The sequence below is a fragment of the Pelobates fuscus genome, chromosome 4 (assembly GCF_036172605.1).
Source record: "Pelobates fuscus isolate aPelFus1 chromosome 4, aPelFus1.pri, whole genome shotgun sequence".
Taxonomy (NCBI): Eukaryota; Metazoa; Chordata; class Amphibia; order Anura; family Pelobatidae; genus Pelobates; species Pelobates fuscus.
In genome coordinates this window covers 75970069-76114247 of record NC_086320.1, presented here as the reverse complement: position 1 = coordinate 76114247, position 144179 = coordinate 75970069, and positions in this window count along the sequence as shown.

The window sequence follows — 144179 nt, the reverse complement described above, 5'->3', positions numbered from 1 at the left end:
GTTAAAACAGATATGAGTGGTGGCACTGGGCAAGTAGGCACAGTATCCAATGTGAACCTCACACAGAAGCTGGCAGGCAGGCAACTGCTCTTCTATTACAGTGGAAACAAAATTTTGGTTGCAAAAGCACGCTATAGAGACACCAGATATGAGTGGCAACTGTCAAAGCACGCTGGCACAGGTCTGCAGATCACACGCTGAAGTAGGCCTGACACCCAGACGCTTGCAGACAACTAACTGCTCTTCTATTACAGTGAAAAAAAATATTTATTTTAAATGTAAAGCTTAACCAATTGTTAAAACAGATATGAGTGGTGGCACTGGGCAAGTAGGCACAGGATCCAATGTGAACCTCACACAGAAGCTGGCAGGCAGGCAACTGCTCTTCTATTACAGTGGAAACAAAATTTTGGTTGTAAAAGCACGCTATAGAGACACCAGATATGAGTGGCAACTGTCAAAGCACGCTGGCACAGGTCTGCAGAGCACATGCTGAAGTAGGCCTGACACCCAGAAGCTTGCAGAAAACTAACTGCTCTTCTATTAAAGTGAAAAAAAAATATTTATTTTAAATGTAAAGCTTAACCAATTGTTAAAACAGATATGAGTGGTGGCACTGGGCAAGTAGGCACAGTATCCAATGTGAACCTCACACAGAAGCTGGCAGGCAGGCAACTGCTCTTCTATTACAGTGGAAACAAAATTTTGGTTGTAAAAGCACGCTATAGAGACACCAGATATGAGTGGCAACTGTCAAAGCACGCTGGCACAGGTCTGCAGAGCACACGCTGAAGTAGGCCTGACACCCAGACGCTTGCAGACAACTAACTGATCTTCTATTACAGTGAAAAAAAAATATTTATTTTAAATGTAAAGCTTAACCAATTGTTAAAACAGATATGAGTGGTGGCACTGGGCAAGTAGGCACAGTATCCAATGTGAACCTCACACAGAAGCTGGCAGGCAGGCAACTGCTCTTCTATTACAGTGGAAACAAAATTTTGGTTGTAAAAGCACGCTATAGAGACACAAGATATGAGTGGCAACTGTCAAAGTACGCTGGCAGGGTTGTGCAGGCACACGCTGAAGGAAGGCCTGACAGAGCCGCTTGAAGGACACTGACTGTCTGCTATTAGCTTTCACTGGAAACCTTTTTTCTTTGTAAAAGCACGCTAAAGAGACACCAGATATGATTGGCAACTGTCAAAGCACGCTGGCACAGGTCTGCAGAGCACACGCTGAAGTAGGCCTGACACCCAGATGCTTGCAGACAACTAACTGATCTTCTATTACAGTGAAAAAAAATGATTTCTTTAAAATCTAAAGCTTAAGCTATTGTTAAAACAGATATGAGTGGTGGCACTGACTGTGCAAATGGGCAAGGCATCCAACCTGACACAGAAGCTGGCAGGCAGGCAACTGCTCTTCTATTACAGTGAAAAAAAAATATTTATTTTAAATGTAAAGCTTAACCAATTGTTAAAACAGATATGAGTGGTGGCACTGGGCAAGTAGGCACAGTATCCAATGTGAACCTCACACAGAAGCTGGCAGGCAGGCAACTGCTCTTCTATTACAGTGGAAACAAAATTTTGGTTGTAAAAGCACGCTATAGAGACACCAGATATGAGTGGCAACTGTCAAAGCACGCTGGCACAGGTCTGCAGAGCACACGCTGAAGTAGGCCTGACACCCAGATGCTTGCAGACAACTAACTGATCTTCTATTACAGTGAAAAAAAATGATTTCTTTAAAATCTAAAGCTTAACCAATTGTTAAAACAGATATGAGTGGTGGCACTGGGCAAGTAGGCACAGTATCCAATGTGAACCTCACACAGAAGCTGGCAGGCAGGCAACTGCTCTTCTATTACAGTGGAAACAAAATTTTGGTTGTAAAAGCACGCTAAAGAGACACCAGATATGATTGGAAACTGTCAAAGCACGCTGGCACAGGTCTGCAGCGCACACGCTGAAGTAGGCCTGACACCCAAATGCTTGCAGACAACTAACTGATCTTCTATTACAGTGAAAAAAAATGATTTCTTTAAAATCTAAAGCTTAACCAATTGTTAAAACAGATATGAGTGGTGGCACTGGGCAAGTAGGCACAGTATCCAATGTGAACCTCACACAGAAGCTGGCAGGCAGGCAACTGCTCTTCTATTACAGTGGAAACAACATTTTGGTTGTAAAAGCACGCTATAGAGACACAAGATATGAGTGGCAACTGTCAAAGTACGCTGGCAATGTTGTGCAGGGCACACGCTGAAGGAAGGCCTGACAGAGCCGCTTGAAGGACACTGACTGTCTGCTATTAGCTTACACTGGAAACCTTTTTTCTTTGTAAAAGCACGCTAAAGAGACACCAGATATGATTGGCAACTGTCAAAGCACGCTGGCACAGGTCTGCAAAGCACACGCTGAAGTAGGCCTGACACCCAGATGCTTGCAGACAACTAACTGCTCTTCTATTACAGTGAAAAAAAATATTTATTTTAAATGTAAAGCTTAACCAATTGTTAAAACAGATATGAGTGGTGGCACTGGGCAAGTAGGCACAGTATCCAATGTGAACCTCACACAGAAGCTGTCAGGCAGGCAACTGCTCTTCTATTACAGTGGAAAAAATGATTTCTTTAAAATCTAAAGCTTAAGCTATTGTTAAACCAGATATGAGTGGTGGCACTGGGCAAGTGGGCACAGTATCCAATGTGAACCTCACACAGAAGCTGTCAGGCAGGCAACTGCTCTTCTATTACAGTGGAAACAAAATTTTGATTGTAAAAGCACGCTATAGAGACACCAGATATGAGTGGCAACTGTCAAAGCACGCTGGCACAGGTCTGCAGAGCACACGCTGAAGTAGGCCTGACACCCAGACGCTTGCAGACAACTAACTGCTCTTCTATTACAGTGAAAAAAAATATTTATTTTAAATGTAAAGCTTAACCAATTGTTAAAACAGATATGAGTGGTGGCACTGGGCAAGTAGGCACAGTATCCAATGTGAACCTCACACAGAAGCTGGCAGGCAGGCAACTGCTCTTCTATTACAGTGGAAACAAAATTTTGGTTGTAAAAGCACGCTATAGAGACACCAGATATGAGTGGCAACTGTCAAAGCACGCTGGCACTGGTCTGCAGAGCACACGCTGAAGTAGGCCTGACACCCAGACGCTTGCAGACAACTAACTGATCTTCTATTACAGTGAAAAAAAATGATTTCTTTAAAATCTAAAGCTTAAGCTATTGTTAAAACAGATATGAGTGGTGGCACTGACTGTGCAAATGGGCAAGGCATCCAACCTGACACAGAAGCTGGCAGGCAGGCAACTGCTCTTCTATTACAGTGAAAAAAAATATTTATTTTAAATGTAAAGCTTAACCAATTGTTAAAACAGATATGAGTGGTGGCACTGGGCAAGTAGGCACAGTATCCAATGTGAACCTCACACAGAAGCTGGCAGGCAGGCAACTGCTCTTCTATTACAGTGGAAACAAAATTTTGGTTGTAAAAGCACGCTATAGAGACACAAGATATGAGTGGCAACTGTCAAAGTACGCTGGCAGGGTTGTGCAGGGCACACGCTGAAGGAAGGCCTGACAGAGCCGCTTGAAGGACACTGACTGTCTGCTATTAGCTTACACTGGAAACCTTTTTTCTTTGTAAAAGCACGCTAAAGAGACACCAGATATGATTGGCAACTGTCAAAGCATGCTGGCACAGGTCTGCAGAGCACACGCTGAAGTAGGCCTGACACCCAGATGCTTGCAGACAACTAACTGATCTTCTATTACAGTGAAAAAAAATGATTTCTTTAAAATCTAAAGCTTAAGCTATTGTTAAAACAGATATGAGTGGTGGCACTGACTGTGCAAATGGGCAAGGCATCCAACCTGACACAGAAGCTGGCAGGCAGGCAACTGCTCTTCTATTACAGTGAAAAAAAAATATTTATTTTAAATGTAAAGCTTAACCAATTGTTAAAACAGATATGAGTAGTGGCACTGGGCAAGTAGGCACAGTATCCAATGTGAACCTCACACAGAAGCTGGCAGGCAGGCAACTGCTCTTCTATTACAGTGGAAACAAAATTTTGGTTGTAAAAGCACGCTATAGAGACACCAGATATGAGTGGCAACTGTCAAAGCACGCTGGCACAGGTCTGCAGAGCACACGCTGAAGTAGGCCTGACACCCAGACGCTTGCAGAAAACTAACTGCTCTTCTATTACAGTGAAAAAAAATATTTATTTTAAATGTAAAGCTTAACCAATTGTTAAAACAGATATGAGTGGTGGCACTGGGCAAGTAGGCACAGTATCCAATGTGAACCTCACACAGAAGCTGGCAGGCAGGCAACTGCTCTTCTATTACAGTGGAAACAAAATTTTGGTTGTAAAAGCACGCTATAGAGACACCAGATATGAGTGGCAACTGTCAAAGCACGCTGGCACAGGTCTGCAGAGCACACGCTGAAGTAGGCCTGACACCCAGACGCTTGCAGACAACTAACTGATCTTCTATTACAGTGAAAAAAAATATTTATTTTAAATGTAAAGCTTAACCAATTGTTAAAACAGATATGGGTGGTGGCACTGGGCAAGTAGGCACAGTATCCAATGTGAACCTCACACAGAAGCTGGCAGGCAGGCAGGCAACTGCTCTTCTATTACAGTGGAAACAAAATTTTAGTTGTAAAAGCACGCTATAGAGACACAAGATATGAGTGGCAACTGTCAAAGCACGCTGGCAGGGTTGTGCAGGGCACACGCTGAAGGAAGGCCTGACAGAGCCGCTTGAAGGACACTGACTGTCTGCTATTAGCTTATACTGGAAACCTTTTTTCTTTGTAAAAGCACACTAAAGTTACACCAGATATGATTGGAAACTGTCAAAGCACGCTGGCACAGGTCTGCAGAGCACACGCTGAAGTAGGTCTGACACCCAGATGCTTGCAGACAACTAACTGATCTTCTATTACAGTGAAAAAAAATGATTTCTTTAAAATCTAAAGCTTAATCAATTGTTAAAACAGATATGAGTGGTGGCACTGGGCAAGTAGGCACAGTATCCAATGTGAACCTCACACAGAAGCTGGCAGGCAGGCAACTGCTCTTCTATTACAGTGGAAACAAAATTTTGGTTGTAAAAGCACGCTATAGAGACACAAGATATGAGTGGCAACTGTCAAAGTACGCTGGCAGGGTTGTGCAGGGCACACGCTGAAGGAAGGCCTGACAGAGCCGCTTGAAGGACACTGACTGTCTGCTATTAGCTTACACTGGAAACCTTTTTTCTTTGTAAAAGCACGCTAAAGAGACACCAGATATGATTGGCAACTGTCAAAGCACGCTGGCACAGGTCTGCAGAGCACACGCTGAAGTAGGCCTGACACCCAGACGCTTGCAGACAACTAACTGATCTTCTATTACAGTGAAAAAAATGATTTCTTTAAAATCTAAAGCTTAAGCTATTGTTAAAACATATATGAGTGGTGGCACTGGGCAAGTGGGCACAGTATCCAATGTGAACCTCACACAGAAGCTGGCAGGCAGGCAACTGCTCTTCTATTACAGTGAAAAAAAATTATTTATTTAAAATCTAAAGCTTAACCAATTGTTAAAACAGATATGAGTGGTGGCACTGACTGTGCAAATGGGCAAGGCATCCAACCTGACACAGAAGCTGGCAGGCAGGCAACTGCTCTTCTATTACAGTGAAAAAAAATTATTTATTTTAAATCTAAAGCTTAACCAATTGTTAAAACAGATATGAGTGGTGGCACTGGGCAAGTGGACACAGTATCCAATGTGAACCTCACACAGAAGCTGGCAGGCAGGCAACTGCTCTTCTATTACAGTGAAAAAAAAATATTTATTTTAAATCTAGAGCTTAACCAATTGTTAAAACAGATATGAGTGGTGGCACTGGGCAAGTGGGCACAGTATCCAATGTGAACCTCACACAGAAGCGGGCAGGCAGGCAACTGCTCTTCTATTACAGTGAAAAAAAATATTTATTTTAAATGTAAAGCTTAACCTATTGTTAAAACAGATATGAGTGGTGGCACTGGGCAAGTAGGCACAGTATCCAATGTGAACCTCATACAGAAGCTGGCAGGCAGGCACCTGCAATTACATTAGACAGGAAAAAAAAAAGCAGCCTGATGTTCTAGCCCTAAAAAGGGCTTTTTGGGGTGCTGTCTTTCAGCGGAGATCAGATGAGTCCTTCAGGATTGTAGTGGACACTGAATACCCTAGCCTAGCTATCAATTTCCCTATCTAATCAGCAGCAGCTAAACTTTCCCTCCTCTCACTAAACATGCATCTTCCGAATGAATCGAAAATGGATGCTGGGAGGGAGGTTGGAGGGCGTGGAAGGGAGGGAGTGCTGCTGATTGGCTGGAATGTGTCTGCTGACCGAGAGGCACAGGGTCAAAGTTTGCCCAATGATGACGAATAGGGGGCGGATCGAACTGCGCATGTGTCCGCCCGCCGTGGCGAACGCAAACACGCTAATTTCGCCAGGAACTGTTCGCCGGCGGACAGTTCGGTACATCACTAATCTTCAATGACATCAGTGAGGACAAGGAATGGGACATGGCTAGCTTGGTATCCAACCTTGTGCAATTGGGGAGTTTGCGTTGTGCAAATGGACTGTTTGCGGTTGTTTACGGTGCGTTAAACGGGGAGTTTGGTCTGTCACTGTGAAGTGGGCGTAACCCTTACACTACCTGATCGATACAACATCATACCTGATGTTTTAAAGCACGTTATTCCAAACAATTTAGGAATGTTAGGTGACTTGTGCCCTTTATGGATTAAAACCAGACTCTGCATCAACTATGTAATTTTCCATGGGAGTTTTGCCATGGATCCCCCTCCGGCATGCCACAGTCCAGGTGTTAATCCCCTTGAAACAACTTTTCCATCACTATTGTGGCCAGAAAGAGTCTCTGTAGGTTTTAAAATTCGCCTGCCTATTGAAGTCTATGGCGGTTCGCCCGGTTCGCCCGTTCACGAACATTTGCGGAAATTCGCGTTCTCCGTTCGCGAAGGGAACATTTTATGTTTGCGACATCTCTATTTATTACCAATAAATTATATTTTAACTGCTGAGGTAATTTAAGTGGGGTGGGTCACATCTACCTGTAATTGGCAATTCTACCGCACTTTTCTGTCTAATTCCTAAAAATCACAAAATTTGCAAAAGAAGGTGGTGAAAAAAAATCACAGTGCATAAAAACAAAATCCATCTTCTTGTCCATGAAAGGATCCACAACCAATGCATCGTCAAGGTGGGGAAACTTGTTATAATGTCTTTCCCAAAGTACACAAACTCTGTCAGAGCCTTATGATTGGTTGGCTTACAATCCAATCAATTAGAGCACTCTGGCTGAAATTGCATAGCATTGGCAAGGTGGAGAAACTCGTTATAATGTCTTCCCCATGCTATGCAAGCCTTATCAGAGCACTCTGGTTGCCTTACAGAGCTAAGTGCTCTGACTGAAATTGCATTGTGTGTGAGAAGCCTTAATGAGAATGTATAATGATCCTTTCATCAGGGTTTAAAGCAAATAAATTATTTTTTAAATGAAGTAAATGTAGAAAAATTATAAAAACTCATCCCAACCTTAGGGATGAATTTACGATATATGCAGGGTCATTCAGACATATACATGCACCTTGGGTCGGACAGTGCTTGATTTAGACAGTCATTTGGTCTGATTATGTCCCTGCACTGTGCTGGGAGTGAAGCAGGAAAGACCATAGAGAATATATAGAGGTTTTCAAACACTGTCTGACCTAAGGTGTATGTATATGGCTGAAGGATCCTGCCATATACTAAAGGTAGGAATGAGTTGTCTTTTTTTCTTATTTTTTTTTACATATACTTTATTTAACACAGAATGTATTTCCTTTCAAAAGTTGATGAAAGAATCATTGTATTAAACAATAGGTTTAACCCCTTAAGGACCAAACTTCTGGAATAAAAGGGAATCATGACATGTCACACATGTCATGTGTCCTTAAGGGGTTAAGGTGGCAATTCCACTCTAAAGTTTTTTTGAACTGAAGAACTGAAAACTATTGCAGATCACAAGTCTAACTACAACAGTTATATAAAAACTACCAGTGTTTGAAGTAATACTCAAGATTATTATATCAATCTATACTTATGCAAATGAATAGTTAAAGTCAATAAAATCATTTGGAGCAGCACTGTGCATGTTGGGTCATATAATATCATGTCATGGTCCTTTAATTGACTCCTATAAGGAACCAGGCCATGTGCTAATGCATGGACAGTGCCTTTACTATTTATTTGTAATGGAGAGTACAGTTTGGTAGAATTATTTATTTTTCTGTATTGCAGTACACTGGAGAAGAGATATTTCCATTCCACAGAAAACATTCAAACTTAATGGGAAATATTTTATTTTTATTAAATGTTCTAGCTTAATGTATTGGCCATATTATTCACTAAAAAGAGAAATACAGAAGGAAGTAACTTCCAAGTAGAGGCTATACAGAATCTCAGGAGCTGCTAGTAAAAATAAGTAATTGAATAGTCCATAGATAATCTGACATTGATTATGCGTCCAACTTTGCAAAAATATATATTAAAACAATCACTACTATATTTTACATTATATTTTGTTTAATGTAAAAAAGTACATTAATTTTTTATAGCTTTTCTTATTTCTCTAGATGAATTAATTATATAATAGCACGTTTTAAGAATATAAAAATATTTTTTGAACCTAAAAATAGTTTTTCATGTTTGTTTATATATATATAAAAATGTAATGCTGTATTTTTGATTAATGGGTCGAACAAGTTAGCCTATAACAAAACTATGAATAATGAGGTGTCTTTGTTTTTTTTGTTTTTTTATTTTAATTTTCACAAAAAGCTGATGATTAGTTTCAAACTGACACTAAAAATTTGTAGGAATTGAAATTACCGTCTTTCCTTTATATAGGGAAACGGACTTTACTAGTGAAAAATAACAGTAAAGTGAGATTAGTTCTCTTAAGAAGATCTATAATTCACGCACAGTTTCAATCTCAATTTCATTTTACTGGTGGTAATTGAAATACCGGTATAAATGAATTATATAAATTCATACATTATATGTTATAACATAGCATTGAGTATCTTAACCTCCCAATGATAAAGTGAGTTGAAGTAGTTTTATTTAAATTACTTATTTGGAAACAATTTCAATCCCGGGTTTCAGTAGCTGTTGCCAGAAATGTAAATATACAAAAAGGAATTAAATCAACAATGCAGAAACAAATAACATGTATGTTACATAAATTATATGCGGTGGATGTACCTAAGTATTCAGAATCCTATTGGATCATATAATGTAGTTTAGTGTGCAGAGAACTTACTTGACAACCGAAACCCACAAATAACTAACAATAGCAGTCATTTCAACCTGTAATATAAAAGCAAGGATATAAAAGGTTGCACAGTTGAACAGTAAGTAGTATATAAGTCACATCTTCTTCTGACAGGAACAACTTGAAGAAATCCTCAGATAATTTTCTTCTGATAAATGTCCTAGATTATCCACTTTTCTGTGGTCTTAGGTGCTACCAAGTAGCCCCGTTACAGTCTATAATGAATGTGGTGGCAAGGCTCATCTTCATATCCGTCGACACCTCCCACGCCTCCCCTTCTGTCAGTCCCTTCATTGGCTTCCTGTAAGATATAGGGCTGAATTTAAGATCATGGTGCTTGATTACAAATCTCTGCACAATGCTGCTCCGACCTACTTATCCTCACTAATACACAAATATGTCCCATATAGGCCCCTATGCTCTGCCGAAGATCTACGTCTAAATTATGTTCATACTCCTACATCTGATGCTTGCCTTAACCCCTTAAGGACACATGACATGTGTGACATGTCATGATTCCCTTTTATTCCAGAAGTTTGGTCCTTAAGGGGTTAAAGGACCACTATAGGCATCCAGACCTCTTCAGCTCAATGAATTGGTCTGGCTGCCAGGTCCATCTAGGTTTAATCCTGCCTGCTGTAAACATAGCAGTTTCAGAGAAACTGCTATGTTTACATTAGGGTTAATCCAGCCTCTAGTGGCTGTCTCATTGACAGCCGCTGGAGGCGCTTCCGGGCTTCTCACTGTGAAAATCACATGAGAAGCCCGGAAGCGCCTCTGGCGGCTGTCAATGAGACAGCCACTAGAGGCTGGATTAACCCTAATGGACTGACTGAATGCGCACACGGCTCTTACCGTGCATGCGCATTCGGTGGAAGAGGGAGGAGAGTCCCCAGCGCCGAGGGAGCCCGGTGCTGGAGAAAGGTAAGCCTTTAACCCCTTCATCCCCCTAGAGCCTGGCTGGAGGGGGGCCATGGGGGTGGGGGGACCTATTAACACTTTAGTGCCAGGAAAACAAGTTTGTTTTCCCAGTGGTGTAGTAAGTTGGAAAGTCAAAGACTAAATAAGAAAAAGAGACACTCACATTTAACAGAGCTTAATAAAAGCTCAGATAGTTGCACCTTACAGTGGTGTGATTCCTGTTTACATATACACAATGTGTTTTGCCATAAACCAGGCTTTTCAAGTGTATCAAGCGTATCAAGTGTATCTTTTTCACATATAGGCTGTTACATGTATTTACTTTTTTATGACTGATTTTATTTGCTTTTTAGTTGTTTTTATAATTCTTATTAAATAAATCTTTTTGGATTATTCATTTCATACGTACCAATTGGGGATCATTTACCACAACAGCTGGATTTCAAGATCAACTATCCATGGTGGGGATGGTACCACCCACACTCATTTAGTAGCACACTTTCAATGCTCTATTATGTATTATTTATTATTTATTTTACATTAATAAGGGAAGCACTATTTGCACTTTCTATTGTGTTTTGTATGTGACTGCTGTTTTGGAAAAGACTGAACAACTACATATCCTTAAGCGGGGATTGTTCTGCTTTATGCTGAAGTATCAGAGTTTACAAGAAGCTCCATAATTGTGATTGTCCATTTTGATTATTATTTACATACCAATATGTATGTATCTATAAAGTTCAGCCTTTCTCACATCTGTGTTTGCTGTTCATGCAAATGTGATATGTTACATATATTTTTATCTTATGGTCACTGGGTATGGATGAATGGCCTTAAAAATATATAATGGGTATTGTGCTAATTAACCCAGTGCAGTGGTTGAACACCTTAACTAGTGTCACCGTAACTATTTAAAACAAAAGACAGAAAATAAGCAATATGGTAAAATGTGCACACAGTGGTTACCAGTAAATCAAAATAATAGTTTTATTTATAAATACAAGTGCTCCATATACATAGAATACTTCTTACATATAGTATTATCCTACAAACAGAGAAACAAATCTCATATTGTAGAGGTATCAAAATCTTGTGCACTCCAAAGTGGATTAATCACATTATATTGAGCCAAAAAATAAAGTCTTCACATACAGGTGTTACATGGAAGCCAAGATAACCAAAATGAAGTTCTGAAATTAATTAAACATTTACTAAAAAACAATAAAGCAAATAAACAGCAAGCTATATCTGTATACTCATATATAACAGAAAAAGCATTATGTGTTTTGACATTTGCAATTTTTGTCAGGTGCTATACTACCAGGTCTCCCACAAATATTTCCCACAATACCATATGCCCTTCTTCCAATCATAATTATTCAAATTTGCCACTTCAATTCCATTCTGGATCTGGATCACAATAATTTTGTTTGGCAACATGGGAGGAAACATTATGATTCAGATATTTTTTCTTAATAGTTCTGCTATGTTCCCCATTGAGAATTTTAAGGGATCACGACGCTTTATCCACATATTGATACCTGCATGGACATTTTAAGAAATACATGAAATTGCATGTAATAATAATATTTATTTAAAAACAAGTTGTGATTCACCAAGGGCGAAAAAGTATCCACTTTTAAGTTTGATATCTGTATTTACTACAGGTGCCACATAAAAAAAAAAAAAAAAAAAATCCATTATTCTTGAGCTGAATTAGCATACAAATATTTTTTTTATTTAACCCCAGGGATATAACTAGACATTAGCATCTGTTTAAAATTTCTTGCACCCCTAAAAACATACTTGGGTTTCTCATCGCTAAAATCTTTTATATGCTTTTCACTTTTTTCATATTTGTGGAATGATCAATTACAAGGGAATTTGAGAATCTATATTACAATTATCATCTTTCTTTTTATAATTTAATAAACCACTCCTATTCCTTTTGGCAATATAATCCTCTTTTGCCTGTACACATTTTTTCTTATGCAAAACATACCTGGAACAATTTTAAGATTATAGAAAAATTTTAAAGATGACAATGTATTTTTAGGACAGTCTAATATTTGAAAGAGTCAGTTTTTAGAGAGATTTTTTTTTTTTACAGGCCGAATGAGATAATATTGCTAGAAAACTGTCCCTATTCGGTTTGGCAATGCAAAAGAATTGCTGTAATAGAGTGAGTTATCCAAATTGGAGTGCACTACTGGAGATTTTGCTACCTGTACACTATACATTTTGTGTCTCCATTTGTATTGTAGGATTATACAATATGTGAGAAGTATTCTGTGAATATGGAATACTTTTATTTACAAAGGAATATCCCATTTGTCTAGTTACCATTGTGTAAATTTGTCACATTTTTTTTTCTGTTATGGATGAACTATCTTGCTCAAAATGAGAAACATGAACATCTTGAACTTCTGTCTTTTGAAATTAGTGAAATATTTTCTTTTCCCACATATTTTCCTTCACCGATTAAAGAATACATTCTCAAAAATGTGTGCTGTATGGTGTTTCTTATTTTAATATAAAAACTATGTTTTTTTAAGTTAGTGGCAGCTCTATTCTCTATGCCCTAGATTACTTGATGACCTCACAAATAAATGAGAAGTGAAGAGTTGATGTATGCATAGCATATTAAAATTTGTAAATTGTTACCCTAACTTTTCTTGGAGTTTCTCAATTCCACATAATTTTTTTTTTTTTTTAAAGTGTTTGCATTTTCTTACAAAGTTATGAGTAAAATTTCTAAATTATTAGTCTACGTGGCAGACTTTAAATGATACACCTCAAACTTGTCAAAAGATTCACTTTAGACATGTAATTGGTAAGATGACATATGCATTGGAATAAAGATCTTATCATGCATGTGGTTTTATTAACATCATTTAGAAAGGTGAGACATGGTTCTATTGATCGGGCTATTAGGCTAGTTCATTGCCATGTCTTGTAATTGGTGACAAAAAGGAGTGTAAAGTTTGTATTTAACACACCAGAAAGCTAATGTAAACATATGTGGACCTATAAAGACTGATGTATAGCCAGCATCTATAAATATATTATTCAATATATTTTAATGATCAGCAATTTTTTCCTAACAAGTTTTCAATGGAATGTGACATTTAAGTGAGCAACTGTATCTCACCATACAAAAAGTCCAACAAAATTGTTGCCTGCACCTCATGTCTTAGGCACGTTGTCTCAATATTTGAAAATAATTATTCATCCTCACATCATTCTGCTTTATAGCATAATTTCTCAAGTATTTCTAATCTTCATTAACTACCTCCTTATCACACTCACAAACTAAACACAGTAAGGTCACACGTTAGCCTACAGAGTAAAGTTCCATAGATGCTTACACTCAATCCCACAGGGAGGATCGTTTGTGCTTTTGTTCTATAATGCTAATATATTGTACTGTCTTTAGCCTCTTGATTGTACAGTGCTAAAGAATATATTGACACTTTATAAATACTAGTACTAAGAACCAAGTGACAATATTCTAAAGGTAGACATGTGGGCGGTATACTACATTCACTGTGTATACAATTCCATGAAAGACTATTAAAAAGCAAAATAATAAAGAACAAAAGATTCTCCAGTACTCACCTGTTTACATTGTTATTTATTATAATCAAGTACAATACATATTAGTAATGTAATAATATATCAAAAAGTAGGGGACAAACCATGTCATCAATGAAAAAGCTAAACCTTGACAAAAGGGAGGTAAAAAAACATTTTGAAAAATAGCTTATTGTTTATCATTAGACATGAATGAATCAGAAACAACATAACTGCCAGGCAACTTGCACAATATACAATTTGTTCAGTATTCTGTTATAGAAATCAAAATACTATGTGGCTATGAAATAAAAGAGTAAAAACACAACAGTTGGGTCATTTGGCATTTTGTTCTCAAATGAACTGCTACTATGTCTGTAAGAAATTTAAGCAATAGCATATTATAATTGCCATGAAAAGCTCTTGGATGTTCCCACAAACAGACATTAGAGAATTTGTATGTGCACAGATGGCAAATAACCTGTATGAAGGTAATGGGTCTGGGTTCAAAGTCTATGCACTCTTTTAATTATGTAGAAGGAGTGTACAGAGATGACATAATATGATAATTATCTGCCTGTAGAGGTGGTTTTATCAGAGTCCATACAAATGCTTAAACAGCAATTGGATAATTACATGCAAAAACATAATATTCAGGGATATAATTTCTAATTATTGGGGTAATAGCTTCTTGATCCAAGGTAATATCGGACAGCCATTTTGGGGTCAAGAAGGATTTTTTTCCTAGTTTGTTGCAAAATTGGAAGTGCTTCAGACTGAGTATTTTGCCTTATTTTGGATCAACAGCAAAAACATATGTGAGGAAGGCTGAACTTGATGGACGCATGTCTCTTTTCAGCAATGTAACTATGTAGCTATGAAAAAGAGTGAGGCCTCCGTTTGTTTCATCTGTTTCATGTGACCAAAACATTACATTTCTGTTAATGTTAACATATCGAGAAATGTTCTGGATCTACAATCTGAAGACCCTTGTCCCCTGGGGCCTGAATGCAGAGTTGGAATTAATGAATATACTATAGTTATTGATTCATCACACTCTAAACGCTTTTTTAAGATTTTGGTCACAAAAGGGTTTAGATGATATACCCCTATTACCGTTGGGGTTTTAAATGTGGCCTAATAGTTATTGTGATTTATACAACATCTGCCACTGCCATATATAACAACACAGGTCCAAGCTCCGATACAGGAGAAGACATTTATTTTATTTCATTTTATTTTATTTTATTTTATTTCACTTTATTTTATTTTCATTTATTTTATTTCATTTATTTTATTTTCATATATGTCTGATAGGACATTTTATAGTGTTGGTGCGATCAGGGCACAATATTCAAACTATTACCCCTTAAGAGTATCAACAAATTGTGGCCCTCTAAGTAGAAAAGAAAAAAGGGGGATTTCTGGTTAATCTACACTTGTATTTTTATTGAGAAGATAGGCTTATTTTGGTATTTTTATATACAAATTCAATTGTTTTATTTTATATAGTAAAAATATGTTGCCATTATACGGAAAATTCACTAAGATGTTGCTACATTGGAGAAAGACACACAGATGCAACATTTGTAACTTTTCTCAATTGTTGCCATTATGTACTTCAGATTTTATGTGTTAAGATGCTTAGACATCACAATCTCAATTATTGTTACAATTATCTGTATACTTTAAGTTACAGCCTTTTAATTGAAATGAAATGTTTATGTTGGTTGAAAACGTTTTTATTTGTTTGAAGCTATAGAAAGGTCTATACCTTTAAGATTTTAAATGATTTTTGCCCGGCAAAAGTATTTAACTGCCAAGCCAGGCATGAGACACCTATCTTGAGAAAGCCCTCGGAGAAAGGGCGAAACGCGTTGATCAGGTGTCCACCGAGATTTCATCTGCAGCATTTCCTGCTTTACCGGCTTCCAACTAAAGCCGCATTTGCCGCAAGTTCGTTGTTTTCCTGCCAGCATCAAAGACATTTTTCCCGAGTGCACCGGGCAGCTCCTGTCTTCTTGGAGGAATTGCAGCTTCATCCAAACAAACGACTGGGCATGGAAGTGTTCTGCTGTATGATGAGTATCTCTTTTTTCGTGTAAGAGTATTTATGTAGGGGGGGATTTTTATATCAGGAATAAATTTTGTTACGGATTTACACTATATACCGTTTCTGTTTCCCTTTTATCCAAGGTATTTTCGTATATTTGGACCCCTACCCTCCATAACACATTGGGATTTTTGTGCAGGACTCACACTCCTATTTATTGTACTTTGGATTTTCGATAGTGGTATTTTCCCACAATTGATTCTGGACGATTATTTGCTGGATTTTTTTATTTTTTTATTATTTCTTCATTTTTATTTTATTTTTTGTTCCATACATGGTTTACAGTTCTTTACTATTTTTTTATTAATTTTTTTTAATTTTTTTTACTGTTTCTTATTTTAAAGACCCTTATTATTAATAAGGGGATTATCTATTAAGCGCTGAAATTTTATATATGTAAAACATTAAATTTGTTAAGATCCTTAACACTGGTTTATTATAGGAGTTCCCATGATGTAGTTTTACGTCAGGGATTTACAGCAGAATACTCACAAAATTAAAGTGCAGTAATTTCAAGAGTTAATATTTGTCTGTACCATCTCAAATAAAGTATTACTTTATGCTGCATGCTTCCAAACAGGTCTAAAAAGTATGGCAGGCCTTGCACTCTATGCTGACAAGAGTTTGATAACTTGAAACTGACCTGGGAGAATTCCTTAAATGTCTAAGGGGTTCACACTTTCATCTCAGCAGTGGTACTTCACATCCTAGAAAGCTTCAACTGGTTTTGACCTCTACCACAGACTTGGGTCTAATTAAGTTGCCATCTCTGGAGGACTTACAAACACACTTGACTATTAAAGGTCACATCATTCTGATTCTTGTAGCTTCCTACTCAAACCACAGAAATACACCATAATCTTTTGCTTCTCTATTAACACAGACAATACTAAAAAAAAGCAATACACACAGTTTCATAATGAGCACTTTGACCAGCAAGCATTTTAATAAGTGCAGTGCTATATAATGAAAATATTGTCAAAATGGTGATGCAGTAGCACGTTCTACCATTTTGTATGGGGGAATAAAATTTGAAAAAAATATTTAGCAGCATTTCAAATTTGCAGAATACCTAGCTTCTGTGTCCTCTAACAATAAATATTTTTTCTAATTTTAGAACACCCACCATTGACCTTTTATAATTAAATCAAGAAGAAAATTGCATTATAAAAATTCTAAGCCACTCAGATCTGACTGTGAAGTTTCCGTCTCTTGGTACTAATTTATTATTTTATTATCAAGTACTCCGAAAATTATTTATTTAAAAAAATATATTTTGCATAAATGTTATAGCAAGCTGCAAGAACATAATACATTTTTAATAAGATTCTTCCTGCATTAGGTGTTCTGCGCTATTTCTGTTTCTGCATAAACCCATTATGCAAATTAAAATGATCGGTAATAATATTCACTTTCTTTAGTTATAAGGTTTGCACTAAGATGCTCACTTCGAGAAAATGAATCCTACTTAATTTTAATGGCATAGCAAGGCACTGAAAATCCCACTATAATAGTAGTTAGAAACTGGATAGTTTTGAAAGTAAAATCTTTTCTTATATTCCTATAATTAACTGTCAATGCTTAACCTTTAAGTAAATGGAGAAGTCCAAATTGTTGCCCAGCATTGCATGGCATATGCCACCAGTGCTTAAATGAATATATATTTTATGATTAGATTGTTTTTTTCTTACATCGCTTTAATTATTCACTTACCAAGATATGTATTACCATATTCCTGCAAATGGCAGGAAATCGGAATGCATTCCTATTCAAGTCTATGTTTTCATTGCTCGAGATGTACGTATAATGTAATTATTTCCAATTTATTGTTGAAACAAACAGTGAAATTTAAATATTAAATTTCCAAAATGTAAAGTTGATTTTCAAACCTTACATTAAACAACTGTTTTAGGCAGCCATCCTGTACTTAATTGAATTTAGAAAATCATTATCTAGGAAATAATAAATGCACTAATGTAGCTTAATAAAATTAAAGTAACCTAACACTGTTATATACTCCACATACTGAGTACACTGCACACCCTGCAGATGAATTAGTGGTTCCTAAATTAAGGGATATTAGAGGCAGTAATGCTATGACATTTTTTATGACAATGTCTTGGGTTATAATGTGACAGAAAAAAAATGTAATGTTTCCTAAATGACAGTTCTGAGATTTGTGTTGCCCGAGGTAGTTCAAATGAACAATAAACCATAATTTGATTGATGGAAAATTGAAATGGCTCATCTAACTTGCCAGCTACCTTATCCAAAGCTTTTGTTTTGCATGTTTGACGATGTACCAGCGGTTTACAGATAATGTTTATATTATACACTCATTTTTTTCTATTCCATTTTCCCATTGATTTTGTTATTAAGAAGGGCTCAAAATATTCCACTGATTAATGAGGGAACTGATAGAACCCTGGATAAATCAAAACTTCAAAAATATTACATTTTTTATTTTTTTATTTTATTTTAAGGAAGATCAATGCTCGATCTTTCTCTTTCGCTCTCTTGTTTTATTTACAGTGGTATTTCTTATGGGATTATTTTAATAATTACCTTGTTAGATAAAACAAAAACAAATGCCTCAAGATAGATATATTATGTCAGAAAAATAATAAAATGTAAGTCTAAATATATAATTAAATGGATAGCTTAGAAGAGAAAATGTATTTGAAGAAGATGCAATACTTTTAAAATATATATTGTGATTATTAATTTATAATTTAGCAGATTTCTGCATAATTACTTTAAACACTCTTATTATTACTTATTTCTGGAGCAGCATCATTGTTTTTTTTTTGTTTTTTCTGTATTATAACATATTGACATATATGAATTATTATCTTTTGAGCAAAATAAGTGATTATTAAATATTATTTAGACACCAATGTGCTTAACATTTAGTATAGTTACAGCCTGCTTATTCAATGGTTGATCATTGACTTAGACCACTTAGAACGTTGTCCCTTGTGCTATAGGATCCCAGCATTTTTCATTTTGGATTGAATATAGGGGATTTGCCACCCAGGTACAGATTGCATTGAATTCTTTTTATACATTTTTGTATTCGTCTGAAACCAAAGGCACATGTCTAATGTGTGTAACTTAAAGGACCACTAGAGTGCCAGGAAAACAAACCCCCCCACCCTCAGGGTCCCACTCCTGCCAGGCTGGATGTAGAGGAAGGGGTTGAACACTTACCTTTCTCCAGCGCTGTACTTCCTTGGTGCTGGAGACTCTCCTCCTCCTTTCCCCGTCATCGGCTGAATGCGCATGCACGGCAAGAGCCGCGCGCGCATTCAGCCAGTCTCATAGGAAAGCATTCTAAATGCTTTTCTATGGACGCTGGCATCTTCTCACTGTGAAAATCACAGAGAGAAGCACGGAAGCACCTCTAGCAGATGCCAATGAGACAGCCACTAGAGACTGGATTAATCCTAAAGTAAACATAGCAGTTGCTCTGAAACTGCTATGTTTACAGCAGAAAGGGTTAATCCTAGGTGGACCTGGCACCCAGACCACTTAATTGAGTTGATGTGGTCTGGGTGCCTATAGTGGTCCTATATGGCAATGTTTACACTAATTAAATCAAAGAAAGTGGAGCCTATTATATAGTGAAGAGACACACTGATGGTAGTAGCAAAACAAAAGGGGGATAACCCCTAAATGGTTAACATTGAAATAGGTAAAAGAAAACAAAAACTAAGAAGTGTGTATCTTAATGAGAGATTAACAAGAGTTAGTGTTAAATAAAACTTATTATTTATTGTGTCATCTGATATAAAATAAACTATATATGATAGGGAAAATGGATAAAATCAAGTACAGAACATTCAGTCCTCCCTGTATATGCAATGCTGAGTTATATAGCAAGAAAGTAACAGTGTATTAACAAATTAATGTTGAAAGCAAATATAATAGTGATACACTGTTAGACTAGTGCAGAAGACAAAAGGCTTCCCACATGTAAAAAGAGGGTAAAAGGTGCTGCTAGACTTTACTCCTATTTTAGTGAGAAAGTCTAATGTGCCTTTGTGGGTACCCTCTTAGAAAAAGCCTGATCTTACCCTCAGCCACCCACTACTGCTTTGAATGAAAATATATATTATATTGAATGATAAATAGATGATATCAAGGACTGAACGTCCAGTCAAAGGATGCTATTTTTTTCTGGAGTGATAGTTTACCGTTGCAAGATTTGCGGCAATAAATGCACCCAAGGTATGCCGAGTTCAAGCGTTCAGAGCCCCTGACTCACGCGTTTCGCCACAGTAGCTCATCAGAGGGGAACCAGATACAGGCAAGTATCGATATTTAAATGTGAGTCTCATAGATGATTGGTCAGATACTTTGTTGTGTTAACCAATAGTAGGGACAGGTCGTTGATGGTGCTGGTGTTTCTTTTAACCCTAACGATCCCTCTATAAACTGTATCTGTGTGTGGGGAGAAGATTATGAATAAGTGAGTTCCCAAGTTAAATATAAAGAGAATTTAAAAGAAAAAAATATATAATAACTATGTTAAATAGTACTCTCATAGATGTAACAGGTTAACAATTTTTAAATTTGATGCATATTGTTTGTGAAATCTGAGTAGTTATTAATATGAAAGCATTTTAGCCATATCTAATAATAATTTGAATCCAATTGTAAGTTTAATATTACTCATAGACAAACTTGGATAGTTATAGTGCTTCTTTTGAATAATATATGTAGAGTATTATAGCTAAATGCGGGATGATAAAAGGAATTGTAGTACAAGAGTTTAGCAGACAGTTGATATTTTTGTTAATACTGTGACAAATTATAACAATATTGTATCTCAGATTATGGATTTTAGGGATAATAGCTTGCCACCATTTTACAATTTTATCCATTTTCCCTATTGTATATAGCTTATTTTATATCGAATGACACAACAAAAGTTAAGTTTTATTTAACCCTAACTCTTGCTACTCTTTCATTATGAGACACACTTATTGGTATATTTTGTTTTTCTTTTCTTTTTCCTAATTCAATGTTAACCATTTTAACAGCATTCTATACATTCCTGCATTTATTCACCTCATTGTCACATCTTGCTACTGCTTCATCAACGACCATCAATTTTTACTTTTAAGACGTTTAGTCATTCATTTGTATATTCCTTTTTTCTAAATGCACTTACACTATGACATTGCCCTTTATTCAACATTTCCCTCTCTACTGAGCTGAACAGGAATATAGAACTGAACAGCGCAAAGTCAAAGGGACATTGGGCACTAAAAAAATATAACTGCACTGCTGCGTGATTTGCACTTTCTCCCGGTAACATTTCAGATCCGACACATGATACTCCTGATGATCTTAACAGCACCAAATAAGATATGCTTCCTTGCCGACTATTAGGTGACTATGTTATCTGATTTCATAGGTAAGCTTGTCTTTTTGAGTTCAATTTCTCAACAATACCTAATGGGAGTAAATAATCTGATTTGCTACTCCTTTTCCCCTAGAACATTCTTCCCACATAGCTCTGATCCATCATTACTCTACACCTCTTCCAAAATATAATTTCTCTTCATTCCCATTAAGTCTTACAGGGTTATTCACTAAAGTGAGAATTCAAAGTGAATTTAAAGTTAATTTCAAATTTAAAGGAATACTATAGACACCAAAACAACTTCAGCCTAATGAAGCATTTAAGGGTTATAACTCTGGCATGAAAGCTCTTTGAGCAGGGCCCTCAACCCCTCTGTTCCTGTGCATCCAATTTGTCTGGTTACAATTATGTATCTGTTAGTCCATCCATTGTACAGCGCTACGTAACTTGCTGGCCCTTTATAAATAATAAAATAATAATAATGATAGATCATGCCCACATAGTCTCACTGTTCAATACTCATTATGGAATTAAGTCACATCTTTATACAGACTTTGCCTGTGACCTCGTAAATACTTCCTCTACAGAGAGATCTAATGTTTAAACCTCCTTTAATGCGCTGTCAGTTTAAGTTATAATGTCTTATATCCTGCTTTGCTAATAGCCTGCTAGAGCCCGCAAAAGCCTCCTACTTCCGATTAAAGTTCAGTTAACAGAGCAGTAGATAAAAACGTCTTAAATAAGTAACATTTGAAACCATTTTCTTTTCATGCTGGCAGTGTGTCAAACACAGCCAGGGGATCTGTGGCTAGGTCTGCACACTCATTCAGAAACAAGAGTGATATAGCTCCTAAATAAAAGACAATTGAGGTGTGACATTGCAGGGTTATAGTGTATACATCAGAACTGCTTAATTAAGGAAAATGTGTTTTGCAGCTATGTTTTCTTAGTTCAGTTACTTTGGCCTTAATTTTGAAATTCACTTTGAATTCACTTTAAATTCTCACTTTGGTAAAAAAAAAGTGTTAATAAGTGAACTAGTTGTTATCAAGCCAGGTGATTCGTGCCTAAAATGTTATTATGCCACCTATGATGTATGATAAAGGAAGCAAGTCAAACATCTACAGTAAAGAGGTTGACGATATCAAAGGTGAGTACTTATCTGACTAGCCATTGAATGCTGCTGGTTTGGCCAAAATTCATGAATTATGTATTTGTTGTGGATATGGTATGGTCCCTGTGGAATCTGATAAACTAATTAATGTGTCTTTTAAATAGAACTAACCTGATATTTTTACCTCATAGGTAACAATATGTATCATATTTATATTTTTTGTGAGAGATATATAATATAGGACTATATTATAGTATTTGCTGTATTTGCATAAACAAGATGCATTTTTATTGTTAGTCTCCCCGGTTAAAGTGGAGGTATGGCCCCCTTAAAATATAACATATGTGTATGTGAATTCAAGTTTAAACTAATCTTGTGATCTTATGATGCAGTCTAAAAAGCTTATTAGATTTGGGATCAATGTGACATTTTTATTGCTCCCAGGTTAGGGAGAAAATAGTTATTTTTGACTGTGAATTTGTAAGAATGCTTTGTAATTACAATTAATAATGGGTGAGGTAATTTTATTCATATTACTGGCTCAGAAGTAATGTTTATACATATTCATATCACATAGCATTCTTCCATATGTAGAAAGTCTGATTTAAAGACATTGCCTACAATGCTTTCAATAAGTTAATGTTTTATTTACATGAAAGTTCGTGCTTTGATTTTTTTAACAATATTTTGCTGAACTCCAACACTACCGTAATTTAACTTTAACCTTAAATCTGCAACTCACCATCCATCCAAAAAGTCCTAGGGTCAAACTCTTGCCTAGTTACATTATCTCACTGACACTTACCCTTAGCATATAGACACACTCTCATGTGAGACAATATTATGTTCATAGGGGTAGTGTGAACAATTTGGTTCTCAATAGATCGATGGCTTTTAATAATAATATGGTATTTAATTGTGCAAGAAGATTTGTGAGTCCGAAAGGGGACTGTGCCCTTACAGGTTTGTGTAAGAAATGTATTCAATGGACTGGAACATGAGTGAGCTTAAAATGAGTGTGGCAGATACTAACTTGTGGACTGGAATAAGATTCTCTGTAACATGCAACAGTGGCGATGATGTCAGGTCAGTTTTGGGGCAGCCTAGAATCAGGGATGACCAAAAAACAGGGGTGTGGAAATGCACTCAGTCCCCATATAATATGTATCTGGATGCAGCCAGGCCAGTCCCAGTACCAGGAACCAAATACTTGATAAGGTAGAAAATAGAAAACGGTCCAGGCACTCCAGGATAGAAAAAGGCAAATTTATTGAACCCACCGACACTCACAATGTTTCAACCTGAACGGTCTTTGTCAAGCTTGACAAAGACCATTCAGTTCAAAACGTTGTGAATGGCGGTGGGTTCAATAAATTTGCCTTTTTGTATCCTGGAGTGCCTGGACCATTTTCTATTTTCTACCTTATCTAGAATCAGGGATGGACTTGAAAGACAAGAAAGATGCAGCAGAGACTGGCAGCGCTAGGAACAGATTTAGGAATTCCCATAAGAAGTTGAAGATAATTTATTTTAAATGAAACAGAATGTAATTATTGGAGTGAATAGTTAGTGTTATCAGCAATAGAGGTGACACTGAAGTGACTGGGGCCAGTAAAAGGATTAAAGAAGGGGCTGAAAGCTACCCAAGAGAAAATGCTGCATATGATGGGGACCCTGGACCAGATTGTGTACCTGGCTGAACATGTTAAAAATGTAGACTTACATTTGGATCTGAATAGTATCATAAATTGGAGGCAGAGTATTAGCATATGGCACAATGCTCATTGTGCATGTTAGGCAACTCTAATGTAGCCTATACCATTTGAATTGTTGAATACTAAACTGGGCAATTTGAGTACCAAGGAGCTCAGGCCCAAGGCTCAGTGCCTCCTTTTTGGTGACCCCTTCATCAAGGAGATTCTATGACATGTCAATGTCTACACATTGTCAAACAAGGTCCAGGTTTCTATAAAGTATGTATTTATTACCCTTCATGGTGTTTTTGCTAGGGTTGGATGACAATGGGGCCGAGCATCCAGGTCCCAACAGGCAACAGCCTCCAACTTTCCTTCCAATTCATGCCTCCTAATCCAACAGGACAGGAGGCCAACCTCTGTGAGGATCAGACTGTGATCACAGATCCAGGAATAGAGGACGTCCACAGTTCCCTATAGGTAAGATCTATCACAAAAAATAAAGGTGAGTCTGTAGACAGAGGGATGTATAATTAGGTTGAACTAATCCCCGTCATAACCAATGTCCATAATACCATATTATACTGTTTTACTATAAATATTTTTACTATTTCTATCTTTTCAAACTATTTTTATTGACCAGTATTTTGAAAAACATATTTCACGTTAATTTGGTACATAAAGAAAGCAACATTTAACAATGGGTAGAAAAGGGAAGAGAAGGTGAAAAAAATCAAAAGAAAAAAGTAATAAAAAAGGGAGGGGAAAAGTACTATTTAAATGTATAGTAATAAAATAGTGGATTTGATCCTGTCAAAATATAATACAGAGATTAATATAACCAATTGTATGTCTAAATAAATTGTATCTCAATATGTAACAGGGCATGTGGAATTATCTGCAGGAGAAACTTTTTACGTATATCACTTTCCCAAGCATCCCAATGAAACTGCAAATTGTCATTTTGAGGTGAGGGTTGCCGCCCCATGCCAGTTGATACTTTTTGTTATCGAGCACTGTAATCAGTGCTTTCTAGATTGATGTAAAAGTAGTAAACTTCCAATAACAAGGTATGATTGACGTGGCCACAATAAGAATGTTGCCTACCGTCTAAATTACTGGATGTCTTATGAGACATTATAAGGCGATTTATGAATAAACCCACCTCTAGAGAGAATTTTATAATTGACGGATCTATCTTTTTAATCAGTGAATGTATTCCCTACTAAAACGGCTACAATTTTAGACAATGCCACCAGACTTGTGAAAGCTTACGGAGGCCTCCAAAATCTCTGCAACACATATCTGAATATACTATTTCTATATTGATGTTGAATTCTGGGTAAAATGCACATACAGTATATACAAACAACACAATGTATATGTGTCTTCCCTAATTCTCGGATATTTCAACATTCCCACTAACCTACCCCTGACCTTTGTAGCTTCCAAACGCCTTTCTATTACCTCCTCCTTTGACCGATCACAGTGGGTAAATACTCCCACACATGTAGCTGGCAATACCCTTGATCCTATCTTTTATAATACATGCACCTCTAATGCATATTTAAGCTCCACAACACTACATTCCTTCTCTCAGATCACAATCTCTTATCATTTGTTCTTGAAAGACCCCTCACCAAACAGCCTCACCCTAACCACACTCAACTCAGAAGGAACCTGAATTCTATTGACCTCCAGCAACTCTCAGCTGATCTCCATTCAAAACTCTCATTCATTTCCACTTTCTCCTGTCCCTCTTTGACTATCTCCTCATTATTATTATTATTATTATTATGATATTTATAGAGTGCCGTCAAATTCCGCAGCGCTTTACAATGGGTGGACGAACAGACATGTAGTTGTAACCAGACAAGTTGGACACACAGGAACAGAGGGGTTGATGGCCCTGCTCAATGAGCTTACATGCTACAGGGAGTGGGGTAAAGTGACACAAAAAGGTAAGGATAGTATTAGACTAGTCACAGTTGCAGAAGAGGAATCAGTTGGGAGCTATTAACCTCCCTAGCGGTATTCCCGAGCGTGACTCGGGGTTAATTTTCGCTGCCAGAAGCGGTAACCCCGAGTCACGCTCGGGGTAGATAACAGAGCTGGCAGCTTCCAGCCCCCGGAGGTAAGATGTACTTACCTCCGCCGCGATCCGCTTCGGGAGGACTGCCTCACAGCCCAGGCAGCCCTCCCACGGCAAATCAGGCCCCCGGGGGCCATGTGATCGCTCTCAAAGAGCGATCACATGGCCCTCTATAGCTGGCTGTGGAACTGCCAGCAGGGGGACTGTTTGAAATATCAGACAGTCCCCCTGCTGGTGGGAAGTATAACAAAAAAATAAAAGACAAGTGTAAAAATAAATTAAATATATTTTTATATATATATATATATATATATATTATGTATATATATTATATATATATATAATATATATATATATACATATTATATATATGTAACATCATACAAAGTGTATTTTAATATTAATATAAGTATATATATGAATATTAAAATACACTTGGAATGACGTTACATATATATAATATGTATATATATTATATATATAATAGATGTACATATATATATTATATATAAATACGTATAATTAAAATAATAAATAAATAAAATAATAAAATAAATAAATAAAATATTGAAACAAAATTTAATATAAATTATATATGCATATGTAATTTCATTCTAACTGTATTTTGTTATTAATATATATATATCGGTAACAAAATACACTTAGAATGACATTCTATATATATCTATATATATATATAAAATACAAATAACCACAAATATATATATATAGATAAATACATATAATTACATAAAAGATTACATTAGTATACACGTAGAATTTAAATACCTATAAATGCATATATATTAAAATCCTACATGTATATTTAAATAATCTTTTAACGTAATTATGTGATTTGATTAATTAAAATGTGATTGACATGCCTGACAACACAGGGAGAAAGTGCAGAGAATTTAATTCGCAAGCACTATATTTGACCCTGTAACTCTCCAAGACACCATAAAACCTGTACATAGGGGGTACTGTTTTACTCGGGAGACTTCGCTGAGCTCAAATATTCATGTTTCAAACTGGTAAATTGTATTACAACGATGATATTTTAAGTAAAAGTGAAGTTTTTTGCATTTTTTACAAGCGAACTGCACTTTTATGGTCTATATTATTGTTGTAATATGTTTTACTGTTTTAAAACACTAATATTTGTGGTTAGTGAAGTCTCCCGAGAATAACAGTACCCCCCATGTACAGGTTTTATGGTGTTTTGGAAAGTTAGAGAGTCACATATAAGGCTTGCATTTCATTTTTTTTACATTGAAATTTGCCAGATTGGTTATGTTGCCTTTGAGAGCGTATGGTAGCCCAGGAATGAGAATTACCCCCATGATGGCATACCATTTGCAAAAGTAGACAACCCGAGGTATTGCAAGTGGGGTATGTCCAGTCTTTCTTAGTAGCCACTTAGTCACAAACACTGGCCAAATATTAGTTTTTTGCTTTTTTCACACAAAAACAAATATGAACGCTAACTTTGGCCAGTGTTTGTGACTAAGTGGCTACTAAAAAAGACTAAACATACCCCACTTTCAATACCTTGGCTTGTCTACTTTTTCAAATGGTATGCCATTATGGGGGTAATTCTCATTCCTGGGCTACCACACCGTCTCAAAGGTAACATTACCAATCTGGCAAATTTCAATTTGAAAATGGAATGTTCTATATTTGACCCTGTAACTTTCCAAAACAACATAAAACCTGTTAATGGGGTGTACTGTTGTACTCGTGAGACATCGCTGATTACAAATAGGTGCATTTTTTTGCAGTAAAACCTAACAGTATTATGACATTCACAGTTAAAATGTCAGACGGAAATGCAAATTTAAAAAAAATCTTATTTTCTCACATTTTTTTTACTTTTATTCATAATAAATGATGTTCCATATATGAATAGTTAATGATAGATTAAAGCCCTGTTTCTCCTGAACAAAATGATATATAATAAGTGTGGGTGCATATAATTTGAAAGAGGGAAACTACGGGTGAACAGACATATAGCGCAAATTCCAGTTTTTGTTTACGTTTTGTTTTGATCAGAACGTGCACTATTGACTCCGTCCTGAAGGGGTTAACTTCTCCTTGCGATCCAGCGATGTCCCCGTGCTGTGATTGCCGGTGAGAGCCCCGGCGGATGCCTCCATCTGACTTCCTGGTTCCGTCTCTGTGAGCCACAGAGGCTCATGGGGGCGGAACTGGGCGGGTAATTCAAATGCAAAAAAAAGGTACCACTTTTGGTACAAAATTCCTGACATAATCATACCGCCAGGGAGGTTAACAGTTTAATTGATACGCTTGTATGAAGAAGTGGTGTTTTTACGATTCTTTTGAAGGAGTGGAGACTGGGTGAGCATCTAACAGAGGAGGCAAGCGAGTTCCACAGGAACAGTGCAGCCCTCGAGAAATCTTGAAGGCGAGCATCAGAGGTGGGAGTACGGACAGAAGATAGACGTAAGTCTTCAGCAGCTTGTAAGGGCCTAGACGGGATATACTTGTGTATAAGGGAGGATAGATAGGTGGGAGCAGCATTATGTAGAGATTTGAAAGCAAGAACCAGAATTTTAAATTGAGCTCTATATTTTATAGGAAGCCAATGTAGGGACTGACAGAAGGGTGAGGCATGGGAGGTGCGGGCGGACAGGAAGATGAGCCTCGCCGCCGCATTCATTATGGACTGTAACTGCGCAAGTTGGGAGCACGTAAGACCACTGAGAAGCGGATTACAGTAGTCAAGGCAAGAAAGGACAGTGGAATGGACCAACACCTTAATCGCATCTGGGCTTCTTTAGAATTGGGGTTACAGTTGCATGTTTGAAGGGCGATGGAAATATACCAGAGGAGAGAGAGAGATTGAGAATTTTAGTGAGAGGTGGAGAAAGAGAAGAAAACAGAGTACGGATGAGATGCGAGGGAATTGGATCTAGGGAGCAGGTGGTGGGGCGGGAGGACTGGAGCAGAGCAGAAACCTCTTCCAATGTAGCGGGTGCGAATGAACATAGAACAGCAGAGGGAGTGAAGTTAGGGGAAGTATTGTAAGGGGAAGAAGAAAGATGGGAGATCTCTTCTCTGATTGTAGAGATCTTGTCAGTGAAGTGAGTTGCAAAGTCTAGGGCGGTCAAGTTAGTAGGTGGACGAGGAAGTGCAGGGCGAAGAAGAGAGTAAAATGTGTGAAATAGTCGTTTGGGTTCGCGGGAGAGTGTGGTTATGAGGGTATTGAAGTAATTAACTTTTGCAGAGGAAAGAGCCAAGCTGTATGAGCTCAGCATAAATTTATAGTGGAGAAAGTCAGATGCACAGTGAGACATTCTCCAACAGCGTTCAGCAGTTCTGGAGCATATAATGCTACCCTCACCTCTGCCCTGGACGCTGCAGCCCCGCTCCAAAGATGCAACTCACCGAAGACGCGCTTCCAACCTTGGCACATTAAATCGACCCACTACCTGCAGAGATGCTCCCGTTAAACGCTTCTAGAGGAAGGACCGCACCTTGTCAGACTTCCTCCATTATAAATGAATTAAGTGTTCATATAGCACTTCCCTCACCCTTGATGAACAATTCTACTTTTCCTCTCTTGTTAGTTCATGCTTACGCAATCCCAGGTGTCTCTTTAATACCTTCAACTCTCTCATTTGCCCACCTCAAGCCACCCTTCAAACTGACCTTATAACAGATGATTTCAAAGGCCACTACTCCATACTAATTCTTCTTGACCTCTCTGCAGCCTTTGACACTGTTTATCATGTCCTCCTCCTCCAAACTCTTCAATCCCTTAGCCTCTGTGACACTGTCCACTCGTGGTTTTCCCACCCGTGGTTGGAGTCCCCCAAGGATCTGTTCTTGGTCCCCTTCTGTTCTCTCTTTATGCTGCCTCTCTTGGCAAACTCATTAACTCCTTTGGATTCCGCTACTATCTGTATGCCTCCCCTGATCTCCAGCAATGTGTCACTGCTTGCCTTTCTTCTATTTCTGATAGGATGTCCTTCCATTTTCTGAAACTCAATCACTCTAAAACTGAGCTTCTTATTTTTCCCCCTCATAATGCTGATCCTCCTCCTTCGCTCTCTCTGCAAGTTGATGCATCAGTCCATCCTTGCAAGCTTGTTGTCTTGGTGTTATCTTTGATCCTGGCCTCCCCTTTAACCCACATATCCAGTATGTTGCTAAAAATCTGTCGATTCCACCTTAAAAATATTGCCTGCATCCGCCCCTTTCTCTTGCAAGATGCTGCCAAGGAGCTTGTTCATGCTCTGGTAATCTCTAGTATGGATTACTGTAATTCTCTCCTATTTGGTCTCCCCAAAAGTCAAAATGCCCCGCTACAATCGGTAATGAATGCTGCCGCCAGTCAGATCTTTCTAACCCGTTGTCACTCCCATACCTCGCCCCTCTGTCGATCCTTACACTGGCTTCCTATATCATATAGGTGTCAATTCAAAATACTAACCCTTAGTAAAGCTCTAACCAACTCCAGTCTGTCTTACATTTCTTCCCTGATTCATAGATATGTCCCTTCTCCGCTCTGCCGGTAACCTTCTCCTGTCCGCTGCTCTCACCCTTACTGCTAACTCGGGCTTGTAGGACTTCTTGCGGGTGGCTCCCTTCATTGCCTACCCCCATCAGACTCTCCTCTAGTCTTTAATTGTTTAAGAAGTCCCTCAAAATACATCTGTTCAGAAATGCTTATGCACTCCCAGAGTAACTTATCTGTCTCTTGCTCTCCTAACGAGTCATACTCCACTCTCACCTCCAGCTCTGTTTGGTGGCTATCACTCTTGCTGCACTGTTGTGTATTTGTACCCCACCTCATCTAGATTGTAAGCTCGTTTGAGCAGGGTCCTCATCTACCTAACATTCCTGTGTCACCGTGTAATTGTCTCAGGTATTGTAAATTTACCCCCTTTCATAATATTGCAAAGTACTGCGGAATTAGTTGGCGCTATATAAATACCAATAATAATAATGATAATAATAATGTTGATAGAACATGATGATGAGAAAAAATATAATTTTATTGTAAAGCGCTGCGGAATAAGCTGTCGATATATAAATAATAATAATAATAATAATAATAATAATAACAAATATCATTTTATACCAAAGACAAAAAAAATAACCCAATCTGTTAAATGTTTGTGTAAAACTGATTTCCAAACAAAGAAAATCTTATTTTAATATCTCATAAAACAGTTAAAATTGTATGGAAGTTAGTTTTGTGAACTATGATGGGTAAGGTGACAATGGATTAAAGCATATTCGCTGAAATATTCTACTACTTTTATTACTGAGGATATGTATTACATATTAATCAACCACTGCATACTTTGCTTTAGTTTCTACTAATATTGGTGTTAAAAACTTCAATTTAGAGCATATTTTGTGTCTGCCATTAAACTGCATCATTTTCTTATTAGTGATCACCATGTGTAAGCAGCTACAGTATAAATTACATTTTAGTATGGATCTCCTGCAAACTCAGAGAGTGAAAAGCCTCCCAGGTAATCCTAGAATCAATAGTTTGTTTCTCAGCTTGAAGGCAAATGGAGAAAATTCCCTCAACGAAGGTTTATATATCGCCAGTAATAGAAAAATATTTTTGTCACTACATGAAAGAAAACAACTGTATTTGATCCAGCGTTTTGATGAAAGCTAATTACAGAACCTACGAGACCAACACAGAGGACAGCATGGTGAGTGGAAAGGAACGCAGTAATACTAATCAAGGGGATTATATGAAGGAAATGCAAATCTTGCGGTCTACAGCTGTGTATTTTTCAAGTGATATATTGTGTATTAATCATGATCTCATTGTGATTATTATTAAACTATATGGTTTATCTACTTAACAGTGAGTCGTGGTGAGCTGACATAATGGTGTCTCCTAAATATAGGTCATAACAACAGATATGAGTTAAGATCTTCAAATCTCCAATATTTTGTTTTCCATCTGGCTATAATGACCTGCATTTTGTGCCTTAAGTCACTGCCATTTGATGATGAGAAAATAATCCCCATATAGATTCAAAACAATTTTTAATTTATTTTTTATTTTTGCAATGCATAATAATACAGATCCAAAAACCATAAACAAGTATATCAAAATATACTTAACATACATTGATCAAAGAAAATCTGAAAACAAAACAAAACATAATCTAGTGCAGATTATCCTTATTATAATACACTGTGCTTCATATGCATATATGAGGGTTACACTCACATTTACCAGAGAAGGAATGACTCCCAGAATGCTCAGTCTTGAAGACTTTTTAATTCTTAAAAGATGGCACTTTTAGTGTGAAATAGCTGCAGGGATGACAGCACCAGGTAACCCTAATGGCATAGTATAACAACAAATATTATTATATATAAAACAATTAAGGGGGCGGGGCCGGGCTGCCGAGCTGAGCGGTCGCAGGCCAGCTCGGCTCCTGCAAATGAAGCCACAAATAGCCCACTAATCGTGCTTCAAGGAGAGTTTCTCGGCGACATCTGTGACCCCCGGTGGCAAAGGGCTGCCTGAGCCGAGGAGAGGCTTGCTCTCGACAGTTTTAGTCCCTCGGAGGATGGGACCCGCTGCAACAGGCGGACCTATACTGGCGGTGAGTGATGCGGATGGCCGCCGCAGCACTATCCTGCCTGACGGAGCCCTACAAGCGGGGAAAACCTGCGGACCCGGCCCTGTTCCCCCCCCTATGGACCGGGGTGGTGATCCCGGTCCACTCAAGCCACGCTTACCAGCTCTCTACACGGGCATCGACACACCGCCCGAGACCCGCACCCAAGATGGCGGAGCCCACGTGCACGAGGCCTGCACCCTCGGACGCAAGACGACCTGCAACCACCATCCGCTCTGGCACATGGGACAATACCAGTTATGGGCCCGGACACCCGGAGATACTCCCATCACATGGTGCTCAACAATCACTGCTCAAGGTACTGCATTTCCGAGAGGCCCGCACACGCTTCATCTGAGCTGGGCGCTCACCGGGAGGTACCCCCCCCCACAGCCTGCCATATACCCAGGGAGAAGCTAGGGCCCGGCGGAACCCTGGGCCCACAGTCCTGATGATGGGTCCAATGGCGCATGGGCGCGAGTGCCCATCAAGGCCTCATGCAGAAGACTAGCAGCCCTCGGAAGCTGCATAGCCACTACTGAGATCCTGGTCTACAGGTACCGGATGCAAGCGGGACTTGGGGCCCCTGTTGCTGGACAATTTAAGGACTAACCTGAGTAGCAGACCATTTGTGATATATGCCTAGCTTAGCAAATGTACCCCAACTTAACTCTATCAGCCTAACTATCCTCACTCAGCAGACGCTGGGGTAGACAAGCTGATTTAATCTATTGGTAGCCTCTTTCAATCTCAGTAACACACACAGCATGATGTCTGACCTGATCCTCGTACTATACTAGCTAGCCTGACTAAATCTGCTGCCTCATAATAAGTGCCTAGGGTACTGCCATCACTGTTGTCTCTATGCATGTTACTCTGCAGTCTCTTAACCTATAACACACTTGGGCTCGGGTAGCTATCCTACTGTTGATCCTCGAGAAATGCCTGTTATTGAGCCTGGCGCAAATTCTCAGCTTGCTTAAACTCATGTCCCAGCGAAACAATTAATCGCCTGTTATTGCTAGAAATCTACGCTGCCAAACCATGTATATCATACACACCGTATTGTGTACCTTTTAAGTTAAGCATGTTATATAATATAAAACGAGGCTGCTAATCCTAGGAGATATTGCAATGTGTAATGATGTTTATAACCTGTATACCCCTGCAAGTCCCCCTCTCTTTGTTCTGTATCACCATAATCACATGCCTCAATAAAAGAAAGATTGACAAAAAAAAAAAAAAATTAAAACTGCTTACTCAAAGCATTGGTTGGTTATACCATATAGTAATCCCACAAAAAAGCTCAATTGTGGCATAAAACGCCAACTTGCTTGTGTTACTTACTGGTTTCGCCAAGATGTCAGGTTCCGGCTCTTCCTCCTGTTGACGCGTTTTGCTCGCCTCCTGCGCTTTGGGCTTCCTCAGACATAATAATACATATAAGCTTATATAGCCACAACATCAATAAGCAGATCGAGATATAAAGCTTGTGTTGTAAGGCATTCAAAATAAAATCTGGAATTTTTTTGATAAGATATAACAATAGAATAGACAAACATGTTAGACGTAGATTAGAGTTCCTGCTTATAAGTAGGAATGGCATACATTCTACTGAACTACTCTGATTTAATTGTAAAGGATAATAACTAGACATGTAGACTTATTGTAAAATAATATTAAAACATGACGAGTTACCAGAAGAAAAAACAAACAAAACCATTGGGTTCCTTGTGAAGAGTAGGGGATGTGGTGACAAGGGAGCTACCCCTAAGCTTAACGTGTAGCGCCTTGGAAAGTGATCCGAAGCCTCAATTGCAATCAGCCAACACCTTTCACAGGCAATGCATTGTCTCATGTAGACCCTCTCTCTTGCGCTGGGCTCACCTCCACACTGGAGACCTGGGCAATATGGGAATGGTGTGGTAAGGCATCATTAGACAGCTGGTATGTAGGGCTTTGCACTCTACTAACAAGCTTCACCCAAAAGGCCTCAAAGATTTCATTAAGCTTGGACATGATACAAGATTGAGGGCTCGGCTGACTCGTGGTAGCCTCCATTTTTGGTGGCACCACTGTCCTGGCTGCACTTCTTATTTTACTTCCTCAGAACCCAAGGCTGATGGGCATAAGGATAACCCTCACCAGGGGGGGGGGTAGGGCAATGGTGCTCAATCACCGTGGTGCCACTTCCAGGTAGGCAAGAGAGATCGGCCACTTCCCCATGTCTCCGCCTCCAAGAAAGTCATAAGTAGGCAACAGGACTCTCTGCTGTTGATATCCATGACTTCAGTAATTTAATATAATCCAAGATTTCTCTCAGAGCTCAAACAGAGAGCGACTGCATAGCTTGGAAGTCAGGCCCCACCCCTCAACTCCAAACTATTTTAATATGCATTATGTATATAAGCCAAATACTAAGGAAAGAAAATATTAAGAAACTCTAAATATTAAATTTTTTGATATACTGAGTCTTCAACATACCACATGCAATGTTAATCATTGAAGCTGAACTTTTCAACTATTGATCAGGCAATTAAAATTTTACATCACATTGCTAAGGTATGGGTGATAAGATGTTGGCCAATAATAATAATTAAACTATGGTTCTACCTTAGCATTGATCTGAAATTTTAATTGCCTGATCAATTTTTGAAAAGTTCATGTGGTATGGTGAAGACTCAGTATATCAAAACAAAAGATATATAGAGTTGCTTAATCTTTCCTTTCCTTAGCATTTGACTTAGATACAGTATGTATATTCAAATAGTTTGGAATTGGGGGTGGGGCCTAACTGCCAAGCTGAGCAGTTACTTGAGTTATGTATGGGGGTACATATTGCCTTCTATCCCCTCTCCGTTTTTTGTGAGGGTTCCTTTTGGCTATTAGGCTCCTGACTAGCCCTGTTCCTACCATACATATTTCTCCCTATATTATTCTGTCCATCACTGATAACCCAGGTTTTTAATAGATTTCAATAAAGGCTTTTTTATTTTTTTTGGCAACTATACTACTGTTGAGATTGGACTGGGTATTTACCCTCTGGGCGGTCTTTATATAAGACATCCCTTTTTGGGTTTTTTTCTTCCTTTTTTCTACAATTTCCAGGGTTACCCCCTTTTAACCAGTCCAGGTGACCTCTATACTCTGGAGGCTCGGCAGTGGGATACGGGAGTGTCTTTTCCTCCCCCCCCCCCACTTTCCAGCCTTTTGAGTTTCCTTTTTCTTGTTATTTAATTAAATTGGTGTTATTCACCGTGTGGTCACCACCATTACTATTATCAGTTTTTATAACCGTTTTCCAAACCACAATGGCAGGCTTTCTGTCTAATAAGCCCAGCGCAAGTACGTGGTGTGCGGACGCTGATTCTGTGTTCAGTACTGAAAGTACACTAGATACACTGTCTCCCCCTAATATTCACACCAGCTTTAATAAGCTTACTAAACTCTTTAAACAACAAATTAAGATAAGCTGGGAAGTCTCCACTCTCGAGAAATACATCTCTAAAAATATCATCCCTAGAGGGTTAAGAGTTCAGACCTCTCCATCAAGACAAGTCGAGATGGAAGATTTCTATAAAGAATGGGATGAGGCAGCTACTAAATGCTCAAATACGTTCATGAGTATTATTTGTAAATATGAGTCTATTAAACTATCCAATGTCCAACTAGAACTGGATAAAGAGATTGAGGTGGTCCAGGGTTTTAAAGTAGAACCACAATTTGAATCACTAGAGATAAAACTCAAATCCAATCTGGACAAATTCTCTCACATTATAAAAGTGAGGAAACACCAGAAGTATATGAGAGATACAAAGGACTTTGAACAAGGTAGAATTTACCGTTCTTTTAAAAAGAGGTCCAAAGTAGACTCTGACCAATTCAGTACATCTGAATACGAATCAACCGATACTGAAACTGAAAAACCTCAAACCCCTACTCCTAAGAATCCAACTAAAAGTATTCTTAAAAAGGGGGTGGATTTTTTAGGATTAAGACAAGCGGATCTAACTCAGGGTCCGCACACCAGATACAGGGGCAGAAGTCAGAGACGACGCAGGGAATGAGAGCATCCTCTCTGCGTATCATTAATCTCTCTGATACCATCCTTGGTCAGACCGAACTTAGCGTATTGGAGAAGGGTCTTTCATTCGTACCCATTCCAACATTCAGCAAGTTCAACTGGACTAAGGATGTAAGCCTTTTTGTGAGAAAGCTTGCCTTGCATAAATACCATGCAGTACGTAAAGAAACTAAGGCCCAAAGCTTGGGTCTATCACCAAACGACTTGGAGTGCTTAGACACTCTGGTGGAATTACTTAACTCTGGGGATGGTACTATACAATCTGATATACCACATACTAATTTGAAACCCAAGAGTAAGTTTACCCCTCATTTTCAGGATTATAAAAATGTGGAGGTATTTTTGGCAATGGTTACCAGGGAAATAGATAAGATAAAAATGGATGACTTTGATCTATCCCCTAATGGCAACCTTAATACTCAGGAACTAATAGCCCTGAAAAAACTACAGAGCTATAAAAATTTGATTTTCAAACCCTCTGATAAAGGGGGCAATGTGGTGATACTTGACAGAGACCACTACATTCGTATAGCTGAAAGACTTCTATCTGATAAAAATACTTACCGTATACTAGCAAAAGATCCTACAAAAGCGTTCCAAGCTGAGTTAAAAACTATGCTTACTAAGGCTGTGAATCATCAACTCATTAATCAGGATGAGTTTGAATTTATGTGCACCAAACAACCATGTCTATCTACTTTTTATTGTTTGCCTAAAGTGCACAAATCCCTAACCGATCCGACCGGTAGGCCGATAGTTTCTGGTTGTGCTAACCTAACTCAGAATGTAAGCATTTATGTGGATAAAATTCTGTCCCCAGTAGTACAGAAGCTACCATCTTTCCTTAGAGATACTAAACAAATGTTGCATTTATTGACCAACCTTATTTTACCCCCAAACGCTATCCTGTGCAGCCTTGACGTGGAGGCCCTTTACAGCTCAATTCCTCATAACCTAGGTATTAAACATACCCGTGAACTATTAAATCTTGAAACTGACCTACCTGAACATTATGTGAATTTTGTGATGGAATTACTTGAATTCATTTTGACTCGTAATATCTTTCTGTTCAATGGCAAAATCTTCCACCAGACCACTGGTACAGCTATGGGGACGTCTTGTGCGCCCTCATATGCCAATCTCCATCTAGGCTGGTGGGAGAGGTGTATTAGGGCAGATCCCAAGCTGAAATCATACACTAATCAGATCTTCTATTGGAAAAGATACATCGATGATGTGTTTTTGATTTGGCTTGATACATCAGAGAGATTCAAAGAATTTGTATGTCTGCTGAACAGCAACGATTTTAACTTACGATTCACTAGTGAAGTAGGGGGTCAAAACCTTTGCTTTCTAGATCTAGCACTACAGGTATCTAAAGAAGGCAAAATTGAAACAACCTTGTACAGAAAGAAGACAGCCTCAAATAACCTGCTATGCTGGTCTAGTCATCACCCCATATCACTCAAATCCGGTATCCCAATAGGCCAATATTTGAGACTTCGACGAAACTGCTCCACGATGGAGGAGTTCAAATTAAAAGCAAATGAGCTGCGTCACATGTTTAAGGCCAAAGGTTACCCAAATAGGGTTCTGAAAAGAGCCTATCTGAGGGCAATCCACACTGAACGGGAAACCCTAATTACAGATGGGGGTCGTAAGACTGAGGAAAATAAAATACGCTGCATCGGTACATATGATGCAGGATGGGACACTATGCTGAATGTCTTTCAAAAATTTTGGCCTATCCTCCAATCAGATAAGCATCTGAAGGAAATTCTGCCATCACTCCCTTCAATTACAGCACGGAGGGGCAAAAACTTGAGAGATATCCTAGCACCTAGTCACCTCTCAACTACGTCCCCGTCAGGTTATTTTCAAAAATACCTACCAATGGGTTCTTTCCAATGTGGTCACTGCAGTGCATGCCCGTTTATTACCAAGAGGGCCTCTGACAGCAAGGGCTTAATGAATTTCAAACCACGTGCCTTCTTTAATTGTAACACAACAGGAGTAGTTTACCTACTGTCTTGCTCCTGTGGCCTAAAACATGTAGGCAAGACTTTTCGCCACTTTAGGCTAAGGATACGTGAACATGTAAATTCTGTCAAGAGACATTTGGAAACACCCGTCTCAAGGCATTTACATCTACATCACAATCACTCCTCGGCAGGCATCCGGTTCATGGGTCTTGAACATGTACCACAGCCTCCTAGGAAAGGAAACTGGGACCTAAAACTAAGACAAAGAGAGGCGTTTTGGATTTACCATCTCAAAACGCTATCTCCCCTGGGGTTAAATGAAGGGTTTTCATATTCCCTGTTTATTTAAAGTACTGCAATAATTCTGATAATAAATGGTATCTTAAGTTATGCCTGTATATATGTATATATTCTTTATTTATTTCTATTAATATTTGGTGTTCATATGTCCATTCACTTTACTTGTATTATAGGTCTAAGAGTTTAGGGGTCTGTTTTGTGTTTGCAAAACTAATGGGTTACTATTTACAGTGGCAAAAACAAAAATAATTGTCGGCTTCTGTGTATGATTGCCCATATAGCCATTGTACTTATCCCTTACTGGTTTACAACGGTTATAAGTTGTTTCTTTAATTGTACTAATAGCTACACAATACAGCCATAAGAATCAATCCACATACTTGACCTATATGACACAATTTGGACATTCCAAGGGTTAATTGTTAAGCTATGGATACTGCACTTTAGACATAGTAAGTATCCATTTATATCTGTTCCGGGCGGGGCACTCAAAGGGTTAATTCCCTTCCACCTGATTATGTTCAGCTTTCTGTTCTGGCCACCTCTGACATAGAAATGTGGGCTGACACTATGGTGTGTTACACCACACCCCCACAGCCCCATTCGCAGGAGGACCAGAGCAGCTTAGACACAATCACAGGTGATTAAAATAAAGCTTATGAGCTTAAGGTATAAATTTACCACCCGGACAGTTTCTGCTCACTGCTGATACCCCTGAGGACGGCGTGTGGTCACGCCGAAACGTACGTCGGGTTCTTCTGTGTTTTTAATACTCTTTGAGCACTTTGCTCTGAGCACCTTTTTCATTTATGTTTTTCTAGCATGTGTGTGTAACCTGGGGATTCAGATGTTATGACAGCATTTAGATTAGAACACCCACGAAGGTGTTTTATAGGAGATAGGGTATTAGCATAGCACTACTGTTTGGTTGGGAGTGTGTGTTTCTCCCTTTCCCTGTTCTCTCCTACTGCTTTGTTACCTGAGTTATGTATGGGGGTACATATTGCCTTCTATCCCCTCTCTGTTTTTTGTGAGGGTTCCTTTTGGCTATTAGGCTCCTGACTAGCCCTGTTCCTACCATACATATTTCTCCCTATATTATTCTGTCCATCACTGATAACCCAGGTTTTTAATAGATTTCAATAAAGGCTTTTTTATTTTTTTTGGCAACTATACTACTGTTGAGATTGGACTGGGTATTTACCCTCTGGGCGGTCTTTATATAAGACATCCCTTTTTGGGTTTTTTTCTTCCTTTTTTCTACAATTTCCAGGGTTACCCCCTTTTAACCAGTCCAGGTGACCTCTATACTCTGGAGGCTCGGCAGTGGGATACGGGAGTGTCTTTTCCTCCCCCCCCCACTTTCCAGCCTTTTGAGTTTCCTTTTTCTTGTTATGCCAAGCTGAGCAGTCGCTCTCTGAGGAGATGCTGATTTTCGTAGCTTTGTGTTTTACAGTGCGTGGATAATATCTTCCCAATGTTTTCCTATGGTAAAGCATTGGATTGGCTAGCATCATCAAGATTGATGATCTCAGCCAGGAAGTCAGGGCCAGCCATGACAAGACTGGTGCAGCAGGGGAGAAAATGTGAATACAATCTCCTTTTCAGCTTAATCGGATTGGGGCCGGTCACCTAAAATGCCACATCAGTACTATAGTGTCAGGAATACATGTTTGTATTCCTGACACTACTGTGTTCATTTAATTCATGGGTCCTCAAACTCCGGCCCCCCAGATGTTGCTGAACTACAACTCCCATGATTCTCTGGCTATCCATGCAATTCAAAGAATCATGGGAGTTGTAGTTCAGCAACATCTGGGGGGCCAAAGTTTGAGGACCCGTGATTTAATTCATACAAACCCTAGACATGCTTTTGTTTTGTTTTTTAAAGGTTTGTTTTGTTTTTTAAAGTTGGATTGGTGCTATTAAGGTCAGAAACTGCAAAAATGTTTCACTATTTACTCCTTATACTACGGTTACTCCCATTATGCAAACTCCGTACTTAAGCCAGGACAACATACCCTTAAACTGGGAAATTAAAAACGTAAGCCTCTACTAGAAAATGCCAATACGGTTTCTCCAGCCACTAGTATATAAACCCTATTTTTTGGCATTTAATACATATTTTTGTATATTTTTGACATATATAAAAATGTGTACTTTGAAATATAATTCCAAGGAAAGTATAAGAAAATTAAAGTTATTTGGCAAAGCATTCACCAAACAATGAAAAATAAATAAATAAATAAACAAACCATTGTTAATAAAATCAATTCTTTTTTAAAGTCAAAATATTAAGAAAACAAAATATTACATCAAATCGATGCAATTGCTAGTACTGGAAAATGACTTATTGTATATGGTAATAATTTTTGCTTTGTCATTTGCAGGTGCAGCAGCACACAATCCTACATAATTTTTGATTGGCTCATAAATATAAGGAAAGAATGCAGGATCAAAGAACCACCTGCAGAATCAAAGCACATAGCATTAATCACACTGAAGTTAGCACAATAATAATATATTTATGAGAGCTATATGGTGAGTGCTGGAATGGCATGCAGATTTAACTTTCTATATTACAAACTGGAAACATCTATAGAAAATATCTGGAGGAAAAAGAGAATGCGCCTTTACATTTTTTTTAACAATATCCAGGTTTAATATATATATATATATCTATATATATATAGCATTTGCGTTTAATGCTAGCCAGTTCTAAAATATTCTTACTATTAATATTTTTTCTCCAAAAAATGTAAGAGAAGCAAATAGTGTATTTCTATTAAAAATAAATAAATAGAAACTTTAACACACCTTACAGTGAAAAGAACAAACAAAAAATATTTGTCTTGGTTTAAAACATACTGCAAATATTCTAGCATATAAAGCAGTCTATCCTCTAAACTAGGGGTGCCCAAAAGGTAGATCCCCAGATGAAATAGAACTACAATTCCCATGATGCTTTGCATGCATTTAGAATGGAAGCTGTAGTTTGAAAACATCTGGGGATCTACCTACCCCTGCTCTAAACAATGAATGGGGGAGATAAAGACCCAATTAGCAGAGGTGGATGCAAGTCACCAGACATCATGGTTGAGTGAATAACTAAAAACCTTACTAGAACTGCAAACATATAAGTTATATTTACTCAAAATTTTCAAGCCAAATGATTTCTTGTGTAAACTTGGTTATATGATATAATTTTAATATCCATTTTGCTATTTAGCTGAAATTCTGTATCTGAAAATTTGTCTGACAGTATATTTTTGTGGCTGCAATAGTGAAAAATGGTGGATATGATTTCCCTGAACCCTCTTGATGCTTTATAATTTAATATAGCATAATTTGTTTAGCAAGAGTCAAAACAGCTTAACTTTTTGTCTGTTTGTTTAACTTTCTTTGCTTGAGACTTTATTTCTGGGCATTATTTTAAATATTCCGTTCATATTTGGGATATTAACTTATTTTTGTCAATGTATTCAGGTTCTTATATTTTGTTATTATTATTAATAATGAATTAATTTATTTTTTAGCAAACTCTTCCGGTAATTTGTAATTTGACCCTTTTTTTTAACAGCCGTGTAGTCCATCTCACACTAATAGTTTGTTCTGGTAGTTCCAGTCAATCCCAATGCCCAGGAAGAAACTCGGAAATGGTCCTACCTATAAGGATCAATTTACTTTTTGATCTGTTAATTATCAGTTCAAGGGTATTCATTAAACTTGTTACACTGTTGCACATAGAAGGCTTATCAATAAACTACAATCTTTGAGTTTGGATTCCAATATTGTTGAATGGGTAAGGCAGTGGCTGAGTGACAGGCAACAGAGGGTTGTAGTCAATGGAGTATATTCGAAGCTTGGGCTTGTCACCAGTGGGGTACCTCAGGGATCTGTACTTGGACCCATTCTCTTTAATATTTTTATTAGTGATATTGCAGAAGGTCTTGATGGTAAGGTGTGTCTTTTTGCGGATGATACTAAGATATGTAACAGGGTTGATGTTCCAGGAGGGATAAGCCAAATGGAAAATGATTTAGGTAAACTAGAAAAATGGTCAGAGTTGTGGCAACTGACATTTAATGTGGATAAGTGCAAGATAATGCATCTTGGACGTAAAAACCCAAGGGTAGAGTACAAAATATTTGATAGAGTCCTAACCTCAACATCTGAGGAAAGGGATTTAGGGGTGATTATTTCTGATGACTTAAAGGTAGGCAGACAATGTAATAGAGCAGCAGGAAATGCTAGCAGAATGCTTGGTTGTATAGGGAGAGGTATTAGCAGTAGAAAGAGGGAAGTGCTCATGCCATTGTACAGAACACTGGTGAGACCTCACTTGGAGTACTGTACACAGTACTGGAGACCCTATCTTCAGAAGGATATTGATACCTTAGAGAGAGTTCAAAGAAGGGCTACTAAACTGGTTCATGGATTGCAGGATAAAACTTACCAGGAAAGGTTAAAGGATCTTAACATGTATAGCTTGGAGGAAAGACGAGACATGGGGGGATATGATAGAAACATTTAAATACATAAAGGGAATCAACACAGTAAAGGAGGAGACTATATTTAAAAGAAGAAAAACTACCACAACAAGAGGACATAGTCTTAAATTAGAGGGACAAAGGTTTAAAAATAATATCAGGAAGTATTACTTTACTGAGAGGGTAGTGGATGCATGGAATAGCCTTCCAGCTGAAGTGGTAGAGGTTAACACAGTAAAGGAGTTTAAGCATGCGTGGGATAGGCATAAGGCTATCCTAACTATAAGATAAGGCCAGGGACTAATGAAAGTATTTAGAAAACTGGGCAGACTAGATGGGCCGAATGGTTCTTATCTGCCGTCACATTCTATGTTTCTATGTTTCTATGTTACATTTGGATTCATCGTGTTTGGGAAAAAAAATAATTTTTAAGTTTGTGTATGTTTTGTGAGACAATTTCTACAAACAGAGGTTGAGTATTCATGACTCTTAATGTTTTTTAAATAGTTTGAAACACAAAACAAATAATAATAATCATCAGAAGTAGCAGTGTAGATATTGGCAATTTGTATTAATTTTGGTCACTGGATTTTTATAGTAATATGATGGGTTTATGGAGTAATCTAGTGGTCTGGGGATTGCAATCTTTAGCAACATGTGTACTTTTGGGGCTTAGGTACTAAAAATCATTGAAATTGTTATTTTCTGGGCGTTCAATAGTGGTAAGGCATTCATGGTATTTTAACAAAGAGCATGGGGACCACCTAAAGCCTGGTAGCAAGTGGTAGTATATGGTCTAAGACTTTACTTGTCATTACTGATTAGATACATATTGAGTCTTACCAAAATAGTCCTGTTCTTGTCACTCAACTAATACAGTTTATGGTATCACTTCTAATTTGAAGATATATCTCATCTAGCTCTTGAACAGTTAGGTATAATATATCAAATTCTTCTACTTCCAACAAAAACATTCAGATAGTTTTACCGACCACAAATGCAAACATTGTATGTCTACTGCCTCTATACAGTAAGGATTACCAGGTTTTGTAGAGTGGGACTGGACTTTTAGGATTAGTGTTAGGATTCAGAAAAATCTAACACACTAGTATTGGCCAATTCCCTACAAAGATGATGTGTACAATATACAATAGAATGTATTATCTTAGAATGCCAGGCTTAACACAAAGTACCCCAGAAGTAGTTAATATGCAGAGTCAGAGCCAAACCAAGGTCAGGAATGACAGAGGTACACTCGTGGACTAGGCAAGAAAAGGTCAGGATACGAAAAATCAGATTATACAATAAGCAAGTCAGTGTAGTACCGAAAAAACACAATATAAGTCTCTGAATGCCCTTATGGGCATCATGAATGACCTAATGCCAACTAACCAAATGTGGACACAGAATCAATAGTTCTAAGAGTTTGACATAATCATTCAGTGTAAATTGGGCCACAATAAAAGGTTGGTGTCTTCTGATGCACATGATGAGCATGCTGGAACCAGGAAATTGTTGCATTAATAAAAGATGCAATTTTGGAGCATTCATTACAACTGAAATGATGTGGAAATGAGAGATTCTTAATATATTGCATACTAAAGATAAATAATGGCCAAAATATAGTGTAGTAAGTCCTTACAATTTCAAAGCAACGGTAATATACTGGATCATGCTCATTTTTTTCCAGAGATAAAAATTTGCTCTAATAACTGGAAGCGGGTGGTTGCATTAAAAGTTGCATAATGTTGCTAAAACAATTTTGAATCTATCTTTATATATTTCCTTACATCTGGAAACAACACCATAGCCATGTGCTCCTGTTGTGTATGACCAGCATGTGATAAATTAAACATATAAATGTGCAACATAAAATGGTGCTAATACAGCTGATCCCTCTAGTGGCATCAATCACTCAATTCTACCAAATAGGTACAAATACAACAACACAAAAAAAGTGGTGGCGCACTCTACATGCAATAACAAAGTGCAAGTGTGAAATATATAAAAGTGTCGCAATCAATATAGAGTATATATACCCCAATATAGTTTATTTCCACAGATAACTGTAACATTAAACTTAATATAGGATAGTAAAGTCACAATTAAGTGAGAAATGCACTGAGTGATAATATATTCGCACCCACTCACATTTTATAGTGCCTGTGCAATACTGGCTCAAGTATAACAGCTTTTGGAGTGGTGATGGTATTTTCAGTTGGAGATCTTGTTCATGAATCCTCTAAAAGCACATAAAAATGGAAAAGCACCAAATTAAATTAAAACATAGAGTTTATTCACATAAAAACAAGTAAAATCTTACAAAAAAGTAAAGTGCCTTTAGCCAGACGTTCTTTATATCAACACAACTCGTTCCGACCCTTCATGGGTATTCTTCAGGTGAAATATATCCTTATAATGGCTAGTCCTAGTTTTTATACCCCTTCTAATAAGGTATAACTCTATTCACCCTGATTTTCTATATATGGTCCAAACCGGATGTGAAACTTTCCACCTCCAATATGGAGAACCATCTAATTTGGACAATAATGCCCAGGGATGTCCAACCCCGAACTGCAGTCTGTCCATACATTCGTATGCGTATGTGGCCTAGAGTACATAGGTAGGATCACTAAATCATTACGTATCAGTGAGTATATTTGAAATATAAAGAAAAAGTTCTAAATCACTCAGTCACTCTCAACAGAAGCATCTTCCATGTTCCTTATCACAAAATATCAGTGGAATGGACTGTTCTCACAATATTGTATTTGTTGGATGTGTTTCCACAAAACAAATGTCTGCTCTACTTACATCTAGTTGATGTACATAATTGCTGGGAGTATATCCATCTAAATACCCAGTATATAACTCTCTTTTGTAGTTATGTATTTCTTATGAAATACTGGGTTAATGTATAAGTAATTATATAATTTTTCTAGTTTCTGTAGATTATGATAAATCAATCACTTTTTTCATAGTAAACCCATATGCATTTCACTCATTTACATATTAAGGAATCCCTACTCATAGCATGCCAAAACATTATTTTTTTATGAGATATGTTTTTATTCACATATTTAATGGTTTTCTTTTCCATAGCAATATTTCTAAATCTTGTGCTTCATGTTTTGGAACTTAAGATGATATGCACAACTGCTTATATCACCACCCAATAATAAAAGTGTTTAAAAATATTTTACATTTTTCAATTGCTCAAGGTTTTTTTTGTTTCCAAAAACAAATCACAATTGTGATATTTAATGAACCTTAAAGGTAAAAAAAATATTTCTATATGATTTTTTTTTCATATTTCATACATATCATTTACAACATGTATGACTATATTTCAGTTCATGTCAGTTCATACATTTCATTATCATTTTTCAAGTTGTCATATGAGTGCACTGGTTAAACATTTCAAGATTTGTTTTTTAAACTTTGCTTTGGAGAATGAGTTTCACAATAATCAAAAATGTTAAGAAAATGCAAAAACATGATAACATCATGTTATGTTTGTTTTAACTTTTTCTTGTTACATTTGAATTTATTTTTTTTTTTTGCCACAATTTGCCTTTGGTGGAATTCCTGTTGCACCAATATTACAGATATATACAAGGTATTCTAAACAATTAGTTTTTTTTTTAACACTGTAAAGACTTAATAAATAGTAATACGTACAATTTAATTCAGTTAATTTCAAAGTAAACAATTACAAACCTTCAAAAATACATCCAAGTCATGGAATATACCTATTTTAATTTTCACTACCCCAAAAAGTCTGTGCTATTGCAGATGTTGTTGATTTTGTTTGTGTTGTGGATTTATTTTATCATTGATCATGATTTAATTCAATCTGTACGATCCAAAAAGTTGCAGTTTTGTTTTAAATGGGTTGTTGTTTACTTAAACACAGGAATTCTTGCAGCGGTTCTACCATAATATTAACAAATATATTTAAACATTCATATTAAAAAAAGTTACATATAATTTATGATGTACCACACTACTCATTCTTACGTCTGAGGTTAAAATAATGCAAGAAAAAAACAAAACATACTATCTTAATATTGATGTTGCTCTAATGATTTTGGAGACAAAACTTCAGTACATGAATTCAAACATATAAGATATAAAATATAGTGTATCTTCAAATCCCCACTGCAGCTTGATTTCAGATATAAAATATAGTGTATCTTCAAATCCCCACTGCAGCTTGATTTCAGTCTAATTTTAAACATAAATAAGCCATTCAAACATTTTTCTTTGTTAGCTATTGATGGGCTTAGAGAATCTAACTTTTTTTTTTAATTACATATCACTCCATTTCATTACATTATCGAATTATTTATGCAGCCGATCTAAAACATCTGTTCCCTAGTCACTCCTGGAGACAGTTGCAGAATCTGTGTTTTTCTTGAAGTCGTTCAACTAATTGTCTAAAAACATCTGGGAAATGAAATAACCTGGCAAAAATACTGTGCAGGTAGCAGATGAAAAACGTTTGTGTAGATATTTTTCATCTAGAAAATTGTACCCATTTTAAAACAGGTGTTTTTCATTTATGTTACATTTCTGCTACTTCTAAGTAATTCTGTTTTTTTTTTTTTTTTTTAATCATACCAAAAAAAGCAGGTTATTATATCGGACTTAATCTTGGTCTCCAACTAGCCTGCAACCAGATATAGTGCTGTTTCTCTTAAACAGCTTTATAGGATTTACTGTGTTCATTTTGCCACAGCAAACAGAAGTCCTTGTCTTTTATGCTTGACATTCTCATCTCAAGTTTTTCATAGCAAAAAAAATAAAAAATAAAAAGTTGAAACGCCGTTCATTATTTTTCTTTGATGTGCTTGAATTTAATGTAAAGAGATATTTTTAATAGATTCCATTTACATAATAAAAATATGAGAACCCAATCATTCCTCAGTGGCATGCACTTATGTGTATAATTTTCCTTCCATACCTACAGTATTTTAAATCTATCGAACCATTTTAATTACTGATCAAAAAAAACAAAACAAAAAACATATGGTATGTTGAATTTATAATGTACAAAACCTAGGGATTTATTTATATGCTGAGTATACTTTTGATGATTTTGGTGATTTGACAACAAGTTGTAGAGTTTTAGCCAGAAACTTGGAAACCCTATCTAAAGTGAAGAGATAAATAAAATGTCCTGATCAAAGGACTTCAATATTTGCCCCGGTGCAATGTTTTGCAGATAATACATACTACATAAGGCCTTCTTAGTAAATAACACAAATTGCCATTTATTTAGTTAAAGTTTCAGTTTAACAGTGCAAAATTTCTTTAGGAATAAAGTTTGCACTGTCAAATTGAAACACTGACTAACTAAATAAAATAAAAATGAAAATTGAAAAAAATATATATATAAAAATTGTTAAAATGAACAAGCACAGAAAAAGGATATATCCACTAAACAGTGAATTGAAAAAGGGAATATAATATACTGCAATCAGACTAGCTAAAAGCTTCAACTCCTATTAGGCAAAGTTTGTAACATCAGTCCATGTCCATATTATGCAAAATTGGAAACAACTATGATATATAAAACATTAAACATGAAAATGAGACAATATTGTCCTCAATGTCTCAGCTAAAAAGCCACTGAATGCAGGAACTCCTGCTACAGAAAAAAAACAGGAGACCTATTGATTCTGCTGCAATAGTACAGTATCAGACTACAATCCCAGATAAAAAATATTAGTACTGATACACAAATAACATAAAATGGTAGAGGATTGGAAACAGGGTGAACACTTGCAAAATAACATTAGAATCGAATCGATCTAAACAAAATATATAAAAATATATATCAAGTAGCCCACATGAAGAGTTGGTCAGCCCCAGAACCTCACATGATCCACACCTACTGAGTAAAGAAAGTAATAATACTGTATGAACGCCTAGCAGCACAAATGAACCAGCTACTAACAACAGGCTCCAACTCTGACTGGCTAACACAAGACAAAACAATATTGGTCATGAAGGTCCCTCACAAGGGAACAACAATATCTAAATACCGACCAATCAACCAATCACCTGCCTCCCCACATCATGGAAGGTCCTGTCATGCATCATAGCCTCCAGGATCTATGGGCATATGAGTCAGTACATGAGCAAGGTTCAAAAGGGGATTAGATAGTGTATGCATCTGTATGTGTTATATTGTGTATATCTTCATGCGTGTCAGTGTGTTTGTCTGTTTATCTGTATGTGTGTCAGTGTATGCACCTGTGTGTCTGTGTATCTATCACCCCTCCCCACCCTGCCCCCACACACACACAGCCATCCATCCACACACACTGTCACACACTTCACACTACCATGCTCACAATAACTCTTCCAATTCTTTGGCTCATCCACATCAGGGGTGTGAATCAGAAGCATGAAGTGGGTGGGAGGCATAAATGAAATACATAGAGGGGTGGGGGAGGGGAGATGGATGAAGGGGGGAAGGGCAATTTTCATACTGGGGCCCTGTGGTTTCTAGTTATGCCTCTGCACTTACCTTCCCCTTTGCTCCAGTATTTTATTTTACCCTGAAACTGATATTCTGCCAGTCTTTTCTGTTTCCTGGAATCTGTCCAGAAAGATATAAATGGTGCCATCCATAAACTCAAGAGAAAATACTGTTGGTCATAGGCTATGTTGCATTATACCAACCAGAGAGGAAAAAGGCAAAGTTTTAAACAACTTGCAAAACTACAGGGATATGCTGCAGGTGTATTGACATACTACTTATCATATGTGGTCATTATGGACACAGACAGACATTGTTTTTTTTAGATTCTGGTGACATTCTGAGGAACATACATATCTAAAAATGTCACCTGTTTCCATAAATAATAAAAATCAGGATATTTTAACCTGTATGTTTATCATTCTAATAATATTTATGCTTCAATGCTAACATTTCTTGTAAACTATTATAAGATAAGACATGCCATGTGACTTCCAAGGTCTTTTATTCAATTGTTCGGTGAACAATTAAGTAATAACCTGAAAATTAACACTGAAATGTTTTCTTTTATTTCTTTTATTCATTTTTTTTATTATGGGCTTAGGGCCCATGTCATTTTAGTATTTAATAATGCTACAAAGAGTTGTCCAATTTGTTCAAAAAACATTCCTTTTAAACTGGTGAAGAAAGGGTCACCCACCTGGTTAATCCATTGAGTAAACGTTGGGTACCTGACAAGAATGTTAAGAACAATTGGTCTGTAAAGAGCATAACTTATTGCATTTAGTTATCCGAACCTTTCAGATACAGCGTATACTCAATTAATTAGAGATGACCCAAAAAAGACCACTATCATGCTTCCATATTTTAAGGGAAGTCAGGTAGGTGTTTAATGTTTAAAGTAACAAGAGGTCAGTTGAGGATCATCTATTTATGTTACCAACTCAGGGCCCATCATCTCCTCTAGTCACACTAAGTCAACCAGAAACTACACAAACCTCATCCCAATACCATGCCGTTTATCCCCATCTACCAATATTCAGTGTGCACTCTGGATCGCCCGCTCCATCTGCAGCAATATAAAATCAACAGCCATACACGACCTCTTAATTTCTTCACACTTCTTGCACTCACTGAGACCAGGATGTCCCTCTCTGATACTGCTACTCCTGCTTCCTTAAAGTATGGTGGGCTACAATTTTCCCACACTCCCAGACCAAACATCTGTAAAGGAGGTGGTGTAGGCATTCTTCTCTCCCCTCAATGCACCTTTCAATCTATCATCTCTGGCCCTGCCCTGCCTGCTCCTTTACTTCCTTTGAAGTTCACACTGTCCGTCTATTTATACCCACTCCTCTAAGAATTACCATAATTTATCCCCCGCCCCTCCCCCCCGGGCTAGGCTATGTATTGAACACTTTTCTTCCTGGCTACCCAATTTCCTCTCCTCTAGCACTCCTTCCCTCATTCTTGGGGACATTAACATCCCAATCAACAACCCTAACTGCCCTGATGCCTTTCGTCTGCTCTCTATAAACTCCTCCATTGGACTCACACAGTGGTCTAATTCATCAACTCATAGAGCAGGAAACACTCTTGACCTCATCTTCACCAATCTCTTTACCACCTCTAATCTCTCCAATGTTCCATTTCATTTATCTGACCACCATCTGTTGTCCATTGACATCCGCATATCCCGTACCCAAAGTACACCCCCCTCACCACATCAGTCTTGCAGAAACCTCCATTGTCTTGACCTACAGAAATTCTCCACCAACCTTCAAAGTCTCCTTTCATACATCTCAAATCTCACCTGCTCTAACATTTCAACCTCCCTCTATAACTCCACTCGCTCCTCTCGACTAGACATCATGGCACCTCCTACACTTAAACGCACTAAGCCAATTACAACCCTGGCACACCAAGCTGACCCGATACCTCCAAAAATGTTCCAGAACTGCTGAACGGTGTTGGAGAAAGTCTCACTCTGCATCTGACTTCCTCCACTATAAATTTATGCTGCGCTCCTACAGTCTGGCTATTTCCTCTTCAAAAGAAAACTACTTTAATACACTCATTATCACACTCTCCTGCAAACCAAAACAACTAGTTCATGCTTTTAACTCTCTTCTTTGCCCTGTCGTGCCTCTGCCTCCTACCAACTTGACCACCACAAACTATGCAACTCACTCCACTGAGAAGATTTCTACAATTAGGGAAAAGATCTCTCATCTCTCTCCATCCACTACCAACATTTCCCCCAACCACACTCCCTCAGCTGTCCTATGCTCATTTGCACCCGTTACAGCAGAAGAGGTTTCTGCTGTGCTCTGCTCCATTCCTCACTCCCCACCAACTGTTTCCTTGCTCCTATTCCCTCGTATCTCATCCGCACTTTGCCTCCTTCTCTTGCTCTGCCTCTAACTAAAATTTTCAATCTCTCCCTCTCCTCTGGCACATTTCCTCTACCCTTCAAACATGCAACCGTAACCCTAATTCTTAAAAATGCCCAATCTCGACCCTAATTCCCTGTCCAACTACCACCCTAACTCGCTACTGACGTTTGTCTCTTAGATCCTTGAGAGAGCTGTGTATATGAGATTAATAGACTTCCTTGAATCAAACTCTCTGCTTGACCCACTTCAATCTGGATTCTGCACTCATCACTCTGTTGAAACACCTTTGTGAAACACCTGTGACCAAAGTATGCAATGATCTTATCACTGCTATATCCCATGGCTATTACTCTATCCTAATTCTCCTTGACCATTCTGCTGCTTTTGACACTGTTGATCAACAGCTTCTTCTTATCCTCCGTAATCCCGGTCTACGAGATGCCGCTCTCTCCTGGTGCTCTTCCTACCTCTCCCAGTGCTCACTCAGTGTTTCTTTCTCTGGCTCTGCCTCTTCTCCCCAATCACTCTCTGTTTGTGTTCCCCAAGGGTCTGTCCTTGGTCCCCTTTTGTTCTCAATCATTGCCTCACTTAGTAAACTCATCAGCTCCTTCGGCTTCCAGTATCATTTCTATGCGGATGACATGCAAATTTATCTTTACTCCCCTGATTTCTCACCATCCCTCTAGACTTGTGTCTCTGACTGCCTCTCTGCTATTTCCAACTGGATGGCTACTCATTTCCTTATACTGAACCTGTCCAAAACCAAACTTCTGGTCTTCCCTCCCTCAAGTGTTGCTATTCCCTTGTCTGTGTCCCTCCAAGTCAATGGCGCTACCATCCGCTCTACCTCTAAGGCTCGCTGCCTAGGTGTTCTCTTTGACTCCGACCTCTCCTTCACCCCTCATGTCCAATCAATAGCCAAATCCTGCTGCTTCCATCTAAAAAACATTGCGTGCATCCGACCCTAATTAAAGCCTTATACAGCAAAGGTGCTTGTCCATGCCACTGTCCTCTCTCACCTTTAATACTGTAATCTGCTTCTTAGTGGTCTTATGTTTTCCAAACTTGCCCTGTTACAGTCAATAATGAATGCGGTGGCGAGGCTCATCTTCCTGTCCACCTCCCACTCCTCCCCCCTCTGTCAGTCCCTACAATGGCTTCCCGTAAGATATAGGACTCAATTTAAGATCCTGATACTTGCTTGTCCCATTTAGGACCCTACGCTCTGCCAAGAACCCATGTCTAACCTCTGTTTGTACTCCTACCTCTGATGCTCGCCTTAAAGACTTCTCTAGGGCTGCACCGTTCCTATGGAACACCCTTCACCTCTCTGTTAGACCTTCACCCATTCTCCACTCCTTCAAAAAATCTTTGAAAATTTACTTATTTAGGAAAGCATATCAATTAAACTGACTGTAATCAAAACAAAACACTATGCCCTCAATGAATACTATCCTAGCAACCTACTTTTCTACCCTACCCTTACCTTTTGTGCCACTATTCCCCACTCCCTCTAGCATTTAAGCTCATTGAACAAGGCCCTCAATCCCTCTGTTCCTGTGCGTCCAACTTGTCTGGTTACAAATATGTGTCTGTTAGTCCACCCACTGTACTGTGCTATGGAACTTTTTGGCACTTTATAGATACTACTACTAATAATAATAAAATAAAAAAAGGTTTACTGTCCATCAGTGTATTTATTTTGTTCTCTAGTATTAACTTTCAGGACTAAACTCTATGATACCCACAGCTTCCCTTATTTTTGAATCACTCCTCACTACATAAAATACTTTCTTTTAGATTCCACCATTTTAAACTAGGTACCAATCATAACGCATAATCGTTCCATTTTCCAGAATATAAAAATGAAAAATTTATTAGTTTGGCTAATAGAGCTTGGTTGCTTCATCTAAGTGTTGCTTCTAAGTGTGTGTGGTTGGAGATATTCTGGAGAGTTTTACAGAAGCTTCAACTGTCTAAGAGTTGTGCTAAGAGTTTTCTTTTTTACTGTTACAGGTAAGATTCATCTGTAGGAAAAGGTTACTGATTGCACAAGGTTTGATTTCCTGTTGGTAATTATAAGGCATTTGATTTGATTAGGTAGCTACTTGCGATTGATTGCTGTTTAAATTAGCTATTGTTTGCAAATAAGCAGAGGCCTACCCAGGTGTTAAACATTCCTAGTGGGAGGTGATTTTAGGAGTATATAAGGGTTGTTGTTGTCATTAGCTTGGCTAATAGAGCTTGGTTGCTTCATCTAAGTGTTGCTTCTAAGTGTATGTGGTTGGAGATATTCTGGAGAGTGTTGCTTCTAAGTGTGTGTGGTTGGAGATATTCTGGAGATAAACTGGAGGTAATCTGAGGTATTCAGGAGGATAAATAAAAAGATAAGATTCGTTTGATTTAAATTATTTACCTCATTGGAATGGCAGACTTAGTTCAGTGTAATAGTTGCTATGCATTTGTTTTGCGTTCCACTTTTTGGAGGTTTGGTTGTTGTCTAATCTGTAGACAGTTCTCTATCTTGCGGCAAGAGATTGTATTTTTGAAGTCTGAGATTTGTAAATTATCTGGTATACAAACTCAGGCTGGAACTGCTGCAAAGCCACTGCCGCAGAGACATACTAGGAATGGCAGATGGATTACTGTAGGATCTGGTAGACTTAGAGTTGTGGATAAAAGGCATATTGCACAGTCTGTTGCTCTACATAATTTATTTTCTGCACTTTCAGAGTGTAATGGTGTCATGGAGACAGGCACTGAGGGTAGTGGTGTTGTGGGGAGAGGGACTGAGGCTAGTGGTGTTGTGGAGAGAGGCACTGAGGCTAGTGGTGTTGTGGAGAGAGGCACTGAGGCTAGTGGTGTTGTGGAGAGAGGCACTGAGGCTAGTGGTGTTGTGCAGAGAGGCATTGAGGCTAGCGGTGTTGTGGAGAGAGGCACTGAGGCTAGAGGTGTCATGGAGAGAGGCACTGAGGCTAGAGGTGTTGTGGAGAGAGGCACTGAGGCTAGAGGTGTTGTGGAGAGAGGCACTGAGGCTAGTGGTGTTGTGCAGAGAGGCTTGAAGACTATGGTGAGGCCTAATAGAAAGCAGTTGTTGTTGGGGGATTCCATCATAAGAGGTGTGGAGATGGACAATGGTGGTATTGTGAGGTGTCTTCCCGGAGCTACTGCTCACAGAGACAGGAGACATATCTGTAATATTGTTAAGCAAGCAAAGCAGGAAGGGGAATTGGATGTACTTGTCCATTTAGGGACAAATGACTTGACTTGCAATGAGGTTTCAGAGGTTAAGGAAGTTTTTAGTGTTTTTGCCAATGATATACAGCAGGTTGCTTCCACACTGTAATTCTCTGAAGTTCTGCCTGTGCATAGCACTCAGAATGACAGGCGGATGCGTATTAGGGACTTTAACTTGTGGCTTGGTGAATGGTGTCGGGAGCAAGGATTTGGCTTTATTGCTCATGGTAGCTCTGATTGGAATGGAAATAAACTGTACAAACACGATGGTTTGCATCTTTCTCAAAAGGGAACAAATGTTCTCAGTGAGCAGTTCAGAGGTTTTGCTAGGATGTATTTAAACTAGGAGGGGGGGCAAAAGGGTGATAAAACATCAATCCAATTGTCCCCCAAAACAAGGACAGAAGGTGCCTGTAGCAAGTGTGTTAAAAAATGATAAGCTTAGAGTCATGTCAACAAATGCTCGCAGTTTAGGGAATAAGATCCATGAACTTGTGGCAATAATGGCAACTGATAGTGTAGATTTAGTCGCTGTTACTGAGACATGGTATAATGAGAAAAATCACTGGGACATAGCAATGCCAGGGTACTCTTTATATAGAAAAGACAGGGAAGGCAAGAAAGGGGGAGGGGTGGCCCTGTATGTGAAGGATAGCATAAAATCTAGCCTAATAAAAGTTAGTGAGGCGAACATAGAGTCCGTTTGGGTTACGTTAGAATTTGGTAATCACACAGTAACTCGTGTAGGTGTGATTTATAGGCCCCCAGGACAAATTGAAGAGTTAGATAATCTACTAGTTGAAGAAATAGCTAAAATGACAATGAAGGGGGAAGTTATCATCATGGGTGACTTTAATCTTCCTGATGTGAATTGGAAAACAAAAATAGCTACTTGTGCCAGGAGCACACCTATTCTAAACTCCCTACTGGGATTGTCTCTAAAACAAGTCGTTGAGGAGCCAACTCGTAAAGGGGCCATTCTAGATTTAGTGTTAACAAATGGAGATTTGGTATCAGATATTACTGTAGGTGAAAGTTTAGGATCCAGTTATCATCAGTCAGTGTGGTTTAATATAAGAACAGTGACTGAGTTACACCACACAAAAACAAAAGTTTTAGACTTTAGAAAAACAGACTTTTCTAAAATTAGAATATGTGTAAAGGAGTCATTATCAGACTGGAGCAATTTAAATGGAGTCCAAAAGAAATGGGATTATTTAAATGTTGCACTACTGAAGGCAACAGAAAATTGCATTAGGCTTGTCAGTAAAAGCAAAAAATTGTGGTACTCTGCAGATGTGGCCAAAATAATAAAAAACAAAAAGTTAGCATTTAGTAATTATAAAAAAAAACAGAGTGAGGAAGACAGAATGATCTATAAGATTAGGCAGAAAGAGGCTAAGCAAGTTGTAAGAGCTTCCAAATCACACACAGAAGAGAAAATAGCACAGTCAGTAAAAAAGGGGGACAAAACTTTTTTTAGATACATAAATGAGAAAAGAAAAGTAAAGCAAGGATTAGTTAGATTAAAAACAAAAAAAGGAAGGTATGTAGAAGAGGATAAAGGTCTAGCTGACTGCCTCAATGAATATTTTTGTTCGGTATTTACAGATGAAAATGAAGGAAAGGGACCTCAGTTAAGAAAAAGGATAAATGAGTCATTTATTACACGTGAGTTTACAGAGGAAGAGGTTCTATTTCAACTGTCAAAAGTAAAGACAAATAAGTCAATGGGACCTGATGGAATACACCCAAAGCTATTAAAAGAGCTTAGTGGTGTACTAGCAAAACCATTAACAGATTTATTTAACCAATCATTGTTAACAGGAGTAGTCCCAGAAGATTGGAAGTTAGCGAATGTTGTGCCCATTCACAAGAAAGGTAATAGGGAGGAGTCGGGCAACTATAAGCCAGTAAGCCTTACTTCAGTAGTGGGGAAAGTGATGGAAACCATGTTAAAGGATAGGATTGTTGAACATCTAAAAACACATGGATTTCAAGATCAGAGACAACATGGGTTTACTTCAGGGAGATCATGCCAAACTAATCTTATTGATTTGTTTGATTGGGTAACTAAAATTATAGATTATAGACATTGCTTACCTAGATTTCAGTAAGTCTTTTGACACTGTTGCACATAGAAGGCTTATCAATAAGCTACAATCTTTGAGTTTGGATTCCAATATTGTTGAATGGGTAAGGCAGTGGCTGAGTGACAGGCAACAGAGGGTTGTAGTCAATGGAGTATATTCAAAGCTTGGGCTTGTCACCAGTGGGGTACCTCAGGGATCTGTACTTGGACCCATTATCTTTAATATTTTTATTAGTGATATTGCAGAAGGTCTTGATGGTAAGGTGTGTCTTTTTGCGGATGATACTAAGATATGTAACAGGGTTGATGTTCCAGGAGGGATAAGCCAAATGGCAAATTATTTAGGTAAACTAGAAAAATGGTCAGAGTTGTGGCAACTGACATTTAATGTGGATAAGTGCAAGATAATGCATCTTGGACGTAAAAACCCAAGGACAGAGTACAGAATATTTGATAGACTCCTAATCTCAACATCTGAGGAAAGGGATTTATGGGTGATTATTTCTGATGACTTAAAGGTAGGCAGACAATGTAATAGAGCAGCAGGAAATGCTAGCAGAATGCTTGGTTGTACAGGGAGAGGTATTAGCAATAGAAAGAGGGAAGTGCTCATGCCATTGTACAGAACACTGGTGAGACCTTACTTGGAGTACTGTACACAGTACTGGAGACCATATCTTCAGAAGGATATTGATACCTTAGAGAGAGTTCAAAGAAGGGATACTAAACTGGTTCATGGATTGCAGGATAAAACTTACCAGGAAAGATTAAAGGATCTTAACATGTATAGCTTGGAGGAAAGACGAGACAGGGGGGATATGATAGAAACATTTAAATACATAAAGGGAATCTACACAGCAGGAGGAGACTATATTTAAAAGAAGAAAAACTACCACAACAAGAGGACATAGTCTTAAATTAGAGGGACAAAGGTTTAAAAATAATATCAGGAAGTATTACTTTACTGAGAGGGTAGAGGATGCATGGAATAGCCTTCCAGCTGAAGTGGTAGAGGTTAACACAGTAAAGGAGTTTAAGCATGCGTGGGATAGGCATAGGGCTATCCTAACTATAAAATAAGGCCAGGGACTAATGAAAGTATTTAGAAAACTGGGCAGACTAGATGGGCCGAATGGTTCTTATCTGCCGTCACATTCTATGTTTCTATGTTTCTATGTTTCTATGTTAAGATGATTATTGTAGCAGATCTATGTTTGCCTGTAATATATTTATTCATTAAGTTTTGTATAACTATATTTTTCCAATTTTATTGCTGTTACTATGTGTCAGTAGACGCTGTAGAATGGAACCAAAATTGCATTTAATACAAATGTTCTCTAGTTCTATTAATGCATCTTCTTCTGTCACTTGAGTTGATTGTTTACCATCTTGCAGAGACTTTCACATTTAGAATGGGCAGATGAAGAATCAGATTAGTGCACAAATAGGAAGAACATTCAGAATGAAAGAATTGAACTCTATTAATCTATGGAATGCAGAAACAATGCGAGAAGAAAACATGCTATTAGAATTATTCTGCTCATGTCTCAAAGGCTTGTACATTTTTCTGCACTTCCTGAATAATGGTAGTTTTGACAGCTTTTAATTATTAGCAATATGTAGTTACGTAACCCTGCTACTCAGGTTTGAGTGAACCAATACACTCTTTTTGTATTTTAGCAACAATTCTATATAAGACGGTGTAAAAATAAATACAATACATGACTTTGGTGTCAACCCACTTACATTGTTCTCCACAAGTCTTAATTAATAAATGTGTGTGATAGTGCTATATGTACTATTTACATGGGAAACATATAAACTAAAAATATATGGAGTAATAGGGGCAAGAAACTATATATTTTTAGGAGCTTGTAAGTCTTTGTATTATTTGAGGTAGTGCATTATAATAAAATATTTGTGTCAAGAACTTAGGAGATATTTGACTGAGAGACAATGTATCAAATGCATTTTATAGTATTGTGATAAGATACATGGTGCTATCTGTGATGGTGTGGATATTCCCTCTAGATTTTTTAGAGAGGTGTATGATATTTAAATGAACACTATAGTGTCAGGAACTCAAACATGTGTTCCTGGCCCTATAGTGTTAAAATCATCATCTAGCCCCCCTGGCTCCCTTTGCCCCCTAAATATAGCAACATCTTACTTTTATTTCAGTCGGCTGCTGCTGACAGTGCCCCTGATCTGCCTGCTTGACTGGCATCATCAGAAGTCTTGATCACAATGCTTTTACATAGGAAAGCATTGGATTGACTGAGACTATTAAGGAGGCAGATCAGGGGCAGAGCCCACACAAGCTAAATACAGTCTTGGCCAATGAGCATCTCATTATAGAGATGCATTGACTCAATGCATTTCATTTACAATTAAATTTTTGCCTCAACATACTACACATACACTTTCTCTACATATATTTTAAAGGCACAGGATATAATACTCAGCTTCAGATATTCATCATCATTAGTAGGATAACAATTCTTCTTCCATACTTGGGCTATTATAGCTAAACACCCCAACCATTGAACAAAGAAGATAAAATACCATTGAAACCAAAACAAAAGCATCACGATTTTTTTTTTTTAACACAAATTATAATCACATTTATTAAATGCATGTGGTCACTTGATCAAATCATGTTTTTCCTGTTGCTATCTTGTATTAATGAAAAATGAAGAGTAGGAAACATTTCATGGTCAAAATATGAGATTTATTTAAAAAAAATAAGGCTTCCTGTAAGATATAGAGCTACATTTAAAATTCTGGTTCTTGCTTTCAAATCGCTTAATGCTGCTCCCTTATACACAAGTATGTCCCGTCTAGGCCCTTACGATCTGCTGAAGATTTATGTCTATCTTCTGTCCGTACTTCCAACTCTGATGCGCGCCTTCAAGATTTCTCGAGGGCGGCACCATTCCTGTGGAACTCGCTTCCCTCCTCTGTTAGATGCTCACCCAGTCTCCACTCCAAAAAATAATTAAAAATCCACTTCTTCATAAAAGTGTATCAATTAAACTGTTAATAGCTCCTGACTGATTCCTCTTCTGCAACTGTCACTAGTCTAATACTATCCTTACCTTTTCGTGTCATTTTACCCCACTACCTCTAGCATGTAAGCTCATTGAACAGGGCCCTCAACCCCTCTGTTCCTGTGTGACCAACTTGTCTGGTTACAACTACATGTGATGGTGTTCCATCACAGACGGGATGTTTGTTCTTCTCAAGGAGGAAGGGGTAAGTAGGTGGTTAATTGCTCAGTGCCCACTCATTTTTTGCTTAGAAAGAGAAGTGACTGTCCTTCATCGTGGGAAACAAATAGTGCCCTTTCAGCGTCTACCAACTATGCCTGCAGAGTTAACATGCACTGCATAACTCAGTCAGGTACAATGAAAAGACAATTTTAAAAAAGGGGGAGCAACAGTAGGAGTAATTTATTTAAAACATTTTTTTTTAAATTATTTTATTTCAGACACGTACCTGCCTTATGTAAGTTTTGATGATACGTATATGATTCAAGCCTTGGTACTGTGTCATTATCAATATCATAAATATGTCATAAATATATCTTACTATTCTTATAATCCTCCTAAAGCCTCCTATGTGGATACCTTCCTATCCCTATTGATTAATTCCTATTATAGATTTTTATCTATTTGCTTTGTTCATCTGGTCTTGGAGCAAGAGAGAGAACCTCTTGTATTGGATATAGTCTTGATATTTTGTTATTCTCTTTGTCGACCCATTTTGGGGTTCTATTCTTTTTCTTTCTTCTCCCTTCATTTGATTGAATACTTCCCTTCCCTGAAACTGAGCATGTGCTCTCTCTCTATTGGTTAATCAGATCAAATTCTGCTATGTTATCCATTTTTTTTATCCATGTGTCCCAATCTTCTATTTGCTTATATCTGTATCAAATTACCTTCATCAATATTACATTTTCAACATCTCTCTGATAACTCTGGGTAAATTTAAACATTTTGGTGTTAAATGCCATCTATTTGCTAGTTTAAATTGAGTTTCTTTAAGGTTTAGGCAGTGTATATTTTTATTTAGTTTGTTTAAGGAATTTATCCATCCTTCTTCTATATGTATTTCAAGTTCTTTTCCACATTTGTTGATCAATGCTATCGGTTTATCATTTCTCCATTTATATACAACTTTGGCACATTTTGTCAGTAAATTTTTAAAACATTTTAGTTCAAATAGATGTATAAGGTGTATGGTGATCTCCCCTTTGTTTTTATATAGGTATTCTGTTAAGAAGCTCTTAATTCGCAGATAATTAAATGTTTTATTGGGTTAACATTAAATTACTTCCTAATTTGGTTAAAGGGTTTGAGATTATGTTCTACTACTATATCTTTTAATTCCCTTATCCCCTTGATGTACAAATATATATTTTTATATTTTCTAACAGATCTTAAATACTTGAGAGTGGGAGTGCATCTATTATTTTATTTCTAAGATCTTTATTGTTTGTAAATTTGTCCCACCATCTCGTTAACTCTTCAATTATCTGGGATTTAGTTCAAGCCTCTCTAATATATGTTTTGTTTACCTCTACAACCCAAAATAATGAGGCTAGATTTCCAACCCCAGGTCTAGCTTTTTCCATTTTATATCATATTTCTTGAGTTGCTGCTTTACTTTGTGTGAGCATTATATGGAAAAGTCGACTTGCCTGATAGCCTTGCAAAATTTCTGGGCATCCCAAGCCTCCGTCCTGCTTTTATCTGGCCAACACTTTAATTTTAACTTGGTTTACTGCCACCCCATATGAATTTAAAGAAAGATGAGTGTAGTAATGATAGCCAATTTTCTGGGAAGTTAATATGAATCATTCTCCACAAGTATAAGCATTTTGGCAAAATGTATGCTTTTAGAATTTTAATCCTACCCAATCAATAAAAGCCCATGCCTTTCCAATCCCTTAGATTTTTGTTAGTTTGTTTTAATAAAGGAAGGAAAATGGCTTCTACTAAATCTTTTAGATCTGAGGTTATGGTAATGCCCAAATATTTTAGTCTGTCGCTTTTTACGGGGAGCTCATTGTCTTGTACAAGACATTTAATTGTCCTTTTGTTCATATTTTTAGCTATAATGTTGATTTCTACAGGTTTATTTTATATCCTGAAACTTTAGAATAAGTATTTATATCCTTTAAGATTAGTAGTCACACTCCTTATTGAGCCCGAGGATATAGTGTATGGAGTTAATATGTCCATTGTAATTCTCTCTGTTTGAGAGTGTAAATCATTAAAAACTCAGGTCAAGCCCTGCTAAGATTTTGTATCACCTAAAATGCCTTGTTATGGGTACTGATTTTTCCTTGTCCTTATGGCATTTTGTGCTCACAAAATAGGTTACCAAGGGTTTTGTTTTTTGTCTCACATAGCCCAAGCCACGGGGATATTTCAATAGGTAAATAACAATCAGATTGGACATTTACAAAATCGGCGATGAAGTAACCCAACTTGTAATATTTCTGTAAGGATGGTAGATGAAGGGGAATACACAAAGATCCTTCCAAGGTGAAAGATACATATTGTATGTTTAGGGAAGGACTGAGATTATTTAAAAGTGAGAGAGTCCAGCTCTAACAGTATGGGGAGGAACGGGTAAGACACATCTATTTTTTATTTACCTTTTTAGGTATTTTCTGTACTTTATAGATTTGTTATAAATATCTGCCTTATCTATTTTTGCCACACTGTTTTTTGGGCAATGTTTCTTATGAACAAAAACTGTAAGAAGAAATCAAAGTGGTAACCAAAATACACAAGCAAAATAGAAAGTCATAATGTGAAGGTTTGTTCATCTTATGTTAGAAGAGTCTGTAGAAGTTCAGATTTGAAGTCTGAAAGGAAAAAAGTCTTCTCTGTATGAGTACATTGTTCATAACTATATCAATACAATTGCATTCATCTGTATAAAAACAAACTAGTAAACCAGATTAAAATTAAAATACTATTTTTAATAGATTATCAAATAATATTACATGATTTAAATATACTGCAGGAAAAAAATGGTTTATTTGGTTTATGTATGCATTTATCATTTGTTTGCTGCATTATGTGACACAACTGACTGTATGTAGAATAACAAACTGAGATAAATCATGGTTCAATATGTCCATGTATAATGTATAACAAGGTCAACTAATAGCTTTTTAGCTTGCTGCCTGACAATACACCCGCAGTATCTGGTGCACTGTGACTGGACAGTTTCTGGATAGTCATGTACTGTTTCCTGACTATGTTATTTAAACCTGCTAATAAATGATGATTGATAGTAATATCTGCATTTCTTCCAGAAGTGATGTAAACATTAATGTAGGTTGATATACATTAGGAATATAAAATATATGTGTTAGGAATGTGAGTAATTAACATCACAGCAACATAGAAACATGCATAATAACAATAAAAATATTTAACTCAAATTGAAATATCTGGGGTGATTATGATTATTACTTTTACTGTATAGTGTATATATGTACTTAAGATAGGAATTGAAAAAGTACAATATATTATTAGACAAAAAGATACAAAAGGAATGGAGAGCACTTCTAATGATTCTAAAATCTAATAAACACAATTTGCGGAGATGACCTGTGAACTAACAATAATACATTTAATAAATTTCATCATCTTCCACTGAGGATGCAAACAATAAAAAAAATATTTCTATATATATTTTTTTTTTTATACAAAAGAAGTGCATGCTACCATCATTTACAGGGCCAAAGAGATTTTATTCACTAAAGACTGAAATGTAGTGAACTAAAACTCACATTTTAATTTTTTCTTTTCAAATGTTTTATTGAAAGTTTTAAATATGATAATAAAGCAAACAATAATAATGATAATAATAACATCAAACAAACAAGAAAAATGGTTAAATAAACAAGTATTAATCATCTAATACTATTTATAAAATGAAAAATAATTAATAAATAATTTAAAGAAATTGTACAATATTAAGTATAACTTTATCATTGGTAGTGCCTTATTTAGCAACCATAATGCAGTGCAAAAGGAATTAACAATAACAATATGTAACAATATTTGGTGACCGGCTGGGGAGAAAGAACTAAATAGGATATTGACGCCTAAAACTTGTTCCCAAATCGAGTTGTCCCATGGCAATCTTGTAGCTAGCTCACAACATTTGTTTTCAAAAAGGAGCTTTAATACCTCACTAACTGAAGGGACAGTTGATGATTTCCAGTGTTGTGGAATTGCGGTAGTAGCAGAAATAAGCAGATCACCCAACTTTTGGATATATTTTCTGGTAAATTTATAAATAAACAAAGATGTGGGGATATTTCAACTGGAAGTTTTATGATGGATTGAATGAGTTTATGTATGTCTTTCCAGAATGGAGTTATCTTAGGGCATGTCCAGAAGATATGATATAATGTTCAAACCCTCCCTCCAACATGAATTAGTGTTTGTCAATTTTAAATTAAACAGTCTAGAAGGTGTAACCCTTCGTTCTGCATTATACTCATTATGATTCTTCATGTTTTTTTTTATTCCATATGAATGTCTTTCTAAAAAAGATAAACGTGTGGTGATGGGGATTGCTCTGATAAAATATAACATTTGTGGAAGGAGAGACATCTTGACCGAATTAATCCTACCTAATCATGAGATTTCAAGACAACACCCTAATTTCAGTCCAGACTTTAGCCACGTTACAGATATGCATTTTTGACAGGTTCTTGCACAGGTTTATGTCCAAATAGGATACATAGGAGTCCATGCAGTCAAAGTCGAATTTCTGTTTCAAAACATTTAAATCATTCCTTGGAGTGTAGAAAGAAAGAGCCTGAGTTTTAATTAACTCTCATTTTTAATTGTAATGTCAAAATAGCAAATGAGATACATTTGCTAATATTCTCCTTCTCAGCTATAGTCTCAGCATGGCAATTTCAGACTAACATTATCGTAACTCACTGCAGTTTGGTGTTTAGTAAATAAACCTTATCATAAACCGCAAAGTTTAAATATGATAATATTGAAAGTGTCCCTATTCATATATGAGATATATTGCAAATTTTGATATGAAGATTTTGTACCGGATTAATTTCTGATAAATAAAAAGTAAATAAATAAATAAATAAACCACAAAGTTTAAATAAACTTTATAGTTTGAGTGTATACATTCAAAACTCTATCTATAAAAGAGAAAAGACACCAGGTGTTTCTCAGAGCGAGGCTTAGGTGGAACTGGAAGTGTTTTTTTACCATGGCAACCTATTAAATGTAACCTTGCACTGTAGAGAGCACAGGGAGTAAGTGGGTTAATCTCATAAGAGACCTACCAAAAATTTGGCAGATTGGTGTTGTGATAGGCCATGATGATTATATACTGTAACTAAATCCTTATTATTGCTGCCTGTTAGGTGTTTAAAAAGAAAAAAAAAGTTTTCAAGTTGCTGCTTTTTGAGTAACCTTATAATATGTGCATGTTCAGGTGAGTTCAGCACTCTTGGTTTCATAATTATATATATATATATATATATATATATATATATATATATATATATATTTGGTAGGGGAAAACTGCTGAAGGCATACCATAAGGTGTGAGCTATATACCAAGAGCAAGTTGGTTGTTGTGTTGCAAAACCGATAAACGGTAGGCCTGGAAAAGAGGGCAACAATGTTAATACCACCTAATCTTAGAAGAAAATATTTAACAAGCCCCCCCTTTTTGTAAGGTCTGACTTGTACATGACTTATTCCGCAACTGTCCCGAAAACTTCCCAGGTTGCTAGGAAGATAAGCATAAGGACTTAACAATGTAATTGATTAGTAAAATTGGGCAAAATATATACAGTAGCCTAGTGAGGTATGTAGCAGACATGAAACTATGCTGGTAGTAAGATAATGTATTGGATATAAGTACTGATCTTAACCAGCCACTGTAAGGAAATATTGTCTCATCCCAACAGCTCGTGCATCATCCAAAACTCGACCTGAAAAACTGATTGTCAGAATGTGTATTGACCCCTATTCCACTCTTCTTTATCTCCTCCATTCTATAATTGCAAGTGTTTAAGCAGCAATTATAACCATACATGAAACAGAAGAAAATTGTTATACCAAAAGGTAACCCTCCTTGGTTAGTGGAACAAACTGTATAATTCCCAGGTACTGGCTGACCTATCTTATGCCAAGCAGCGAAACACTTAACCTAAGATTGGTGACTTGAGAGGCCTACTAGGAAGCATACTAGGTGCAGGAAGCCTACTAGGAAGAATACTACCAAGGGCTTGCTAAGGTACCCTAAGAGCCAGATCAAGCTAAAAGTTCTGTCATTTGAAAACGTGAATGTGAAAAACAATAAAAGCCTAAATTAACTCAACAGATATACACCTGGAATATTGATGAAAGCTAGGAGGCTGGAAGTTGACAGTAAATATAAGTGAGTAAAAAAGTGGAGGCAAAAGGTGTATGGTTAAAATAACTTTAAAAAGAAAATGGGAAAGTGACACAAGAGAACTTAGTGTTCATATTTCAGTACTACACTACTAACACCATAAAATGCTGCAGAGTGAGGCAGGTAAAGTATGTAAAATGAGCCTGGAATGATTAAAATACTCTGGTGATACCTGTTATGAAAAGAAAACCGAAGAAATCAAACAGTATATTAAATAATCCAGTTGACCATGTGTACTAAAATAGCACTAGATATTTAATGGTTGGTATGAAGCATACAAGGTGAGAATTGACATACTTATTTGTTCTTAACATGGATAGATGTATGTGGAATAGGCCGCAAAGGAGATGGCCAGTATACAAGAATATCACAACCCCCGTAATTCATATACCAAGAAGCGAAGGTAACACAAGTTTGTAGCAACTGGACATTGTGGCAGAGACGCATAGTATAAAAAGTAACAGTGCGGAAGTGTGGAGTGACTGAAACTAACATATAACATCATATATAAGAATGAATGACATTCCTCGAAAAACAAAACCTGGTATACTGAGAAAGTACCTCTAAGCATATGAGACTGCGATTTACAATAATTGCCAAATAAACAATGAGAACAACTACAAAGTAGTTTGTACCGATTAGTTGACATAAACAATTATTGAACAATTTAACATAAAACTTTATAATACTACAACCAAAAACAATACAATATATGTTATACTGGTCATCTATATCGCCTGACTCTGAATATAAAGAGAACATAAATATATCAATGTATGATGTATTGGCAGTCTGGGGATCAAGTAGCTGAGAACAATACATATCCAATATAGATTCTGCACGAAAATAAAAAAAAATCATATTGCTAAGAAGAAATAAACCATCATATCAAAGGAATGATTACATGATGATAATTTTATATACATTTCTCTGGAGCGGAAAGTCAAGCTGTGAACAACAATGTGCACTACATATGCTCACCACAGAGCTCCTCAGTGACAAATCGCATAGAAAGAACCAGTGATCATGAGTATGACAGTGCTCTCCAGTAACAAAACCCCCAGCAACCTGTCTGGCAAAGCTCTACAGTAGCAAAACCTCTCGGTAAAATGCAGGAATCCTTTCGCACGCCATGGGGCAAAACTCAATATTGTGCAGATAATATCACAATAAAGAAATAAAGCTGTATGCATGAGAGTATCATGCCACTTTATGACTTTAAAAGATACAGTAGAAGCTTAATTTGCAGTCCTAATTAACAGGAGTTAGTAATGAACTTAAGATGTAATGTAGCCAGCAGTTAATAGAGGTGTCATAGAGAGCTTCTTAAAATAATAATAAACTGGATCCCAACCACCTGCTAAACATTTGAAACTGGAATTCATTCAACTATGAAGTCAAGTTATAAGCCCGATATATTAGGCTGAGAAATATAAAAGTTAGAGTATTGGAGCTACAAATATTGTAATGATTAATTTATGACTTTAGATGAAAATTGGGTAGCAGATAATACATGAGTTGGATATCATCAAATACTATTAGGTAAGAGGTTTAGTTTAAAGTATACTGTAGTAAATTCAGCAATAATTAATCAACAATTGATAGATTTCTAAAAGCACAAGTAGGTAACTTAGCATAAATGAAACTTAGGGATGTAGTGTAGTAAAAATGGATAAAACTACCTGGAAACTAACTGATGGTATAACAAATGATATGTACATGCCTTATGATAGGTGTGGTCAAACGAGGCTTGAAAAATGAATGACAAGTAATGAAACCGAGGCCGAACGTAAGCTGAATGTACTGAACCAAAGTGACAATGTAACATAGCCAAATGTAATCAGCATGTACTGAACTAAAATGTAGCGTAGATGAACGTAGGGTGAATGTACTGAACCAAATTGATAATGCAGAGCGCCCAGACATAAACCATATGTACTGAACCAAAGTAAAAATGTAGCACAGCCAAACGTAGACCTAATGTGTTAAACCAAAGTGCAAATGTAGAGTAGTCGAATATAGGCCGAATGTACTGGCCCAAATTGAAAATGTAGTGCAGCCGAACGTAGGCCAAATGTACTGAATCAAAGTGAATATGTAGCGTGGCAGAACATAGGCTAAATGTACTGAACTAAAATGAAATATAGTGTGGCCGAATATAAGTTGAATATACTAAGCCAAAACGAAAAGGTAACATGGCCAAACGTAGGCTGATTGTACTAAACCATGGTGAATATGTAGCAAAGCTGAACGTAGGCCAAATGTACTGAACCAAAGTGAATATGTGGCATGGTCAAATGTAGGCCAAATGTACTAAACCATGATGAATATGTAATGTGGCCGAACGTAGGCATAGTCCTGGACCACAGGGATTATGTAGCGTGGCAGAACATAGGCTGAATATTACTGAACCAAATGAATATGTAACATGGCGAACATAGGCCAAATTACTGAACCACAGTGAATATGTAGAGTGGCTGAATGTAGACCGAATGTACTGAACCACAGTGAAAAAGTAGCATAGCCAAAAATAGGCCGAATGTACTGAACCAAAGTGAAAATGCTGCGTGGCTGAACGTAGGTCAAATTTACAATGTTAAAGGAAAAAGAACTGGGGGATGTTGACCGCAGGCCAGGCTCCCTACTCATGAACATATTATCCTACACCAAAGCTGAAATGTCATCCAGAGCTGGGAAGCCTGTACAACAAAAGTTGCGTGGGGTAACCTAGAACCCAGGTTTCAAATGTCGGCAAAACGTCAGAAGGTAACTGGGAGGGGATAGATATAGTCCATCAAAAACCCCTCCCACAACTCCAGACATATTGCTTATATATATATATATATATATATATAAAAACTAATGCCTCATAAATTTGGGATAGTTTTAAGATACATTATATAATTATATTCTTCATATTATATTAAAATTAAATTCACTCCTGCATTTTCAGTTTTGTTTTATGTGAATTTTCCCCTTAATTTGTGACAAGCTCCTTTGAAATCATGCTTTAATTGTTTTACTTCACTTATGGATGTTAATATTAAAATCAGCCCATTTGCTGACATCTATGTGCAGTAAATCAATAAACTGCTTCTTCTCCATGATGAAGCAGCAACTTGTCTTAATGGCCTTTTGAATATCACAAGCAGTGAAGGTTTCTGAGAGGTGAGAAGCTCACATGTAATTCCATGACATATGTTTAATTGCTTTAAAAGATAAAAACAGGCCATAGTTCCAATTTACTAATGACTGCAGCAACGCAAGATCGGTCAAACCAGCATCAAATATCAACAATGTTAAAGAGCCTGTTCAGAAAAAAAAAATAAAACATGCTGCTGTAATATTTTTTTAAGGTGAAGGATCAACCAAAGTACATATTACTTCAATACAGGAGAAAATCAGTAGGCATAAGAGGAAAATATTAGTAAAAGTATGACTTATTTTAAAAGAAAATGTTATCTTAGTTTGAATTAAAAAAAATTAGGCAGAAGTTCAGTTTCCTAGCTGAGGGCCTTATTACAATTACATAACTGTACATTTGAAAAGCCAGTGTGCAGATGAAAGGACTGTGTAAGGCAAAATGTGCCCTACAGATTGAACTATTGTAATATATTAGACACTACTATTACTCTCTTGGTTGTTTATTGAATAGTAAGTGTTTCATTATTGCTAGTGCATTCTTGATCTCATTTGCAGTTAGGACTTTTGGTCATACATACACTCTTTGTCCATACATAAACTCCCAGAAACACACACGGTTACAGAGTACCAGACACACACATACTTACACATACTTGCACATACAGAAAGAATGACACACACAACACACACAGACACACATATTACAATATATACTATAATCCTGTCTCAGTGAACCTCCTGTTTTATACCTTCTTTGCACTTTGTCAGATTGGAGTGAAAGAGATTGAAGGCTTCGCTACATCTCCTGCGAGGCATTCTTGCAAGTAAGGAGCAAGGACTCCCAGTGCTGTCATGCATTAGTGTAAAAGTAGTCATCAAAGCATTGTAATAAAGATTGGCCCAGTTAGGACAAATGTTTGTATCTCCTCGATCAGACCTAACACCTTTAAAGTGCCCAAGCACCCCCTTACATGGATGGACCATTAACCTAACTACTGCTGTATCCACCCTGATGGTCATCCTGATTGTGAACCCTCTTTTGGCAATGTACAAAAACTTTCTTTTATGCACAATGTGAATTTTCACACATATACTGCCATATTTCTAAAGAAATAAGTAGCTCAACATATAAACGATGAGTTACAAACATAGCGAAATGTGAAGAAACATTTAAAACAACACCCATTTTGCCTCAAGAGGCAGAAAATGACAATTTAAGATTATTTTAAGATCAAAGTACAAAAAGTATCAGATATCCAGCTTTTTTCACTGTTTTTGAAAGAGCTTTCAAAGGATTCCTGTGAAAGGAATGTCTTTTAAAACTTTTAGTTTTTGGCATATAGGTATATCTCAAATATCTTGTTTACCTTTATTTATTACTTTATCGTTTACAAAGTATATATTTAATACATCATAATAATAATAATAATAATAAAAATACAAAATTGAATACTGTTGTTAATAAAATAAGGTTTATTGGTACAATTATTAAACTTTTAAATAATTTTATTTACAGCTGTTTTAAAGTATATATTGTGTTAGTTAGATTAGTTTAGCTTGTTTATTTTCTTATTCTTTTTTATTTGTTTTAGATCTTTGAGAAATGCCTGGAAGTGGTTTGACTGAAAAATCATCAAGCTAACTATAGAAGTTTTCTTAACTGGAGAACAAACACAAATGCCTTTCCCTTTCTTTGCCAATACTGGTAATAACATCAGACATGTGCATGGCTAAGTATTATAAGATGCTATACATCAATGATGTTTCCGCTTCTGAAAATTTGTTTTTACAGCTGCACATAGCCACAGAGCTCTAATATGATCAGTAATACAGAAGCCCAACGCCTGTGCACAGAAGCTATCAAAACAGAGCATTATTTTGAACTTCTTTAAGCAAAATCTAGAATTATTAAACATTTTTCTATAGATAAACTAGATAACAAAAGAATTCCTGAATATCAATTATCCTTACTGGAAAACAAAAAACAGATGTTTTATAATTTGGTATTTTTGGAGCTATTTGCTTTAAAAATTAAAGCCAACTCTTGAGACAGGACAAGAGAGAACAGAACTTCTCACACTCCATCTACAAAAGAATGTCAGCACGTGGTGGAACTCCACATTAAACTTGCTGGAAAGAATTTTAGAACAGCAGAGGGCAATTCATTCAGTAGTTCGGCATTCCAGATGTTGTGGACTATATCTCCAATAATGCTCTTATAGCAATTATGCTGGCTAAGCTTCAACGAAGATGTAGTTCACATCATCTGTACCAAAGGTTGCCTAATACTGCCATAGTCTATTTTACATCCAGTATTTTGGCATTGAGTCACCACTGGAGAGTGAGGATTGGACAATATTAGGTCAGCTAGTGACAGACCTTAAATCACTTACAGATGTTGTGGAATACTTTTTAAGTAATGTCAGTTTGGGACAACTCATCCCCTTGTTCACACACCTCATAAAAAATTTAATTACTCCTGCAGAATTCTGCTGCACTTACTTTTTGTTAAATTGTCTTCTATTGTAGTGGTTTAGCCCCGACTGGCTGAGTCTTGCAGTGTGACTATTCTAGCTATCTCTGCAGATGCAAATTGCATTCAAATTATTTTTTTTCTTAATATCTAAAAGTTTTCTCAAATCTGGCAGGATTAAAATAAAATAAATAATGCTAAATTACTCCTGCTGCTACTCCGCATTTTTAATGCGTTTTATTGTTGTGGATTTAAACTATTTGCCTGCTACCTCCACAGTTGCAGTTGGTATGAGCTGATAGAGCACTGTTTTTTCCATACAGAAGGACTCATACTATAGACTGGATATGTGGGAAAGCTTTGTTCTTCTAAGGGTGGAATGGACAAGCGAGTCATCATTGCCCACTCACTTTTTTCTTTCATTAAAAGAAATCTCCTTTTTACAAATTAAAATTACTCCTAAAATTACATTAATATATGTTCTTTAACTTGATATTTATTTTAACAGATCTAGTAATATAAATATTACAGTGCATTGCAAAACTGTCTGATTTTGACTAGCTATCAGGCTAGGCAATATTAAAGCCATTTTTACATTGCAATACATCTAACACAGTGGTTACCAAACCAGTCCTCAAGGCACGCCTACCAGTCCAGGATTTAGGGTTACCTAGCTGTGACTAAGGTGGTTTTAGAAAAAAAAACACCTTGACACAACTGGGTAATCCCTAAATCCTAGACTGGTAGGTGTGTCTTCAGGACTGATCTAATAGGTGCATTTGTGCGCCATTTTGGTTCATCCGAATTAATTTTATCTGAAACAACTACATGAACAAAATTAATCTGAACCCACATGGATCAATTTTTATTTCACAAATTTATACAGTTACATAGTTACAAAGTTGCATAGCTGAAAAGTGACATGTGTCCATCAAGTTCAGCCTTCCTCATATTTGTTTTTGCTGTTGATCCAATTTTGCAACAAACTAGGAAAAATAATTCCCTCTTGACCCCAGAATGGCAGTCAGATTAATCCTTGGATCAGTTTTACCAATTTTTTTCTTTTTTTTTGCCATGCACAATTCTAATGGGCACAAACAAAACACACTTAGTGACAGCCAATCTACATGGCATAGCAGCTGTTTAAATCCTCCATATTTTGTGCTTCACATATCACTTATAATAATAGCTGGGCTCCCCAGAAGTAAGACTATCTGGCAAAAGCTCCCTGAAGGCTGCCACAGGCTTTAAATGACTGTGGAAACCATGTCAACTACACAAGCAAAGTGGACAGCACAGCTCAAGCGCATCACTAGACGTGCACTTGCTGTTTAGTGGGCACTAGGACTCTGCAGAGAACACCTCCTACCTACACCTAGCCAACCTAATTCAAGTAAATAGTTTTCTTCTGGGTCTAGATGTATCAAGTCAGGATCATTTAAATATAAACATAGGTGTTTGCTTGACACCTACAATAATATAACTACTGCAGGTGGTGATATATATGACTACCCACTTACTCATCCCAAAATGCAATAATGGCAAATATGGGCCAGCTTTTTTGATAAAGGCAGTCTGGACTTTATAACTTTATATAGTTAGGTCTAGAAATATTTGGACACTGACACAATTGTCATATTTTTTGCTCTGTATGCCACCACAATGGATTTGAAATTAAACAAGTGAGAAGTAATTGAAGTGCAGACTTTCTGCTTTAATTCAATGGGTTGAAAATATATTATGAAACAATTAGGAATTGCAATCAATTTCATAAACACTGCCCTTATTTCAGGTGCTCAAATGGAATTGGACAAATTAACACAATCATAAAAAAGTAACTTTTGAATACTTTGTCGAGAATCCTTTGCAGGCAAACACTACTTGAAGTCTGGAATGCATGGACATCACCAAAAGCTGGGTTTCCTCCTTTGTAGACATGTGCACCAGTAAAACTTTCATTTCATACAAATGATTTTGTACTAAACAAAAATGTAATTCGTCAGTCCCGAATTTCATTCGTAACCCATTCGTTTTTCAGACAAAATTCGGTAAAAATTTATTTGTTTTCGAAACAAAAGCAAGGAGCGTTATCAGCTCCCTCCTTGTAATAAACATAAACCATTCCAACCCCCTCCCTGCATTAACCTATGAGGGGCGCGAGTAGGGGCATGTCGCCTAAACAGCGAGCAGCCAGTGGGTACTCGCTGTCATTTAGAACTACTAGTGGAGACATGGCACAGGTTAAATCCTATCTAAAATCACATGGATTTCAAGATCAGAGACAACATGGTTTTACTTCAGGGAGATCATGCCAAACTAATCTTATTGATTTTTTTGATTGGGTAACTAAAACAATAGATCAGGGTGGTGAAGTAGACATTGCTTACCTAGATTTTAGTAAGGCTTTTGACAATTTTGCACATAGAAGGCTTATCAATAAACTGCAATCTTTAAGTTTGGATTCCAATATTGTTGAATGGATAAGGCAGTGGCTGAGTGACAGGCAACAGAGGGTTGTAGTCAATGGAGCATATTCAAAGCATGGTCTTGTCACCAGAGGGGCACCTCAGGGATCTGTACTTGGACCCATTCTCGTAAAAACCCAAGGGCAGAGTTCAGAATATTTGATAGAGTCCTAACCTCAACATCTGAGGAGAGGGATTTAGGGGTAATTATTTCTGATGACTTAAAGTCGTAGAGGTTAACACAGTAAAGGGGTTTAAGCATGAGTGGAAGAGGCACAAGGCTATCCTAGCTATAGGATAAGGCCAGAGACTTGATGCCTAGTCGCTAGTGCAATAAGGGGGACCTGCACCCCGTAACCCATGGGCAGGGGCTATTTATATAAATGTGTCCCCTCCAGGCCCCCACCCATGAGCCTTTATATTAATAGCTTACCGATGAGCGTTTATATTAATAGCTCCCACCCGGGGGTCACGGGTGGGGGCCCAGGGTTTACATTATGTCCCCCCATTTTAGTTATTTGGGTTCTTTGTGACAGGTCCCCCTTTATTGCACTAGTGACTGGGTAGCAATAGCTGCCCAGTCATTAGTAGTTTTAAATGACAGCGAACAGCAACTGGCTGCTCACTGTTTAGGCAACATGTCCCTACTCGTAGGGGCATGCGGGAGGATTTAACCTCCCTTTTATTAATATAGAGGTCATAGTGACCCCGATAGGTTTAATGCGGGGGGGAGGGGGGAGGAATTAATATTTATTACAAGGAGGGAGCTGGTAGCGCTGCTGGCTCCCTCCTTGCTTTTTTTCACGCATGCACAGTGGTATTTTCTTTGTGCTGTGGGGGTTAATTCACTGTAGCACGGAGTTTATTAAACAAAAGAAACAAAATGAAAAGGTAATGCAATCTGCATTTGCCCTTTTGTCTCGTTTATTTTTTGTATGTAGGGCTTTCCTTTACAATTAAGTAAACGAATACCAAAAAAAAAAAAATATTTTAGGATGAAATTGTATTCATACGAAAACTAATGCACATGTCTACTCCTTTGTGATGCTCTGCCAGGCCTATACTGCAGCTGTCATAAGTATTTGTTTGCTCATGGGTCTTTCTGCCTTAAGTTTTGTCTTTAGCAAGTGAAATGCATGCTTGATCAGTTTAAGATCAGGTTATTGACTCTGCCATTGCAGAATATTCCACTTCTTTGCCTTAAAAATTCCATGGTTGCTTTCACAGTATGTTTTGGATTATTGTCCATCTGTAAAGTGGACTGCGGTCCAATCACCATAACTGAATTTGACCGAATCTAAGCAGACAATATTTCCTTATTCACTTTAGAACTCATCCAGTTGCTTCTGTCTTCTGTCACATCAACAATAAACACTAGTGGCCCAGTACCATTGGAAGCTATGCATGCCCATGCCATTACACTGCCTCCACCATGTTTTACAGACAATGTGGCATGCTTTGGATCATGAGCTGTTCCAAGTCTTCTTCATACTTTTTTCTTCCCATCATTCTGGTACAGTATCTTAGTTCTATTAGTCCAAAGAATGCTGTTCCAGAACTGGGTTTGCTTTTTTATAAAAAAAAAATTTGCGGGGTCTATTTTAGCCTTTCTATTCATGATGCCTATGAGTGATTTGCACCTTGTGGTGGTCCCTCTGTATTTGCTCTTGTGAAGTCTTCTCTTTATATTAGACTTGGATAATGATATGGCTACCTCCTCGAGAGTATCCTTCACTTGGCTGGATATTGTGAAGGGGTTTATCTTACAATCATCCACCAATGTTGTTTTGCATGGACGTCCAGGTCTTTTTTTGTTTTGCAGAGCTCACCATTCTTTTTTTTCTCATAATATATTGTACTGTTGATGTGGCCACTCCTTATTTTCCTGCTATCTCTATAAAGAATGGCTTCTCAATGTTTACTTTATTTTTTTAAATAAATCATGACACAGTGTAAAATGTAATATGTTGTTGTTCATCTGAGGTTGTATTTACCTAAGTTTAAGATGGCTACGAAACAGATGATTGTTATTATGCCCTGATATATAAAATCGTAGAATTCAAAGAGTGCGCTTTCTTTTTCCCATTACTGTACGTTTTGTGTATATACACCAATTGTCCCTTTAAGCAATAAACTGTTTCGTAACCCCTTCAGGACGGAGTCAATAGTGCACGTTCTGATTAGTGATGTACCGAACTGTCCGCCGGCGAACAGTTCCCGGCGAAATTAGCGTGTTCGCGTTCGCCACGGCGGGCGGACACATGCGCAGTTCGATCCGCCCCCTATTCGTCATCATTGGGCAAACTTTGACCCTGTGCCTCTCGGTCAGCAGACACATTCCAGCCAATCAGCAACACTCCCTCCCTTCCACACCCTCCAACCTCCCTCCCAGCATCCATTTTCGATTCATTCAGAAGATGCATGCTTAGTGAGAGGAGGGAAAGTTTAGCTGCTGCTGATTAGATAGGGAAATTGATAGCTAGGCTAGGGTATTCAGTGTCCACTACAATCCTGAAGGACTCATCTGATCTCTGCTGTAAGGACAGCACCCCAAAAAGCCCTTTTTAGGGCTATAACATCAGGCTGCTTTTTTTTTTTCCTGTGTAATGTAATTGCAGGTGCCTGCCTGCCAGCTTCTGTGTGAGGTTCACATTGGATACTGTGCCTACTTGCCCAGTGCCACCACTCATATCTGTTTTAACAATAGGTTAAGCTTTACATTTAAAATAAATATTTTTTTTTCACTGTAATAGAAGAGCAGTTGCCTGCCTGCCAGCTTCTGTGTGAGGTTCACATTGGATACTGTGCCCACTTGCCCAGTGCCACCACTCATATCTGTTTTAACAATTGGTTAAGCTTTAGATTTAAAATTAATAATTTTTTTTCACTGTAATAGAAGAGCAGTTGCCTGCCTGCCAGCTTCTGTGTCAGGTTGGATGCCTTGCCCATTTGCACAGTCAGTGCCACCACTCATATCTGTTTTAACAATAGCTTAAGCTTAAGATTTTAAAGAAATCATTTTTTTTCACTGTAATAGAAGATCAGTTAGTTGTCTGCAAGCATCTGGGTGTCAGGCCTACTTCAGCGTGTGCTCTGCAGACCTGTGCCAGCGTGCTTTGACAGTTGCCAATCATATCTGGTGTCTCTTTAGCGTGCTTTTACAAAGAAAAAAGGTTTCCAGTGTAAGCTAATAGCAGACAGTCAGTGTCCTTCAAGCGGCTCTGTCAGGCCTTCCTTCAGCGTGTGCCCTGCACAACCCTGCCAACGTACTTTGACAGTTGCCACTCATATCTGGTGTCTCTATAGCATGCTTTTACAACCAAAATTTTGTTTCCACTGCAATAGAAGAGCAGTTGCCTGCCTGCCAGCTTCTGTGTGAGGTTCACATTGGATACTGTGCCTACTTGCCCAGTGCCACCACTCATATCTGTTTTAACAATTGGTTAAGCTTTACATTTAAAATAAATATTTTTTTTTCACTGTAATAGAAGAGCATTTGCCTGCCTGCCAGCTTCTGTGTGAGGTTCACATTGGATACTGTGCCTACTTGCCCAGTGCCACCACTCATATCTGTTTTAACAATTGGTTAAGCTTTACATTTAAAATAAATATTTTTTTTCACTGTAATAGAAGAGCAGTTAGTTGTCTGCAAGCATCTGGGTGTCAGGCCTACTTCAGCGTGTGCTCTGCAGACCTGTGCCAGCGTGCTTTGACAGTTGCCACTCATATCTTGTGTCTCTATAGCGTGCTTTTACAAAGAAAAAAGGTTTCCAGTGTAAGCTAATAGCAGACAGTCAGTGTCCTTCAAGCGGCTCTGTCAGGCCTTCCTTCAGCGTGTGCCCTGCACAACCCTGCCAGCGTACTTTGACAGTTGCCACTCATATCTGGTGTCTCTATAGCGTGCTGTTACAACCAAAATTTTGTTTCCACTGTAATAGAAGAGCAGTTGCCTGCCTGCCAGCTTCTGTGTGAGGTTCACATTGGATACTGTGCCTTCTTGCCCAGTGCCACCACTCATATCTGTTTTAACAATTGGTTAAGCTTTACATTTAAAATAAATATTTTTTTTTCACTGTAATAGAAGAGCAGTTAGTTGTCTGCAAGCGTCTGGGTGTCAAGCCTACTTCAGCGTGTGCTCTGTAGACCTGTTCCAGCGTGCTTTGACAGTTGCCAATCATATTTGGTGTCTCTATAGCGTGCTTTTAAAACCAAAATTTGTTTTTCACTGTTATAGATTGAATAGCAGTTACTTGTCTTCAAGCGGGTGTCTCAGGCCTACAGTGTGTGCTCTGCAGAACTGTTCCAGTGCACATTGCCAATCATATCTGGTGTCTCTATAGCGTGCTTTTAAAACCAAAATTTGTTTTTCACTGTTATAGATTGAATAGCAGTTACTTGTCTTCAAGCGGCTCTGTCAGTCCTTCCTTCAGCGTGTGCTCTGCAGAACTGTTCCAGTGCACATTGCCAATTTACGTTGCACTCATTAGAACCAAACACTGTGGGGTGATTTCACCAAGGACCACACGACGGAACAGGATCTGATTTTTAGGGTCCTTCAAATTGAAAAGGAGGATCCGGTATTTATTCTTATATCTGCTGTCAGTACACAGGAAAAGTATAAATATGTCTTGTTCTACGTTCTCTGCAACTCCACGCACCGACTCATCCAATACGTGAAGATCTGGGGTTTCTCTGACTCTCCTCAGTAGTGTATCAAACAGAGTCTGCACTGTGGTAACACGGACATCTTCAGGACATAACTCAACTATTTGCAGATAGGCAGTCTGCAGCTTCTCTTTTTCACCTGTTCTCTTCTTTCTCTTATTCTTGTCTATATGCAGGTGGTCTCTTGCCTTTCTTTTAACCAATTCGTTCCTTCCATATGGTTTCAAAAGATCTCTGGCATCATTACTTTCAACGCAAATAACGTCATCATAGTTAGTCTCCTCATTATTCACCGGGAAGAGAGTGTTTGCACTGACTACCCACAGCATGCTCTTGCCATTGCCTACTCCACCTTCAACGACAGGGTGCAAGTCCCAAGGAGAAGGATCATTCACTTTATTATCTGTCTTTATTTCACAAGTAGTGCCTGGAACATCCTCATGGGTCACAAGATGTAAATCTGGACTAATGTCAACCCCAGGGTCTGGAAAATCATCAATTTGAAATTTTTCGAATAATCCCAGTGGGCTGCCACATTCTTCCTCCTCTGATGGTATTAAAGTTTGCAGAGATTCACTATGGGGTGGTGTCAAGCATTTTGGAGAACAATTAAGCATCTCCATCCCAATACGTTTCAGATGTCCTATCAGCTCTTCCACCCTATGCGATACTATGGGCAGGCTACCCGTGACGTCATTACTCACGGCCCTATTTCACGCGGACACTCTGTGTCAGTGTGTATCATGGTCTCTGTGGACAGGGAACAGTCTCTATTCTGCTCTGTGTCAGTGTGTATCAGGGGTTTTGAGGACAGGTGTCAATCCATATCTGCCAAGTGACCCTATATAGGGGGAACAGTCCCTATTCTGCTCTGTGTCAGTGTGTATCATGGTCTCTGTGGACGGTGAACAGTCTCTATTCTGCTCTGTGTCAGTGTGTATCATGGTCTCTGTGGACAGGGAACAGTCTCTATTCTGCTCTGTGTCAGTGTGTATCAGGGGTTTTGAGGACAGGTGTCAATCCATATCTGCCAAGTGACCCTATGTAGGGGGAACAGTCCCTATTCTGCTCTGTGTCAGTGTGTATCAGGGGTTTTGAGGACAGGTGTCAATCCATATCTGCCAAGTGACCCTATGTAGGGGGAACAGTCCCTATTCTGCTCTGTGTCAGTGTGTATCATGGTCTCTGTGGACAGGGAACAGTCTCTATTCTGCTCTGTGTCAGTGTGTATCAGGGGTTTTGAGGACATGTGTCAATCCATATCTGCCAAGTGACCCTATGTAGGGGGTACAGTCCCTATTCTGCTCTGTGTCAGTGTGTATCATGGTCTCTGTGGACGGTGAACAGTCTCTATTCTGCTCTGTGTCAGTGTGTATCATGGTCTCTGTGGACAGGGAACAGTCTCTATTCTGCTCTGTGTCAGTGTGTATCAGGGGTTTTGAGGACAGGTGTCAATCCATATCTGCCAAGTGACCCTATGTAGGGGGAACAGTCCCTATTCTGCTCTGTGTCAGTGTGTATCAGGGGTTTTGAGGACAGGTGTCAATCCATATCTGCCAAGTGACCCTATGTAGGGGGAACAGTCCCTATTCTGCTCTGTGTCAGTGTGTATCATGGTCTCTGTGGACAGGGAACAGTCTCTATTCTGCTCTGTGTCAGTGTGTATCAGGGGTTTTGAGGACAGGTGTCAATCCATATCTGCCAAGTGACCCTATGTAGGGGGAACAGTCCCTATTCTGCTCTGTGTCAGTGTGTATCAGGGGTTTTGAGGACAAGTGCCAATCCATATCTGCCAAGTGACCCTATGTAGGGGGAACAGTCTCTATTCTGCTCTGTGTCAGTGTGTATCAGGGCTGGGCTTTGAGGACAGGTGTCAATGTTAGGTGATTTCTGCCCTTTATGGATTAAAAGCAGACTCTGCATCAACTGTGCAATTTTCCATGGGAGTTTTGCCATGGATCCCCCTCTGGCATGCCACAGTCCAGGTGTTAGTCCCCTTGAAACAACTTTTCCATCACTATTGTGGCCAGAAAGAGTCCCTGTTGTTTTTAAAATCGCCTGCCCATTGAAGTCAAAATTCCGGGTTCGCGACAACACTAGTTCTGATGAAAACAAAATGTAAACAAAAACTGGAATTTGCGCTATATGTCTGTTCACCCGTAGTTCCCCTCTTTCATATTATATGCATCCACACTTATTATATATCATTTTGTTCAGGAGAAACAGGGCTTTTATTGATCATTAGATATTCATATATGGAACATAATTCATTATGAATAACATTTTAAAAAAATGTGAGAAAATAAGATGTTTTTTCAAAATTGGATTTCCGTCTGACATTTTAGCTGTGAATGTCACAATACTGTTTTACTGCAACAAAATGCACATACTTGTAATCAGCGATATATCACGAGTACAACAGTACCCCCCATTAACAGGTTTTATGGTGTCTTGGAAAGTTACAGGGCCAAAAATATAGAACGTTCCATTTATAAACAGAAATTTGCCAGATTGGTAATGTTACCTTTGAGACGGTGTGGTAGCCCAGGAATGAGAATTACCCCCATAATGGCATACCATTTGAAAAAGTAGACAACCAAAGGTATTGTTTAGTCTTTTTTAGTAGCCACTTAGTCACAAACACTGGCCAAAGTTAGCGTTCATATTTGTTTTTGTGTGAAAAAAGCAAAAAATTAATATTTGCCCAGTGTTTGTGACTAAGTGGCTACTATGAAAGACTGGACATACCCCACTTGCAATACCTCGGGTTGTCTACTTTTGCAAATGGTATGCCATCATGGGGGTAATTCTCATTCCTGGGCTACCATACGCTCTCAAAGGCAACATAACCAATCTGGCAAATTTCAATGTAAAAAAAATGAAATGCAAGCCTTATATGTGGCTCTCTAACTTTCCAAAACACCATGAAACCTGTACATGGGGGGTACTGTTATTCTCGGGAGACTTCACTAAACACAAATATTAGTGTTTTAAATCAGTAAAACATATTACAACAATAATATAGTCCATAAAAGTGCCATTTGTTTGTAAAAAATGCAAAAAACGTCACTTTTACATAAAATGTCAGTTTTAAATGACAGCGAACAGCAACTGGCTGCTCACTGTTTAGGCAACATGTTCCTACTCGTAGGGGCATGCGGGAGGATTTAACCTCCCTTTTATTAATATAGAGGTCATAGTGACCCCGATAGGTTTAATGCGGGGGGGAGGGTGGAGGAATTAATATTTATTACAAGGAGGGAGCAGGTAAGTATAAGTTTACAGTTCACTTCTATCCTATCTGTACCTGTGGGCGGTGTGCTTTTACTACACCGTGGTCTTTTTTGAAGATCCCGACCGCGGTGTATTATTCCATCTGCATCTGACGGATCCCCCTTTGGAGGGGGTTAGAGGTCCACTGTTTAGAACTTCCACTCACCTATATATTTTTTATTAGTTTTAGTTTTTTTTTTAGAAAGAAATAAACATAAATGGCTGTTTTAATGAAGTGATTTGTCTGGGTCTCGAATGGTGAGGCATCAAGGAGATCTGAAAGTGATTGGAACATGTGATCGTGGAGGAGTAGTCTAGAAGGTGTTGGCAAAGGTAAGGAGTATTTGATACCTTTTAATATGGCTTTAACATGATAGGATGAAAGGAAGCGTTGTTTATCAGGCTGTGTTGGATACCCGTAATGTTTAATTTAATGGTGTTAAAGGATAGCTTTAGGTGTAGGTGACAAAAAGAGATGGACACTGCCAATGTTCCCATTAAGAACTTGTCTGTGATGTGGAACTACAGCAAAAAGCTATTGAAAATGTGAAAAGCCCTATCATAGGATTTCATTGTGTTTGCAGAAAGACCTAGGTGTGAGAGGTAACCGTGAGCAAGTAAATTATCTAGTCCATAACCATATCCTGCCACTGTGTGTAGCGTTACTTACCTTATCCAGGGGCCGGCCGCGGTCCTCTCTTCGAGCCGCGCGCAGTCCTGCTGCTGCAACAGGAAGGTGGGCAGTGACCGCGAGAAGCGGTCACGTGTCCCGCCTGAATCTAAGAGCGCGCCGCGGGTCTTGGGCGCGCTCTTAAAGAAACAGTGGGAGCCTAAATTGGCAAAAGGCTCCCATTGGCCCCTGTCATGCCACACTCCCCATACACTTACCTTTTGGGGGTATGGATATGACAGGAGCCAATCACATTAATTTAGAAGGTACTTATACTCACCTTTTTCCCTTAGTCCTTGCCCTATCGTGGTTTCTGTTGCAGTTCCCTTTAGCGCTTGTTGTGTTCAGTTGTGTTCCTTCGTATTGACCTTGGCTTTGTTTCTGACTACGTTATCTCTTTATCCTTATCTGTTCTGTTTGCCGGCTTGCTGTTTACTGGGTACCAGACCCCGGCTAGTCCTAGTTTACGCTGTCTCTTTGTGCCCTTGACCTCGGATCGTTCCTGACTCTGTCTCCTCTCATATACCTCGAGTCCGGCCATTCTGAGGTCTGGTAGATGTATCTCTCCTCTGTGTTGTCTTTTGTTAAGTTGAATCCTGCGAGTTGGGGTATATTTTCATTACACTGTGGAGCCTGAGTGACTACTTAACATGTCTGCTGTTGGCAATGCTGTCCAGAACTTCTGAAATCGAGATTGAGACAAAGGATCAGCTGCGATAGTCAGGACCCCTGGAATATGTATACATGTCAGGAGAAATTCATGCTTAGCCACTAGCCATGTCAACTTCCTCATGAAACGCATGATGGTCAGGGATGAAGAGGGTCGTTTGTTAACAACAATGTACCGTTTTAACCTGACCAGCATGTGCCCCATACGCCTGCAGTGGCCAAAATCGGATAAAGTTCAAACAAGGTTGAGGTGGTAGTGAACTCCGGGACATCCTTAATTTCATCTGGCCAGTTACCACACATCCACATGTTGCCGAATATGGTGGCGAAACCGGATGTGGCGGCAGCATCCATCCAGACTGAAAAGGATTTGTCCGTTAAATACGGGATAAATATACTTTTCCCATTCCAAATACGTAGGAATTCCCTCCACATGCATAAGTCAGCAGTGACATGCTAATACAGCAGGATGTATTCTGCTCTGTGTCAGTGTGTATCAGGGGTTTTGAGGACAGGTGTCAATCCATATCTGCCAAGTGACCCTATGTAGGGGGAACAGTCCCTATTCTGCTCTGTGTCAGTGTGTATCATGGTCTCTGTGGACAGGGAACAGTCTCTATTCTGCTCTGTGTCAGTGTGTATCAGGGGTTTTGAGGACAGGTGTCAATCCATATCTGCCAAGTGACCCTATGTAGGGGGAACAGTCCCTATTCTGCTCTGTGTCAGTGTGTATCATGGTCTCTGTGGACAGGGAACAGTCTCTATTCTGCTCTGTGTCAGTGTGTATCAGGGGTTTTGAGGACATGTGTCAATCCATATCTGCCAAGTGACCCTATGTAGGGGGTACAGTCCCTATTCTGCTCTGTGTCAGTGTGTATCATGGTCTCTGTGGACGGTGAACAGTCTCTATTCTGCTCTGTGTCAGTGTGTATCATGGTCTCTGTGGACAGGGAACAGTCTCTATTCTGCTCTGTGTCAGTGTGTATCAGGGGTTTTGAGGACAGGTGTCAATCCATATCTGCCAAGTGACCCTATGTAGGGGGAACAGTCCCTATTCTGCTCTGTGTCAGTGTGTATCAGGGGTTTTGAGGACAGGTGTCAATCCATATCTGCCAAGTGACCCTATGTAGGGGGAACAGTCCCTATTCTGCTCTGTGTCAGTGTGTATCATGGTCTCTGTGGACAGGGAACAGTCTCTATTCTGCTCTGTGTCAGTGTGTATCAGGGGTTTTGAGGACAGGTGTCAATCCATATCTGCCAAGTGACCCTATGTAGGGGGAACAGTCCCTATTCTGCTCTGTGTCAGTGTGTATCAGGGGTTTTGAGGACAAGTGCCAATCCATATCTGCCAAGTGACCCTATGTAGGGGGAACAGTCTCTATTCTGCTCTGTGTCAGTGTGTATCAGGGCTGGGCTTTGAGGACAGGTGTCAATGTTAGGTGATTTCTGCCCTTTATGGATTAAAAGCAGACTCTGCATCAACTGTGCAATTTTCCATGGGAGTTTTGCCATGGATCCCCCTCTGGCATGCCACAGTCCAGGTGTTAGTCCCCTTGAAACAACTTTTCCATCACTATTGTGGCCAGAAAGAGTCCCTGTTGTTTTTAAAATCGCCTGCCCATTGAAGTCAAAATTCCGGGTTCGCGACAACACTAGTTCTGATGAAAACAAAATGTAAACAAAAACTGGAATTTGCGCTATATGTCTGTTCACCCGTAGTTCCCCTCTTTCATATTATATGCATCCACACTTATTATATATCATTTTGTTCAGGAGAAACAGGGCTTTTATTGATCATTAGATATTCATATATGGAACATAATTCATTATGAATAACATTTTAAAAAAATGTGAGAAAATAAGATGTTTTTTCAAAATTGGATTTCCGTCTGACATTTTAGCTGTGAATGTCACAATACTGTTTTACTGCAACAAAATGCACATACTTGTAATCAGCGATATATCACGAGTACAACAGTACCCCCCATTAACAGGTTTTATGGTGTCTTGGAAAGTTACAGGGCCAAAAATATAGAACGTTCCATTTATAAACAGAAATTTGCCAGATTGGTAATGTTACCTTTGAGACGGTGTGGTAGCCCAGGAATGAGAATTACCCCCATAATGGCATACCATTTGAAAAAGTAGACAACCAAAGGTATTGTTTAGTCTTTTTTAGTAGCCACTTAGTCACAAACACTGGCCAAAGTTAGCGTTCATATTTGTTTTTGTGTGAAAAAAGCAAAAAATTAATATTTGCCCAGTGTTTGTGACTAAGTGGCTACTATGAAAGACTGGACATACCCCACTTGCAATACCTCGGGTTGTCTACTTTTGCAAATGGTATGCCATCATGGGGGTAATTCTCATTCCTGGGCTACCATACGCTCTCAAAGGCAACATAACCAATCTGGCAAATTTCAATGTAAAAAAAATGAAATGCAAGCCTTATATGTGGCTCTCTAACTTTCCAAAACACCATGAAACCTGTACATGGGGGGTACTGTTATTCTCGGGAGACTTCACTAAACACAAATATTAGTGTTTTAAATCAGTAAAACATATTACAACAATAATATAGTCCATAAAAGTGCCATTTGTTTGTAAAAAATGCAAAAAACGTCACTTTTACATAAAATGTCAGTTTTAAATGACAGCGAACAGCAACTGGCTGCTCACTGTTTAGGCAACATGTTCCTACTCGTAGGGGCATGCGGGAGGATTTAACCTCCCTTTTATTAATATAGAGGTCATAGTGACCCCGATAGGTTTAATGCGGGGGGGAGGGTGGAGGAATTAATATTTATTACAAGGAGGGAGCAGGTAAGTATAAGTTTACAGTTCACTTCTATCCTATCTGTACCTGTGGGCGGTGTGCTTTTACTACACTGTGGTCTTTTTTGAAGATCCCGACCGCGGTGTATTATTCCATCTGCATCTGACGGATCCCCCTTTGGAGGGGGTTAGAGGTCCACTGTTTAGAACTTCCACTCACCTATATATTTTTTATTAGTTTTTTTTGAGTGCTGATTTCCATACATATATACCTCGGTGGGGGGCCCACACCGAGGCAAGGTACAATATTCTTTTATTTATATTTTATTTTTTATTTTTATTTATTTTGTGTTGTCTTTTTTGCTACATATTTTGTTACTTTTTAGGCAGCTATTAGACATTCCACTTCATACCATGTATCAATAATATATTTCATTTGTCTATTTTTGAAAACAGTGGGGTTATGTTTTTATTTTTGGCTTTTGATTTATTTCATTTATATAAATTTTATATGAGTTTTACCTCAATAAATATATTATATATTTTGTAGAGTATCTATTTTGAGCGCACATACTTATTTTTGACTTTTGAGCTAACACTCATTTTTAGACGCTTGTGAACGTATGTAGCTGCCAGTTTTAACATTTGTTATCCATTACACCTTGTATCTATTTTCTTATTTTTTACCATGTCTAATTATTTTTTTTTTACAGATCCCACCAGCAGGGGGACTGTCTGATATTTCAGAAAGCCCCCCTGCTGGCAGATCCACAGCCAGCTAAGAGCGATCACATGGCCCTCGGGCACCTGATTTGCCGTGGGGGGGCTGCCTGGGCTGTGAGGCAGTCCTCCCGAAGCAGAGCGCCGGGAAGGTAAGTATCCCGGGCGCTCTAGGGCTCAAAGCCTTTACGTCGTTCTATGCCGCAGTAACGGCTTTAAAGCCCACTTAAAGCGGGACGGCATAGAACGCCGTAACGGCGGGAAGGGGTTAAAAAAAATCTAATTTGTGTGTTTACTTTTTTTTATTAGAAGTGCTTAAATGTTGTTTTGCCATTTTATATTATGAAAATCAGTCACTTAAGAAAACAAAAAAGTGCTATTGTGTAAGTTAGGTATGACCTATATTTTCTTAATGGGATGAATTCCTTGATAGCCCCCACAATTCCAACGGGAGCATATGGCTACTTTTAACAAGACATGCACCCATCCTCGAAAACACAGACTTTCCATCTCTGTGACATATTAAGAAATTAATGCATGGTTTGGACAGAGGAATCCACTAAAACTTCCTGCTCAGTCATTCTTATGGAATATTTTCATTAATAATCCTGCCACCTTGTTTAAGAAAAAAATAATTTATTTAAACAGAACTGGCATGATTCTACTTGGAAAACAGTCGTTTCACTTTAGATTAGTATTATTTTTTTTTATTATTCAGCTGCCGTGAAACTTTACAGCGTGATTTAACTAGATTTAATGATCTTTTCCAGTATTTGTTGGTCAGGCTTTATATAAAATGAGCTACATTAAACACTTTTAATCTTCTAATTTGTTATAGACTAATTTCACATCTGGAAGTTTTAGCACGTAGTAATTGTCAAGAAAAAAGAATAAGAAGGTCCCTTATTCAGCATGAAACAACCCTGTCACAACAATACTGGCATAAATGGGAAAAAAATGGATTAATTTTAAAGGTATTATGTCCCAAGTAATTTAGGATTTTGCTGTTTGTTGACATTGCTGTTTAACGTGACAAATGTGACATAAATTTCCACAACAGATGGATTAATGTCATTTAAAGAAGAAAAAAAAAACTACTGCACCTACACAGGTGTTTCCTGTCTAAGTTTGACATCAAATTAAATATAGCGCCAGATGTTCTGTTTGTAGCCCAGCCAGTTAATTTTATTAGAACATTTAATCACAGATCAACAACGTAATAGAAATGCAGTACATGTGAAGTGGATATTTAACAGAACTTCATAATGAATAACTTTGTCTCACTATGGAAACTTAAAATTCCTTTTCCTTTATATCCCATAAATTTGCTTTTGGCACATCACCTTTCCTGTATAATTCTGGTATTTGCTTATGTTGCTATATAAAGACATTTTTCAAATTGCAGAGTCTCTCGGCATTTCTATACATAAAACGCTACATAGAGTTTCCAAAAAGAGGTTTTCTGCAGACACTTAAACCGAAAAACTGCTAGACAACTTCATTTATTAAAGCAACATTATCACCTTATTATAAGTTATTTAATTAAATGTGGTACCATGCCCCTGTGTGGAACATTGAAAGCAGTCTATTCTCTTGCAAACTGTAAAAACCCTATATTAGCAGAAAACCCCACTGAGGAATTTGCTGTTTGCCATGAAGACTCCAGACCTTACACTATGTTGGCTTCAAGACATACCTGTTTTTTTTTTTTTTTAGAAAGGGATGCATACTTCCCAACATTTTAGGGGTATAAATGGGCTGTTGGGGTGTCCAGGGGTAGAGAATTTGTGCAATGACACTATAATACAGACTGCTCTCTAAACACTTTTACTTTATTGTAGTTAAAAGACACATTGCTGTGAGTATTATTGCTCTATTATACACTCAGACACATCAACAATATGGAGCTCCAAGAAAAGATGCACAATAGGATAAGAGGGACAGATGGATTTTGACCCATTATAAGGACCGTTCCTCATGACTAGGGACACTTGGGGAGTATGAGATGGGTTTTTAGCTCTTCTGCAATGCCTACTGTTGTGAGGACTCTTCCAATTTGTAAGTCCAACCGGCAAATATTCTAGATAATATTGACTCTATGCCACTGACACCATCCTAGTCTGTGTCTAATATTGTCCCCTATTTAGGACCCACTGTTGAAGCTATACTTACACGTAATAATTTAGGCAAATTGAATTTTGCTGCATAACTATATTGGGCATACAAATGCACAATGGACGTTTAATATTGTCAAAATAAACATGCACAAAGTACATAAACACTAAATTATTAAACATGCCATAAATGAATGACAGAAATCATAAGAAGGAGGACGAGGAAGAAAAGTGACATATATGATGACAATGTACACAAAAGCAAGTTTAAGATGATTATGCTCAATAAAGCCAGGCCATTTAAACACATGAATGTATGTATATATATATATATATATATATATATATATATATATATATATATATATATATATATATATATATTTATATATATATTTACAAACACAGTTAAGAAAACATGCTAATTAAAGTCACTGAAAAACAATCTTGATGCGTCTAGTTATTGGCATTCCATTCACTAATTACCTCTCTGTGTAACTTCATTTTGAAATGTAATGAATATATCTTGCAAAAGATGCTGCGGGTGTATTGCTAATTTTTACTGATTGCTGTCCCGCAGTACATGCTGTCATGACCAATTACGAAGAGTTACGCCATGCCAAAGTTGACCATTATACAAATCGGGGGCTCTTCAGCCCTACAGATTAGCTATGGATTTCCCATTAATTATTATATCCGCTTTATTTCATCATTTATAAAACAGATCTTTTGTGTGCTGTCACTGATTTCTTGACTAAAATTAAAACAAATGAAGAGAAAACATTTAGTGTCCTTTGAGGATACACCGGTATTAGAACGCCTAAGCAAAACTTGTATAATTTGGTAGTTTGAAGTATTTGCAGGGCAATGCTCAGTTATAACAACTTAAAGCCTTGCAGATCTTGATTGATGTGTTTGTTGGCCCACCGCCTTATTATATAGAAGTTTGATTTAATGAGTTTTTCTAATGAATATTTTATATTGTTACTTGGATGAATGACATATGGTAAATGCAAGCTAAATTACAGCTCTTTAAATAAATATTTTCCATAAATTATTAATTTTCTGATGCCTGTATTGGTTAGATGTCATGTTAGATGAAGATGGGAAACTATTTACTGTAATACTTGTTTGCCAGTTGAAAAAAGTAAAAGATTTTTTAATTATTAAAAAAGCTTCAAAATGTTCATCTAATTTATGGATCCATTATGAGTAGTACATGAGTAGTAGCTTTAGCCCAATAACACAAAACAGAATTTTATATTTTTAAGTATTTACTTATTGATGTGAAGGAATATTTTAACAGTATTTTGACTTTTCTGAGTATACTTTGCAAACTAGAATCTAGAATGTAACGTGTATTAACATGAAACCCACATTACAAAATAACACTTCCAACATGTGAATAATTGGTTTCTGTGATGATGTGAATTTGTGCATTCTTGGCTTTCTGTTTTTCAGTTTTGATTGCCATTGGTAACTGTGCCTATCCCTGTGCCTTAGTGTCTGTATCAACTTTATTATACTGTGATTGTGGAACATTACATCATGTTATCTAAATCAGATATTACCAGTGAATACACTTGCAGTGTCCATGCTGTTGTACAGATTCCTTTTTCCACCATATAATGTGATGATTCCGGCAAGTAGTTACTGTTTAACAGTACGAACCTAAAATAATGTCTGAAAGGTTTCATTAAGTGGATCTAGCTGCCACAAGAACTTCTAAGGGCACAGTATGACTATTTGGGGCAGGTTATTTCAAAATAGTAAGACTATTTTTTTATTTTTTTTAAATGAATGCAGTGGTTTGTTCTAGTTGTAATATGCTAGAAAGATTTAGGAAAATATATGCTACTACCATAACAATTATTTTCATTTTTTGCTTTACATATATATATTTGTGTTCATGGTCTCAAAAGCCGCAGAGTTTGAGGAATAAGACATTCAGGGAAGAAACAAAAGTTGGTTGTGGTGTGACAATGCGGTAGGCCAGTAATAAAGAGGGCCTACCTTATATAAAGATAGATGAGGAGGGGACTGGCGCTCCTTACGAAGAGAAACCAGGCCCCACCCAAAACCTCAGGACCAGCCTTCCATGTTCAGGGCCTCGAAAGCTGTTGAGTTTGGGGAATAAGACATACAGGGAAGAAAGAAATAAACATAAATGGCTGTTTTAATGAAGTGATTTGTCTGGGTCTCGAATGGTGAGGCATCAAGGAGATCTGAAAGTGATTGGAACATGTGATCGTGGAGGAGTAGTCTAGAAGGTGTTGGCAAAGGTAAGGAGTATTTGATACCTTTTAATATGGCTTTAACATGATAGGATGAAAGGAAGCGTTGTTTATCAGGCTGTGTTGGATACCCGTAATGTTTAATTTAATGGTGTTAAAGGATAGCTTTAGGTGTAGGTGACAAAAAGAGATGGACACTGCCAATGTTCCCATTAAGAACTTGTCTGTGATGTGGAACTACAGCAAAAAGCTATTGAAAATGTGAAAAGCCCTATCATAGGATTTCATTGTGTTTGCAGAAAGACCTAGGTGTGAGAGGTAACCGTGAGCAAGTAAATTATCTAGTCCATAACCATATCCTGCCACTGTGTGTAGCGTTACTTACCTTATCCAGGGGCCGGCCGCGGTCCTCTCTTCGAGCCGCGCGCAGTCCTGCTGCTGCAACAGGAAGGTGGGCAGTGACCGCGAGAAGCGGTCACGTGTCCCGCCTGAATCTAAGAGCGCGCCGCGGGTCTTGGGCGCGCTCTTAAAGAAACAGTGGGAGCCTAAATTGGCAAAAGGCTCCCATTGGCCCCTGTCATGCCACACTCCCCATACACTTACCTTTTGGGGGTATGGATATGACAGGAGCCAATCACATTAATTTAGAAGGTACTTATACTCACCTTTTTCCCTTAGTCCTTGCCCTATCGTGGTTTCTGTTGCAGTTCCCTTTAGCGCTTGTTGTGTTCAGTTGTGTTCCTTCGTATTGACCTTGGCTTTGTTTCTGACTACGTTATCTCTTTATCCTTATCTGTTCTGTTTGCCGGCTTGCTGTTTACTGGGTACCAGACCCCGGCTAGTCCTAGTTTACGCTGTCTCTTTGTGCCCTTGACCTCGGATCGTTCCTGACTCTGTCTCCTCTCATATACCTCGAGTCCGGCCATTCTGAGGTCTGGTAGATGTATCTCTCCTCTGTGTTGTCTTTTGTTAAGTTGAATCCTGCGAGTTGGGGTATATTTTCATTACACTGTGGAGCCTGAGTGACTACTTAACATGTCTGCTGTTGGCAATGCTGTCCAGAACTTCTGAAATCGAGATTGAGACAAAGGATCAGCTGCGATAGTCAGGACCCCTGGAATATGTATACATGTCAGGAGAAATTCATGCTTAGCCACTAGCCATGTCAACTTCCTCATGAAACGCATGATGGTCAGGGATGAAGAGGGTCGTTTGTTAACAACAATGTACCGTTTTAACCTGACCAGCATGTGCCCCATACGCCTGCAGTGGCCAAAATCGGATAAAGTTCAAACAAGGTTGAGGTGGTAGTGAACTCCGGGACATCCTTAATTTCATCTGGCCAGTTACCACACATCCACATGTTGCCGAATATGGTGGCGAAACCGGATGTGGCGGCAGCATCCATCCAGACTGAAAAGGATTTGTCCGTTAAATACGGGATAAATATACTTTTCCCATTCCAAATACGTAGGAATTCCCTCCACATGCATAAGTCAGCAGTGACATGCTAATACAGCAGGATGTGGGAGGAATCTGACTGGAATTGTGGAAAAAGACAAAGTAATCTTAATATGAATGCACGCCCCTGTGGTATGATCTTCTTTGCAAATTGAGGAACCCAACAATGATTGGAGTCCCCTCGTATTGCAAGAACCTGCTTCGATGTACTGGTCAATACACGCCAGGATGCGGTCGTTTTTTTCCGTGGGGAGGCTGGCTTGAATAAGAAGAAATTCATGATAGTGCCTTCAGTTTTAGTTAGTGAAACAGGGACGCCCAAGTGTTCAAACAATTGTAAAGTAGTGTAGAGGCTACTGGGTGGAAATAAGTTGCTTTCTACTGTCAGAAAGCTATCAAGATAGTGAATTACTGTAGGGCACCTACAGATGTTAAGCAGCATCCAACACAACGTCTCAGCGAACATATCAAAGATCTTTGGACTCCTTTTTGAACCAAAAGTGAGACGTGTGAAGAAATAGTATGATTCCCGCCACCTAATACCATGTAGATGCCACAAGGAAGGGTGAATAGGGAGGAGTTTGAAAGCATTCACTATGCCTGTCTAAGCCAGGCTCCCACTCCTGCTGACAGGATGGCATCTATAGCGTTGTCGATGGTAGCGTATTGTAGTGAAAATTTGTCAGATGGAATGAGCGAGTTAAGACTAGGTGTTGTTGTAGCATGAGGAGCAGATGATGAGCCTTTGTTTATTAGAGGTCTTACCAGGTACTATGCCTATGGGGTTGGCCCTCCATACCGAGAAAGATGGAGAGCTGAAAGGACCTAGTACGAAACCTTGATCTACTTCCTTCAGTAGCAACTCATTGACAGTGTTAGTGTTAGCAAGAGCAGTCTTTAAGTTGTTGCATTCAACTATCCCTGATGGAATATAAATAATACCCATGTGCTATCCTTTCGTAAACCCAGCCACCAGAAATTCTACCATATGTGGTGAAGGGTGGGTGCACAACAATTCCTGTAGCAGTGATATATTGACAGACAATAGGTAAGGCTTTGGGTATAATTTATTAGGGCACTTAGTCTTGGCATGGGCTCGGAAACAATGTGAGCATACATGTAACAGTCTGCAGGCACTGCAACCGCAGGTTTAAAGTTGTATTTAACACTGCGGGAGGTGTTCCCGCCAGGTCCTCGCGCGTGGCAACCATCTTGGATTGCAGCTGTGACTCTAATTGTGGCCTTGTTTGTTTTCTTAATAGCGTGGGTATTTATCCTGACAACCGGGGATACGGCAACCAGCTTTCAGACTCTCCCTTACTAAGTCAGGATTACTGTCAGCAATAACAAGTAAGGATATTTGCTTATTATGTGGGACAGGATCCCAGTGAAGGTGTTGAGAGAGGCCTGAAGGCCACGCAGGACAAACTGCTCGATATCCTGTGACCTCTAGCGAAGATCCTATATTTCGCCAATGAGGCATTGACCCACGGCTCACTGCTGGACCCACACGCCATACGTGAGGGGGTTCAGAGATGCAAGTGCCTCCTCTGCAATACCAATGCAGCAATTTACACGGAGAGACATAGAGCGGCGCATTGATTCTAAGCTCATGAACATGGCAACCAAAGAACTGGGAGCTTCGGCCAACAGCCTTCTGTTTGGCAGCGCTTTTAAAACGGACCTGAAGAAACACGTGTCTCTCTTTACGACACTCAACAAGGCCCAGACATCACTGCGACAAGTATTCCGCACACCAACACCCCGTGTTTTTTTTTGGACGGGCTGGTAGGCAGAGAGGCCGTGCCACCAGCCGATTTTGGTCTTCCGGACCCAGGCCCAACCCTCCATCTACATCATTCTACCCAAGTTCGACCTACCAACAACCCACACACTATAGAGGGACAACCAGATCCAGAGGCTCTCGCAGACGTGGACGCGGTCACTTCCCTTCAGGTAGGTCCCGCTTTATGTTACCCTTCTATGACCTTAACTGCAGAGAGATTGTCTCTTTTCTTCCAGAACTGGAAGGACATTTTGACAGACTCCTGGATACTCCAGACGGTTCGGGGTTACACCATCGATTTTTCTGCAACCCACACGCAACTACACCCACCACAACCCCTTCGGGTGTCTGCAGCTCATCAATGCATCATAGACAAAGAGATACAGTCACTTTTTACCAAAGGAGCGGTCCAATGGGCTCCCGGCGAAGGTGCCTTTATCAGCAACATCTTCCTGGTGCAGAAAAAGACGGGCGAATTTTGACCGGTCATCAACCTTCGACAGTTGAATACCTTCATCTACCGACACTTCAAGATAGAGGGCATCCACCTGTTACAAGATCTACTTTTGAAGGACGACTGGTTCACACGATTAGACCTGAAAGACGCCTATCTGTTGTTCCCGATCGCACCGCAATGCCGAAAATTCTTATGTTTTCGCTGGAGAAACGCCACCTGCCATTTCGCCTGTCTACCATTCGGCCTAAGCTCTGCCCCCTGGTGTTTCACAAAACTACTGAAACCCACCATGATGCGGATACGATCTCTGGGAATACGGTGCCTGATCTATCTAGACGACTTGCTGATCTTTTGCGACTCGGCCTCATTACTGGCCTCTCAGACAAAATTTATCACGGACTTTATCGAATCATTGGGATTCATAGTAAACAAGGAAAAATCAGCTCTCGAACTGGTTCAAGTCATTCAGTTCCTGGGATTCGAGATCGACTCCACGACGTGCCTCCTACACCTACCCCTGTCGAAAATTGCATCGATCCAGAAGGAAATCCGGAAGGTCCTCCGATTGGAACTCATCCCTCTACGACTCCTGGCACGTTTTGTGGGCCTTCTATCTGCCTCCATACAGGTGATATATCCGGGCCCACTTCACTGCAGAGCCATGCAACAACACAAGGCCCGTTTCTTACGAGCAGGCTACTCCTACGACCAGCTAGTACCGATCACCACAGAGGTGCGCAAGGAACTCCACTGGTGGGTCCTTCATATGCAGGCCTGGAATGGGAAAGCCATCATCGGGCCTTCTCCGGACTTCGTAGTGGAATCGGACGCCAGCCTTTGGGGCTGGGGAGAACATTGCGCAGAATCCTCCACTGGGGGCCCATGGCTTCACGAAGAGGCGGAAATGCACATCAACTGCTTGGAATTGATAGCAGGCTTCTTTGCCATCTGCAGCCTGGCCAAACACATGTCGAACTGTTGTATACTGCTACGCATGGACAATATTTCGGCAGTGCAGTACATCAACCGCCTAGGTGGGAATCGATCTCAGACACTCTCAGAAGCTACCAAAGACATTTATACTTTTTGCCTCTCCAGGAACATCACACTGAGGGTGGAATATCTCCCGGGCACCTCCAACCTCACAGCAGATTGGTACTCACGCCACTGAAGGGACAACAGCGACTGGCAACTGCATGGGGCAGTATTCGAGACTCTGAATCAACTCAGGGGTCCCCTACAGATGGACCTCTTTGCCCTCCGGACATACTGTCAACTTCCCAGATTCTTCATTTGGCTCCCGGATCTGGAAAGCGAGGCAGTGGTCGCATTTCTCCAGACATGGCCGATTCAAGGCCATTTCCACCATTCTCCATGCTGGGTACTAGAGGGTACTACAGGGTACTACACAAGGTCTGGACACACCGAACATCCCTGTTGCTGATCACACCCCTGTGGCCTGGCCAAGCCTGGTTCCCGGACCTACTGGAACTCTTGTGCGACCACCCGCTGAGGTTACCGGACTTCCCACTCCTGTTGTCCAACCCGCAAGGGGAACCACATCCACTTGTCCTCCAAGACCGACTCCATCTCGTGGCCTGGATGATTTCAGGGGATCTTGAGATGTTACTGGTCTATCGCAGTCGACTAAGGACCTCCTCTGGGACTCGTGGACTCCGGGTACTAGACGTTGCTACCTGGCAGCCTGGAATGAATAGTCTAGCTGCCAGGTAGCAGCCCATTGTGTTGAATTTTCTATCGTCTATTTTTACGTCAGGTCGGGCTTACCGGTCGGTTAATGTTACACGGTCTGCAATATTGGCAGCCCACGTCCCTATACAAGGGCGTCCGGTAGGACAGGACCCCCTTCTTTGTTGACTCATGAGAGGTATGCGACTTTCCCGTCCTCTTGGCCCGAAATACTCACGCCTTTGAGACAACGACTTGGTATTGAATTTTCTTCGAAATTGGCCAGACAACTCTATGTTGTCCCTACGCCAACTTTCGGCAAAGCTTATCTTACTCCTCTGCCGTTTGAAGCTACTTTTGGATTACATAGGATCCACATCATTACCTGAGTTAGGATTGTTGGACTTGTTCACTGGACCGTTGGTTCGCTATAAAGAAAGTGGAAGTGGAAGTGCATCACAGAGCTATTTATACCAGTGACTCTTGTTTCTGATTGGTTTGAAAATGTTGATTGATCTGTGCTGCTGGAGTTTTAGTAAAGAAAGATTATGCAAATATTCGCCCCCTGTCATTACTAGAATTAAGATTATAGGTACACTACGTTAGTATAATCTACAATTCCCATCCAAGAATTACAAGATATGCATGAAGGTCTATATCCAGCATACACAGACAAATGCACACTTAAACTTATACAAATGTACATATACATATACACAAGTAGTGTATATGTACAAGTATACACAAGTACATACACACTACACACAAGTACATCCGACAAAAAACATATAAATACAAATAAATGCCTGAATATATGTACATGCACATACATCCACACACAAGCAGCAATACATGTACCTACACATATACCAATGTGCCTACACATACATAGATGTGTATATGTACACATCCACCTATTCACATATACATACATGTATGCATGTATATGCACACTATATACACACACACACACACACAAATATATATATATATATATATACATATATATATATATATATATGTATACGCATACATACATGAACACATATATACACAAACACATACATACATGCACATGAACTTATATACTCAAATATAAATGCACAGTCACATATATAAGCATACATGCATAAGAGTATGGGAAAGCATAGGTCGACACATAGTACTTTTTATATTGATAGAATAAACATATTGGAATGCATTTTAAAATGTTGATACATATAACAGAACAGTAAGATAATGCTGGGGGAGTGTTCATGTAAAGTGTTGGTAGTGGGACAGGAAGCCTAAATCAATATATTGCAAATGGTATGCCATCATGAGGGTAATTTTCATTCCTGGGCTACCATACGTCCTCAAAGGCAACGTAACCAATCTGACGAATTTAAATGTGAAAAAACTGAAATGCAAGCCTTATATTTGACTCTGTAACTTTTGAAAACACCATAAAACCTGTTCATGAAGGGTACTGTTATACTCGGGAGACTCTGCTGAAAACAAATATTAGTGTTTCAAAACAGTAAAACGTATCACAACAATTATGTGTAAGTGTATATATTATATATATGATCTAAGTATATATTATTTAATTTAAAACAGTTTTTAACTTGTATTTTACTTTTTACAGGCAGCAGGGGGACTACATGTCATTACAGGCATTCCCCCTGCTGGCACTGCTGTGGACAGCTATTCCATACATGTGATCATGAGGTCTTCGCAAGGACCTTGCGATCACATGGCCCAGGAGGGTCGGAACAGCAGCAGGGGGACTCCCTGGGATGCCAAGTAAGTCTCCCACCGTCATTGCAGGTGTGGGATCGCCGGCGAGTGGGTAAGTACATAGGACAGAGGGGACAAGCATAGCATGCCCGCCGTCCTTATGGGGTTAAACAGATGAATAATAGGAATTAATTATTTTAAATGTAAATATTGCCTTTGTCCCCATTTTGTTAATTGTTTTATTCTTTTATTCGTCAACCTTCCAATCCTCGCTACCTTAGAGTTTAATCTCTTCACATCATTCTGCAGAACAAGAGCAACATTACTGAACTTACTTTGTTTTATTTTTCTTCTTCATTCTTAGGCTTCCAAATTAATATCAAGGCTGCCCGGGATAACACAGAACATTATATATCTCATAATATAAGAAACACCTTATTGTAGAAAAATAAGATAACTATTGCATTGTCTAATGCATCCAAACAGTGTCATTAGGTTTTTCATTGTATGTAATCTTGGGACAAAAGTGTATTGTCTTTAACTAGTATAATTAGAATAACAGAACAAATGCTGAAACGATAAATGGTCAATTATACTGAATAAAATGTAGTGCATTTGAAAAAACAATTATTCACGACTTTAATTGTTTGTGTATACCAGATACAATTGAACAAGGTCATGTCCAACAACAATGTAAAGACACTTAAACTTCACTTACACAATTAGGACAAATCAATAAAACTCCTCAGCAATTGTTTCACAAAAATCTTTGTTGATGCAAAACAGAGGCTTTCTCATATGTATCAAATGAAGATAACATACCAAGTGGTACCTACAATATTCATGAAAATTTGCTTCTATTCTTTTGGCTACTATAAACCCTTGTAAAGCACAATAACCAATATCTACATGCGTATATACACTCAGTTATATAGATTCACTCATTCACAAATAAAAGATAGATTGTATTCTATGCAAAATGGGCTTGTTGATTAAAATATCAGGCATGCTGGATGTGGAGTTGCTTCTGTATTTCCCTAAAAAAATTATTAAAGTAATTAAATAATTAATTTAAATGACTTTCATTTGATTTCCTGTGGTTTTTTTTAAAACCATTGTTCCAAAAGGTTTCTTTTTTGTTTTGTCACATGTAAATTTATATCTTCAAACTCGTATTCGATGAAAATGATAATGTTATTAGCTGGTTGCAAACTGTTATTGATATGTTTTTTAAAACTATTTTGATAACTGTCCATTAACCCCTTCAGGACGGAGTCAATAGTACACGTTCTGATCAAAACAAAACGTAAACAAAAACTGGAATTTGCGCTATATGTCTGTTCACCCGTAGTTCCCCTCTTTCAAATTATATGCACCCACACTTATTATATATCATTTTGTTCAGGAGAAACAGGGCTTTAATCTATCATTAACTATTCATATATGGAACATAATTTATTATGAATAAAAGTAAAAAATTGTGAGAAAATAAGATTTTTTTTAAATTTGCATTTCCGTCTGACATTTTAACTGTGAATGTCATAATACTGTTAGGTTTTACTGCAAAAAAAATGCACATATTTGTAATCAGCGATGTCTCACGAGTACAACAGTACCCCCCATTAACAGGTTTTATGTTGTTTTGGAAAGTTACAGGGTCAAATATAGAACATTACATTTTCAAATTGAAATTTGCCAGATTGGTAATGTTACCTTTGAGACGGTGTGGTAGCCCAGGAATGAGAATTACCCCCATAATGGCATACCATTTGAAAAAGTAGACAAGCCAAGGTATTGAAAGTTCAGTATGTTTAGTCTTTTTTAGTAGCCACTTAGTCACAAACACTGGCCAAAGTTAGCGTTCATATTTGTTTTTGTGTGAAAAAAGCAAAAAACGAATATTTGGCCAGTGTTTGTGACTAAGTGGCTACTAAGAAAGACTGGACATACCCCACTTGCAATACCTCGGGTTGTCTACTTTTGCAAATGGTATGCCATCATGGGGGTAATTCTCATTCCTGGGCTACCATACGCTCTCAAAGGCAACATAACCAATCTGGCAAATTTCAATGTGAAAAAAATGAAAAGCAAGCCTTATATGTGACTCTCTAACTTTCCAAAACACCATAAAACCTGTACATGGGGGGTACTGTTATTCTCGGGAGACTTCACTAAACACAAATATTAGTGTTTTAAAACAGTAAAACATATTACAACAATAATATAGTCCATAAAAGTGCCGTTCGTTTGTCAAAAATGCAAAAAACTTCACTTTTACTTAAAATATCATCGTTGTAATACAATTTACCAGTTTGAAACATGAATATTTGAGTTCAGCGAAGTCTCCCGAGTAAAACAGTACCCCCTATGTACAGGTTTTATGGTGTCTTGGAGAGTTACAGGGTCAAATATAGTGCTTGCAAATTAAATTCTCTGCACTTTCTCCCTGTGTTGTCAGGCATGTCAATCAAATTTTAATTAATCAAATCACATAATTACGTTAAAAGATTATTTAAATATACATGTAGAATTTTAATATATATGCATTTATAGGTATTTAAATTCTACGTGTATACTAATGTAATCTTTTATGTAATTATATGTATTTATCTATATATATATATTTGCGGTTATTTGTATTTTATATATATATAGATATATATAGAATGTCATTCTAAGTGTATTTTGTTACCGATATATATATATATTAATAACAAAATACAGTTAGAATGAAATTACATATGCATATATAATTTATATTAAATTTTGTTTCAATATTTTATTTATTTATTTTATTATTTTATTTATTTATTATTTTAATTATACGTATTTATATATAATATATATATGTACATCTATTATATATATAATATATATACATATTATATATATATGTAACGTCATTCTAAGTGTATTTTAATATTAATATATATACTTATATTAATATTAAAATACACTTTGTATGACGTTACATATATATAATATGTATATATATTATATATATAATATATATACATATTATATATATATATATATAAAAATATATTTAATTTATTTTTACACTTGTGTTTGATTTATTTTTTATACTTCCCACCAGCAGGGGGACTGTCTGATATTTCAAACAGTCCCCCTGCTGGCAGATCCACAGCCAGCTATAGGGGGCCATGTGATCGCTCTTTGAGAGCGATCACATGGCCCCCGGGGGCCTCATTTGCCGTGGGAGGGCTGCCTGGGCTGTGAGGCAGTCCTCCCGAAGCGGATCGCGGCGGAGGTAAGTATAACTTACCTCCTGGGGCTGCAAGCCGTTACGGCGTGCTATGCCGTCATAACGGCGTTAAAGCCCACTTAACCCGTGACGGCATAGCACGCCGTAACGGCGTTAAGGGGTTAATCATACACATGGTTATTTACCATAGTTGGGATTGTCAGGGATTTAAAATAAGTTTAGATCCATTAAATTCCAGACCTTAGAAAATAAATCCAAATGGTAAAACCGTGGCCAAAATAGTCAAGATGTGACTAGCTGTGTTGGAGAATTATTCCCAATCAGCTGTTTTGGCCTCAATTTTGCCATTTGAATGTAATTCACTAAACATCTCAAACACCACACCCCAGATGTTGATGAAATATATCTCACACAATTCCTTTGCCATCTATTGCATTCAAAGAATTCTGGATCGAGATGCCTAGTTTGGTGAATAACTCAGTATGTGAATTTTACTTTTACGGCCAAAACAATAAAAATTTAATAATTCTCCAAGTCAACTATGTTGACTTATTTAACTTAAATTTGAAATTCACTTAAAACCCACTTACAAATCTGGCTAGCGAATTACCTGTGTTTCATTAAAAAACGGTGATTAATCCCCGCCCCAGATTTTTGTCCTACCATGGTGTTATGGAATTGTGGAAAATGCTGCTAATGATCCACAAGGTTTGTATGCCAATTGATAGTTTGGTACTGTGACCCTGAATCCCATTATTTTGGGTGCCCTGGAAAGTAATATTTAAATGTATTTTAATTTTATTACACATAGATAGATATTTTAAAGTATATAAAAACAAAAATTGTGGTTGCAGAGAAAAGCTTTTTAAAAAATCATGTACCAAATAATGACGTTGCATATAAGAAAACAGTGTTTTGTAAATAAATAATATTTCTTAATATGTAGCATATATACATACACACAAATACACGCATATACACACTATGATACATGCACTTATATACACACTCTGATACACACGTACTTATATACACACAAAACCCCTGATGTTCAGAGACACACAATAACACACAGACACACACACATTGACAGATACAGACACACAATCACAGTTTGTGTCTAGCTATGTACATGGTTACATGTATGTGCATGTCGAGCAATTGTGCATACACAATTAATGGCATGAACGGGGAATTAACTTGGGAGCTAACCTTACCGTTGGTTGCACTATCTGCAGTATATGTATATTTTGTATTTGTATTGTCAATTCTCTACTTGTGTGTAACTTGTCAGCATCAGGTGGAACCATAACACACAGACCGAATCACAATAAATAAACTAATTTTGCACGGTCTTAGAATAACCGGGCTAACGGAAAAGCAGAATAAGTATGAATAGCCGAGGTCAAAGAGATACGGAAATGCGGATAAACATTAAACAAGCCAAGGTCAAAGACAGGAATAAAGATAAAACAGGACCAGACTGAATACCAAAGTAAATACAGAAGGAACGTGCTATTGGACCAATAAGAACCACAACAAGGCAACAAGGAATGGGAGAGGTAAGTATATATAGGCAGGTCCTAACTCTCATTGGTCCAAGACAGCTTGGTATTAAATATTATTCATGCATGGTATTTTCTGACCTATGATGTCATCTATGTGCGCTGAATTTGGCTTGCCAAATTCGTGACAGTATTCGGTCGCATATATATGCACACTGCTTGCAAGCATGTAGCATCGGATGCCGGCGGGAGCAGGAAAGTGGGCAGCTGACCGGAGAGGTAAGCAGGAGGCAAGCCTGATACATCTTGATTCTGCAAATTTGGATTTTCATTAATGGTCATCATAATATGTCTTTTCAAAGCTTATGGATGAGAAAAACAGCATTACTTAAAGGTAAATTACATTTTTTTTTATAGATCAAATGTGTGCAGCTTATCAAAAAAATACATTAACAGGAGTAACCACGGATGTGTTATTCTTCAATACATTCCCTTACAGTGTTTATAAGATCCTTATACATCCAGGTATTTTTGTAAGCTAAAGTACTTTTGTTTCATTAAATATATCTAGTTCCTCCTCACACCAAACTGTCTCTATATCTAGTGATTCATTCAACCTCAAAAAATTTGAAAACACATGTTGACTCAAGTAAATTTTACTATAAACCAAACTTTTAAAGGTTGGTGGGAATAATCTCACACCTTAAGAGGCAATTCATTTTCCCAACTTTTTTTCAATATTACTTGTGCAATCAGCAGAGGCTTGTTTATAGGGGAACTGGGGGGGGGGGGGGGGGGGCACAAAAACAGATCCGGATGTGGAGATTGATATGACAAAAAAAAACATATACCCAGCTGTGTACCCAGTCAGTCTGAAACAGCTACATTGGTGTGGGTGTCCAAAAGCATAATACAAAGGAAAGTTGGTTGAAGCTATACTCACACTTTCACATATAGTAGAAATCAAGTCCAAAATGTAACCATGGGGATTCTTCGTATTAGAGGGATCAAAAGATGTCAAAATTCAAATATGTCAGCTCGACCAGCTGTGAGGTCTATGAGTATCATTTGAAATCAAACTTTATCAAGGCAAGCATGTGTAGAGAACACAGGAGCTCCACTATGTAGAATTATTGGCTATTGAATACAGCAAAACTAGATGAAACCCTACTTTTAAAAGCTGTAGAAGCTCATGTGTGTAGGTGAAGTAAAAATATGACGGGTTACTGTCCCATTTCCATACTCGCACCCCAGACTCTTGCCTACAGGTCTTCTCCAGGGCTGCCCCCTCTTTATGGAATTACCTCCTTTGCCACATTTGACTCTCTCCATCTCTGCACTCCTTCAAACAATCCTTAAAAGTGCACTTCTTTAGCAAAGCCTATCTGCTCTCCCCTGACTTCCTCAACCATGATAACCTTCCTCTGATGTCTCCCATCTACTGTGCCCCGTCTATCCAACCTCAGATAAATCTGAATAATTTGATTCTGTCACTTACCTCTGCATATATGTCCCTCATACTTTTAGATTGTAAGCTTGTTTGGGATCTTTTCTCCCATTCTTTTAATTTAATATATTTTCCAATTTGTTTTGATTACCTGTGACACAGCCACTTGTGGCAAGAATATTTTTTTTATGGCTCACACAGTTATTTTTCATATTATTTAATGCCTTAGTCATCCACCATCCATTTATTTTTTACACATATTGGTACCTGCACCAGTGACATATTAATTAATACTGTACATTTGGTGGTCTCTTTTTTAGGAATACTTTATTAATGTTGGCAGACCAATCAACACACATGAGAATGGATTGGTTCCTGAAATGGTTTCCTATATTTGTCTCCCATGAACAAAGTGTCTTCCAGAATGTAGTTTCTTTATTATCCTGAAGGCCTTTTAGACATTTAAAAAAACTATATGTAATAAACATTTGCAAATATATATAAAAAAAAATTAACATAACTTTGTCTGTAAAATTAATACATAATGAAGCCGTAGTCATTGTATTAATCATTCATCACCATTTGTCCTGTCTCCTCTTTCCTATTTACCCGAAAGTCTTGGGGACCAAGTTGCTTTTTATTTATATACACTGTAACATAAATAGAACTGTATATATAACTTATACACTGTAATTAGTCTTGGCTGTTTTGTTATTACCATTATTTTATATGGTGAAAGTTTATTTCTTTTTCCTTTTTTAGTTTAGTTAGTAATTTGAATGCACTATGCACCTGCCATTTGCCTTGATTTAAAATAATTTGTTAAGCTTTTTTGAATTATGTAATAATTTGGGAGAAACATACAAAAGCATTTAATATTATGAAAATTTTTCAAATGTTGTAATATTTTGGTATATATATATATATATATATATATATATATATATATGTGTGTGTGTGTGTGTGAATATATATATATATATATATATATATTGTTTTTATCAATTAAATATTTTTGATATTTTAATATTTAGAAAAAATATATTTTAAAGTTTTATCCTAAATATTGAATCCTTTATAAAAGTTTATCCGACAATGTTAACTTGAGGCCATTGTTCAATCTCTCATTTTTACTGTATGCTTTCTGTATTCTAACTTATAAGATAGGAATGAGCTTATAAACATGATTGACAGGGAGCTAGGACGGTGTTGACTTCTACATTAAAATTCATATTTTACAATTCATAAATATTTAAATTTGTTAGATATCAGTATATGTAAGCATAATTTTGAATACCCGGGGAAGTTCTAGTCCCCTTTAAATATATGACAGAGGTATGGATGCATCTCGCCAGCTAAACATGCATAGAACATAACACTGAGCTTGGAAGGGCTCATAGATGAACACCAACACTTATCATGGTCACCTCTGGTGTAGCTGTGCCTTCAGCATACTCTTCTGAGAGGCTACAGATCAAGTTCATCAAATATAAAGGTTTCATGTCAGACCAACAAGGGAAAAACCATGAAAGAGTCTCAATCAGTAAGATAGTAACAATCAATGCAAGCTTCTTAATAAAAATCAACATGACAGCTTACATTGTCACTGTGTATGCATGAGTGCATTTATGTGTTACATTCCACAGCAGCTGAAATGGCAAGGAACAATCTATAGGATTTAAATTGTTATAGAGTATTTTTTTTTTAAAGTCATGTAATATAAAAGATATATAGCAACAAAGCATGTAGTATAGAAAATAATGCTATCTTGGGGTTCGGGAGACACTTATAAATTACTCTACCTTGAGTCTTATGGGTTTTTATTAAACTTGTGTACAGCGGAAATATTCCATTCCCGCCCCCACCAAAAAAAAAAAAATCAGGACGTCAGCATTTAGTCCATGCAGCGGTTTAGCTTGCCAGAATTCCATTACTGAAAAAGAAGTTGGACAGCCAAGAAAACAGGAACAAAAATTGCCTATTACTGTGTTGACATATAAAAAGTACAATATTGCATACAGTAACCGGCTGGACAAATAGGCAGGTGATTTTATAGCCTGCTGTTTTGACATGCCCCTGTATTTAAATACAAAAAAAATGTTCAATAGTGGGCAAACCTGTCCCTGGGATAATGAAGACTAGGAGCCTGCTTATCCCTATAACTTAGTGGTAGTAGGCTCAACACACCCCTGCTGCCTGCCCAAGTTATTTCCATTCTGCTTCTCCCCTTAGTAGTACAGACTTGTGGCACCTTTGCAAATGTTAGAATATACCACCACTAGCAAAATCAAACTTCACTCTCCCTTTACTTGCTCCCTACTCATAATTTACACTTTGCAGTTCACCCTTCTGGGAGACTATCAAAGTAATGACAAACTTTGCTTTGGCATGCTATATTAGCCTCAACCACTCACCTTGCCTCGCATAGATTTCCATCTGTCGCAGTGGAACAGACAAACAAATGTCTGGAGTGGTGAGGGAAGAGTGGTATCACCTTCACCAGATTCTTTGCAAACACCACTATGGCAAGATGTTGGGGACACTACTTGGGTACTCTGTTCTACCTCTTCAGTAAAAAGTGGCTCTGATGGAACTGACAAAGTCTCTGCTGAGCTCTTCCTTAGTTGCTTATTGGGGGGTGTTACAAGAAGTAGGGGAGAACATATGAAACCGTAACAATTCTCTAATTTCCCCAATCCTTTGTTCTGTGGACCATAAAAAACTAAAGCTTGAACTAATTGCAGTAGAATGAGCTGCAGTGACAGTGGAATCAGCAGCAGCAGCACAAGGTTTTTCAGCATGAAAAGTGTAAAATAAATCCAATTGCCTCCAGGGTGGATAGTCAGACATAACAGACATGCTGCTAATACCAATATTCTAAACTGAATACTACTAATAGTGGTGGTGCTGGTGGTGGTGGTAGTGGTATTGGTGGAAGTGGTGGACGAGGTCTCAGCAGTCCTCATAGCCGAGGAAGAGATGTTCACATGATATTATTGCTGAGTGTGGATTAGGGAACAAGATCTATTCCCTTGTTGTTGTTTAGTCGTTCAGTCATGTCTGACTCTCCGTAACCATATGGACCATAGCACGCCAGGTACATCTGCCAGTCACTGCCCCTCTGAGCTCTAACAACTTCATGTTCGTGACTTCAGTGACCTATCCATCTCCATCTCTGTCATCCCCTTTCTCAGCATCAGAGTCTTCTCTAGATAATCCTGCCTTCTCATTATACCAACATATTTGAGCTTTAGCCTCATGATCATAGCTTCCAGTGAACAGTTTGTCTTGATTTCCTGTATTGGATCTTCTTGCAATCTAAGGGATTTTAAGCAGTTTTCGCCAACACCACAGTACAAAGGCATAAATTCTACGACGCTCATCTTTCATTATAGTCCAGCTCTCACATCCGCCATAGCTTTCCTCCCCAGAAGCAAACGTCTTTTAATTTCATTACTGCAGTCACCATCTGTAGAGATCTTGGATCCCAGGAAAATAAAATCTGTCACTGCCTCCACTTCTTCCCCATCTATTTGCCAGGAACTAAGATTACTGTTTGCCATGATCTTTTGCACTCTCTTCTTTTACCCTTATCAACAGGTCATTTAGTTCTTCCTCACTTTTAGCCATCCGAGTAGTATTATCCGCTTATCTGAGGTTGTTGATATTTCTTCCAGGAATATTGATTCCAGCTTTGGATTCATCCAGCCCAGCCTTACGTATTATGTATTCCGCATATAAGTTGAATAAATAAGGTGACAATATACAACCTTGTCACACTCCTTTCCCGATCTTGAACCATTCTATTGTCCCATGTTTGGTTTTGACTGTGGCTTCTTGGTCCACATACACATTCCTCAGGAGCAAAGTTACTGGAGTGGGTTGCTAGTTCCTTCTCCAGTGGACCGCGATTTGTCTGACTTCTCTGCTATGACCTGCCCATTTTGGGTGTCCTTACATGGTATAGCTCATAGCTTCATTGAAGTACACAAGCCCCTTCACCACGGCAAGGTAGCGATCCAGACCAGAAGAGGTCTTTCCCCTTACTTTTCCCTTACTCTTCCTTATTTTCTTCTTGGTATTAGGACACAACATATTGATTGTTTGTTTCTTTATTTTATTACAATAGGTCTGGGATATGAATGATTGTGTATTGTGCAGATTAATGCAACATTATTCATAAAAAAAATGTTTGTGTTGCAAAAGGGTTGGAACTTTATGGATTTACTACAGAAGTGGTTTTGTGTTTGATTTTAAGAAACACTACACAGCACACAGAGCATTGGACAGTGCTTGCACATTGCTTGCACACACTGGACTGAACACACTCAAAAAAGGAATTTCCTTCTGGGAAAAATCAACAACAAAAAAACTGTCAAAATGTAAATTGGTGATTACAAGTTAGTGTTAAGTGACAATGGCTAGCAGTAGGACACTGCACTAACCATTGCCATCTGTGTCACACTAGAATGAATGAAGTAGCCTTTCTACCACTCAAAGTTTGTGCGAGTGCCATTGTGGCAATAGTGGAATTTTTTGTTTTTACTCCTTTGCTTGTTTTTGTTTTTACTTTTTAACAACACACTCCCTCAAAATGGACTTTCTTTCTAAAAACAGTAAACAAAAAAAAAAGAAACTTTTAGAAACTGTAACAGTATCACACTAGGACGAATGTGGCAAGCTATATACCACTCAAAGTATGTGTGAGTGCCAATGTGGCAGTAGCTAGATAAGAGGAATGACAAAAAGGACAAGGTGAGGCCTGATAGGGGGATTCTATCTTAAGAGGTGTGGAGTTTGACAATAGTGTATATGTGAGATGTTTTCCTACTCACAGAGACAGGAGACTTATTTTTAATATTGTTAAGCAAGCAAAGCAGGAAGGGGAATTGGATGGACTTGTCCATCTAGGAACAAATTATTTGGCTTGTAATGAGGTTTCTGAGGTAAAGGAAGTATTTTGTGTTCTTGCCAATGATATACGACAGGTTGTGTCCACACTATCATTCTCTGAAGTTCTGCCTGTGCATAACATTCAGAATGACAGGCAGATGCATATTAGTTACTTAAACTTGTGGCTTGGTGAATGGTTTCGGGAACAAGGATTTGGCTTTGTTTCTCATGGTAGCTCTATTTGGAATAGAAATGAACTGTACAAAAAAAGATGGTTTGCAATTTACTCAGAAGGGAACAAATGTTCTCAGTGAGCAGTTCAGAGGTTTTGATAAGAAGTAATTAAACTAGGAGGGGGGACAATAGGGTGATAAAACATCAATCCAATTGCCCCCCAAAACAAGGACAGAAAGTAACTGTAGCAAGTGTGTTAAAAAATTATAAGCTTACAATCATGTCTACAAATGCTCACAGTTTAGGGAATAAGATCCATGAACTTGTGGCAATAATGGCAACTGATAATGTAGATTTAGTCGCTGTTACTGAGGCAAGGTACAATGAGAAAAATGACTGGGACATAGCAATACCAGCGTACTCTTTATATAGGAAAAGACAGGGAAGGCAAGAAATGGGGAGGGGTGGCCCTGTATGTGAAGGATAGCATAACATCTAACCTAATAAAAGTTAGTGAGGCTAATTTGGATTATGTTAGAATTTGGAAATCACACAGTAACTCGTGTAGGTGTGATTTACAGGCCCCCTTGACAAATAGAAGAGTTAGATAATCTACTAGTTGATGAAATAGCTAAAATGACAATGAAGGACAAAGTTATTATCATGGGTGACTTTAATCTTCCGTATGTGAACTGGAAAACCAAAACAGCTGCTTTTGCCAGGAGCACACATATACAAACTCCCTGCTGGGATTATCTCTAAAAAAAAATCATTGAGGAGCCACTCGTAAGGAGGCCATACTAGATTTAGTGTTAACAAATGGAGATTTAGTATCAAATATTACTGAAAGTTTAGGATCTAGTGATCACCAGTCAGTGGTATAACATAAGACAAGTGACTGAGTCACACCACACAAAAGCAAATGCTTTAGATTTTAGAAAAACAGACTTTTCTAGAATTAGAATATGAGTAATGGAGTCCTTATCAGACTGGAGCAGTTTAAATGGAGTCCAGGAGAAATGAGATTATTTCAAAGTTGCACTACTGAAAGCAACAGAAAATTCAATTAGGCTTGTCAGGAAGAGCAGAAAAATTAAGAAACCACTGTGGTATTCCGCACAAGTGGCCAAAATAGTAAAAACAAAACGTTGGCATTTAGTAATTATAAAAAAAAAACAGAGTGAGGAACACAGACAGATCTATAAGATTAGACAGAAAGAGGCAAAGCAAGTTACAAGAGCCTCCAAAGTACACACAGAGGAGAGAATAGCACAGTCAGTAAAAAGGGGGGATAGAAATGTTCTAGATACATGAATGAGAAAAGTAAAGTAAACACAGGATTATTTAGATTAAAAAGAAAAGAAGGAAGGCATGTAGAAGAGGATAAAGGTCTAGCTGACTGCCTTAATGAGTATTTTTGTTCGGTATTTACAGCTAAAAATGAAGGAGAGGGACTTCAGTTAAGAAAAAAGACAAATTAGTCATTTGTTACAGAGTAAAAGGTTCTATTTCAACTGTCAAAAGTAAAGACAAATAAGTCGATGGGGCCTGATGGGATACACCCAAAGTTATTAAAATAACTTAGTGGTGTACTAGCAAAAATATTTACGGATTTATTTAACCAATCATTGTTAACAGGAGTAGTCCCAGAAGACTGGAAATTAGCGAATGTTATACCCATTCACAAGAAAGGTAGTAGGGAGGAGTCGGGCAACTATAGGCCAGTAAGCCTAACTTCAGTAGTGGGGAAAGTGATGGAACCCATGTTAGAGGATAGGGCTGTTGAACATCTAAAATCACATGGATTTCAAGATCAGAGACAACATGGGTTTACTTCAGGGAGATCATGCCAAACTAAACTAAATAATAGATCAGGGTGGTGCAGTAGACATTGCTTACCTAGATTTCAGTAAGGCTTTTGACACTGTTCCACATAGAAGGCTCATCAATAAACTTCAATCTTTAAGTTTGGATTCCAATATTGTTGAATGGGTTAGGCAATGGCTGAATGACAGGCAACAGAGGGTTGTAGTCAATGGCATATATTCAAAGTATGGTCTTGTCACCAGTGGGGTAATTCAGGGATCTGTACTTGGACCCATTTTCTTTAATATTTTTATTAGTGATATTGCAAAAGGTATTTTTGCTGGTGATATAAAATTTTGCAACAGGGTTCATGTTCCAGGAGGAATAAGCCAAATGGAAAATGATTTAGGTAAATTAGAAAAATGGTCAGAGCTGTGGCAACTGACATTTAATGTGGATAAGTGCATGATAATGCATTTTGGGAGTAAAAATATTTGATCCCCTACTAACCTCAACATCTGAGGAAAGAGATTTAAGAGTAAATATTTCAGATGACTTAAAGGTAGGCAGATAATATAATAGAGCAGCAGGAAATACTAGCAGAATGCTTAGTTGTATAGGGAGAGGTATTAGCAATTGAAAGATAGAAGTACTCATGCCATTGTATAGAACACTGGTGAGACCTCACTTGGAGTATTGTACACAGTACTGGAGACTGTATCTTCAGAAGGATATTAATACTTTGGAAAGAGTTCAGAGAAGGGCTACTAAACTGGTTCATAAATTGCAGGATAAAACTTACAAGGAAATGTAAAAAGGATCTTAACATGTATAGCTTGGAGGAAAGATAAAACAGGGGGGGATATGATAGAAACATTTAAATACATAAAGGGAATCAACATAGTAAAGGAGGAGACTATATTTAAAATAAGAAAAACTACCACAACAAAGACAGTCTTAAAATAGAGGGGCAAAGTTTCAGGGGTTTCAGTTTTAATTTCAGGAAGTATTACTTTGCTGAGAGTGTAGTGGATGCATGGAATAGCCTTCCATTTAAAGTGGTAGAGGTTAACACAGTGAGGGAGTTTAAGCATGCGTGGGATAGGCATAAGGCTATCCTAACTATTAGATAAGACCAGGGACTAATTAAAGTATTTTGAAAATTGGGCAGACTAGATGGGCCGAATGGTTCTTATCTGCCGTCACATTCTATGTTTCTCTGTTTCAATTTTTTTGCTTTTCACTGAGCAACATACTCCCCCCTCCCACCCACCCAAAAAATTTTTTTTGTCAACAATTGAATTCTCATATCTCCCACTCAAAGTTGTGTTAAGTGCTACTTGCAGTAGTTAAGGTAGGCAGATGCAGCTGTAAGCTAAACCTAGTCACACGCTTGAATACGACATGGGCCATCTCCCACACAATGAGAGTAAAACGCACAGTATTACTACTTCATTAAGAAGCTACAGTCATTGTGTCTGAAAAAATCCTGCTTGAAAGTATACACTGTCTTACTGCTCCTCCACTGTCCCCCCGATTGGTCAGTTTCTACTTGATCTGTGAATAAAATCAAAATGTATTGTCTATTCCCTAACCATAAATAATCTTTTTGAATGGATGCTTCTTCTCCATCCATTCCATCAACTTTTTTTAAGGTGTCAGGAATGGCACGCTGAAACATGAATCAAAACAAGTATGTTTGGATGTTGCTTAAATCTTTTGTTCTGAGATTCTAGCACATAGCAGTTCAGAAATTGGGATTTCAGGCAATCATCTGATCGGCTCGGAAAACACACAGTATCACTACTTCATTCAGAAGCTGCAGTCAAAGTGTCTGAAAAATCCTGCTTGGAAGTATAAATGGTCTTACTGCTCCTCCTCTGTCCCCCAGATTGGTCAGTTTTCACTTGATTTGGATTTCAGGCAATCATCTGATCAGCTCGAAATCAGTCTAATTGCAATTTAATTTATCATGATGCCTGCAGAATGTCAAAATGACATTATTTTATTATTTACTTCATAAAATATATTTGCTTTAATTGGTGTGCTCTTAATAATATGATTTTTGGGGGTTTTGGCTTTCATGGAATGTTATTAAGAAAATAATATGGATCTAACTTGTTAAGGGTTTCGATAAAATTCAGATTTATTCTTAACGGAGTAAAGCTATAGTTTTTGCATATACTGGTATTTATTTTTGTCCTTGCTTATCAATTAGTAGTTTTCTGTATGCATGTGTGCTATGTGAATGGATTGAATACTTCTCATTTTCAAAAGTTTCCATTTGCAGCATTCAATGTAATATTGCTCTTATAATTTAATTTCTACCTCAAGAGACTTTATCCTCTCCACATTGAAATGCTGAACTGTATTATTTCTTATTGTAACAGTATAACATTGGAAAAAATGAAAAATGTTGGTGCTTTGAATCAAATTTAAGCCATTATTTCAACTGTTAACGACTCATATATCATCAGTTTCTGTCAGAATCCCAAGTTACAGGTTTTAGACTCAGCTCCTGTTTAGAGTCATGCCGCATACATGTTGTCATCTTTATGTGTTTTTATATGCTTTTATTGTTCTTTAGTATCATGCTGTTCAAAGGTGATTTAATTTATATTTCACTCTGGATTAAAAAAAATGAGCTCCCTAAATAATGTATGTTAAAAACAAACTTTAAAAACGTATGCCAAAACGTAAAAGTTTGTAAGATAAATGAGGATGAACCTGTTTTAATCCCTTAATGCCAGATTGCCATATTTACCTCCCACAGTGTTCTGCGGTGATCCGGTTCGGGAGGGACTGTCAGACAGTCCTCCTGCTGCCAGTACAGCCCTTTAGGGTCAGGTGATTTCGATGACATGATAGTAACATGACCAGAATAGCAGTTTTCAGCACTGCCTGCAGGGAGACTACAGGCAGTCCCCCAAACTGCAAAATAAAGTTTAAAAAAAAACAAGCAAACTGAGATCATAGAGATTTTTTTTATATATACTTATATGTAAAAGGTGGAATGTGGGAGGAGTTTTTCCTATATGAACGCTACCCCCCTACTTACCTTTGCTGCCACAACAACCAGCACTTCCGATTCGGTATTTCCCGCCAATTTTCCAGCAAGCAGCCCACGGACCCGTCGTTTAGTCTCACCGATCTGGCCTGCAGCTTCTCCGAGCCAGCTTCAGTATCTCCGACCCAGCCTGCAGTGTCTCCATATCTCCGACCCGGCTCGCATTTCACAGACACCGGCTTCCAGCCACGAGATGCGACGCACTTACGTATGTACACGTGGGAACCTGTTCACAGTGTTCCCACGTTCGGGCCTACCAACCTGGTACTTTTTTTGTAGTTAATGTGGTGCGGTTAAATACTTGCCTTTTGTGGTTTTCCACTCACTACCTTCTCCTGGAGCCTTTCACTGTCGGGCTCAGTTTAGGTACTTTGCATATGTATTTGTATATATAAACTGCACGTTTTTTTGTATTTTCTCTAGATTACATAGTCATAGTCTATGTTACACTGGTAGAAAAAAATATATATATATGCATATTTATGTCTAATTTTTCCTATGCAGTGCTCACTGTGCTCTCCTGTTATATCATGTTTCAGGTACTATATCATTATTTACATTCCTATTGGGAAAAACCAAAAACAACAATGTTCCTCCTCAGGTATTTGTCTCCTTGTCCTCATTTTGTTCATTAAACTCATATATTTAGGCCTCAATCTGCCTTTTACATTCCACGTTGTGCTCTTTTAGGGGCTTGTCTTTGCTAGGTCCTCAATATGTTACGGCATGTAATGATTTCTCTTGTACTATCTGTTTTCCAGCTTTACTATTACTCTATTACTCCATTAGACAAATTTAGGATTCTGAAGACATATTCCTACACCCATCAGGTATTTTATTAAATTTCTCTTTATATATTTCCGCTCCCCTCTTATGCCTACCTCTTTTACCCACACGTATCGACAATTATTTATAGGTGCACTTGACAGACCCCTCTCTGGTCTTAAGTAAGCTCACATTAGACCTGTAGGTTCTGTTATACATAAATATTAAACCTATATATCACTTATCCCAGTGTAACCATTCATCTATTTCCCACCTCTCACGGAGGTATCGCCACACGGCCCCTATGTTTAGATAAATCTACCCCATATCCCTTTCTTCAGTGGTTTTTAGGGGTCACATGTCACGGCCATATGCTTTTAACTCTTTACAGTCACCGAGAAGCACAACGATTCGTGGCCACTAACCCCCACAGGTCAAATCATAGGCCTCTCATCGCCACTTGGCAACTAGCAGGGTTTCACCCTTCATGGGGTAGTTAAGTTCTTTGCCACTGGCACTAGCTAGCGAGCAAGTTCTATATACAGGATACCATCATTGGCCTTCCAAGTAGTTTTTATTGACTAATTTCTTTATAGGATGTCGCAAGAATCAATCCAAGGAGACGACCTGTCGCTCCAGGGCACTCCTACCAAGCCTGTAAGACCAAGCACACCTACAGACTCTATCATTCCCTCTACACCCGGGTCACTGAGATCCTGGACCATACCTAAGCTAGCCGCAGAACTACGATGTAGTAGCATCCCTTTCCCGGCCACAGCTAGGAAAGCGGAACTTTACAAACTGCTAGTAGCCCAGTCCAGTGAACCCAGGCCCGACACAAGTTCTCAGGAGCCTCAGGGAGACAGTTATGGTCAAGTTCAAGAAACTTTGTCATTTATCCTTTCTACCCTACAGTAACTTAATGAGAGGATGACCAAGATAGAAGCCATCATCCTTAAAACCACCAGCACATCTAACGTTCAAGCCTCCACACCTGCACCCGCAAACACCCAGGGTAGTGCCAATACTGTTGCACCCACACACCCCACTCCACAAGTTATTGCCCCCGAACACTCCGTTCCCACTGCCATTAAGAAATTAATTCTGGTTTGTTATAATACAATGAAAAAAAAGTTTTATGTCATCAATAAGCAATCTACACACCACATAGCGACGAGGGCAATAATACTGAGCAATGAAAAATGGCTTGTTATCTAAGTTGTGAAAAGCAAATAACATGTAATGTATAACCCGTTATGACTCTGTATTGCACTGACATACCAAAAATAAAGAATTCAAAAAAAAAAAAAAGAAAGACATTCTGGATGGCAGGATGTCAGCCTAGTCTCTCTCCTCATTGCTTCACAGGTCGTCCTGGAAAATAGAGCCTTTAATTACGGAGACATTTCTGTGGTCCTCAAAACCAGGGATCCTCGTCTTAGTAAAAAAAACGTTCCATCCCCAAATTTGTTCTTGGCTTTGGGTTATACCCCCAGAGACGGGAAGAGTTCGACCTCTATTTACACAAGGTGGTGGACCTGGGGCACAAATATAGGGGTTTTGCCTTCTACGACTTTCACAGGTCGGTGTCATCTAAAGCAGCAGCAACTCTGGTCCAGTTCAGCACCCGTATTGATTGGAGTCAGTTGAACACAGAGCTGTTCTGCAGGCATTTTGCCAACCTGAGACCCCATCTTGTGCGGCATGTTCCTCCACCACTCACTCCTCCAACTTGTGTCTGTGCAAAGCAGATCCCTCCACGCCCCATCCCTCAACTACCCCCACCATCAGTCAGGACAGGGTCCAAAGAGATAAGCTAGGCAGACTAGTCATATTCCTGGACATGGTGATGTGTGAAACAATTTCTACTCAGGAACTTGCAGCTACAACTCCTGCAGTTTGTTGCACATTTGATCATTTTGCTTTAGGGCAAACAAAAGCCATGTGCCCCTCTATGCTTTTCCCTAAGAAGTGACTGACTTATCACTTGCGCACCCACCCCTCTCCCCACTTGCTGCAATTCCTGATTTCTGTTTTTTCCAATGGTTTTCATACAGGGCTCCTAGTACTCCCCACAGGCACTCTAGAATGCACCAACTTACTTTCAGCCAACTGCAGTTGATGACTTGCTACAAATGGAGACCTAATCAGGTTTTATGATCAGTCCATTTCCACACCCTTCCACTTGGTGGACAAAGCCTATTGGAGTGGTTACCAATAGCACCTCTAATAAACAATGTCTAATCATTGATTTGTCTGCGCCTCATTCTTCTCACAACCCTCGTTAAAATTCACGGATTCCGGCTGAAAAATGTTCTCTCCATAACACTACCATGGATAATGCCATACAAGCCATTCTACTAGCCAGTATTCATGCCTGGCTCAGTAAGACAGATATTACTAATGCGTAACTGTTGTCTATCCATCTGTCACTCTGGCATATCCATGGCGTCAAATGGAGGGAAAATTATTATTTCGCCACCAGACTCACTTTTGGCTCCAGGAGCAGCTGTAAACTGTTTGACATCTTTGCTGAGACCCTATATTGGCTGCTCCTGAATGTGTTCAAATGGCTCACGGTCATACACTACTTGGATGATTTCTTACCGTTTGAGGCAGGTTCCCACACTCCACATAGTATCCTGAGCACCACAGCACTGTTTTCTACACTAGATGTCCCATTGTCCCCTGACAAAACGTTAGGCCCCACAACAGAGTTGGTGTTCTTGGGTATCTCACTGGACTCTGTGTCAATGCAGGCATGCCTCCCTGATGTGAAATTGTATGCATTAGGCTAGAATTGGACCAATTCCTTCAAAAAGGTTCTGGTACACGGAGGGATACCTCAATTTTGCGATATGTATCATTCCACAGGGGAGATCATTTATCTCCAGGTTACTGTGCCTCTGGCCCGGTGTGCCTGACGATGGCACCATAGTCCTCAACCTCCCAGCTGTGGCTGATCTGCTCATGTGGAGGCACTTCCTCGCAGAGTGGAATGGTGTCTGCATGTTCATTCCCCCACTGACAGACCACTTCCCTGTAATTTGGACTGATGCAGCAGCACACACGGGGTTCGCCGCTGGTTCAGGGATGTTTAGCCCCAAGAGGCACTTCCCTTACCGGCCTGCAAGGAAACCTTAGCCCTTTTCAAGATTTACCCCATTGTAGCAGCAGCGCAAACTTGGGGTCACCTATGGTCCGGTAAAGCCGTTAAGTGTTTTTCAGATAATTTGGCTGCTTGAGAGATTGTAAATAAAGGGTGCTCCTCCTCTTTGACCATTATGCAATTCGTATGAAAATTGATTTGGCTCGCTGCCAAACTACAATTTTTCTTGGTGTGCTAAAACTTTCAGTGCATTCATAATACTGCAGCTGATGCTTTGTCTCGGTCTAATTTTCAGGCATTTCACATGGTGCACCTCTTCGCCGACTACCTACCATCCAGAATCCCATCATTTCCGAAACTAGTCATGGACTAACGGGATTATTGGATGCACAAACATGCTCATGGAATGCTTTGTCAGCTAACACAAAGACGGCATATGATAGGGCTTTGATAATATTCTGCAAATTTGATGGGCTTTTGCCTCTTTTTGTCACCTACACCTTAAGTTACCACATAACACCATCAAGTTATACCTCACTGGAATACAACACCACGTCCTCATCACTTTTCCTAATCACCCCCTTCCCTCATATCAAAACTATTCTTAAAGGTATTAACAAGACAGATCAACCTCCTATTACCCATGGACTACCCATAGACTGACCCATATTAAGGAAATGATCTGACCTTGTGGACACTAATCCCTGTAATACAAAAATAAAAGTGCTGCACTCACTCCCATCACTCCTGGGAAGCATCAACGACCACAGTACACATTAGCTAATACATATAGTAAAAACCAAAGAAAAAGTTACCTGCGCTCTCTCCTTAATCCCTATGTATATTTAAACAAATGAAGGTCATTTAGTTACTCCAATGGCCACTGGAGGGAATGCCCACCTGCCAATGTCAAGGCAGACCGCCCTAGAAGGGTCCTACTCTGACCCTTCACCCTGCTTCATTGAGCTTCTGGCAAAGATATCTCTAATGAGACAGAAAGGGGTATTTTTTATATACACCCCAATATACTTATTAACCCTTAATAGGGAACACATGGGATGGGCGGCAGATACAAATACAAAAAGAAAAGTCATGTGCTCACTTTTTGTATCACACAGCTAGGTTATAATGCTGCCATCCATCCCATGTGTTCCCTATTAAGGGTTAATAAGTATGTAGGGGTGTATATAAAAAAATACCCCTTTCTGTCTCATTAGAGATATCTTTGCCAGATATCTTTGGTGTGCAAAGGTTTACTTTTGAAGGGGGTGTATTTATTTATGGAAGGGGTGCAGGGTTTTTATGTGAAGGGGTGGTGTATCAATTTTATGTAAGGGGGTGCAAGGTTTTTATGTGTGGATTTTATGTAACGGGGTGCATAATTCAGATGTTTCCAGAGCTATCTTTATGACTATTTTTATTTTATCATGTTTTCTTTAACCAATACAGTATTTTACAATTTTATTATTTGTATTTTTCAGATATATTGTTAGAATTCTGTATTTTGTTCCTTTGTTGTTTCCTTTTTATATTTTAGGACATTCACAATCTGCACTATGATGGTTTATATACATTTAATTCCAAATCATTTATATTATAGGTTTGTAAATTGTCATGGTTTTTATGTAATTGTTATGTATTTTTCTTTCAGGTTAATTTTGATTTAGTATTACAGCTTTAAATGAATCTAAAAATAAAACATTTAATGGAATTATTCTGTATAATTTTTGACAATATAAGTGGTTTGTTCATTGACAAAAGGGATGAATCATTTTTTAAATTTAAATGATTTGCATTACAGATATTATCGTCCGCAATAAAGATTTTCAAATGTATCTGCAGAGATTCTTTTGTTGCAATACTTCTAAAAATTAAATAATTGTGTTCTGCAGTATCAAACTGTGCATTATGCTTTCTTTAATATAAAACCTTAAAAAAAAAAAATACACATTGGAGTCCGGCAGATTCCTTTAACGCCCCTGGACAGTATTTCTAGAACTCATTTGTTTGAGGGGTTTTAATCTAAAGACATTGAAAAGTTGCACCTGCTGTGATGTCGTCAATCACACCAGGAGGAAAAATAGTGGCATGATTTGTTATCTGTTATTTGCCTTGCTGTGGTGACTGTCTCGCAGTGCCAAGTCTGTCCTTAAGGCCATCACTTATAGCGACCACTGTCTGTCAAAACCACAGCCAACTTTAAGGGCTGTCTTTGTTGGAGCAGACAAATGAGTATGACCTTTAACAATAAAATAGTCACCTACTGGGAGAGATGAAACAGCCGCTAAAATTAAGAACACTATACAGCTATTTCAAACACTCTAGTGAAAAAAAGAAAAGAAAAAGGGGGAAGCTAAACTGCAACTTAATTATAACCGTAAATGTGGGTAGATGTTCTCAATAATGAAAGAGGTATGCTCAGGTGTATTGATTAGAAGCAGAGGACTAAGACTTCAGTTCATCAAGAAATCATTCGTCAAGTCATTAAATATAAATGGGAATATTGATAAGATTTATACAACAAAGTGAATTGAAAAGGTAGGAAGCGGTTAAATTATGATCATGTAAGGTACTCTGGACAGGGCCAAAGCTTTCATACCATTTTTTTTTCACTCTATAGATAGACAGTGTACAAATCATTTATGAATATTCTAGAAGGGCAATGCGAAAAGATAAGAACTCAGCAACACTTTGATTTATACTAATAGCTTCTTCAAAAGATCTTCAGAAAAGTGTCTCTGCCTGGGTAGTTATTGGATGCGAGTTGGTCATTGATATTTTGCTGTGTTTTAAAGCTCAGGTTGAGAGTTTTGTCCAATGTGTACTGCACACCACAGCACAGTTTGTGGTTTTAAAGGTTCTTGTAACCTAACCTGCCAAGTGGTCAGTGGAGACTGTTTTTTTTACAGAGCTACACAAATCAATCTTACTGAGCACTATTCAGGTAATATAATATTCTGTCTGTGACAATAATGAAATTAGCTGATGGATTTTGTTTTAAATGTTGAAATACCATTTGAATATTTAATGAAGCAACAAGGCATATACTACATGTACATTTTGTGGCTTTAGAAAAAAAAACATTGATTTTGAAGGGTAAGCATTAGAAAATCCCCCAAGGATGATGTGTTTAGTATATATGACTAACAGAATGATAAACTAACATAGAAACAGTTACTAGAATTCTGGAATGCCATTTAATCAATAAAATGTACAGAACTACAGGATGTGATTTCATGTGACACATGCAGTCACAATATCACTCATTTTTCAGTTACTAGAACGTAAAATTCATAAAATTCATAAAAAAAACTGTAGCTTATTTGATATTTGTCATATTGATATATTCAATGTATATCTTATATAAATCAAACATTATAACTTTTTCTATTAAGGACATGCAATGTATAATACATACACTGAAATCATGTAATACAGATTATGTAAATTCTCTGACATCTATATTTAATATAACATTAAACTACAGGAGAAATGTGATGATGTGTAGTTCTTTTTTTTAAACTGTTACCTTTTGTTTACATGATTTTATGTAGGGAGTTAATTAACATTACAGAATTCAGGTTAAAATACCTCAGATGTGAGATATATTTGAACTAGAGATTTTTTTTTCTAAAAAAAAAACATTTTGTTTTTTAAATTCCAGTTTTGACCAAAACATTTTCAATGCAATTATTAATTCATTGCAAATCACCAAAACAAATATAATTTTTTAAAAAATAGTACTTTATTTAAATATATAGGTTTAGTATTATACTAAATATGGTAGAGAATTAGCTAAAGATTTGGAAATGTAAGACGAAATAGCTGAATGATTAAATTGTTCTCATCTTAGCTATTTTGTCCTAACATTTGGAACTCTATGGTCACTTCTGTGCAAACTCTATCATTCAGTAAACCAGGAAATTTCAAGACTTTGTGATTGTATTAAACATTTTAAGTCTAAATAATGGAACATAAAATAGCTATCTGTTTTTTGTTGGGGTTTTTTGGGGTGGGGGGAGCAGGAAAGGGCGGGTTATGTTTTGCTTATTTGGATATTTTAATATACCATTTTCAATTACTTTGTCAGTTCACGACAATGTCTAGTTCAGTAAAGAAACTGGAAGGTGGAGGTAATAAATGCCAAAGGGTTAAAGAAAAATAATGTAAAGATGCACACAGACACACACAACTACAAGTCAATGAAAACAATGAACATAACACACATCTGTGCATGTTTAATACATATATGTGCATATACCATATATTATTGTTGCATATACATATAGTATTCTCTCTGGTCTGCTTGTAGTTGAGGGTTAAAAAAAAATGTGTTCGTATGATAAAGACAAAGGTGTTGCCTAACCATACACTGCTCATTGTATGAAACCTTGCTAGCTCTTATTCTGCCTCAAATGCCTCCAGGAAGACTGTTTCAAGAAAGAGAAAAACACGAATTCTGTATTCTAAGAGTGGGGGAACAGCAACTGCGCTCAGCCTCTGTAGAAGGAATATTCAGAGGGCATTTCAGATCGCCCTAGGGAAACCTAAAGCTATACTAAATAGTTGTGAAAGTGAAACTCCTCTGGGTACTCATTGCAAGTGCTAAAATCTTTGAAAGACTACAAGAGTTCTTAGCAGGGTTCACTTTTACATGTTTTTTAGAAGGCCCGATGCTATGTGTAAAACTGAGTACATGATTACCCTTTAACACTGGATTCTTGGCCTGCTAAAGTGCTGAAATAAAAACAAACAAATAAAAAAAGATATGTTAAAATATTTTATAACTAAATATGAAAGACTGGCTACTGTGTACAATTGTTTAAAATAAATTGTGTAAAGGAAAAAAACAAAAAATAGTAAGTATATATATATATATATATATATATATATATATATATATATATATGTAACATTTACCTTACTTAAAACACATACACTTTACATGGTTAAAAGACTTTTGCAAAACAACATGGTTTTTGAATTGGTAAAAAATAGATTGTTTCTTCATTTCTTTAAATAGCAGTGGATCTATGTGTAACGCAAATATAGTAATATTTATCATACGATGAACAATAGGTCATGGTACTGTTTTGTAAAGTAAAAGTGTCCTTTGTCCCTTCTACAAAACAATGTCCTACCTGAAGTCAATCAGGTGCAAAATAGCTTCAGTTATAATTTGCCATATTAACTATCAACAGTAAAAGAAATGGACACCAAGTAATTTTAAATGTAATTGATAATTTTTCAACATCAAAAGTTATGTAAAAAATACAAAATGGGTGGGGAAAAAAAATCACAAAAACAAAAATAAAGTCACATTTCTAGGTAATGTGCCAGTGTGTATCTGTGTGTGTTAGTATGTATGTGTATCTTTCTAATTGTATCTATGTCTGTGTGTATCTGTGTGTGTCAGTGTGTTTTTGTATGTGTGTTAGTGTGTATGTATCTCTTGATTCTGTATGTGTGCATATGTGTGTGGCAGTATTTGCGTGTTTCTTTGTATAACTATATGCATATGTAGCAATGTATGTGTATGCGTGCATGCAAACACCAACACTGTACACAAAATACACCCCTATGTTCAAACACCAACAATGTAAATGCAATTAAACACCATATGCTACACACAAACGTGCCCCTGCATGTATGTCAAATATTTTATTAATGTTTAAAAATAATATATCAAACAATATTGGCATTTATATAATAACTTATGAACCACAGTCAAAACTAACCAAGCAATTGACTAAAATACACATACATATTATAAATATTTGTATATGAAATAAGTCAACTATGTACAGAATTAAAATAAAATGTCAAGTAATGTAAAAAATAAACAAAAACACACCTTTACAATCAAAAGCCCAAACTACATACAAACAAAACTTTGCAATCAAAAGCTACCACTACACTTAAACACACCCCAGCATTTAAACATGAACAATAAACACAAACACACACCTGCAATCAAACGCCAACACTACACACGAGCACACCAATTTTTCTTGCACTTTCTTCAAAACAAATACATGTAGAAAATATAATTTATTTCTAGATACCACTGTAGCAAACTTTAAATCAAGAATTACTTCAGCAAAATATCAAATCAATGAAACACCATAAATCAAAAACGTTAAAAAATTTAATTATTTACTGATATACCACATGGCGTCATGAGAAGTGTCCCATGTCATATATTACAAGTTGAATAACCATAGTCTATAACACTGGTTTTCATCTAGTGTGCTGTGGTCACACTGAAGTCACGCAAGCCAACTCAAAGTCTACCATGATCACATTGACATCTGGGTTATATTTGGCTGAAAGCAGTAAGTATGCTCTAAGTTCAAAAATGTCGGCATAATAGTGATATTCATCTGAGGTTTCAGTCAATTAGACTGTGTTGCCAACTGAAAAAATCCTTAATAAACATTTAATGAAAATGAAACTTCATATAAAAATTTTTAATAAATAATTATAGATGATTTTCAAAGTTTCATTAGATGGTCAAATTTAGGGCTACTATAGATTTAAAATGTGACAAAGACCCAATATGTCTGCATCTTATGCTTCATCCTTTTCTTATTGCATTAAGGTTTATTTATTTTAAAGCGGCAGCAATATTACATACTGTAGTTAACACTTTTTAAAAAAAAAAAAATCAAGTTATCCAGTGATTATTTTTCTTTTAGTAGGCCACATGAGAAAGTGTTATTCTCTCAAGGAAAGACAAGCCAATAAAGATGCAGAGAACTCTTTCTCAAAACTCCGGATTTATCTCTGTTGCTTAAACATAGCAACAGGGCTATATATTAAAAAAGCATTCTAGATGCAAATACGTACAACATAAAATAAACTTTATGATGTTACACTACACTAGAAAGAATTATTTACCATAGTACTGCGTTTAATATATCATCCCTATAGTATTGTCTAAAAAAATCAATTTTCTTGAAATTTTATTTCATTCTACAAGGGTTAGATCTTGATATTTCTGCTGTTCATCAAAAAATAAAATTTTACAGAAACTTCTACAGTGTATCCAGTTAATCCTTTCACTGCCAGAAATTGACAAATAGCAAGATAGGCATTGCTCATAAAATGTTACTATCTTCTCTTGTATCTAGATTACATAAGAGTGTTGGTCTCGATTTTACACACACACATGCACACACACGCACACAAATGCAGAGACATAAAAATATTTCTGGCTGACTCTCCGTTTGTATGTCTATCTATCTCTTGATCTACCTGTTATTCAGTTTTGTACGGTGTGATTGACACTATGCGATGAGAGGTGCCTTGTCACAGTACGGCAGCAGGATTTCCAAGCCTAACAAGGTTCGTGAGAGTTGCAGCTGCCCCCATTAATGTGTCCCCTTTCCTGTTACTGATATGCCAGGAGAGGTGATGGGGAGACAGAAACAGAATGGTTCTTCGCTGGTTTCATTATCTTAAGAACCCCTTGATTGCATTATTTTCACTTTATACATGCTTTATTATTAACACACCCACAAACATACACACACACACAAATCTCAGACCAATATTATAATGATACCTGAAAGATAGCACTTACAGGTCTAGCTCATATGGCTGAAATGTCGGCCATGAGTTGCATATACGTGTAGCATTTTCTAAATACACTATACACATGTATTCATCCAAGAAAGTCCCGTGAAAGCTTTCTTTCAACTATCATATATGTGTGTACATGTTCCTAAGAATCTAGACCTGTTCTATGACAGAAAAAAGCGTGAAACGAAAAAAGTAGATGCGTTTAAGAAATTCAATGAGAATGACTTTTGTGTAGTTGTAAACTATAACGATAACTCAAAAACATAATGAATTATAGCAAGGGTGCCCAAAAGGTTGTAAATATACAACTCCCATTATGCTTTATATATCTTTAGAATGACAAAGCGTCATGGAAGCTGTAGTTTTGAAACATCTAAAGATGTACTTTTTGTGCACCCCTGCATTAGGGGAACTAAAATTGCATGTTACCTCAAACATAACTAATGCAAAAGGACAAATATTATGAGATACATATATCTGTATAAAAGGCTTAAATTAAAGAGACACTGTGTACAAAATAAATAAAAATACAAAATAAATCAAATTCACTATTAAGTAGATATATTTGAAATGACAGCATACATGATTTTAATTATACATTTTTCAATTGGGCTTGTATCTAAAATCCTCTTGCAAAACCTGCATTTATCTTGTCTGCAGCTTTTGCAAGCCCTCCCCTTCTAACCCTGACCAAGGCTTTCTGTGGCTATCCAATCACAGGCTTCCTAATGCAGCTCAATGAGATTTCTTTGTAAGGCAGGAGATCTGGGTATTTGCTGCCTCTTGAGTTTAGCTCCACTGAGCTAATCAAACCAGGAAGTAACAGGACCTGTTGCCTACCTGACAGTCAAGGGGGTATAACCAGGTTAATTTAGAAAAGTGTAAATTTGTATTGAAATCTGCACTTTTTCCAAATGAACAAAAGAGGACTCACTCTTTACACATAAGGCATTTCGGCAAACTGAAGGACATTAGGAGTCTGGAGTCTGGAGTGACCCTTTAGTATGCCATGGACAGTGATATATATATATATATATATATATTGTGATTATAAATGCATTGTATACAAGCAAAGCAAGTTACTTTTTTAAACAGTGATTGTATGCATGTATTATGCGTGTGAGCATCTGTCTTGCACAGAATGAGACATGAAAGATTCACAAATATGGGTCCATGTGAATCCAATGCAGGTTTATATGCAGATAAGGGAAACAGGTTTAATTGGATTGAAATCCAGAGAGCTTGAAATGTGTAACAGAATAGTAATCCAGAGATGAGTTGTAAGGGAATAAATTTCTAAAATTATCTGCATCTTTGTATCTCTGCATTTACCAATGCCAACATACCTATAACCCACATTCAGTGTGTTTCTGTAAAAACAGCTTTAAAACCCAAAAATCAACAGTGACTAGAGGGCTGTTCTATATTCCCTTGTAGGCTGGAGTTTGGTATATTGTTCTACAATATATATTCAGCTATATTTAACATAAAACTATAGTAATGAAAGTCGGTATGAAATCATCTGCTCGTTTATAAAGTATAACTAAATGTTTGCTATAATAAAATGCAATAATGATATTATAGTCTTCAAAATGTAAAACTACTGCATAGAAATTAGGTAAATGGATTTAAATGTTCCTAAATAGCAACTCCAAGTTCAGCTGTAAGAAAATGCTATTTCATCTATTTTTTTTTAAAAATCACTTTATTAATGAGGTTGTTTTATTACGTTATCTTAAATCAAGTATCATATAACAATACGGAAATAAAACAGGCTACGTAGCTCACTTTACTTTTAGAATTAATATTAAAATCACCCATTTCCTTATAAAATATGTTGGATTTAATATTTTTTTTCTAAATTCCAAGGTCTGTAAAAATAGCAAAAATTGGAAGTCAAGTGATGTAGGCTTGCAATAACCTTCATAAGTCATTGTGAAAGTTAAGAAGCACAAACAAACATGTCTGAGCTTGATTGAAATCTAAAAATAAAACCTGTGCAAGTGAAATGTCCTGCTTTCTTTAATGATGTAGTGTTTCTTATACTGTTGTGGCATTAATATAGAATATAAAACAATGCCAGCTGGGCTGTTTGAAATCAGCAGAAAAAGAAAATCAAACTACGGACTACATTTTTAATGGAAATGTATTGAAAGCATTCTATTTTTGCCATTAAAAATGTTTATTAAACAGAAAGAAAATGGACAGATAATGTTTCATATTGTATTTATAATATTTAAAAATGCTGAAATAGGTATGGTATCATGAATTTTTGATGATCAAGGAAAGAATTGAGTGCCCTCTATGGATCTGATGATTAAGAAATGGCAGGTATTATTTTTTTATATTTTTACATTTGTACCATCAATTCTTCTTTTTACAGAAAATTCTTGTACTTTTTATTGTAGGGTTTGCCAGTGACATGACTATCATGGATGCTGGATACGAGTTTGAATTGTCAGTAATAGTGATAGGAATTATTATGGGGTCTACGAAAGTGTGTGCATAATAATAATTTAAAATGATAACTGGCTAAAAGGGTTCGACAGCAACCAGACCACTTACATGCTAAGGAGGAAACAAAACCCATATGAGATATTGACATGATTGGAATCACCTAAAAAGTGGCATTTCCAATTCTTTTATAGTTGTTGAAGTTTTTTCTTTTTATGTGAAAAATTCACCACCAGGTGAATTAAAAGTATTTTCCACTGGAATTCCTGCTGTTCTAGAATTCCTGGTTAAACTTGCCTATGGCCTTAGAAGACAATGTGAATTAAGTGACAACATTAGAAACATTAATGGAAGATTTCCCTCACATTCCTTAAGTGTTTTTAAAAATTCAGTTTAACCCCTTAACACCGCAGCCAAATGTACAAGTTGTGAACGAAACAAAACGTAAACAAAACCTGGCATTTGCGCTATATGTCTGTCCAACCGTAATTCACCTCTTTCATATTAAATGCACCCCCCCTTATTATATATCATTTTATTCAGGGGAAAAGGGGCTTTCATTTAATATCAAATATTTAGCTATGAAACATAATTTAATATGAAAAAAATGGGAGAAAATAAGATTTTTTTGATTTTTTTAGTTCTACATGACATTTTAACTGTCAATGTCATAATACTGTTTGCTTTTACTGCAATAAAATACACATATTTGTATTCAGCAAAGTCTTATGTGTAAAACAGTACCCCCTATGTACAGGTTTTATGGTGTTTTGGGAAGTTACAGGGTCAAATATAGTGTGTTACATTTGAAATTGAAATTCGCCAGATTGGTTACGTTGCCTTTGAGACTGTATAGTAGCCCAGGAAATTAATTTACACCCATAATGGCATACCATTTGCAATAGTAGACGACCCAAGGTATTGCAAATAAGGGATGTCCAGTCTTTTTTAGTAGCCATTTGGTCACAAACACTGGCCAAAGTTAGCGTTAGTATTTGTTTGTGTGTGAAAAATGCAAAAAACGCCAATTTTGGCCAGTGTTTGTGACTAAGTGGCTACTAAAAAAGACTGGACATACCCCATTTGCAATACCTTTGGTTGTCTACTATTGCAAATAGTATGCCATCATAGGGGTAATTTTCATTCTTGGGCTACCATAGGGTCATAAAGGAAACGTAAGCAATCTGGCGAATTTTAATGTGAAAAAAATGAAACACAAGCCTTATATTTGACGCTGTAATTTTTGAAAACACCATAAAACCTGTACATGAGGGGTACTGTTGTACTCGGGAGACTTCGCTGAACACAAATATTTGTGTTTTAAAACAGTAAAAAGTATTGCAGCAATAATATCGTCCGTGTAAGTGCTGTTTGTGCGTGAAAAATGCAAAAAACCGTCACTTTTACTGGCGATATCATCGTTGTAATACGTTTTACTGTTTTGAAACACTAATATTTGTGTTCAGCGAAGTCTCCCGAGATTAACCACTTACTTGGGAAAAAATTCCATCTGAGGCTCTCTGCAGTACAAGGCTAAATAGGGACCTGAGATGAGGCACCTGTAACAGGGAGGGGTGCAGAACCAAGGAGTTGGCTAGACTCCCAAATATATATAGGAAACATGGGGGGATGGTTGCACTCACCTAAACATGCTTAAATGGGGTGCTGCTGGGGGCCATATTATACAATAAATACACAAGATCCAGCGCACTCTCCTATCTACTAAACTTCAATGTTGACAGATTTTATTAGTTTGTAAAAGTTTTTTTTAAAAACACCTAATCTAGGCAAAAAAACTTTTACAAACTAATAAAATCTGTCAACATTGAAGTTGCTGTTTAGTAGATAGGAGAGTGCGCTGGATCTTGTGTATTTATTGTATAATATGGCCCCCAGCAGCACCCCATTTAAGCATGTTTAGGTGAGTGCAACCATCCCCCCATGTTTCCTATATATATTTGGGAGTCTAGCCAACTCCTTGGTTCTGCACCCCTCCCTGTTACAGGTGCCTCATCTCAGGTCCCTATTTAGCCTTGTACTGCAGAGAGCCTCAGATGGAATTTTTTCCCAAGTACCGTATATACTCGAGTATAAGCCGAGTTTTTCAGCCCATTTTTTGGGCTGAAAAACCCCAACTCGGCTTATACTCGAGTCAGAGTCTGTATTATGGCAATTTGCATTGCCATAATACAGACTGGGGGGAGAGGGGGGCTGGCAGAGCTGTACTTACCTCTCCTGCAGCTCCTGTCAGCTCTCTCCTCCTCCGCGCCGTCCGTTCAGCACCTCGGTCAGCTCCCAGTGTAAATCTCGCGAGAGCCGCGGCTCTCGCGAGACTTACAGTGTGAGCTGATAGAAGGAGCTGCACGGACGGCGCGGAGGAGGAGAGAGCTGACAGGAGCTGCAGAACAGGTAAGTACAGCTCTGCCAGCCCCCCTCTCCCCCCCACTGAACTGCCACTGGACCACCAGGGAAGGAGAGCCCCCCTCCCTGCCATGTATCAAGCAGGGAGGGGGGACTAAGGACCACTATGGGAGGGGGGGGTGGGTTAAGGACCACTATGGGAGGGAGGTGGGTATAAGGACCGCTATGGGAGGGAGGGGGGGGGGGTATAAGGACCACTATGGGAGGGGGGGTGGGTTAAGGACCACTAAGGGAGGGGGGGGATGGGTTAAGGACCACTATGGGAGGGAGGTGGGTATAAGGACCGCTATGGGAGGGAGGGGGGGGGTATAAGGACCACTATGGGAGGGGGGGTGGGTTAAGGACCACTAAGGGAGGGGGGGTGGGTTAAGGACCACTATGGGAGGGAGGTGGGTATAAGGACCGCTATGGGAGGGAGGGGGGGGGTATAAGGACCACTATGGGAGGGAGGGGGGGTATAAGGACCACTATGGGAGGGAGGGGGGGTATAAGGACCACTATGGGAGGGAGAGGGGGTATAAGGACCACTATGGGAGGGAGGGGGGGGATAAGGACCACTATGGGAGGGAGGGGGGGTATAAGGACCACTATGGGAGGGAGGGGGTGGGATAAGGACCACTATGGGAGGGAGGGGGTGGGATAAGGACCACTATGGGAGGGAGGGGGTGGGATAAGGACCACTATGGGAGGGAGGGGGTGGGTATAAGGACCACTATGGGAGGGGGTGGGTATAAGGACCACTATGGATGGGAGGGGGTGGGTATAAGGACCACTATGGGAGGGAGGGGGGTATAAGGACCACTATGGGAGGGAGGGGGGGGATAAGGACCACTATGGGAGGGGGTGGGATAAGGACCACTATGGGAGGGGGTGGGATATAAGGACCACTATGGGAGGGAGGGGGGGTATATGGACCACTATGGGAGGGATGGGGGGGGATAAGGAACACTATGGGAGGGAGAAGGGGGATAAGGACCACTATGAGAGGGAGGGGGTGGGATAAGGACCACTAGGGGAGGGGAGGGTAAGGACCACTGGGGGGGGGGGGGGTGAAGGAACACGGGGGTGGGGAGGTAAGGACCACTGAGGGAGGAGGAGGGGAAGTCAGGACATATGGGGGGGGGAGGGGGCGGCAAAATGTTTTTTGCCTACGGCGGCAAATATCCTTGCACCGGCCCTGCACACACTGCATTCACACACTGCATACACACACACACTGCATTCATGCACACACACACTGCATTCATGCGCACACACTGCACTCATACACACACTGCACTCATACACACACGCTGCACTCATACACACACACATACGCACACACTGCATTCATTATACACACACTGTAAATAAATATTCAATTAATATATTTTTTTAGGATCTAATTTTATTTAGAAATTTACCAGTAGCTGCTGCATTTCCCACCCTAGTCTTATACTCGAGTCAATAAGTTTTCCCAGTTTTTTGGGATAAAATTAGGGGCCTCGGCTTATATTCGGGTCGGCTTATACTCGAGTATATACGGTAAGTGGTTAATCTCATAAGAGCAGACATTAGACTGTGAGAGTAGGACCTGCCAAAGATGGGGTACATTGACGTTGTGGCAGGCTTATGCAATGTATGATCATATAATGTAACTAAATCCCCATTTTTTTTGCCTAGATTAGGTGTTTTTAAAAAAAACTTTTACAAACTAATAAAATCTGTCAACATTGAAGTTGCTGTTTAGTAGATAGGAGAGTGCGCTGGATCTTGTGTATTTACGTATATATATATATATATATATATATATTTTAAAATATTTTTATTTATCTAGGTATATATATAGTGATATATACGTATATATTTATGTATATAGATATATATATATTATTTCGTTCCACGTGTATTTTGATATAAATATATATATATTAATATCACAATACAGTTAGAACGAAATAAAATACATCTATATATTTTTTAATATTTTATTTTTAATTATTTTTTTATTTTATTTTTTTACGTATTTACATATTTTTTTTTTATATTATTTATAAATATATATATAACAATAATTATATATATATTTAATCAGTATCAGTCTACGTGTAATTTGATATTAATATATATATATATATATATATATATAATTATATACATATTAATATTAAAATACACCTAGACGGTGTATGTGTATGTGTGTATATGTGTATATATATACTTAGATCATATATATATATATATATATATATATATATATATATATATATATATAAAATATATATAAAATATATATATGATCTAAGTATATATATATATATATATTTTTTTTACACTTTTAACTTTATTTGATTTTATTTTCAGCCAGCAGGGGGACCAACTGTCATTACAGTTAGTCCCCCTGCTGGCAATACAGAAGCCAGCTATACCGGCCATGTGATTGTGAGGTCCTCGCAAGGACCTCACTCTCACATGACCGGGAGGGAACGGAGGAGGAAGATCTGCCACGGGTGGGCTCCCTGGGAGTCCCCCCAACCGCGATCGCCGGCGTGGGACCGGGTAAGTTACTAAAAACCGGAGGGCGTACTATTACGCCCTGCGGCGTTTAGAGACGCTTTTAAATGGACGTAATAGTACGCCCTCCGGTCATAAGGGGTTAATTTGTCCTACAGCCTAAGCAAATATGGCAGTGAACCGGGTGAGAACACTGAAAGTGCCAATAGTAGATTTCTCCAAAATATCTCCATAAAATCATATCTAACATTCCTGTTAAGACTTAACTAAAAGGAGTTCTAGCCAATATAGTTTACATTTCCATCTAAAGAAAAAAAATCTATTGGGAAAGCACTGTCTTAATAAATTGCTGTAAGCAAGACAATGCATTTATTAACGAATAACAAAATTTTGAAAAAAACAGTAACACTATAAGCACTTTAACCACTACAGCATACCGTATATACTCGAGTATAAGCCGACCCGAATATAAGCCGAGGCCCCTAATTTTACCCCAAAAAACTGGGAAAAATTATTGACTCGAGTATAAGACTAGGGTGGGAAATGCAGCAGCTACTGGTAAATTTCAAAAATAAAAATAGATACCAATAAAATTACATTAATTGAGGCATCAGTAGGTTAAAGGTTTTTGAATATTTATTTCAAAGAAAAACAATATGGTATCAACAATAACTTTAACAGTACAAAAACCAACTAAAGCTAAAACAGCTAAAAGAGTTAAAATCCTTCAAAACTGGATTCCTCATTGTCTGTATGTCCAAACAGAGCTTCAACTGTAGCTGGTGTGAGGTTATCAGCGTAGACATTGTCATCATCACTGAGTTCGCAGTCATCACCATCACTGCTGTCCTCATACAAAGCGCTGCCTTCACTGCCATCCATAGCATTACTAATGCCACATTTCTTGACGGCGCGTTGCACCATGTCCTCTGAAATCTCTTCCCATGCATCACGAATCCATGTTGCTATCAATTCTATGTCGGGCTTCATCAGATTTCCAACTTTTGTCAGTCGGGGTTGACCAGATGACATCCATTCATGCCACCTCTTTCGCACACGGTCTTTGAAAGGTTTATTTAAACACACATCTAGGAGCTGCAATACAGATGTAAGCCCACCTGGAATAACGGCCAAAGTAACTTGAGAAGACTTTGCCAATTTTTTTATGTCATCAGATGTGTGGGCTCTGAACATATCCCAAACTAGCAATGATGGTTTTTTATTTAAGGCTGCTCCTGGTCATCCGTTCCAAATTTCTTCCAGCCATTTTTTTGTTCCGTCTTCATCCATCCAGCCTTTAACATGTGCGCGCACTGTAATTCGTGTTGGGAATTTGACCTTTTTAGGCAAGGTCTTTCTTTTAAAAATAATGGCAGGCCGTAGCTTAGTTCCATTAGCCAAACATGACAGAACAACTGTGAAATGTTTTTTTTCATTTCCTGTGGTTTCCTGTTTTTCATTTCCTGTGAGTAAAATAGTTTTTTCTCCCAAACTTGCCACAGTTCTGTTGCTTGGAAGATCAAAGGTCATAGGTGTTTCATCCATATTCCCAATATCTCCCAGGTCATAGTTATGGATCCTTCTTTGTTTTATGATGAATGAATGGAATGACATCACTTTTTCATCAAGGTCTTTTGGCAACTTCTGTGAAATCTTTGTTCTTTGCCGCAAACATAGGGCAAACCTATTCATGAAGCGGGTACACCATCCTGCTAATGCAACAAAATATTCAATGCCTGGTGCTTTTAATTTTTCATCTTTAGCCATTTGAAGGGCACGTAAGCGAATTCCCATGCGTGTTACGCAGTAACCATTTTGACGACACTCCATAACCCATTTATTTAATTCAGTCTTTAGAGCCCCATATGAAGTTGTTAAACCACGTCGAGCTTTTTTTGCCTTTGGAATCTTTTCCAAGTCAGCTTTCATTTTCCGCCACTCCCTCACTTGTTTTTCGCCAACACAAAATTCCCTACTTGCAATACTGTTATTGCTTTCTTCTACTCTTGACACAACCTTGACCTTGAAACCAGCTTCGTATGACCTGCGTTTTTGTTTTGGTCTGGGATTAGAAGTACTGGGATCCATTCCTAATGGGATAAAAAAAATGACTTTGAAAAAGAATGGCAACTATGTTTGCATAGAGCAGCCTGTGTTGGGGCTCATACTATACACGCAGTGTTACTGCATGCGCTGTGTTACGGCCGGCGTGCAGGAGAAAAAAAGAACGGTGATATCAACAGTCATTGGACCACCCACAGAGGCTGTAGAGGATGAGTGGGAGACACTGGAGAACACCCGCAATGCACTGGAGAACCGGTAAGTGAGACCAGTGGCCCCTCCCTCCCTCCTTCTTACCCCCCCGACAGACAATAACACACACACACATACAGAGACACACACACATACATACAGGCACACATACATACAGAGACACACACACACATACATACAGAGACATACAGAGACACACACACATACATACAGAGACATACAGAGACACACACACATACATACATACCGAGACACACACACACATACATACAGAGACACACACACATACATACAGGCACACATACATACATACATACAGACACACACACACATACAAAGACACATACATACAGGCACACATACATACAGACACACACACATATACAAAGACACATACATACAGACAGATCGACACAGTCAGACACACACAAGCCATACATACAAAGACACACACAAACAGACAGGCACACATACATATTAAAGACAGACACATACATACAAACACACACACTCACATACACACACTTAATATTAAATATACCGTAGATAATATTTAAGTCACCCTCCTGTTGCCTACCTTTTAGGTGCAAAAGGGTGACTCAGGTTGATGGGAGTCTGACTCCAATTTCTGACTCCCTGTATATAATGCAGTGTGTGCATTATATATAAACACACACACTCTGCATTAAATACAGGGAGTCAGAAAAGGGAGTCAGACTCCCATCAACCTGAGTCACCCTCTTGCACCTAAAATGCAGAGTGTGTGTGCATATAATGCAGAGTGTATGTGTATATAATGCACACACTCTACATTATATACACACATCTGCATTTTAGGTGCAAGAGGGTATCTTATTAATTATGTTAATTACGTCATTCTCTTGACATGTGGAGAGTAAACCCACCATACTCACACTCTATCTTGTAACCGCTGGCGGTTCCCTTATTTACCACTATAATGTCTTAAAGCATAGAACTTAGTAGGGCTAACCATACAGATATCTTAGCCATAATTTTATATAGTTAGTAAGAGATCCTCTATTTACATATATAAATAATTGAGAATACAATATAAAATAAGGATTGTCTTGGAAGCAATAGATTTTGTCTTTTAGATATTTATTATATAAAAAATATAAATATAGACATATCAAATCCATTATAGCAGAGTTTATAAGATGAAATTAAATGCTTGCAAATATTATTAATAGGTTAACATACTGTCAGGATCAGGACAGGGATCCAACACGCAGAGTACAAACAGTAGCCAGATACGTATACCGGACCTTAGAATGGCCGGACTAACGTAAGTAGTACAGTATAGAATGGTCAAAGACAAGCCGAGGTCGAGGGTAACAGAAGACAGGTAAGCGAGAGACAAGCTGAATCAAGGGTAACAGAGATAAGCAGAGTAAGGTAAACAAGCCGGGTCAAAACCAAAAGGAATAATAGAATACACAAGCACTGAGTGACTAGAAGAAGCTAGAACCACGACAGGGCAATGAGCAAATGAAAGAAGCTCTGTTAAATACCCTGTTCAGAGCAGTAACCACGCCTCCGAAGCGTCCTGATTGGTCCTGCAGCAATTGACTGACAGGTTGTTCCGGGGGAGTGTCCTGATGACTACTTCCTGCCTAGATGCTGTAAAAGACAGTCACTCCCTCGCGGCCGGCCTAGCATGACCGGATAGACCGCGGGGAAGGGAGCCATCAGACCGTCTGGATGGAGGAACAGCTAAGTCTCTACCTCTTTCGGAGGTAGAGACCACAGGTACCCTGACAGTACCCCCCCTCTCAGATACGCCCACCGGGCGGAATGAACCGGGACGAGATGGGAAGCGAGAGTGATACGCCCTGCGGAGACGGGGAGCATGAACATCCTACTGAGGTACCCAACTCCTCTCCTCAGGACCATATCCCTTCCAATCAACCAGATATTGTACTCTCCCCCGGGAGATTCGAGAATCAATAATAGAGTTAACCTCATACTCCTCCTGACCCTCCACCTGAACGGAGCGAGGAGGGGCTATTGTGGAGGAAAATCTGTTACATATGAGTGGTTTCAGCAATGAAACGTGAAACGAGTTCGGGATGCGTAAGGTATTAGGAAGAGCTAAACGATACGCAACTGGATTGATACGGGTCAGCACCCTGTAGGGTCCAATATAACGAGGAGCGAACTTCATGGAGGGCACTTTTAAACGGATGTTCCTCGTGCTCAGCCATACCCTATCACCAGGAACAAAGACTGGAGCCGCCCTTCTACGTTTATCAGCGTGTTTCTTGACCAACATAGAGTTGTGCACAAGGATTTGTCGAGTTTGATCCCACAACTTCCTCAGATTGGCAACATGAACATCAACCGACGGTACCCCCTGGGAAGGAGAATCCGAAGGAAGAATAGACGGATGAAAACCATAATTCATGAAGAAGGGGCTTGAATGAGTAGAATCGCAAACGAGATTGTTGTGTGCAAACTCCGCCCAAGGAATCAAACCGACCCAATCATCCTGGTGTTCAGAAACAAAGCATCGTAAATATTGTTCAATTTTCTGGTTGGTACGTTCAGCAGCTCCGTTAGACTGAGGATGATAGGCAGAAGAAAAGTTTAATTTAATACCAAGTTGAGAGCAGAAGGACCTCCAAAAGCGGGAAACAAATTGGGAGCCTCTGTCCGATACAATTTGAGAGGGTATCCCATGTAGGCGAAAAATCTCCTTAGCGAATATCTCTGCCAATTCGGGAGAAGACGGGAGTTTAGGCAGGGGAATGAAGTGTGCCATCTTAGTAAACCTGTCAACCACGGTGAGGATAACAGTCTGTCTTTTAGAGATAGGTAGATCGACAATAAAGTCCATGGCCAAACAGGACCATGGTTTTTCTGGAACCTCCAAGGGTTGCAGGAATCCACATGGAAGCGTATGGGGTTGTTTGGTTTTAGTACAAACTTCACATGCAGCGATGAACTCCTCAATATCCCTCCGTAAAGCAGGCCACCAGAAGTCCTTAGAGATCAACGCGTAAGTTTTGCGAATACCAGGATGTCCCGCCATCTTGCTATTATGTAAACACTGTAAAAGTTCCAGTTGAAGAGCAGGAGGAACGAAATGACGGCCCGCAGGAGTCTGTTTGGGTGCTAGATGTTGCAACTTAATGATCTCGGCCAATAATGGAGAATGAATCCTGAGATTCGTATTAGCAATGATATTGCATTTCGGAACTATAGAAGAAAGAACTGGTTCAGGTACAGTAGAAGGTTCATATTGGCGAGATAATGCATTGGCTTTAGAGTTTTTAGAACCAGGTCTGTAAGTCAGTACATAATTGAAGTGAGTCAGGAATAAGGACCAACGAGCTTGTCTAGAGGATAAGCGCTTAGCCTCCCCAATATAGGACAAGTTTTTGTGGTCCGTCAAAATCGTAATAGGGTGTAGGGTCCCCTCCAACAAATGTCTCCACTCCTTTAAGGCTTTAATGACTGCTAACAGTTCCCTTTCCCCGATGTCATATCTGCTCTCAGGCCCAGAAAATTTCTTAGAGAAGAAACCACAAGGGTGTAACGGTTTATCCACCCCTAACCTTTGAGACAGAACAGCCCCAACTGCTGTCTCAGAGGCATCGACCTCGAGCAAGAAAGGCAGAGTCATATCAGGATGGACTAGAATGGGAGCCGAGGCAAAAAGTTCCTTGAGAGTCTTGAAAGCACCCAGAGCTTCCTTAGACCAGAACTTAGTATCAGCCCCTTGTTTGGTCATATTGGTAATAGGCGCAATGATAGAGGAGTATCCTTTAATGAAGCGCCTATAGTAGTTGGAAAAACCAATAAACCTTTGGATAGCCTTGAGTCCTTTGGGCAAGGGCCAGTCTAAAATAGATTGAAGTTTTACAGGATCCATTTTAAAACCTTCCCCAGAAATCACGTATCCAAGAAAGTCTACCTGAGACTGATCAAAACTGCACTTCTCCAATTTGCAATATAGACCATGTTGCAGCAGCTTGTGTAATACCTTTCTGACCTGTCTATGGTGAGTCTCAATCTCCTTAGAGTGTATTAGTATGTCGTCCAGGTAAACAATAACACAATCATGCTGAAACTCCCTAAGTACCTCATTAATCAAATCTTGAAATACTGCAGGAGCATTGCATAGTCCAAATGGCATAACAGTGTATTCGTAATGGCCATACCGGGTATTGAATGCCGTCATCCACTCGTGACCTTGCTGGATTCTCACCAAATTGTAAGCCCCTCTGAGATCTAACTTGGTGAAGATTTTGGAGCCCTTAAGACGATCAAATAACTCGGTAATCAGTGGGATAGGATAGGCATTTCTGACAGTTATTTTATTCAAGCCTCGGTAATCGATACAAGGTCTCAGCGTGCCATCCTTCTTCTTAATGAAAAAGAACCCAGCCCCGGCTGGAGAAGAAGACCTCCTGATGAATCCCTTTTCTAAATTCTCCCGAATATACTCCTCTAGAACCGAGTTTTCCTGAACAGACAAAGGATATACATGGCCCCTCGGAGGCATAGTGCCGGGTAGAAGCTTAATCTTACAGTCAAATGACCTGTGTGGAGGCAAAGAATCGGCATTCTTCTTGTCAAACACTGCCCTTAAGTCTAGGTAAAGGTCTGGTATTTGTCTTTCTGTGGACTGAGTAGGATTCTCCGGTATGTTAATATTAGCTAATGGAGAAACCTTGCACAAACACCGATCCTGGCAGCCCTGGCCCCACGAGAATATCTCTCCTAACTCCCAATCGATAACAGGGTTATGTTTTTTCAACCATGGGTACCCCAGAACTATGGGAACGGAAGGAGACGAAATGAGCAGAAGAGATAAATTCTCCACGTGTAGGATACCAACATTTAAATTAATGGGTATGGTCTCACGAAAGATAACAGGGTCTAGTAGTGGTCTACCATCTATGGCCTCAACGGCCAAAGGTGTCTCCCTTAGCTGGGATGGGAAATTGTTCTTACTAGCAAAGGCTTGGTCGATAAAATTCTCAGCAGCACCGGAATCTATCAATGCCATAGCCCTTACTACTTCCTTCCCCCAAGTTAAGGAAACTGGTAGCAGAAGCCTGTGATCTTTATAATCAGGAGTAGAGGACAAAATAGAAACACCCAAGGCCTGTCCTCTAGAGAGACTTAGGTGCGAGCGTTTCCCGGGCGGTTAGAACAGTTCGAGAGTAAATGACCCTTGGCTCCACAATACATACACAAACCCTCTCTTCTCCTGTGCTGTCTTTCCTCCTCAGAGAGGCGGGTATACCCTATCTGCATAGGTTCAGTAAGCAAAGATATCGTGGAGTCAGGACTTGGAACAGCGGGAGCTAACCTAAAAGAAGGTCTCTGGTTCCTCTCTCGAGTGTTCTGTCTCTCTCTTAGACGTTCATCTATACGAGAGATGAACGAAATTAAATCCTCTAAATTCTCAGGGAGTTCTCTGGTAGCAACCTCATCAAGGATTACATCAGATAGGCCATTCAAAAATACATCCATATACGCCTGCTCATTCCACTTGATTTCTGCCGCCAGAGACCTGAACTCTAGTGCATAATCCACCAGTGTTTGGTTCTCCTGTCTCAGGCGCAACAGTAATCTGGCTGCATTAACCTTTCTACCTGGAGGGTCAAATGTTCTTCTAAAAGCAGCTACAAATGCGTTATAGTTATAAACTAATGGATTATCGTTCTCCCATAGTGGGTTGGCCCATCTCAGAGCTTTCTCAATGAGTAGGGTGATAATAAATCCTACTTTTGCCCTATCTGTAGGATAAGAGCGAGGTTGCAATTCAAAGTGGATACTAATTTGGTTTAAAAAACCACGACACTTCTCAGGAGCCCCACCATAGCGTACTGGGGGGGTAATGTGAGAAGAAGCACCCACTGTGGCTACCTCTAGACCTGAACCGACAGGAGAAACAGGGGTATTACGTATCTCCTCTGGTGGGTTATTGGCACAAGCTAATAGAGCCTGTAGCACAAGCGCCATCTGATCCATTCTGTGATCCATGGCTTCAAACCTAGGATCAGGAGCAGCCAGCTGACTGTTTGTACTTGCAGGATCCATTGGCCCTGTCGTAATGTCAGGATCAGGACAGGGATCCAACACGCAGAGTACAAACAGTAGCCAGATACGTATACCGGACCTTAGAATGGCCGGACTAACGTAAGTAGTACAGTATAGAATGGGCAAGACAAGCCGAGGTCGAGGGTAACAGAAGACAGGTAAGCGAGAGACAAGCCGAATCAAGGGTAACAGAGATAAGCAGAGTAAGGTAAACAAGCCGGGTCAAAACCAAAAGGAATAATAGAATACACAAGCACTGAGTGACTAGAACAAGCTAGAACCACGACAGGGCAATGAGCAAATGAAAGAAGCTCTGTTAAATACCCTGTTCAGAGCAGTAACCACGCCTCCGAAGCGTCCTGATTGGTCCTGCAGCAATTGACTGACAGGTTGTTCCGGGGGAGTGTCCTGATGACTACTTCCTGCCTAGATGCTGTAAAAGACAGTCACTCCCTCGCGGCCGGCCTAGCATGACCGGATAGACCGCGGGGAAGGGAGCCATCAGACCGTCTGGATGGAGGAACAGCTAAGTCTCTACCTCTTTCGGAGGTAGAGACCACAGGTACCCTGAAACATACCCTTCTGAACATGTCATCATGTCAGCCTCTCAGTCATTTTAAGATGGAGCAGCGTCTGTCTCCAAGTCTCTCCTCTGTTTCTTAACATTTTAAAAGTACACCTATTTATACCTTAAGTGTCGTCATTTTAGAGTCACCATAGTTCATATATGAAAAAGTAACTTGTCTACTTTAAATCAATTTAGGACCTCCCTTAATTTGGCAAAGATACAAGGCCATAACTAAAGGGTGTATACGTCATGGAAATTTTCCTGACTTAGTTCAAGATGGCATCTTAAAGTCTGAATAGCTTATCTGTTGTTTATACTAAGACGTAAGTGCACAGTCGTGGGAGATTCCCAGATTTGGGGAAGTTCCATTAACTTGGGGTTACCACAGTATATTGTGTACTGAAAGAGTCGTAGAATAGCCTTGAAGCTTGTTTATGCATTATTGTTATTGTAATTCGTCTGGGACAAAATGGCGCAAACATATTATGCACTGAGGTTATTGCTTAAAGAAACATCTATGAAAAACAATATGTTCCATTTC